This window comes from Choloepus didactylus, chromosome 21 (assembly GCF_015220235.1).
Source record: "Choloepus didactylus isolate mChoDid1 chromosome 21, mChoDid1.pri, whole genome shotgun sequence".
Taxonomy (NCBI): domain Eukaryota; kingdom Metazoa; phylum Chordata; class Mammalia; order Pilosa; family Megalonychidae; genus Choloepus; species Choloepus didactylus.
In genome coordinates this window covers 47810697-47945756 of record NC_051327.1, presented here as the reverse complement: position 1 = coordinate 47945756, position 135060 = coordinate 47810697, and the positions used below count along the sequence as shown (strand labels likewise).

The window sequence follows — 135060 nt, the reverse complement described above, 5'->3', positions numbered from 1 at the left end:
CTCCTATTTCTGTGCCAAGTCCTGCACCAGGCCCTGGGTGAGAGATCAACAAGGAACCCCCTAGAAAAACAATACACAAGAAACACATAAAAAGACCAAAAGGTCAGCCTTACTATCCACAACAGGCAAAAGGTGGAGACAACCCCAGTGTCTGTCCATTGGCAAATGGCTACTAAACGTGGCCTGCCCATCTAGTGAAACACTATCCAACCGTAAAAAGGAACGAAGTACTGAGACATGCTGGTGCCACGAGTGAAAGAAGCCAGTACATAAGGACAAATTGTATGATTCCGTTCATGTGAAATATCCAGAATAGGCAAATGGATAGAGACAGAAAGGCAGATTGGTGGTTGCCAGGGGCTGTGGGAAGGGAGGAATTTGGAGCAATTGCTTGATGGGTATGGGGTTTCCTTTTGGGGTGACAGAAAGTTCTGGAACTAGACAGTGATGATGCTCATACAACACGGTGAATGCATTTAATGCCACTGAACTGTGCGCTTTAAGATGGTTAAAATGGTAAGTTTTCTGTTATGTGTATTTTACACCCTACCCCCAGAACAGCGTTCTGATGCCAATTCAGGTGGGGTAACAGGATACAGGATGACGGGGGTGGGGTGGGGGTGGGGGATTGTCAGGAACACGTGGGAGGCAGGTGGCATGCCCCATATGCATGAAATGGATAAAAAGCCGTCTTTTATCAGCATAAACTTGTTTTGTGAGTTCAAATGTATCATCGTCTTTTATGATATAAAGAAATGATAAGAACAAACTGTTTTGTCCGGGAGAAAGGCTGGGTGCAGGGAAGATCCTCCAAGCCTCATTTTGGCCTCAACACATCCGAGGCCTGCTGGATCCCAGACTTAGCTCCCTGCAGCGATTTAAAAAGCACCGCCCTGATCTGACCCACCACCCCCATCACCCACACTGTGCAGATGGGGGAACTGCGGCCCAGAGCTGGGGAGGGGCCCGAAGCCAGGCAGGAGCAGAGCAGGAGATGGCCTGGAAGTGAGGGAGGCCTAACTCCCAGGCTTGGGGTGGAGGCCTGGGAGGAGGAGGGTGGGGTGAATACTGGTGGGCTTCCACAGCCAGTGGCCCTGACTGACATGGGAGATGCCCCCGCTTCCCTCGTGGGGAGAAGCCCCTCCCCACTCCCCAGGACTCATGGGTGTAGAGCCTGGGTAGAGCCAAGGAAGGATGGACAGTTGGGGGTCAAGCCAGTGGCTGGGTGATAGGACTGGGGGGTGTGCAGCATACGGCAGCAACCCCCCCATGTTGGTTTGGAGCTGTTATGAACCCCAGAAAGGGCCATGTTCTTTTAATCCACTCCTGTGGGTGCAGACCTGTTGTAGGTGGGATTTGGGGGTTAGGTTATTTCAATTGAGATGTGACCCAGCTCATTCAAGGTGGGTCTTAATCCCCTGACTAGAGTCCTTTAAAAGAGGATAAAGGACACATAGAAAAAGCCCAGAGAGCTCCAAGAAGGCCCCGAGAAGCTGAGAGATGAAATTAAGAGAAGCTTGTAGGGAAAGGCACTGAAGAAACTAAGAGAAAACCTGCAGAAGCTCAGAGAGGAAGTCATTGGAACCAGAAGCTGAAAGAAATGAAACCCGGGAGCGAAGGACGAGCAGATGACAGCCATGTGCCTTCCCATGTGACAGAGGTGTCCCAGGGGCCAGCAGCCTGTCTTCAGAGTTCAGGTACCGTCCTGGATGTTGATGCCTTGAGTTGGACATTTTCACGGCCTACAAACTGTATATTGTAAGTTAATAAATCCCCATTGTAAATGCTAATGCATTTCTGGCATATTGCATTCTGGCAGTTTTAGCAAACAGAAGCACCCCCTATGAGCAGAAGCCTCCCCTTGATGGCTGCTGGTTTTCCGAGCCGGCTTTCCCCATCTCCCGTGATCCTCTGTGCTGTCCCTCCAGTAACTCTCTTTGGCATCAAACAGCCCCAGTGGGTTTCTGTTGCTTGCTACCAGGAGCTCTGAGGTTTGGAGGGTCTCCCAGGCCCAGGCACCTCTGCAATTGTCCCCACAGCCCCTGCTGATGCCAGTGGGGCCCCAGTGCTGCCACCCACAAGCCCCATGGCCTTCAGCGGGTGATCACGGGCTCGGCTAGGCTGGGAGTGGGACATGGCGGAGCCAGAACAGGGCTCTCGATCACTGACCGGTTCTGGGTTCCCTAAAACTCAGTGCTTCCGAACCCACATGCACGATTTTTGCCATATCCATCAACTGCCTGACTCCAATTTCCTTATTATTTGTCTTTAAAATGACAAATTTTAAAGACTTATACGTATTTACAAGCCAACTACATATCACACCCATAGATGGAAAACAAACATTGCTTCTCCTAAATAAGAGGAAACCCTTGAAAAACAAATCCAACAAAACTAAAGCGGAGCTCACACCCCTGTTCTCCTGGAAGAGCCAGCCACACTCCTCCACCATGATGTCCTCCACCCCCAGCCAACAGTAGGATTAACGCAGATGGCCATTGCTGGGTGAGCTGTGCACCGAAGTTAGGACAAAGGACTAATTTTCCTAAGGAGTCCAATTCTGGAGGCTTACCCATACATAAGTCAGGGATAAGATGGGTTCTTAGAAGAATTATAAGAAGCACTGAGGGAGGAGAACTAAGACGGCTGCTAGGAGAGACAGGGCAAAAAAACACCTCCGTGAAAAATGCTAGATAAAAGCCAGAAAGTGACCCAGAACACCCGTTCCAGTGATGCACCAGCTGGACAAGGTCTGCTAAATCCACAGGGACTGTGCACTTGGTAAAACCAGGAGTCTGCATTCAGAAATGAGTGAGTGAGCCGGCTGAATATCCAGCAGCCACGCTGCAGTGTGGGGAAACAGTGTGTTGGCATTTGGAGGCAGACTAGTTCTTTTTTAAAAATCCCAAAAGCGCCTGCAGATATGAGAGCGAGAACTGCACAGTGAAGCATGGCAGGAATGGGCTGTGCGAACGCCTCAGTATCTGGCATGGAAGATAGCCTTTCGCGCACCCGCTGCTAATTGTCTCGGAGCAAGGAAGGCAGAGGTGAGCCTAAAGGGGAAAAAACCATGCCCCTTGCAACCATCTTCCTGGCAGGCTGGGAACGCTCCTGCTCAGCGCCAGAGCCACAGCCCAGAGCTGCACCAAAAAAACCCAGTGTGACAGTAAGTGTTTCCAGCAACACACACACATGCCACAATACTGGGCATGGACAATAGCCTTTCGCTCACCCACAGCTAATTGTCCCAGAGCTGGGAAGGCGGAGCTGTGTGAAAAGGGGGAAATTAACACACCCCATTCAGGCATCCTTACAGCAGGCTGGGAACGCACCTACATGGCCCAGCAGCCCAGAATTTCCCTTGAGGGATCGTGTGCACTAGTGACATAGCACAGCCTTCCCTCAGCAGAGGCCCTAGAAGGGCACGGCTTGGAAGAGGGACCTACTCGGAAATCCCAGGGACCATACACCAATACCAAGAACTTGTGGGTCAGCGGCAGAGACAATCTGTGGTGAGACTGAAATGAAGGTTGAGACTCTTGTAACAGCCTTAAATCTCCAGGAACACCTGGGAGGTTTGATTATCAAAGCTGCCCTCCCTCCCTAACCACTCAGACACATGCCCCACATTCAGGGCGGACGGCACCAACAACACACCCAAACTTGGTGCACCAATTGGACCCCCACAAGAACCAGACCCCCATGCACCACAAAGTTGGGAAGAACTGACTTGAGGGGAATAGGTGACTCATGGAAGCCATCTGCTGGTTAGTTAGAGAAAGTGTACGCCACCAAGCTGTAGATCTGACAAATCAGAGATTAGTCTTTGAATAATTCTACATATCCTAAAAGAACCCTATCAAGTAAAGCAAATGCTTAGAGGCCAAAAACAACAGAAAATTTTAAAGCATATGAAAAAACCAGATGATATGGATAACCCAAACACCCAAATCAAAAGATCAGAGGAGACACAGTACTTGGAGCAATTAATCAAAGAACTAAAGACAAACAATGAGAGCATGGTGGATATAAAGGACATGAAGAAGATCCTAGAAGACCATAAAGAAGAAATTGCAACAGTAAATAAAAAAATAGATGATCTTATGAAAATAAAAGGAACTGTTGGCCAAATTAAAAAGATTCTGGATACTCATAGTTCAAGACTAGAGGAAGCTGAACAACAAATCAGTGACCTTGAGGACCACAGAACAGAAGATGAAAGAACAAAAGAAAGAATGGGGAAAAAAATCGAAAAAATCAAAATGGACCTCAGGGATATGATAGTTAAAATAAAACATCCAAATTTAAGACTAATTGGTGTCCCAGAAGGGGAAGAGAAGGGTAAAGGTCTAGAAAGAGTCTTCAAAGAAATTGTTGGGGAAAACTTCCCAAACCTTCTACACAATATAAATACGCAAAGCATAAATGCCCAGCAAACTCCAAATAGAATAAATCCAAATAAACTCACTCCAAGACATATTCTGATCAGACTGTCAAATACTGAAGAGAAGGAGCAAGTTCTGAAAGCAGCAAGAGAAAAGCAACTCACCACATACAAAGGAAACAACATAAGACTAAGTAGTGACTACTCAGCGGCCACCATGGAGGCGAGAAGGCAGTGGCATGACATATTTAAAATTTTTCACAAACAAATGCTGAGAGATTTTGCTAATAAAAGACCTGCCCTACTTCAGATACTAAAGGGAGCCCTACCAACAGAGAAACAAAGAAAGGAGAGAGAGATACAGAGAAAGGTTCAGTACTAAAGAGATTCAATATTGGTACATTAAAGGACAATAAGAGAGAGAGGGAAAAAATATATGTGACAAACATAAACCAAAGGATAGGATGGCTGATTCAAGAAAAGCCTTCACAGTAATAACATTGAATGTAAATGGATTAAACTCCCCAATTAAAAGATATAGATTGGCAGAATGGATCAAAAAATATGAACCATCAATATGTTGCATGCCAGGGACTCATTGTAGACACAGGGACACAAAGAAATTGAAAGTGAAAGGAGGGAAAAAATATTTCATGTAAGCTACAGCCAAAAGAAAGCAGGAGTAGCAATATTAATCTCAGATAAAATAGACTTTAAATGCAAGGATGTTATGAGAGTCAAAGAAGGCCACTACATACTAATAAAAGGGGCAATTCAACAAGAAGAAATAACAATCCTAAATGTATATGCACCCAGTCATGGTGCCACAAAATAAATGAGACAAACACTGGCAAAACTAAAGGAAGCAATGGATGGTTCCACAATAATTTGTGGGAGACTTCAACACATCACTCTCTTCTATAGATAGATCAACCAGACAGAAGACCAATAAGGAAACTGATAACCTAAACAATCTGATAAATGAATTGGATTTAACAGACATATATAGAACACTACATCCCAAATCACCAGAATACACATTCTTCTCTAGCGATCATGGAACTTTCTCCAGAATAGACCATATGCTGGGACATAACACAAGCCTAGATAAATTTTAAAAAAATTGAAATTATTCAAAGGACATCCTCTGACCACAATGGAATACAAATAGAAGTCAATAACCATCAGAGACTTAGAAAATTCACAAACACCTGGAGGTTAAAAATGAGGGGGAGATGAAAACATTCCCGGATAATCAAAAGCTGAGGGACTTCCTCACCAGTAGATCAGTCCTATGAGAAATGCTAAAGGGAACTGTGCAGACTGAAAGGGAGGGACACTAAACAATTGACTGAAACCACAAGAAGAAATAAAGATTTCCAGTAAAGATCACATGGTAAATATAAATACCAATACTACTGTATTTTTGGTTTGTAACTCCACTACTTACTTCCTATAGGATCTAAAATACATAAAGTGTAATGATAAGTCAGTGGTTTTGGACTCAATGTAAAATATGTAATTTTTGACAAGAACTACATAAAGGTGGGGGAATGGAGGAGTATAGGAACATAGTTTATGTGTCCTATAGAAGTTAAGTTGGTATCAAAGAAAACAAGATTGTTATACACTTAGGATGTTAAATTTATGCCCCACGGTAAACACAAAGAAAGTATCAGAGAATATGATCATAGAGATGAAAAGTAGAGTATGGGTTACGAGAAGTGGGGGAAAGGGCAATGGGGAGTTAATAAGAAATGAGTGTGGGTTTCTGTTTGGGGTGAAGGGAAATTTCTAGTAATGGATGGTGGGAAGTTGATGGCATTGCAACACTGTGAATGTGATAAATCCCACTAAATGGAATGCTTGGGAGGAGTTGGAATGGGAAGATTTATATGTTTCCACAACTGAAAAAAAAGTCTAAATAGATAACGACAATTAAATGCCATAGATGATCCTGGATGAGATATAAGAAAAGAGGAGAAAAGGCTCAAAAGGACACAATTGGGACATAAGAAAAAAATGAAATATGGAATGTAAGCTTTATATCAATGTTAAATTTCTTGAATTTCTTAACTACACTTAATGTGATTACATAAATGAATATTCTTGTTCATAGGAGAAAAAAAAACTAAAGTGGATTATTAAACTCCACGGAGCTGTATTCTCAGGGCACTGAGCTGGAAACTTCCTCCCTCTGTGTAAAAACGAAGAATTAGCGAGTGTCCCAGGATGTTAAGTAACAGCATCCGAAAGAGACTTTCTCCATCACCGTAGTCAAAATTAAGAAGAAAATGACTTTCTCTCCCTAGGATTTAAGGTGAGCTTGTGCTGCCTGTGTTTAAAACGCACTCACCTGTGGCCTGCCTGGACTTTGGCAATGACCAATCAAATTGGATCAACGGTGGGTCCCAGAGTGCCAAGGGTTCCTAGCTGTGTGACCTTGGGCAGGTCACGCAACTTCTCTGTGCCTCTGTTTCCCCATCACCTGCCATCCTATGGATGGGATGACTGGGGTGCAAAGATGTGGACTCAGTAGCAGCTGGGCGACTCCTGTGCCAGGCCGGGGCCCTTGGGGGTCCTCTCAGCCACACGCCAGTCCCAGCTGGCCTCACCCTTAGACCCCCAGGGGGAGACACCCCTCCTCCTGTCCCTCATTCACCAGAATCTTCACTGAGCCCTTCGTCTGGCCAGGCTGCTTCATTTCATTCTTGCAGCAGCCCATGAGGGAGGCGAGCTGGGCAGGCCCAGTTCACAGAGGGCTGAACCAAGGCCCAAAGCGGTGACGTGATTCCTCCCTCCGTCTGCACCAGGGCTGGGGGCCGACACGAGGGGTTCTGGGGCGCCCTCACCCAGCCCATCCCCCTCCGCATTATCTCTAGGCAGCAGCAGCTGAGCCTCCCGGTATCTCTCTGATCCCCCGAATTTCCGGTTCCCCAAAGACAACTCAGGATGTGGGGAGGGAGGGGCAGGGAGAGGAGGAGGGAGACAGAGAACGAGAGGGAGATCACAGAGCAAGGCAGCCACAGAGAGAGGAGAGAGAGAGAATATCCAGGGCAGAGAGAAGCAGAGACAGAGAGAGAGAGTGTGTGTGTGTCAGAGAGAGACAGAGGGAGAGAAAGACAGAGAGACAGAGGGACAGAGAGAGGCATCGATAGAGACAGAGACAGAGGGACAAAGAGAGAGATAGAGACAAAAGGACAGAGAGACAAACAGACAGGGAGAGGCAGAGAGACAGATGGAGAGACAGAGTCAGAAAGGGAGTGAGACAGAGAAACCTGTAGAGAGAAGGAGAGGCAGAGACTGAGAAGGAGGCAAAAATGAAAGTGGCATGTGGGGTAGGGGGAGAGAGCCAGACTCAGGGTGAGGTGTTGGGGAGGGGGGCCCAGAAACCGAAAGAAAATTGATGAACGTGGGAGCCAGGCAAGAGGGTGAGAACAGCTCAGAGGCCCACCCAGGTCCAGGACCCGACAGAGATCTCCCCGAGGTGGGGAGGCTCCAGGAGGCCCTCCCAGCCCCCACAGGCCCAGATGTCCAAGCATCAGCCCACCGGGAGCAGGCCACCCTTGCACCCTTGGGAACAGAGACTCGGCCACCCCACCCCACCCTGGGACAGGGGCAGAGAAGGGGCATGGGGGGTGTGGGGAGGTGCTCGGGAGCTAGGGTTGCCTCTGACTGCTCAGAGCGGGCAAGTCACTGCCTGGCTTGGTTTGGCCACCAGCCCTCTCTGAGCCTTGGTTTCCTCATTTATAGTGGGGTGATAATGAGAAGAACTTACTCAAGTGTTGTGGTAAGGCCCAAATGCACATAAGATGCAGGGCACAGTGCATGGCCTATGGCAGGTGCCTGAAAATGGCAGCCCTTGTTGATGAAGCTTGATGTTCCCACAGCATCCTGTCTACATGAGTCAGGACACTTTCATTTGCAAATGACAGAAACCCAATTGAAGCTGAGCCAAGCGAAAGAAGGGTGTTAAGTAGCTCATGTAACTGAACAGTTCAAGGGTGGGCTCAGTTTCAGGAACAGGTGCATCCAGGACCTCAGTCCACAGTTTCAGGAGCCTGTCTCCCTCCCGCTACCTCTCGGTGCTGCTCAGCTCCAGGCTGACTTCTCTCTCAGGCAGGTGCCCTTCAGACCCACCTCCTCCCTGTTGCATGGTCCCAGCACAGACAGAGAGCTTCATTCCCAAGAGTTCTAGCAAAAGTCCCTGTACCAAGCAGAATTCCCTCTCTGTAGGATTCTCTTTTTGGTTTGCCTCTTTGTTCTTTCCTATTGCACCAACTTCTAACCAGTACTCAGCCTTCCTCTCCCCAACTCAAAGTAGGCTGCGCCTTCATAGTGATTTAACATCCGGAAGTAACTTTGAAGCTTGCTGTGTGACCTTAGACAAATTGCTTAACCTCTCTGAGCCTGTCTCCTTTTCCTCAGCATGGGATGACTCATACCTTACAAACAGGGTGATGTGAGAAGCAGTGAAATCTTGGGTCTGGCACACAACAGGTGTGGAATTATCCCAGCGACCAGCCCCTTCCACCAGCAATAGCCCCTAATTTCCTTTGGATTCGTCCCTCGTTTTCAGACCCTTAGACATGTCTTGACCTAAACCAATCAAGACACGGTGTTCTCCTGGCCAGGTCTGGTTCAGGGAGCCCAGGGTCCCAAGCTAGTCCAGAGCACATTTAGGGCTTTGCTGGAAATGCTGGGACATTTTGTCCCCCGGGATGGGAACCTAGAAGGACATGGTCCCCACAGCTGCCAGAACATCGGACGACAAAGCAGAGACTGCACGAAAACGGTCAATAGAGAAAGGAGGGAGATGGAGCGAAACTCGAATTTGGTGGTAACATCGAGGCCCCTGAATCCAGCTATACCGAAAGTTTTCAACCTTCTCACCAACAACAGAGCTTATTCTTTAACTTTAAGGGACACTCTTTGAGGCCGGGGACCCCAGAATGAGAAGGTTTTTAGTCTAACTTCCTCAAAGTTCCCCAAAGTCCCACAGAAATCTAGTGGCCTCGTTGGGACTAAAACTTAAGTCTCCTGACTTATTTTCCAGTGCTCTCGCCACCAAACGCAGTCCCCTTTTGGTGATTATTGCTTGTCAGCTATGAGACTAATAAACCCAAATAAATCAAATAACATAAAGGAAGTGCAGGGAGATTTCCTTGAGGGGATTGAGGAGAGAGATGGGAAACTGGGAGGGAATTAAAGAGAGAGAAGTTACCTGCCGTGAAATGAATCAGGCTGTGATGGTGAGAGTTGGAGGGGAGGTGGCAGATAAGGGGGAAAGTGAGCCTGGAAGTTTCTCGCATTGGCTGCCAGGGGTGCATCAACAGCCTAGGATGGCCGGACTGTCGTTGGGGTTCGGTGGAAATGGTAACGGCCATGGTGATCCTTTGGGAATTTTTCATTGCAAAGGATAGAAAGCACAGTTCAAATTGCCCTAGCAAACAAATATAAAACAAAAGAAACATCTTGGCTCCTATTATTGAAAAGTCCAGGAGTAACAGCTTTGGGCACACTGGATGCAGAGGCTTAAACGTGCCACAAGGACTCAATTTTTCTGTTTCCATTTCTGTGAAGTCTGCTTTCCTCTGTGGGGCTTTCACTCTCAGACATGGTCTCTTTAAGTGAAAGCTTGCAAAAGCTCCAAGCCTATGTCTTACCAGCTCGGCCTTCCCTGTGGACAAAGAGCTTTTCTTTCCAATTAGTTTCATTGAAAGTCTCAGGAATGTATCATTGACCTGAACTGGGTCTTGTGCTCCTCTATCAACCAGTTATGGTAGCCAGGAGGTGAGCTGTAATATTTAGCCAATTCTGGGTCACAAGTTCAGCTAAGAAGTCAGTCCCACCTGAGCCACATCAACTGAAAATGGGGAAGAGGTGGGTGGGTCCCCAAAAGGAAGCCAACTGGTGTTATTCGAAGAAGGTGGCATGGAGGCTCCGCAGGCAAAAATTAAAGACATCCTCTATAGATACCAAAAGATGGCCTGCAAAATGCTAATAACAACATTTTTTAAAAAGGTTCTGAAGTCATGCTGAAACACAAATGAAGCGAAGACATCATGTTGAGTGAAATAAGCCAGACACAAAAGGACAAATATTGTGTGGCCTCGCTGATATGAAATAGTTAGAGTAAGCAAAGTCATAGAATCAGAAACTAGAATACAGGTTACTAGGGGCTGGTGTGGGGCTAGGGAATAGGGAGTTTGGGGTGAGGGGAAAGTTTTGGTACTGGATGGTAGTAATGGTGGCACAACACAATGAAAGGAATTAATACCATCGACTTGTATATTTGAAAGTGGTTAAAATGGGAAATATTATGTTTTATATATGTTATTACAATAAAATAAAAGCTGAAAAAAAACAAAGCACTGTACAACATAAACAATGAACCCTAATGAAACCCTAATGTATATCAATAATATTGATTCATCAATCATGACAAAGTTAACACCCTAATGCAAAACGATCATAATAGGGAAAACTGTTGGACGGAAGGAAGATATATGGGAACTTTGTACTCTCTGCATGATTTTTCTGTAAACCTACAACTGCTCTAATTAAAAAAAAAAGTTCTGAAGTAAAATAAATTTGGGAAATGGTAGGTTAGGCAAAGAGAAACAAAGATGTATATTACAGGACTTTCCAGAGCCTTTAACGCATCGATGCGCAAGGCGACTGCAAGAGGACATTAAAGCTTTCCCCAAATGCATCTGACCACAGAATCCTTTCTTGAGAAGCTTCTGAGGATTCATGGGCTACACACTGCATGTGGGAAAAACTGCACTTAGTGCCATAAAGAGCCAGAGCTATTGCAGCGGGCACGGTCGCCGCCTCGTCGGTACGCCCTCTTTACCACTTCAGCTCCCACCGGCCCAGCTCGGCTGTCAGTACTCTTTCTTCGCCCGAAGGCTTGCTCCAGCCCCTGGAGGCTGCTGAGCCCAGGTGAGAACAAGCCAGAAGTTCTAGATCATTAGCATCCTCCCCTCCCCACCCCTGGGAGCAGCCCTCAACTGGTGACTAATGGTGGTGGGTGTACAAACACCCCAGCCCTCTCCCCCAGGTGGGGTAACTTACATGTGTGTGCTCCATGCACCCCCCCAGCGTTCCTCTGCAGGGCTGAGTCTCAGTTGCCCACCTTGGGAGGGGACTTCCCTTTATCTGCCTTCTCTCTCCAGTCTCACCTTCCCACAGCCCAACCAGCATTTTCTGGGACCACCTCCCAAATAAACTGCTTACCCGAGGACCCGTGCCTCAAGCTCTGCTTCCGAGAGAACCCAAATGAAGAGAACTGTTAGCTCCTGATGCCTTTAGGAGTACCCAGGAATCTTTTCCAGCCATTCTAGTAAACTCTTTCTCTCATTTATCTTTAAATCTGCCTTTCCTCCAACACCAGAATTCCAGAAAAATCTATTTCTTCTGCCCAGCTTTGATCTGCAGGGATTCTCCCTCACCCCCCAACCACCCCACTGTGCTAAGATGCCCCAGAACCAGCCCCGACCACCTCGTAGCCCTGTGTATCCTGCCCGGTTCGAATGGTGGAAGCAAAGCCTCGTTCTTTGGTTTGGTCCAAGAAACACAAGTAGGACGTTGCTTAGTGCCCCGGGAAATGGTCCACCACCATCCACCAAGGCAAGGGCCAGAGGCACCCTGGACCCTTCCCAGACCTCGTAGCTCACAGCCAAATCACCGCATCCTGTTGACTCCATCCCCTAAACCTCCCTCCATCTCCCCTGCCACTCTTTTGCTAGCCCACCTCCATTTCTCTCATGGATTACTCCAACAGCCCCCTCACTGCTCTCCCCGTCTCTTGTCTAACTGCCCTCACCGTACATCACCCACAGCGACCAGGCCAGAGATATTTGCTAAAACACAATTTGGATCATGTCATTCTCAGCTCCAAATCCTCCAAGGGATGCTCAGGAGTCTCAGGGTAAAGTCCTCACTGCCCCCCAGTAGCTGGAAGGCCTGGCCTGCTCAGCCCCCCACCCCCTGGGCCTCTTCCAACCCCACCACACAGAATTTCTGTCAGTTGACTCCAACCCAGTCCCCACCTCAGGGCCTTTGCATATGCTGGTCCGAAGGCCTGGAGAGCCACAGGCCACTCACCAGTGGCGCCCAAGGCCTGCTCAGCACAAACCAGTGACTCCCGGCCTCTGGTTCACTGTCTCCTAAAAGGGGATTGTGACCCCCTCCCATCCCCATCCTCCTCCTCCCTGAGCCTTAAGCTTTGTGATTAGGAAATAAATCAGATAAGCAAACTGAAGGAATAATATATCAAACCCTAAGGACTCCGCCCTGCTCCCGGAAAGACAAGTGTCACCAGGCCTTCCTTGCACTCCTCCCCAGTCTCATTCCTCTCCTCCCACCCCGGGGGTCCCACCGGCTGGAATTCATGTGTTCTTCATTCCCACGCCTCCCCCGACACCCTCACCTACAAACGTGTCCCCAAACAGCCTGTATCAGTTTCACGTGCTTTTAGCTTTGCATAAAGGAAGCACTTGCTTTGCTGTTTTCACTCCATGTCAGGTTGGCGAGAGTCATCCATGCTGACAGGTGTTGCTCCATGCGGTAGATGGTCTCATGCCCCTCCCCCCCCACAAAAACACGTCTAAGGCCTCACCCTGCACCCTGCTCATTTGTAAATAGGGACTTTGAAGATCCTATTAAGATGAGGCCAAACTGAATCAGGCTGGGTCTAAATCCAGTAGGCCCAGGGTCTTTATAAGCAAAGCAAACTGGGACCCAGAAGAAGACACAGGAGGGGACAGAAAGAGACAGATTGCCACGTGCTGCCAGCAAGCCACCAGCATTACACCACAGACCTCGGAGAAGGCAGGGCCTGCAGATTCCTCAACGTTGAACTTCCAGCCTGTAAACTGTGAGCCTGTGAATTCCAGTTGTTTAAGCCAAAGAGTCTGCAGTGTTTTGTTGTAGCAGCCCTGGCAAACTAAGACACTCATTTTTATCTGCTGGTGAGCAGCCGTGGCTGTTTCCCTGTCTGGCCCCTGCTGACAGAGGTTTAATTTGTTTCCAGCTGTAGGTCATTATGATGCTGCTCAGCGCCTCCTCGCACCCCCTCCTTGTGCCCATGTGCCAAGGTTCCTCAGGGTTTATCCCAGGAACTTATTTGCTAGGTCAACAGCCAAGCACACCTTCATTCAACTTCACCAGATGTTACTGGATTGTTCTCCGAAGTGGTTGAACCAACACACCTTGCTGGTGAACGGTTCTTTGTCCCTCAGCCCAGTTACTAAGATGCCTCTGCCCGTTTCTGTTACCTCCAAATAGATCAATTTAACTCTCCCTGGTGGTGTGCAGCCTGACCAGCTCCTGTGCAGACCCTCCCTCCCTCGCCTTCTCCTAGTGGGCCTCTTACAAGCTTCCCGTCCAGGACAGACGGTGCTTTGGGCCATAACCAGAGTAAGGAGGCCGGCAGTGAGAGTTGCAATGACTCCGGAGGCCGACGGCCACAGCTCTAATCCCAGATTTGCCTCTTCCACTGTGTGCCTTTGGGCAGGTCACATCACCTCTCTGAGCCCATTTCCTCACCTGAGAAATAGGAGTAACAGTCACCAGCAGCAGGGGTTTCACGATTACATGAAAGACGCACGTCTGCGCAGTAGGTGCTCAATAAACAGAAGCTGTTCTTACCTTTGGAGTCCCAAGAGAACCACCAACACCTTTAGGTACCGACCAAGACTACTGTGGTTCTATGTGACAGAAACTGCACGTCAAGCCAGTTGCAGAAAAATGGTACTTTATTGGCCCATGACCCTGGGAAGTCTGAAGGGGGAGTGTCACACTTCAGGTGTGACTAGATTCAGGAGCTCTAATGCCACCATCAGGAAGCTGTTCCTCTCCATCTCTGGGCCATGCTCTCCTCCATTCTCAGGCAGCTTTCCCAAGCAGTGGCTCCAGGACTATCTCCTTCCAGCTTAACAAAGGCACTGGCAAAAGCCAAATCTTTTCCTCCTCAACATGTCCTGCCCAAGGCCCAGCCTGTCCAAGCCCTTTCCCGGCCCCTCCCTCCCTCGTCTTCTCCAGGTGAGCCTCAAGGGGCTCCAAGTGGAACCCAAGCCTCACTGGCCCAGCCGGGGTCATCTGCCCATATCTGAACCACTCCCTTTGGCCAGGGGACAGCCTGGTGACGATGGCCCACATGTAGGCCATGTGTCCACCTCTTGGTTCTGGTCAAGAATCTTCCCAAACCAGATGGAACATGATTGGGAAAGCAGTGGATCCCCGAAGGAAAACTGAGGTGAAGTTCCCAAAATAAAGGGAAATGGATGCTGACCGGGTGAAAACAACAGGTGTCTATCGTACTCTTGCGACTCAAAGTGTGCTCGGGGCACAGAAGTCCCAGTATCACTTGGGAGCTCCTTAGAAAGGCAGAACCTCAAGCCCCACCCCAGCCCTGCTGAATCAGAACCTGCCTTTCCAAAGCTCCCCAGGTGGGTCGTCTACACAGCAAAGCCTGAAAGGTGCTGTGCTGCACGTTCATGTTTTTAGCTGCTTAGACAATTTTCTAAGCTCTGTTTTACCAAGAACCACAATAAACCTTTGAGGTCGTCTGGGCCCACCCCCTCGTTTGTAGACTGGAGGGGATGGGTCCTGTCCAGGGCTCCTTGCAGCCCGGGGGCCCCCTCCCACGAGCTCCGCCACTGTCCTGCCCACCTCCGTGAACTGTCTCAAGGGAAACACATTCTGAGCCCCAGATGTGCCAGCCTGGGTCAGACGTGCCTCACGCAGAAGGTGACAGCACCCTAGCCGCCACCTGCTGTCACTTCCACAGGAGCGGGCCAGACCCTCAAGACCCCCGAACCCTGGTGGAGGGTACAGACACAGTGACGCAGCAGCCCTCGGACTCATACCCACTCTCGACACACAGATGTGTCCAGACACTCTCTGACTCCCAGACTGACACCGAAACACACACATACACTTGACACCAACACACACAGATACTCAGGCACACCCTGACCCTCCTGCTGACTTTGACCCACTGGGCCCACCAAAGCCGAGAGCGCTACAGACCACACCGGCCTTTATTCCATTACAAAGAACAGGGCTGGGGCCAGGGTCGTTCATTCTCAGGCTGTGTCAAAAGGTGCAGAGTGTTGGGGGGGAGGGACATGGACTGGACCCCAAAGTGACAATAAGTTAAGGGGAAAATTCTCAGGCTGCTGTTAGGTTGGAGCCAAGGTGGAGCCAGGCGGGGCCCTCTGGAGCCGCTTCCGGCCGCCCAGCTCGGCCCTCCCAGGCAACGCTGCTTCCAAGGCAGACAGGGTCCCATGCTGGAACACAACAGGGCAGGGGAGAGAGGGCAGTTTCGGGCTCTGGTGGTCAGTAGGGGTCAAAAGAGGTCGCCAGAGCCAGAGAGGAGGCAGGGAGGTCGGGAAGGGGGTTCCGAGGGAGAGTCAGGTGTCCAAAGGCTGGGGCAGGGCTGGGGACGGGCAGGGCCTCTCACCAGGCCCTCAGTTAAGCTCTTGCAGATTCTCATAATCTGGAGCTCCCTCCTCCTCCTCTTCCTCCTCCTCCACCTCCTGGGAACTCAAGGTGGCTGTGAGGGGTGGGGAGGTTGGTCTCCAGCTTATAAGCCAGTCCCCCGCCAAGGCAGCTCCCCAGCTTCTGCCCCCACCTCCCCCCAATACACACCAGTTTTAGTCCTAGCCGTGGGCTGCAGCTCCTCGGGCACATTCACGTACTCCCGGCTCCCACCTGTGGGGACAGACCACCGGAGGGCAGGGGTGAGGGGACAGGCCGCACGGAGGGTGAGGGGACAGGAGGCACCGAGGGCCAGCAGTGAGGGATCAGCCACCTGGAGGGCAGGGGTGAGGGTGAGGGCGGGAAGGTGAGCCTGGGAGGGCACGAGGGGAGCACCGGCCACTCACCCAGAGATGCCTCTGCACTGTCTTCACTCTCGGGAACGTTCACATAATCTTCACCTAATTCCACTGCGGAAAAAACGCCATTACTGTTACCCAGAGACCCCCAAAACAAAACACCCAGAGACCCTCAACCTTTATTCCAAGAGACCCCTCCCATCTCAGATGCCCAGAGCCCCCCATTTGCAGACCCCCAGAGGCTCCCAACCATGGCCACCAAAGACTTCCAATGCAACCATCCGAGATGCCCACATACACACATTCAGAGACCACCCCCAGGGTCAATCCCAGGATGCAGAGAGGGCCTGCGGGTGAGATGACAGGGGCCTGGGTGGGGGCCGAGGGAGAGAAGGGGGTCAGCTCGACCAGCAGTGACCAGAACGAATGCAATCGTGAGGAGAGCAGGAGAGCCAGAAGACAGCAGAGCCCAGCATGACCCCCAGGTCGGGGAACAGGGAAAAAAGAGCAGCTCAGCGGGGTGGGGACTGGTGCAGTAAGCAGAGAGGAGACGGTGCACTGGGTTTGGGTGCCCTGCTGGCTCAGCCGGCTCCTCGTCAGCCAATCTCAGCTCAAACATCCCCTGCCCAGCCCCTGCCTAGTCCACTGTCCCTTCACAGTTCCTACCACCACCAACACTGTTTTGTCCTATAATTCACGGGCTTGTTTTCCCCATGAGGACATGGACGAGGCAGGCTCTGGAGCCAGATGGCCCAGGTTCAAATCCCAGCTCAAGCACTAACCAACCATGTAACCCTAGACAAGTCACCTAACCTCTCTGTGCCTCAGTTTTATCATTTATAAAATGGGGTTCGTACCAGCACCCACCACAGAGGGTTTTTGAGAAGACTAAAGTGGTGAATATTAGAACAGGGTCTGTCACATCAAGTGCTGCCGTCATACAGGCAGGACGACTGAGGGGCAGGGAGAGGCAGGGACAGGCTCAAGAGCACCTGGGAGCTGTGAGATTTAATAAGTTAACAACACATGTAAACGCTCAGTAGGGCACGTAGTAGGCCTTCAAAATGTTAGCTACTATTACCAATATAGTCCACCTCATTAGCTGTTGTACCCCTAGCCTTAGCCAGAAAATGTTGAATGAATGAATGAAAATAACCACCTGGACAGATAGTCTGGAGCTTGGGAGAGAGGTGGTAAGTTGAGAATCAAGATGGCAAACAAAGCCAGAGTCTGACTATGCAAGGCAAACAGAGAGAGAAAATGGCGAGTGACAGAAAACTGAAGATCACCAGACCTTGAGGACATCTCTAGCAGCAAGACTGAGGCCAAAACAAAGGAAGAACAGCAGATCGAAGCAAACTGAGGCCATACAGGAAGCTGAAGAAAACTTCCCCACAACCCCGTTACTGCTATCCTTCGAGATTTAGTAGGCACCATTGCCTCCACGAAACAAGAACAGGAGGTGACCAAAAAGGAACATTCAGAGACCAAGGAAGGAGTTTTGGATATTCGGATAGGAGAAGCAAATTTCCAGTAGAAGGGGGGGAAGAGTAAGTCAAGGAACTCTTCCAGGCAATCAAAAAAACATAGAAAAAGAAAAGAGAGTAGAAGTAAGAAAATCAGAAGATCAGAGCAGAAATCCACTATCTGAAGGACAGGAGTTCTAGAAAGAGAATAGAGAAAACCGAGGGATAGAAGTCATTGAAGAAATAACATGAGAGGGAAAATGGGGGGCGAGGGGAGGTGGAGGACGCTTGGACGTCCCGACTCACTGGAGAAAGCGCTGTCTCGGAGGCCGGGGTTGCTGGGCGCGGGAGCTGGTGGGACGGCGGCACTGGGGGCTGGGGTGCTGTCGGGAAGCACCTCCCTGAGGGCAAGGAGAGAGGCAGGTGAGCGAGGACACCTCGGCCTCAGCCCCCTCCTTCCACCCGGCCACTCACAGGTAGCCCTCATTGTGATAGTCGTCCTCATCGTCGTCTTCGTCTGCGTCCTCACAGGCCAGCTCTAGAGGGAACACGGGGGTCAACAGAGCCAGGTCTGGCCCCAGCCTCTCCACCCCAGCCAGGCCATCCGGGATCCCAGACGCACCCTCGTTCTCGTAGCTCACCACACTGTTGGCTTCCAAGAGAGAGCAAGAGGGAGACAGAGTCAGCTTGGGCTGGGCCCAGCCTCTGCCCAGCCCCAGTCCCGGCCCCAAGCCTCTCTCACACTTACCGCTGTTGGTGTCCTGCTGGGTAGATGACACCTGATGGGAGCCCCCAGGGGGCTGCGGAGATCTCCTGGGAGTCAAAGGCCAGAGGTCATGCCTGGGATGGGACTCCAGGGCTCCAAGTGCAAGGAGGATTACAACAGGGAAAGAGGCCCCCAATTCGAGGGGATGAGGGGGGAAAGAAGATTTGGAGGACAGGGGTTTGAGGGGCTACTCACGGGATGGGGAGCAGGTCTGGCTGGCTCAAGGGTGGGTAGGAGGTGACGGGCGGCCAGGGGGCGAGCGTGTCTGAGGACAAAGGATCAAGCTGAAGGAAGGACTCTGGACGTTGTGCCCCCTACTCTCATCAAGGCCTTGAAGGGCAGACAAACCCTACCCCCTACACCCACTGGGCCCTGGACAGGCCTGAGGACACCCACCTCCCATCCCATCCCCAGCTCAAGTCCAGGCATGAGGCACAGCTCCCTAAGGGCCGCCAGGAGGGGAACCTGAACAAAGGCACACGCTCGCTCACCCACAGGGGCCCTCTCCCATCACTCAACGGGGAGACCCCCCATGTACTCACGAGGCCGTTTGATCAGCATGTTGCCCGGGTACAGGCTGGCAGGAGAGAGGCAGCTTAGGAGTGGGGTCAGGGGAAGTTCTGGCCCGGCCCAGCCCTGGGGTACGGAGGGGGACGCGACATGCAGGGCAGAGCAGGGCAGACTCACCTATCTGAGGAAGCGCTGTCATAGGAGGCTGGGGGAGAGAGGGCTGGTGAGGCAGGAAAAGGGGGTGCCGAGGGGAGAAGCTGCTAGTGTCCAGGGAGGCCCTCAGACTCTCTGGGTACGGGACAGAGTCAGGACCAGGGTAAAAGAGGGAGTCTGGGGCCGAGGAGGGGGTGAGGATCCCCGTCCGTGTGTCCGAGCACCCCAGTCCCCTCTGCCAGCTCCCCACTCACTTGGCAGCTCACGGCAGTGCAGACACAGCGCCATCAGCAGCACGGCCAGGATGGGCAGCAGCAGGAGGCCCAGCACGGTGGGGCCCAGGATGGCTGCCTCCATCTGAGGAGAGAGCTGGGGCCAGGATGCTTGCACCCCTGCAGGCCCCTCAGGGCAGCACTGCAGCAGTGCGAGGACCAGGCCCAGCAGGTGTGCCGGGGCCAAGTGGGTACCAGGCCAGGGGGCCAGGGAAAGGGGCTGCCGTGCCCTCCCTGGGGACTCCCTGGGTGCCCTCCGCCGGTGGGACTTTGGGGGGCTCAGCACTGGCTCTAGAGGCCCCTGGGCCTGGGGGGTCAAGCCAGGGCTTGGACTGAGGTCTGGGGCACCAGCCACCCGCTGCGTGGTCCCCGCGCCCCAGCCGTACCTGCCCCTCAGCTCAGCACCCGCCTCTCCTCAGCGCCCACCCGTCTGTGGCAGGAAGCTGTGGTGAGCGCTGGGTGAGGGCAGGAAATCATCGGGCTCCTCAGCCGGCTGCACCCGCCCCATCCCCACCCCCACTCAGCCGGCGGGAGGGGAGAGGAGGTCTGAGAGCCTCCCCCAGGCCCTGGGTAGGGGGTGTCTGCTGGGGTCCAGGATGAGGGGCAAAGCCCTTGTGGGCCAGCTTGGGCTGCGAGAGGCAGCAGGAGGGAGGCCCTGATGCTGGGAGTTCAGAGGTGCAGAGGGCAGGGCCCACCCCACGTCCCCCATGACCTGCCTGCCCAGAGGGGCGGGCGCGAGGGGACAGCCATGGGCATGACTCACCGTCACACCGAGCCAGCTCACTCGGAGAGCAGTCCACCCACAGGCTGGCCCACGGCCCCACCGCAGTAAACCTGCTGTCCCTCAGGGAGCCCTGGCGCTGGGTAGGGGCATCCCCTGTGGTCCAAAGGTCAGAGGTCACTAGCACCCAGAGAAAATTCAGGCAGGAACGTGGGGTCTGGCTACAAATTTTATTCCATTACAAATAGCACCAAGCCCCTGGGGCTGCCCTAGGAGAGGGGGGAACCTTCCCTCCCAGACCCCCGCCATCCCTCAGCCCCCTACGCTGCCCGTGTACTGTCCGGGAGCTGGAACGGGGCCCAGGGCCCTCCTGGGAGCTGGGCCAGGCTGAGGGTCTGGGTCTGGATGCCTCCTGAGCTGAGAGCAGGTGTGGCTTGTGTGCAGACAGGTGTGTGGCAGCCCCTCAGACGAGCACGCTGGACACGGGGACCCGGGTGGAGCGGCCTCGCTGGGGCACCACGATGCGGTCATCCATGGGCCCTGCCTCACGCAGCAGACCTGGTGGGGGAGACAGAACCAGGGCTAGATGGACAGACACAAAGCCTGAGAGGGGACAAACAGGCAATGGGAAATGGACAGGGCAGCAGCAGGAAGCCCCCAGAGTGTGACACAGAGGACACCAGCTGGTTGGACAGACAGACCCAAAGCTGAAAAAGGGAGAGCTGCGGACCTAGGAATGCCAGGTACAAAGACTGAGCGGACAGATGGACAGACATATGGGCAGTACGGGGAGGCCAGGCGGGGCTGTGGACGGGCAGAGGGAAGCCCCAACTGACCCTGCACGTGCAGCTGGGCCTGCCGGCGGTCCCCCTCGATGAAAATGGCAGTGCCCAGGAAGGCGGCACCACCCAGCGCCCCGACAAAGGCGCAGAGCATGAGCGAGAACTGCAGGGCCCGGAACTCGGACAGGAAGGAGGGAGGCCAGCTCCGGCGGAGGCGGTCGGAGATCTGGGGAGAGAGGACGGTGAACCAGGAGAGGAGGAGACGACAGCCGGGGGGGACAGAGTCAGAGAGCCCTGGGGAGTGGCCTGGCAGAGGGAGCCCCTGAACTCTAAAAAAAGAAGGAAAATGGAGACCAGGAAAAGGGAAATTTGGACCACCAGGTGAGGCCCACGGCCTCTCCAGGGAAGAGCATCCAAGAAAGAACCTTCCGGTCCAGCTGGGCCAGCCCTTCCCCTCGGAACCAGGCTCCAACCACTGGCCACTGACACTGGGAGCGCAGGACCTCCCAGCTCCTCCCATGGGCCCGGCCAAGGGGCAGTGCTCACCACCCCCGATGAGGTAGGGGCTCCCAGCGTCACCCAGCAGGTGGGACAGGACGATCTGGAAGGCCTCGGCAGTGGAGCGCCGTGTGGGGATCACCACGTACTGAGGAGCAGGAGAGACGGGAGCTCAGTGGGGAGGCTCTCCCCGGGGTGCAGGGGGCAGCAGGCAGAGGGTGAAGACAGGGCCACGGCTCAGCCCAGGCCGAGTTCAGACTGGGGTCAGGGTCATAGGTCAAGGCCAGGATTATAGGTCCGTCTGGGGCTGCACTCTGAAGTCAGTCTGGGGGTGGGTTTTGAAAAAGGGGTGAAGGCAGGCGAGGCCTCCCGACCCCAAGCCCTGCTCCCATCAGCCTCTGGGCTGACCCTGGAGCTGCCCACTCACCAGCAGAATGTCAGCCACGATGGCCCAGTTCATGGACAGTAGTGTCTCTCCAATAAAGATGAAAATCTGGGGGATGGGTGAGGTGTTGTCACAATAAGAGCAAACACATGGCAGGGCTACCTTGCCCCCAGGCTCATCTACTAATTCATTTAATCTTTACGTTACTCCTACTGGGACAGGGGCTATTCACATTTTACAGATGAGGAAAGTGAGCACAGAGAGGTTAAGTCACTTGCCTGATGTCACACAGCTAGGAAAGAGCAAAGCTGGAATTCAGAACCAGGCACTCTCACTCCAGAGCTGCTCCTACCCGCTACACTGGCTGACCCCAGCCCGCTCAGTGCACCTGTCCTCCACCCTGGCCCCAGGACACACCCCCGACACCCACTGGCTACTCACATAGGTGGCCACGATGCTCCCGCGGGCACAGGCGAGGGCCAGGAAGAGGAAGGGCGCAGAGCCCAGGAGGCCGGCAGCACAGACGAGCGGGTCGGCCCGGGCGTTGGTGCGGCGGAGGCGGCGGCTGATCTCCACGCCCAAGCCCACCCCCAGGACCCCGGTCAGGCAGGTGATGAGCCCGAAGATGAGGCTGGGGGGCAGGGGGAAGGGCAGGGGCTCGTCCCTCTGCCTGCGAAGCCCCCCTGCCTCGCCCCCGTGGCCTGGGGAGGATGATGGTCTGTCCCGGCCGCCCTCACAACTCCAAGTCCATCCAGGCCCAGGAGCCCACAGAGCCCGAGAGACAGGCCAGGACACTGAGACGCTGGGAGAGGACGGGGCCCATGGAGCCAGGGCCCAGACTCTCCTCGCCTGGGTGTCACTCGTAGACTCTCTTAGTGCCACCCCGTCTCCTGCAGGCCACCTGCCCAGCCCCACCTGGGTACCTGTCAGAAGAGGAGCAGGAATCTCCAGGAAGGCAGGGTGGGGTCTCCCCTAGGACCACACGGGAACGCAGCAGGAATGCAGGAGCCCAGAGAGCCAGAGAGCCCGTGACAAAGGCCACAGCGGTGAAGCCGAGGGAAGACAGGACGAAGCTAGGGCTGTGCAGGTGGGAGGGAAGAAGTTAGCCTCCACTGAGGGGTCGGGAGAGGGGGGTCTTTGCTTTCTCCTCCTGGCTAGATTTGGTAAGGTCAAGACCCTCAGAGGGGAGGCTGGCCTGGCTCCTCGCACCTGGGCCTGTAATTCAAGCTGCTGCCACCAGGGGCAGTAGTGACTGCAGTTCCCGGCCTTCAGGTTTGACCAGCTGGCAGAAAGATCACGCCCACCCAAATCTCAAACCCGAAGTTCAGGGCCCCCCTGGGGGGCCCCGGATGTTGGATCAGGATGGGACCATACTCACTTTCTTGCCAGAGCCCTCAGATCCGCCCACCATGATGTGGGGTTCAGGGGAGGCGAGTCCGAGTGGCGCTCCACGGCTCCCCTTGGCGGCTCCCGTACCACCAGGAACAGCAGCAGGACAGCCACGACTCCAAGACCTGGTGTCACCTGGGGAAAGAGCGGGCTTCAGGCAGGCGCAGGCAGGGGCACCCTCGACCCTTGGGAGAGAGTGAGGCTGTGCACAGGCAACTGGGGCCCCCAGACCTCAAACACGCAGGTATGTGTCTGCTCAAGGAAGCTGAGCTTGCAATTTGGAGGGGTTGTCACTAGCAGTCACCCTGTATTTGCAAGCTTAACTTTCATTCTCTTTTCGTAAGCCACCCTAATTTTCTTCTGTGAAGCCGCTCCTCCCCTTCTCTCAACCCATGTGGTTCAAATAGGGCAATAAAAGTAGAACACCCCTGCCTCGGTGACTGGTTCAATGGTAGGCAAGTGACCCACGATCACCTAATCAGATAGCACCCCGGGACTACTGCTCAAGGTTCCAGGGTGCAAAGGTCTCTAAACAGGAAGATAAGTTTGGGGGTTTCACTTGCTTGAGAACGAAGTTAACATCGGAAAGTAAAGCTGAGAAAAAGATGATCAAATTCCTGTGACACCGTGGGAGTCCTGGATTTAGCTTTACCTGACGCTCACCCTGGGACTTCCCGTGATGACAACCAATACAGTCCCTTTTGGGGGCTTACAGTTCTACAATGGGCTTCTTGTCACCAACCATGGCTTCACAGTGAGGGCAGCCAGGCTTTGTGCAGGCTCCGCAGTGAGCGCTGCCTCAAAAAGGGTGTGGCTGAAGGCAGGAGACAGGATCAGTGAAGAATGTCACTGACTTCCCCAGGTCATGACCAGACTCACCCTCAGAGCCCAGTGCCAGTCCCCGGCCATATCCTTCACTTTGGAGCCTGCAATGTAGCCTAGACCACTGGGTGGGAGAGGCGGAGGAGAAGAGGGGACAGCTGGTCAGCCATGTCCCCGACTCGAGGTCTGTCTGCCTCCCCACCAGGTCCGAGGCCTGCTCACCTGCCCACCGGGATGGCAAAGTAGAACACGCTGAGCATCCAGCTCCGCTGGTCTGCCACGAAGAGGTCGGCGATGAGAGTGGGCGCGATGGTAGAGTAACTGGCCTCCCCGACCCCCACCAGGCCCCGGGTCAGGAGGAGCAGCCAGAAATGCTGGGGAACAAGACACGAGAGAGGTGGCACCCCACCCTGTGGCCAGCATCCCAGTCTGCCTTGCCAGCCGACTCTGGAGAAGCAGCAGGGATGGCGGGAGAAGCCTGAATTTTAGTAACAGACAACCCTGAGTTTGAATCTTGGCTCCACCAGTGATAAGCTGTGCCTCTGGGAAAGTAACTTAATCTCTCTGATCTCAGTTTCCTCATTTGCAAAAGGGGGATAGTAACAGCTTGCTCACAGAGCTGTTGTGGGGATTGGATAATAAGAGGTGTATTCATTACCTTGCACCCAATAAATCTTAGTTTCTACCTATCCCACCCCACCCAAATCATCCCACGGTGAATAATGATTGGAGGCAGCGGGTTGTCTACCAGAGACAGGGGAGACTTCAAAGGAGCAGAGAAGCAACAGCCAGCGAGGCAGGAGGAGAGCCAGAAGAGGGTGGTGTCATAGGAGTTAGAAGAAGAGAAGTTTGGGAAGGAAGAAGTGGGTCAGTAGAGCCAGAAGCTCCCAGGACGTCGAGTTAGAACAGGACTAGGAAGTGGTAGCTGCATGTGGCAAGCAGAGGTCACGCTGATTTTGGCAAGAGCAGTTTCAATGAAGTGGCAGGGGCAGAAGGCAGCTGGCAGTGCTCAAGGGGCAAGCCAGAAGGGAGGAAGTACAGGCAGATTGAGGGCCTCTCCCTGGCTGCTCTTTCACCCAGGCTGGTGCTAGGCCTAAGGGGGCCTTTTGGGAAGTCGGACCAAAAGATAGGGAGGGAGAGTACTCCAGGGACGGTTTTCCTATGGTGGAGAAATGTGTGTTTAGGTATGGAGTAGAAGGAATCAATGGTCAGGGGGTGAGGAGATAATGGACAGAAGAAGGTTCTGGAATTAAAGGGGAGAGAGTGGGATGGGCAGATCAACTCAGGCAAGGAGGGGGTATCAGATGGCATGGGCTAAGGAAACTACAGACATTCCCCAGGCCCAATCTGAAACGACTCAAGGAGGAACAGAAAAGAGCGATGGGAGAGCGGGAGTTGGGAGGGGGTGGCCAGAAGCAGGGGCCAACTCAGGGCCTCACCTCTTTGGGGATGAAGGACGACCCCAGTGTCACCAGGGACCAGAAAGCAATGCCTCCGCACATGAGATACTTCCGATTGTACCTGTCACCCAGGTAGCCAAACACAGGGGCCAACACCATGTAACTGGAGATGAACACTGGGGGAAAGCAGAGAGTCAAAGCCCAGCACCACCCCCCTCCCCCAGCCCCAGCTCAGGGAGCACGAGGGGGAGCAGGAATGACTAAAGAATAAGCGACCCTACCCTTCCCTGCCCCCTGAACAACAGTCACACTCTCCTCCCATCCCAACCCTGAAACCCATTGGAGCTTCCAGCTAGGGAGATAGTTCAGCCTCCTCCACCAACAGCTTTCCAAATTTTCCATTCCAGAACAATGGTCCAGATGACTAGTCCCTTCCTCCCACCCAATCAAGAGCAAAATCCAGACTCCACACCATGGCCCACAGCACCTTATCTGATCTAGCTCCTATCTACCTCTTCAATTTCCCAGGCATCCATTTTCCCTTCCACTTTCTGCACCCCCAGTGGCCTTCATTCTGTTCTAGAACGGAACGAGCTCAATAACATCTTAGAGCTCTGGGCACCTGCTCTTCCTTCTTATCTAGAATATTCTCGCCTCTCTCCTGAGCCTCACAGGGCTGAGCTCCTTCAGGTTCCAGCTCAGATACCTCCTCAGGGCACCACACATCTAGTCCCCTTCTAATCACATCTACTAAGTTTTCTTTTATGTAATATTAATGCCTATGGGAAGTTATCTCATTTATTAGTCTAAGTTTTTATGGACTGTTGCCCTCTCAAGCATAGTACAATGTCAGCTCTGTGAAGACAAGGATCTTGCCTGTATTGGCCCTGAGTGTGTTTCTATCACTTCACTTATGTTCTAGCACAAAGGTGGTAGTCAGTGAATTTGCTCACCATCACACAGTAAGTGGAAGAGCTGAGAGTTAAACCCAAATCTGTCTTAACCATTAAACCAAACTGACTGTCTCTTCAACTATAAAGTCCCAGCTGAACAGGACACCCCAGAGCAGAATCAGGGCTATTGCCTTCTCTAGCTCTGGACACTAGACCTCCATTAATAAGGCCCCAGGCGCACCAGCTTGTGGCCCCAACTGGGGTACAGAGGCAGGAAACACTGCTGTGTGCCCAGGAGGAGTTCCCACTCACCGGTCTGGATGAGGCCCGAACTACTGTCTCCGATGCCGAAGAACTGCTCAATGTCCGGGAGAACGCCTGGGAAGGAAAAGACTCAGGACGAGTTGGACAAAGCAACCCCACCCTGCTGACCCCGCTCCCTTCCTGCCAGAAGTGAGTACCAGCCACGGTGAAGCGGTCCATGTAGTTGAGGAGGTTGATGTAGCACAGCACGGCCACTATGAGAGCCGAATGGCCCGAAGACAAGCCGGTGATGCGTTGCAGCCCCTCCCGGTCCGGGACCTCTGACTCCCCTGACTTCGGTCCCCCAACGGATCCCGGCAACACCGGGGTGGAGGGCACTGGCCCATCGTCCGTGTCATCAGCCTGGCTGAGGAAGGGCGCGGTGTCGGACCCGGCCATGGTTCCCGGGGGCCGCGCCCGCCCGCGCTCCGGTCCCACCGACGATCCCACCTGCGAGGGGAGGAGGCTGGAGAAAGGAGGCTGGAGGAGATCCAGGCGAGGGAAGTGCGCCCAGAGACGGGTAGGAGCTCGCCCGGGAGCACAGAGCACGTCTGGGAAGGGACCCGGGCCCTGTCATGCCAACCCCTCCCGGCAGACACCCCGCGCGAAGGGGACGCGTGGAGTTCCGGTGATGTCGGGGGCAAGAGAGAGTTGAGGAGAGCCCGATCCCCCCTCCCAAGCGCAGGCCGCCCCTCACCCCGGGTAGGAGCGCACTACACTCGCTGCCACTCAGCCCCGGCGCTGCACCACGGCCGCCGCCATGTTGGCGGAGAGCTGGTCATGTGACACAGGGGCGGGGGCTGGAGGAAGCCAAGGTGTGCGAGCCCTCAGCACGTGACCGACCCCGAGTACGGAAGCTGCCACGGAATACCTGTCGTGCCTTTTCGGCTTCAACCGGGACTCCCGCGTCACGTGACTGCCGACCCGTCGCCACGGCAACCAGGGTCCGAGTCCCAGACCCTGCAGCCGCCCCAGCGCGTCAGCTGGCCGGGCTGCCCTGGCGGCGGCTTCGTGCCGCTGAAAGGGTGGCTCTGGATGAATGAAGTCGCTTAACCCCTCTGAATCTCACTTTTCTTATCTGTAACGCCCTCCTTGGCAGACTTCTTCAGGCTTAAACGAGACAATGGAATCTTAGAGGGTTCTGGAAACCGTAAGTATCTCTAAAATGCCAATGAACAGTTCTCGCTCTAGATAATTATTCTCTCTTCATCGGTCTGGGGCTTCGTACCTACATGCTTGGTAAATGTTTGTGGGATGAATGAATGTTGAGCAGCGGCCCCCAGTTCTAGTCTCGAACACAGCCCCCTTACGGATTCCTCAGCCCAGCTAACCTTGTAAACCCCTGCGGCTTCACTGTAGACACACTGTAGACACCTACTGAAGGAAGCGTCCCAGAACCCCTCGCCCTCGGGATCAAAGTCCCCCCCCCCCCCACAACCCACCGGGACCCAAGCCCTTGCGCCCTCTGGTGGTCTCACTCAGTGTAGGCAGGGGCTCATGGCCTCTCTAAGGAGACTCCTAGCTGCAGGACTGGGGTCAAAGCAAGCCCACAGAGCGGTGGCACCAGAGTATAGCTTGGGGTAGTTCTTTAGTGCCTCTCCCCATCTCCAAGTTACATCTGATAAAACATACATTCTAAGTAAAATTGGGATAGCTCTATGCCTATACAGCTCCCAGGCCCTCTTCCAACCAGTCCCATGGGAAGAGGGTTGGGGCCCCCAAGAAGCCTTATGAGAAATTGAGTACTGAATACCCTCTCAGTGGTGTTGCCCAGGAGATACCTCATGTTTCAGAACCTCAAGCCTTGTCTTCCCTGAGAGGTGTGAGGAAAAGATGTGGAGAACTTCAGATTGTAGTCAATTAATTCCCTCAACAAAATACTGAGAATCTATTATATCCCTGTCATTGTGCCAGGTGACAGGCAAAAAGGAGACAGATATCCATCAAGTACCTCAAGTGCTTCACATGTAAAATTGCACTTTTGAGATGAAAAGACAAGCCACAGTTTAGGAGAAAATGTCTGTAAAGCCCATTTCTGACAAAGTACTCTTATCAAGATATATAAAGAAATCTTAAAACTCAATAACGAGACAAAAAATCACAATTTTTTAAATGGGCAAAAGATTTAAACAGACATTTCACAAATGAAGATTATGAATAGTCAACGAGTATATGACATCAAACCACAATAAACTACCACTACATTAGAACAGCCAAAAACCTGATAATGCCAAGTGCTGGAGATGACATGGAGCAGCTGGAACCCTCATATAACACTGGTGGGAAGGCAAATGGTACAGCACTTTGGAAAACAGTCTGGTGGTTTCCTTAAAAATTAAACATGCACTTCCCATACAACACAGCAGTGCCACTCCTAGATATCTACCCATGAGAAGCAAAAATGTATGTCCAAAAAAAGAGCTGTATGCAAATTTTCATAAAAACATTATTCATGATAATCAAAAACTGAAAAAAAAAACCCAAATGTCCATCAACAGGGGAATGGTATATCCATACATTCAAACTACTATTCAGCAATAAAAAGGAATGAATTGCTGATACACTCAATATAGATAATCTCAAAAACATTGTGCTAAGGGAAAGAAAACACAATCCATACTGTGTTATTCCATTTACATGAAAATCTAGAAAAGGCAAAACTAAAGTATCAGAAGGCAGATCAGTGGTTGCTGGGGTCAGGGGGGATGGGGAAGGGATTGACTGCAAACAGGCACCAGAAAATTTGGGGGGTGATGTAAGGGTTCTAAAACTTGATTGTGGCAATGGTTGCACAACTGTGTACATTTTCCAAAATTCATGGGCCTGTATACTTAGAATTGGTTGAATGTTTAAGCACGTAGATTATATGCCAATAAATTAAAAAGAAAAAAAAAAAGCCCATATTCCAAACAATCCCAAATGGACACTAATGAAAATAAAACTTTCTCTTTATAAAAGCATACATTTTTTTTTTTTTTTTAGTATTGCTTTCGTTATTATTTATTTTAAAATAACATGACCAGAATTGTAATTCTGAGTACTTCCTGGACATTGTGTTAAGCCTTTTTTTTTTTTTTTAATCATTTTATTGAGATATATTCACATACCACGCAGTCATACAAAACAAATCGTACTTTCGATTGTTTACAGTAACATTACATAGTTGTACATTCATCACCTAAATCAATCCCTGACACCTTCATTAGCACACACACAAAAATAACAAGAATAATAATTAGAGTGAAAAAGAGCAATTGAAGTAAAAAAGAACACTGGGTACCTTTGTCTGTTTGTTTCCTTCCCCTATTTTTCTACTCCTCCATCCGTAAACTAGACAAAGTGGAGTGTGGTCCTTATGGCTTTCCCCATCCCATTGTCACCTCTCATAAGCTACATTTTTATACAACTGTCTTCGAGATTCATGGGTTCTGGGTTGTACCTTGATAGTTTCAGGTATCCACCACCAGCTACCCCAATTCTTTAGAACCTAAAAAGGGTTGTCTAAAGTGTGCGTAAGAGTGCCCACCAGAGTGACCTCTCGGCTCCTTTTGGAATCTCTCTGCCACTGAAGCTTATTTCATTTCCTTTCACATCCCCCTTTTGGTCAAGAAGATGTTCTCCGTCCCACGATGCCGGGTCTACGTTCCTCCCCGGGAGTCATATTCTACGTTGCCAAGGAGATTCACTCCCCTGGGTGTCTGATCCCACGTAGGGGGGAGGGCAGTGATTTCACCTTTCAAGTTGGCTTAGCCAGAGAGAGAGGGCCACATCTGAGCAACAGAGAGGCATTCAGGAGGATACTCTTAGGCACAAATATAGGGAGGCCTAGCCTCTCCTTTGCAGCAACCGTCTTCCCAAGGGTAAAACTTATGGTAGAGGGCTCAACCCATCAAACCACCAGTCCCCTATGTCTGTGGTCATGTTAGCCACCATGGAGGTGGGGTAGGCGAATACCCCTGCATTCTCCACAGGCTCCTCAAGGGGGCACTACATCTTTTTTTTTTCCTTGTTTTTCTTTCTTTTTTTTTTTTAACTTTCCCTTCTTTTTTAAATCAACTGTATGAAAAAAAAAGTTAAAAAGAAAACAAACATACAATAAAAGAACATTTCAAAGAGACCATAACAAGGGAGTAAGAAAAAGACAACTAACCTAAGATAACTGCTTAACTTCCAACATGTTCCTACTTTACCCCAAGAAAGTTACATAATACAGCAACATTTCTGTGAACTTGTTCCTACTATATCCATCAGAAATTAACAGACCACAGTCATTTCTGGGCATCCCCAGAACGTTAAATAGCTTATCTGTTCTTCTTGGATTATTGTTCCCCCTTCCTTAATTGCTCTCTACTGCTAGTTCCCCTACATTCTACATTATAAACCATTTGTTTTACATTTTTCAAAGTTCACATTAGTGGTAGCATATAATATTTCTCTTTTTGTGCCTGGCTTATTTCGCTCAGCATTATGTCTTCAAGGTTCATCCATGTTGTCATATGTTTCATGAGATCGTTCCTTCTTACTGCCGCGTAGTATTCCATCGTGTGTATATACCACATTTTATTTATCCACTCATCTGTTGGAGGACATTTGGGTTGTTTCCATCTCTTGGCAATTGTGAATAATGCTGCTGTGAACATTGGCGTGCAGATATCTGTTCGTGTCACTGCTTTCCGATCTTCCGGGTATATACCGAGAAGTGCGATCGCTGGATCGAATGGTAGCTCTATATCTAGTTTTCTAAGGAACTGCCAGACTGACTTCCAGAGTGGCTGAACCATTATACAGTCCCACCAACAATGAATAAGAGTTCCAATTTCTCCACATCCCCTCCAGCATTTGTAGTTTCCTGTTTGTTTAATGGCAGCCATTCTAACCGGTGTTAGATGGTATCTCATTGTGGTCTTAATTTGCATCTCTCTAATAGCTAGTGAAGCTGAACATTTTTTCATGTGTTTCTTGGCCATTTGTATTTCCTCTTCAGAGAACTGTCTTTTCATATCTTTTGCCCATTTTATAATTGGGCTGTCTGTACTATTCTCATTGAGTTGTAGGATTTCTTTGTATATGCAAGATATCAGTCTTGTCAGATACATGGTTTCCAAAAATTTTTTCCCATTGAGTTGGCTGCCTCTTTACCTTTTTGAGAAATTCCTTTGAGGTGCAGAAACTTCTAAGCTTGAGGAGTTCCCATTTATCTATTTTCTCTTTTGTTGCTTGTGCTTTGGGTGTAAAGTCTAGGAAGTGGCCGCCTAATACAAGGTCTTGAAGATGTTTTCCTACATTATCTTCTAGGAGTTTTATGGTACTTTCTTTTATATTGAGATCTTTGGTCCATTTTGAGTTAATTTTTGTGTAGGGGGTGAGGTAGGGGTCCTCTTTCATTCTTTTGGATATGGAAATCCAACTCTCCCAGCCCCATTTGTTGAAAAGACCATTATGACTCAGTTCAGTGACTTTGGGGGCCTTATCAAAGATCAGTCGGCCATAGATCTGAGGGTCTATCTCTGAATTCTCAATTCGATTCCATTGATCTATATGTCTATCTTTGTGCCAGTACCATGCTGTTTTGGCAACTGTGGCTTTATAATAAGCTTCAGAGTCAGGGAGTGTAAGTCCTCCCACTTCGTTTTTCTTTTTTAGAGTGTCTTTAGCAATTCGAGGCATCTTCCCTTTCCAAATAAATTTGATAACTAGCTTTTCCAAGTCTGCAAAGTAGGTTGTTGGAATTTTGATTGGGATTGCATTGAATCTGTAGATGAGTTTGGGTAGAATTGACATCTTAATGACATTTAGCCTTCCTATCCATGAACATGGAATATTTTTCCATCTTTTAAGGTCCCCTTCTATTTCTTTTAGTAGAGTTATGTAGTTTTCTTTGTATAGGTCTTTTACATCTTTGGTTAAGTTTATTCCTAGGTACTTGATTTTTTTAGTTGCTATTGAAAATGGTATCTTTTTTCTTGAGTGTCTCTTCAGTTTGTTCATTTCTAGCATATAGAAACATTACTGACTTATGTGCATTAATCTTGTATCCCGCTACTTTGCTAAATTTGTTTATTAGCTCTAGTAGCTGTATCGTCGATTTCTCAGGGTTTTCTAGATATAAGATCATATCATCTATTGGGGTAGCTGGTGGTGGATACCTGAAACTATTAAACTACAACCCAGAACCCATGAATCTCGAAGACAGTTGTATAAAAATGTAGCTTATGAGGGGTGACAGTGGGATTGGGAATGCCATAAGGACCAAACTCCACTTTGTCTAGTTTATGGATCGATGTGTAGAAAAGTAGGGGAAGCAAACAAACAGACAAAGGTACCTAGGGTTCTTTTTTACTTCAATTGCTCTTTTTCACTCTAATTATTATTCTTGTTATTTTTGTGTGTGTGCTAATGAAGGTGTCAGGGATTGATTTAGGTGATGAATGTACAACTATGTAATGGTACTGTAAACAATCGAAAGTACAATTTGTTTTGTATGACTGCGTGGTATGTGAATATATCTCAATAAAATGATGATTAAAAAAAAAAAAAAAAAAAAAAAGATCATATCATCTGCAAACAATGACAGTTTTACTTCTTCTTTTCCAATTTGGATGCCTTTTATTTCTTTGTCTTGCCGGATTGCCCTGGCTAGCACTTCCAGCACAATGTTGAATAACAGTGGTGACAGCGGGCATCCTTGTCTTGTTCCTGATCTTAGAGGGAAGGCTTTCAGTCTCTCACCATTGAGTACTATGCTGGCTGTGGGTTTTTCATATATGCTCTTTATCATGTTGAGGAAATTTCCTTCAATTCCTACCTTTTGAAGTGTTTTTATCAAAAAGGGATGTTGGATTTTGTCAAATGCTTTTTCAGCATCTATTGAGATGATCAATTGATTTTTCCCTTTTGACTTGTTAATGTGTTGTAATACATTGATTGATTTTCTTATGTTGAACCATCCTTGCATGCCTGGAATGAACCCCACTTGGTCATGGTGTATGATTTTTTTAATGTGTCTTTGGATTCGATTTGCAAGTATTTTGTTGAGGATTTTTGCATCTATATTCATTAGGGAGATTGGCCGGTAGTTTTCCTTTTTTGTAGCATCTTTGCCTGGTTTTGGTATTAGATTGATGTTAGCTTCATAAAATGAGTTAGGTAGTGTTCCATTTTCTTCAATGTTTTGAAAGAGTTTGAGTAAGATTGGTGTCAGTTCTTTCTGGAAAGTTTGGTAGAATTCCCCTGTGAAGCCATCTGGCCCTGGGCATTTATTTGTGGGAAGATTTTTGATGACTGATTGGATCTCTTTGCTTGTGATGGGTTGGTTGAGGTCTTCTATTTCTTCTCTGGTCAGTCTAGGTTGTTCATATGTTTCCAGGAAATTGTCCATTTCTTCTACATTATCCAGTTTGTTGCCATACAGTTGTTCATAATATCCTCTTATAATTTTTTTAATTTCTTCAGGATCTGCAGTTATGTCACCTTTTTCATTCATTATTTTGTTTATATGGGTCTTCTCTCTTTTTGATTTTGTCAGTCTAGCTAGGGGCTTGTCAATCTTGTTGATCTTCTCAAAGAACCAACTTTTGGTGATATTTATCCTCTCTATTGTTTTTTTTTTGTTCTCTATGTCATTTATTTCTGCTTTAATCCTTGTTATTTCTTTTCTTCTACTTGGTTTAGGATTGGTTTGCTGTTCGTTTTCTAGCTTCTTCAGTTGATCCATTAGTTCTTTGATTTTGGCTCTTTCTTCCTTTTTAATATATGCGTTTAGTGCTATAAATTTCCCCCTTAGCACTGCTTTTGCTGCATCCCATAGGTTTTGGTATGTTGTGTTCTCATTTTCATTCGTCTCTATATATTTAGCAATTTCTCTTGCTATTTCTTCTTTAACCCACTGATTGTTTAGGAGTGTGTTGTTTAACCTCCAGGTATTTGTGAATTTTCTAAGTCTCTGATGGTTATTGACTTCTAATTGTATTCCATTGTGGTCAGAGAATGTGCCTTGAATAATTTCAATCTTTTTAAATTTATTGAGGCTTGTTTTATGTCCCAGCATATGATCTATTCTGGAGAAAGTTCCGTGAGCACTAGAAAAGTATGTGTATCCTGGTGATTTGGGATGTAATGTCCTGTATATGTCTGTTAAATCTAATTCATTTATCAGATTGTTTAGGTTTTCAATTTCCTTATTGGTCTTCTGTCTGGTTGATCTATCTATAGGAGAGAGTGATGTGTTGAAGTCTCCCACAATTATTGTGGAAACATCAATTGCTTCCTTTAGTTTTGCCAGTGTTTCTCTCATGTATTTTGTGGCACCTTGATTGGGTGCATAGACATTTACGATTGTTATTTCTTCTTGCTGAATTGCCCCTTCTATTAGTATGTAGTGGCCTTCTTTGTCTCTCAAAACATCCCTGCATTTGAAGTCTATTTTATCTGAGATTAATATTGCTACACCTGCTTTCTTTTGGCTGTAGCTTGCATGAAATATTTTTTTCCATCCTTTCACTTTCAGTTTCTTTGTGTCCCTGTGTCTAAGATGAGTCTCTTGTATGCAACATATTGATGGTTCATTTTTTTTGATCCATTCTGCGAATCTTTATCTTTTAATTGGGGAGTTTAATCCATTTACATTCAACGTTATAACCGTGAAGGCATTTCTTGAATCGGCCATCTTATCCTTTGGTTTATGTTTGCCATATTTTCCCCTCTCTGTACTAATATCCTTTATTGTACCCATACCAAATCTCTTTAGTACTGAACCTTTCTCCAAGTCTCTCTGTCCTGTCTTTGTTTCTCTGTCTGTAGGGCTCCCTTTAGTATCTCCAGTAGGGCAGGTCTCTTGTTAGCAAATTCTCTCAGCATTTGTTTGTCTGTGAAAAATTTAAGCTCTCCCTCAAATTTGAAGGAGAGCTTTGCTGGATAAAGTATTCTTGGCTGGAAATTTTTCTCACTCAGAATTTTAAATATATCATGCCACTGCCTTCTTGCCTCCATGGTGGCTGCTGAGTAGTCACTACTTAGTCTTATGCTGTTTCCTTTGTATGTGGTGAATTGCTTTTCTCTTGCTGCTTTCAGAACTTGCTCCTTCTCTTCTGTGTTTGACAGTGTCATCAGTATATGTCTCGGAGTGGGTTTATTCTATTTGGAGTTCGCTGAGCATTTATGATTTGTGTATTAATGTTGTTTAGAAGATTTGGGAAGTTTTCCCCAACAATTTCTTTGAATACTCTTCCTAGACCTTTACCCTTTTCTTCCCCTTCTGGGACACCAATGAGTCTTATATTTGGACGTTTCATATTATCTATCATATCCCTGAGGTCCATTTCGATTTTTTCAATTTTTTTCCCCATTCTTTCTTTTATGCTTTCATTTTCCATTCTGTCATCTTCGAGGTCACTGATTCGTTGTTCAGCTTCCTCTAGTCTTGTACTATGAGTGTCCAGAATCTTTTTAATTTGGTCAACAGTTTCTTTAATTTCCATAAGATCATCCATTTTTTTATTTAGTCTTGCAATGTCTTCTTTATGCTCTTCTAGGGTCTTCTTGATTTCCTTTGTCTCCCGTACTATGGTCTCATTGTTCATCTTTAGTTCTTTGAGTAGCTGCTCTAGGTGCTGTGTCTCTTCTGGTCTTTTGATTTGGGTGCTTGGGCTTGGGTTATCCATATCGTCTGGTTTTTTCATATGCTTTATAATTTTCTGTTGTTTTTGGCCTCGTGGCATTTGCTGAACTTGATAGGGTTCTTTTAGGATTTGTAGACCTATTGAAGTCCTTATCTCTAATTTATCAGATCTACAGCTTCGTGGAGTACACTTTCTCTAACTAACCAGCAGGTGGTGTCCACGAGCCACCTGTTCTCCACAAGCCAGTTCTCCCCTGCTTAGCCTTTTTGGTGAGTGGGGGAGTGAGTCTTGTGGGGCCCAATTGGTGTACCAAGCTTGCGTGTGTAGTTGGTGTTGCCTGCCCTGTATGTGGGGCGTGTTTCTGGGCAGTCGGGGATGGGGGGTGGCCCTAACAATCAAATCTCCCTGGTGATCCTAGAGTTTTAAAGCTGCTGCAATAGTCTAATCCTTCAGTTCAGTCCTGCCACAGTTTGTCTCTGCCACTGACCCACAAGTCCTTGGTATTGGCGTATGGCTCCTGAGACTTGCAAGTGGGCCCCTCTTCCAGGCTGTGCACCCCGGGTCCTCTGTTGAGGGATGACTGTGCTATGTCACAGGTGAGTGCCGTCCCCCCAGGGCAGTTCTGGGCTGCTGGGCTGTGTAGGGAGGCTCCCAGTCTGCTCAAATGATGGCTGAATGGGGCTTTGTTAATTCACACTGCTCCACCTTCCCAACTCTGGGACAATCAGCTGAGGTTGCAGGGAAGGCTAATGTCCACGCCCAGTTTTGTGGTGTGTGCCTGTTATTTGAAGCACTTCCGTCACACTGGGTTGTCTGGGGCAGCTCTGGGCTATGGGGCTGGCGATGGGCAGGAGTGTTTCCTGTCCACCAGGATGGTGGCTGTGAGCGGACACCCCCCTTTTCTTGGGAAGTTGTGGTGTTTAGTGAATTTTCTCAGCCACTGGATTACTGCCTTTTGTCTCAGAGCTCTCTTAGTTCTGCTCTTGACTTGATGTGCCCAGATTGAATGTCTTTGAAGCTTTCTGTATTGGGCTTCTTAGAGTAATTGTTTTAGAAAAAGAAAAAAGGATTAAAAAAAAAAAAAAAAAGGGCCCTCCTCAGAGATCTAATGGGTTATTGAATTGCTAATAGACAAAGCAACCAGGGCCATTAAGGAAAGGTCCACAGGGCAGAGAGATCAGCTTTTCTTCGGGATTTGCATATGCGCCTCAAGGCCTGAGCTCCGCCCTTCCCCTTTCTGTGTTCACCAGAACTCCAAAAATCCTCTGCTTTTATTTTGGAGTTTTTCGTGTTGTTTTTTTTTTTTCTATGCCCGTCTCCTCTCTGCTGGGCTGGCTGCTCTCAGATTCTCTGGTGTCTGGTCTCAGTCTATCTATGGTTGGAGTTTGGATCAGTAGAATGAGTTTCCGATAAGGGCTGCCACTGCAGTTCTCCCTTCTCCTTCCCGGAGCTGACAGCCCCTCCTCCCACGGGACTGAGCCTGGCAGGGAGGGGCACGGGTCCCCTGGCCGCAAAAACTTACAGATTTCGCTGATCTCAGCAGTTCGACATTTTCATGAGTGTTGTATGAAGTATGCCCAAAGACAGATTGCTCTGTGGTGTCCAGTCCACACAGTTCCTGGCTTTCTACCTACTTTCCTGGAGGAGTAACTAAAACATACAGCTCACCAGTCTGCCATCTTGCCCCGCCTCCAAAAGCATACATTTTAATGCCAATATTGATTTTGCCAAATGGGAAAAACACTTGGCTCTTCTCTGACTATAGATGCTTTTTGATGGCTCTCCCAAGTAAAATATCTTGAGACAATCTACTGTAAGGCCAGATAAGTATGTCTTTACAGGTCTAATCAGTTTAAACTGTAGCCCAACTTTTGCTGTTTGCTTTGTAAACAGTGTTTCATGAAATGTAAGTTGTGCTGGTTTGGCTATATTATGTCCCCCAAAAAGCCATGTGATTTAATGCAATCTTGTGGGGCCAGAACTATTAAGTCTTGATTAGGGTGTGACCTTTTGATTGTTTTCATGGAGGTGTGGCCCTGCCCATTCAGGGTGGGTCTTGATTAGTTCACTGGAGTATTTAAGAGAGAAGCTAGGAGCAGACCCAGATGCTTGCTGACACTTAGAGATGCTTGGAGATGTGGACAGAAGGACACTTGGAGATGCAAAACTAAGAGAGAAGCCCAGAGACATTTTGGAGAAAGCCATTTTGAAATGCAACCTGGGAGCAAAGGACCAGCAGACGCCAGCTACGTGCATTCCCAGCTGACAGAGACATTCCAGAGGCCACTGGCCATTCTTCAGTGAAAGTATCCTCTTGGTGATGCCATAGTTTGGACACTTTTATGGCCTCAGAACTGTAAATTTGTAACCTAATAAATTTCATTTATAAAAGCCTATCCGTTTCTGGTATTTTGCATAACGGCAGCATTAGCAAACCGGAGCATAAGTACACGGGAAATTTCTCAAATAAAAAAAAAAAAGAAGAGTTCACCTGTGATGACTGTCACAAAAAAAAGATGTGCAAATTATGTGATGATACTGTGAATCAATGACTGTATACTTTGGATGAATCGTATGATGTGTGAACATATCTCAGTAAAACTGCATTTAATAGCAGACGCTGGCCATGTGCCTTCCCATGTGGCAGCGGTGCCCCAGATGCCAGCAGCCTGTCATCAGAGTCCAGGTATCATCCTGTTGATGCCTTGAGTGGACATTTTCATGGCCTAAAAACTGTAAATTGTAAGTTAATAAATCATCCTTTTAAAATTCAAAAAATAAAATTAAATTAAATTAAATTTAAAAAAAAAAAAAAAAAAAACTGCATTTAAGGAAAAGAAGTGCAGCACATGGCTACAATAAGAGCTAATCCTAGATTTGTCCTGGCCAGGCAGGTTGAGGGCTTCCTTGAGCTCCGACATGGAGGTTGAGCAACAACTAAGCCAAGGTGAGGGAGAGCAGTCCAGGCCGAGGAAAAGAGTATGTGTGCAGGCCCTGCCACCAAAGGAAGCAAGAAGTGCACACGATCTGAAAGGAGGGCGGTGTGGACAGGGAGAGGGAGGCCGGCCAGACAACAGGCAGGGGCCAGGCCAAGCAGGCCCGGGGCCACGGAGAGGATTTCCTTCATTGTAAAATCAGATTTGCATTTGAGAAGCTCACTCTGGTAGCAGCATAGAAGATGAATTGGGGGAGAGAGGGGGGCACAGGGTGACCCGTTAGATGCCTGTGGGGTGGGGCGGGAAAGAAGTGAACCATTTGTGAGCCATCTGGGGTGACAGAGCAGGACCAGGGGAGGAGGAGAGGTGTCAAGCCAAGGAGAGATGTCAAGACTGAAGCTTAGGATTCTGGCACGTGCACTGAGATGGTGGGATTCTTTTGGGATGGTGAAACATTTTATTCATTCAACAAACATTTGTTAGGTGACTGCTGGGGAACCAGACACTGAGCCAGGGTCTGTTAGAACAAGATATGGCTGTTGTTTTCAAGAAGCTGACAGCCAAGCAGGGGGAAGGGCAGGGACAAATGGATGCAATAGTGTGCTGAGCTGGCCCCTGTTCCGTGTGGAGGTGGGACACACAAAAGAGGGTGTGGACAGTCCCTAGGTGGCCTTTACGGAGGAATCGACTCCTGAGCCAGAAGAAGTAGCAAGGGTGGGAGGCTTTAAACGCGTGAGGCGATGGGAAAAAGGGCAAATAGTATCTTTCTCCTCAAAGCGTGGTCCATGGACCAGAAGCACAGACATCACCTGGGAGCTTGTTAGAAATGCAGAATCTTGGGCCGGCCAAAAGCTGCTCAACCGGAATCTGCATTTAAAACAAGATCCCCAGCTGATCTGCATGCACATTACATATTTGAGAAGTGCTGGTCTTATGAGGAATTCCAAGTGCTGTCAGGCCCACTTGGCCCTCTCTCAGGTTTGTAATTGGTGGCTGGATGCTCTAGAGCAGGTTAATTAATCTTTCCAAGCTTCTGTTTTCTGTAAAATAGGAATAATACTAACACCTATCACATAGCATTGCTCTGAAGATCAGTGTGATTATGAAAAGTGCCGAGCTAAGCTTGGTGTGTAGCACCAAGTAAAGGGCTCATTAAAAGTTGTCAAGACTTCTCAAAAAAAATAATAAATAAATAAAAGATAAAAATAAAATGAAAAACAAAATAAAAAGATAAAATAAAAGTTGTAGAGTTTTAGAAAGATCACCCAACAAGTCTTCTAGACTTTTAAGTCTTTTTTAAAGGAACTGCAAATTCTTTTACAACAAATGGTCTTTCCCACATCTTTCCCAGATTAAGTGATGGCAAAGAGATGAGGAAACAGAAACCTAGCACTTTCTAAGGACGAAGAAAGTGATCTAGCCACTTTGGTTAGTAATTTGACAGTAATCAAAAGAACCTGGGCAGGTACAGATCCAGTGACTCCTCTCCTGGATATAAACCTCTGAAAAAATCTCACACAGGTACCCAAAGTGGATCACTGTGGTAGTAACATTAATAGTAATGTCCTGGGATCAGAACCACGCTTGGCCACAAGTGACAGAAATCCCCAAATAGAAGTGATTTCAGAAAGACAGAAGCTACCCTTTCCCGTAAAACTACAAAGGTCAACAGTGTGGAGACTGAAACCCAGACTCCTTCTCTCTTGTCCTGGCCCACATGGCTTCCAGCACCAAGATCACTGCAGGGTCAGTATGGCTGCTCCACTTCCAGCCAGCAAGAAGAAAGCAAGCCAAGTAGAGGGGCGCACACTGCGGCTTAGGGACGCTTCCTGAAGTCACACCCCTCCCCCTCCAATTGGCCACACCTACTGCTCTGGTTTGCTAATGCTGCCATTATGCAAAATATCAGAAATGGATTGGCTTTTATAAAGGGGATTTATTTGGTTACAAAGTTACAGTCTTAAGGCCATAGAAGTGTCCAAGCTAAGGCGTCAACGATAGGGTACCCTTAGGGAGGAAATGTCAATGGCGTCTGGAACACCTCTGTTGTCTGGGAAGGCACATGGCTGGCGTCTTCTTCCTTTGCTCCCAGGTTGTGTTTCAAAATGGCTTTCTCCCAGGACGTTTCTCTCCAGGCTTCTGGGGGTATTCTCTTAGTTTCTTCCAGGCAGACTCTGGAGTAGCAAGTCTACTTTCAATGACCGTCTTCAAAGTGTCTCTCTCTTGGCTGCAGTTGCTCTCTGCATATTATGTTCTTTTATTATGACTACAGAATACTGTTCTGTTTCATAATTATATATATATGCAACAACATATGTATCACTTCTCTTGTTAATGGATACTTAGATTATTACTAATGTCTGTCCATTACAAAGATATCTTATACTTATTTCTTTGTACATTCAGTAAATATAAGTAGCAATTTAGTTTCTTCAAATTTATGTGGTATTGCTAAACTGTTCCCCAAACTGGTGTACTTTTAACCCCACCAGGAATGTATAAAAGGTCACTTTGCTCCCCATTACGATCAAGGTTAGTATTGCTAGAATAACTTTACTGTTGTCAACAATTTGGGGGTGTTAGCTGATTGTTTATGTCAGTCAGATAAATGTGATTTATTTCTTTCCTATTTTAATGTGTAATTTTTTTGTCTACAAGTGAATTTCATATGTTCATGTTTACTGGAATTTCAGATATTCTCTTCTGTGGATTACCTAGTCATAAATTTTCACTTGTATGCTGATTTATTTCTGTTTTCCTCAATGGTGTGTAGTTTTAATTTCTGGATCACAATATTTTATTGGTCTTAAATGGTTTAAATATATTTTTCCAGATTGAGGTTCATATGGGTATTAGTTAGGGTTCTCTAGGGAAACAGCATCAACAAGAGATACCTGCAAATATAAGATTTACTGTGGGGATGCACGAGTCCAAATTCCATAGGGCAGGCAGCAAACTAGCAAACTCTGAAGAAGGTGTTCGATGAAGTCCTCAGGAATGCTTCGCTGGCTAGCTGAAGAAGTGACGGTCCTCTCTTTCTTCAACTGATTGGATTAAATCCAGCTGACTGAATTCTCTCATTGTGGAAGATGTGCCCTTTGTTGATATAATCAGTCACAGGTGCAGTCAATTGATTGATGATTTAATAAACCAGCCTTCTGGTTGCTTAACCAGCCACAAATGTCCTCTAGTAACTATTAGGCCAGTGCTTGCTTGACCAGACACCTGGACACCATCACCTGGCCAAGCTGACACATGAACCTAACCATCACACCTAACTTCAAGGAAGGCTTGGAAGTATTGTCTTTATCCTGTGTGATTTTGTGCTTAATGAAAACCATGAGTTCTCTTATTCTAGGAGGACGAACGGATGTGAGGGGACCACCAGTGGTCTCCGTCTGAAGGGCCTTAGTGGGGGCACGAAGGCAGAAACCAAGGGGAAACCAAGGACATACCAGTTCAATGTATTCCCATTTATTCTGGTGAGATTGCATAAGTAATTTCAATGTGTTCAAATTTATTCACGGACACAAAAGATCAGAAAGAGTGGAAAGGCATACCGTATCAGGAATTATTTAAACATTATAAAACTTTTTTCAATCTTTTCCCACATTATAAATTCAAAGGAATGCCACATTCCAAAAAAGTATTTTTTAAGAAGTTGACATACTTTTTCTAATACTACACCACATATCAGCGGAAGATTAATATTTTTTAGTAGACGGTACTGAGAAAACTGGCTCTTAACATGGTGAAAAATAAACTCAAATCTCCTATACAAAAGTGGATTTCAAATGGTTTAAAGGCAGGATGATATGCAATATTTAGCAACCAGCACAACCAACCAGAAAAAAGTGTTTAACCACTTAGAAGAGATCCCGGCTATTGCACCATCCCAACCCTAAGTAGTAGCCTAAATATGAAAGGAAACACCAAAAGGCTAGCAGAAGAAAATGTAAAATATTTTAGCTACTTTTAAATAAGCAATCAAGAGCAACAAACTATGTGACAAGACAGCTATTCCAGATAATTAAAGAATATCTGTTCAGTGAAGGACCCCCTCCTAGACGTACAAAGACAAGTGCTATTCTGAGTTACAATATTTGCAATATCTGAAAATGCCCAGGAATATACAAGCAACTCCTGAGAAAATGAGCAAAGATAAATGAGCAAATCACAGAAAGGGAAACCAGAAAGGCTGAGAGGCTTAAGAAGAGATTCCCCAAATTACTGGTGACCAGGTGAATACACACGAAACCACAGTGCCGCTGTACACCCAGCAGACTGGCAAATGTTAGAAAACTGGGCGATAACAAGAGTGGGTGAGAACAGAAGTGAGATGCCTCAGTGGGAGGGTCAGTGACCATTCTAAAGAAAAATCTGGTGGCACCACAGAGAAATTAACCCGTATGATCCATAATCCCATCCTGGTACCTATGCCAGAAAGTTTTTGCACAAGCCCGGAGGGGAACGTGTAAAAGGATGTTCACCGCAGCCTTTTATGAGGAGCCAGAGGCACCCAGGTGTCCCCCACTACGGGCAAGTCTAAGTAAAATGCAGTTGACGCCCCTGTGGCATAGCACCCAGCAGTTCAAGGCAATGAACCAGGAAGACAGTAAGGGACTGCTAGACCTTAACACGTGTTGAGTGAAAAAAGAAACAGTGCAAGATCTCTAGCACAATACCCCTTACATATAGTAGAAGCATATTCACACATAAAACGTATTTTACAAGGATACATTCATATCTAAAGACAGGAAATAAGCCCATTAGAATGGGTGCTTATGGGAAAGGATGGCATGGAGAGGGCAGGTGGGGGGGCAGGCCGGGAACCATAACACCAAAGAAGCCTTGCCCGGGACTGTGATCCTGAGATCCCAAATGACAACAGTGAATGTCCTCAGTTAGGCTTTATTGCATGTGCACCAAGAACAGGCAACCAGAAAAGGTGGCCAGAAAAGCTCCCTGGGCTAAGGAAGATGCCTGAGACTGAGAAACCATTCCCTATATACTTCAAGAGTAACCCACTTGTCTGCCTGTGCTGAAGCAGATGCATGTGTGAGCTCGGTCATTTATTTTCCTGCAGGTCAAGGAAGCACTTTAGTGTTTGTGCCATAAGCAAACCACCGTGGGGTCACCCCGACTCCCAACTGAGAAGAAGGCCACTGCTGGTCCTGGATGTGGCATAAATCCCAGTCTGGAGTCCCACACCAACCCTCATTTATTTCCACTCACTCTTTAAATCTGAGCAAAGTTTCACAGAACAGACCTTTTGAGGAAGGAAAGGGCAATGATGGAGGTGAAGATGGAGAGGCCTTCTCCATGTCCCAGGGGCCTGGAAAACTCAGCACAAGGATGTGGCTGGAGCTGCAGTCCACCCAGGGCAGAACAACTACCACACAACTAACCAGGTAGTTAATGGCTTGAAACCAGGGTCGATGGGAGCGGGGTCACTCCTTGATTTTGCTTTAGCTTAAAGAGAAGTTCTACCTCAGCTTCAGCTAGCCCTTATGGGGCTTGGTAAATAGGGAAAAAAAAAAAGGGCCAGGTATTCTCCCCAAGTCTGGGCTGGGGCGCCGGGCAAGAGTGGGGTTTCAGCTCCAGACCTCAATGAGGTCCCCAGATTCCATGCCCAGATCGGCTGGCAGCTCCTTGCCTGAAAGCTTTGCCCCATCAAAGAAGAAGGAGAGCTTGTGTCCTGAGAGTCCCATGGCTTCCTCGTAGCGGGACATGAGGGTCTTGAGGGGAGAATCCTGGATAGAGAGGGGAAAAAAAAAATAGATGTAAGAATTTGAAAGGGGGCAGGGGCAGAGGGGCCTGCTGAGAGAACTTGTAGGAACAAAACAGACAACTTGGAACAGGGAGGATAAGGAGCCAAACTAGTGAAGCCAGAGACCCACGAAGGGGAAAGTGGCACATCTGGAGGCCAGCAGAGCCAGGTTCCTGGATTGGCTGCATCACTGCTTCTCCAGGACACCAGGACGAGTCCTTTCCTCCCTCTGGGCCCTGAGTTCCTCAGGTAGAAAAAAGGGCCCCAGAGCCAAGGCTCAGGAGTGTTGACTCTGGGGAGGCCAGTTCTCCAAGCCTCAACACCCACATCTATAAAATGGAGGCGGGGACCAGATTCAGGAGTGAGAAGGACCCGAGCTGGCAGCCAGGCTCTCCCACCAACCTCAGACAGGTCGCTCCACCTCTCCGGACCCCAGTTTCCTTCTCCATTACCTGAGGGTACCTGCAGTGCCTTTCCACACTGTTGGTTGTAAAAATTAAATAACATCCCAAATGTGAAGTAATTGTCCTCAGTGCAGGGACTGGCACTAAGAAACATGGCTTTTATTGTTATTTCGGTGGGTTTTATTGGTTACCTTCCAAGGGTCCTTTCTGTTTGAATTGTAAAGACAGAGAAAGGAGCTTGGAGACTAAGGGGATGCATAGAGTACAGTGGGGTTCCCCAGCAGGAGGGCGAGGGAAGCCCCAATATCTAGGAAGGGTGGGAACCCAAGAAGATGTACAGCAGTGTCTCCAGCACATCAGGCTTAGGAGGAATCCATCTGCCAGTAACTGACAAAAAGAGACAGCAGAGGAAAGGGTGACGGGCATGGAGAACCAGGTCTCCCACTCACCCGAGCCAGCGAGACCTCCAGCATCTGGTGCTTCTCCTTCCCCTGCACCCGGAGCTGGAGCTGCTGGGACATCTCTGTAGCCTCCGGAGAACTTGCTAGCACCACACAGTCTGCGGAAGGCAGGGTCAGGAGGGAGACCAGGCCTGAGTGGGAAGGTGGGGGACCAGAAGCAGGTCCCCCTCTGGACAGCTCCCCACAGCCCCTGCCTGTGGCAAGAGCCTCCTCGAGGCCCCACCTCCCCACCATCCTCACCAATGATGTCAGCCACTCCGAGCTTCAGGGTCTTGGGGGTGGCAGTAGGGGACAGCTCTGCCTCTCCAAAGAGCAAGAGGATCCTACTTGGGGACACCCCGAGGCGGGCGGCAAGGTGGTCCACCACGCCCTGCAGGGGCTCCGACTGGGGGAGAGGGGGTCAAAGAAGCAAAGCAGGCCTTCCTGCCCTGACAGCAGTCCAACCCGCACCCCAAAAATGACACCCCAAACACGCATTTCTGGCCCTAGCCACCGTCCAAGCTCCTCAGCAGTATGTTTCATTGCATCTGTCCAGCCAAGTATAGAATAAAATCAGGTCAAAAAAGGGTTTGGGCAAGTGACACAAAGAAATGAAGTGGCCAAGGGTTAGGAGGGAAAGGGGGTAGTGGGGTGGGGACAGACTGGGGCGAGATGCCCCTCTAAACAGGCCAGCTGTCCCTCAGCACCAGTGACTGGGACCACAGGGCACAGGCCAGTGGGACTGGCTCTTCGATTTTTAAGAAAAGCCAGAAATCTGAAACGTCTTATGAAATCGCCCTTGTAAAGGCTGGCGATGAACTCCAACCTTCTAAACACCCAGTGCAGGGCAATGAAAGCAGAGGCTCCGCTGCTAGAGCCACGGGCTGCCTGTTTGCAAGCCCTGGCTCGGTAGCCTGCCCAACCCGCTCGGGGCTCGGTGAACGGTAACTGCAGTTATTGTTCTTGTTACTGAACTGGGGCCACCCCTGCAAAGATCTGAGCCTTCCCCAGGAAGCAGGTGCCCACAGGACTGAGGGACATCTGCTGGCCTACAGCAGGAAAAGCGAGCACGAAGGAAGCACAGGGTGCTGGGGAAGGGGAGCGGAAAGGGTCTCACCCCAGGGCAGGGGGTGGGGTGAGGAGAAACCGTGAAAAGCTTCTTAGGAGACAAGATGTGGAGACAACAAGTGGACCCTTAAGGAACAGGGTAGGAAGCTTGCTAGAAAGAGAGCGAAGGGTGAGGAAGACAGTACAGACCCAAGGAATACTAACACCAGGGCATGGAGGGCTGAAAGAGCACTGGGCAGTCCCAGAGAGCAGGAACAGGGTGGGAAAAGGAAACACGGAGCCTTCTGCCAGTCACCCCTGCCCAGATGCCCCCCACACAGGCCCCCCAGAGGCTCACCATCTCGACAGGCAATCTGATCAGGTCCGCCCGGCACCGGATTTTGAGGGGGAAGAGTCGGGGGCTCTCTGGGACAGTGGACCCCTCCACCAGGACCACCTCGTCCTCCTGGTTCCAGTGGTCTTGGCCCTGGTGCTGCAGGGGACTCAGGCAGGAACGGAGGTCGTGGAGGCGCCTGCTCACCTCCCTGGGGTGCAGAGAACAGTGGGAGTCAGCTGAAGTCAGCCCCCTTCCCAGACCGCCCATCCCTCCCTAGCCGAGCCAGAGTCCCTGCCCCAGACACCTTAACTTCTGGAGGGCCCTCGTGTGCTTTCTGCTTTTAGTCCTAGGTGGAGGTGAGGGCAGAGGAGAGGTGTCCTGGACCCTGCAGAGAGAAGAGAGGGGCAGGATAGAGGCAGAGGAGAGACCCCAGCCCCAGACCTCTCTTCAAGGGTTGTGGACCCAGAGGATTGAGAGGGGGCACCTTCCAGAACATGCTTTACTGGAAGACGGAGGGGGGATGTGTGGGGCAGCGAAGACACCAGACGTCATTTTTATATTCTCATGACTCAAACAGTAGGGCCATTCCCCAGGTGAACGAGGATACACACACCAGACAGAGAGCATGTACTGTGTGCTAAGTGTTAACTCAGTTCATCTATCAACAATTCTTTGACACGGGGACTACAAAATGACTATCCCCATTTTACAGAAGAGGAAACTGAAGCCCAGTGTGCCAGTTTGGATATATTATGTCCCCCAAAAAGCCATATTCTTTAATGTCATCTTGCGGGGCAGAGTTACTAATCTTTCTGATTAGGGTGTGACCTCTTCATTAAAGGTTTCCATGGAGACATGACCCCGCCCATTCAGGGTAGGTCTTGATCAGTTTACTGGGGTCCTCTAAAGGGAACCCACACAGAGATGCTAAGAGACACTTGGGAACTGATGCTTTGAGATACTAGCCCAGAGTCTGCTCTGGAGAAGCTAAGAGAGGAAAAAGCACCCCTAGAGATGCTTGCTGACACTTAGCAATTCTTGCAGATGCAGACAGAAGGACGTCTGGAGATGCTAAGGTAAGAGAAACCCAGAGACATTTTGGAGAAAGCCGTTTTGAAACCAGAACTCTGGAGCAAAGAATCAGCAGACGCCAGCCATGTGCCTTCCCAGCTAACAGAGGTTTTCCAGACACCATCAGCCATTCTTCAGTGAAGGTATACTAGTGTTGATGCCTTAGTTTGGACACTTTTATGGCTGTAGAACTGTAAATCTGTAGTCAAATAAATTCCCTTTATAAAAGCCAATCCATTTCTGGTATTTTGCATAACGGCAGCATTAGCAAACCGGAACACATGGGAAATATGACTCTCCCCATTTTGCAGAAGAGGAAACTGAAGCCCAGAGACAGAAGGTTAAGAGATGGCTGGCAGGACCGGGACCCCAGAGGCTGTCCCCAGAGCCTCCTGCCTGCATGACTATGGTCTTGGACATGAAGACCAAACACTCCACTCCCATGTTTGGTCCCAAAGGGTCCACTGTCAACCTCCTGGGCTGGACCACCTCTTCTCCCAGAGTCCCACACCCCACCTGAGCCTCAGTCCATCCCTCTCCTGACTCTTCCAGACGCACCCAAAGGTCCTGCCCACCTTGGCCATCCCCTCCAACCCCCTTCCTGCTCCTAGGCCCCAAGTGCCCCAGACTCACAGAAACATGTTGTTTTTCTTCTCCTTTTCTTCATCCTTACCCCTCAGCTTCTTCTTCCAGGGAGAGTCTGGGAATGGGGGGTCCTCACGGTGGGGACTGCTAGAATCTGCCATATCCACATCTAGGAACAGAGGGGGAGAGAGTGGAAGACATTTGGCTAAGAGAGGGCAGTGGCAGCCAAGGAGAAACAAGGATCTCAAGATGGTCTCAAAAAATGAGGAGCCAGAAAAGCCCCCCAGACATACATAGGTCTACTCAGTGATACTAGGAAAGGGCTCAAGGGCCATGAATCGAAGAGGAAATGCCTAGCTCAGAGAGAAGTATGGGCTGGAGTTTGGCAGACCAGAGCAGAGGAGTACGGGAGAGTCCCAGCTGAGTGCCAGGGCATGAGACAGTGTGGTAAGTGTGGACATCAGAAGTGGCCCATTGCAATGAAAGCAGGGCTCGTCACGATTTTTTGATGACATGCATCCCACACATAAAAAATGTCAGACACAACCCTGAAAAATATATATTTACTCAAAATACATGTACTACTGTACCACTATGTATATTATAAAATGTACTTTAAAACAAATGTTTTCAAAGGATGATAAAAAATTATATTTTGTTTCTCTTGTTTTCTTCTTATCCTCAATTTGGTAGGCACAGAGAGTCTGTGGGTGGGGGAAAGGCATGTGTTGGGGGAAGGAATGACGTAAAGAGAGAAATATAGGCCCTTCGAGCCTACCTGCCCTAAATTCCATCCATGTGAGTGTCGTTATCACTTTTTGCCATATTATTTATCTTTCTTTAAATCACTCATTTTAACTTAAGTGTCTTATAAAAGGAAACCAGGAATTATGCTAGCATAGAGATACCCTTTTCCATTTACTTGCCACTAACGAAGGTTCACCATAAATGATAAAGATAAAGATAAAAACAATGATTAAAAAAAAAAAACCAACTCAGTGGTTCTCAACTGGGGGCAATTTTGTCCCCTAAAGAACATTTGGCAATGTCAGGGGGGATTTCTGATTGTCATGATTGAGAAATGCTCCTGACATCTGGGTAGAGAGGAAGGACGCAGCTGACACTCAACAGTACACAGGACAACTCCCACAACAAAGAATTAATCCAGTCCCAAAGGTCCACTGTGCTCCAGGTCCTAGACCAAGCCATGTACAAAATCAGGGGAGGGCCAAATATACATATATATTTTCCCTTTAATTTCCACCCAAATCCTTTGACATAAGCCTGCTATTATTCCTATTCTCCTCATTGAGAGACTGAGTAACTTACCCACCGTCACACAGCTATTAAGGGGCAGAGGTGGGATTCGAATCCAGGCCAACGGGCTCCTGAGTCTGTGCTCTCAAACACTCTACCATACTCCCTCCCACTACAGAAGTCTCAGACCAAGGTCTGTGTAGCAGGAGTCCAAGGTCCTAGGCCTGAATTCTCTTCCTTCCAACAGCTGATTCCCATTCACTCTGCCTTTGGGTGATTTCCAAAAATCATGTCCCCTGGGGTTAGGACAAAGGCTACGCAGCCCTGATAACACTCCAAGAACACCCTGCTGGCTCCAGAGTGTGCTGGAAACTTGCTGTGGATGTAACGAAATGTATCGAGATGTTACAGATCCTCAACACCATCTCTGTTCCCCAAGATTACAGAACCAGGATCTCTGGAGGTGGGCCCTGGAAATCTGTAATATTATCACACTCTGTCATGACTTCTAGAGTTGGAGAGGGGATGGTTTGACACTTCTTCCTAAGTCTGCTCCTGCACCTCTGGTTAACAATCCAGTTCCTTTCAGGACTGGACCCTTTCTCTAGCTAGGATGTAGGTGTCACCTCTAGCTTGTCCTTCTCCTGAGCCTCAGGAGACAAGTGACTGAAGGGATGGAAACTCCAGGAAGTCTCCTCAGATAGGCCAGCCATGGGGACCTCTTCCTGGAAGCCCTCCCTTACCTTCCTCAGCCCCTTGGGGGCACAATTTCAGGAGAGACAGGTGATCTGGGATGAGGTGGAGGCTGCTTTTCACCTGCAAAGATCAAGAAGAGTGGCAGGGAGTCCCAAGCGCTCCTTCTACTGAAAGGAAAATCTATGGATGATTCTTCCCTGACACCCAGGCCTTCCCCAGCCCCCAAGTCCTCCCTGAGGTGTAGGTACCACAGCCCTCTCCCAGGGACCCAGGAGTCCAGCCAAAATGGCAGTACCCTCAGGCACTCGGAAAATGGGTTTAGTTCTTTTTTACTAGGATGCAAGCCATCCCTCTATGCTAGATTCCTAGGGAAGCCCAGCCCCCCAGCTCAACCTATCACATGGGGACCTCAGCAATGGGCCCCAACCTCAAACCCTAATGGGCCCCAAATCCCAGTCCCAGATCCTCCCAACCCCACCCTAAACCCCCTGAAGCCTGTCTATGCCCCCAAGACTCCAGCTCCCGGAAATCTCAACTACTAATACACCTCAAATCCCTTCACCTCCTCGGAACCGCGGGAACCCCAGGAGCCCTGCATCTCTCTGCCTCCAAGATCCGGTTCCCTGGCTTCCATTTGGCCCCCCAGGATCCAAGACCAACCCCAGAACCCTATCCTCGGCATTCCCTAAACCCAGCCCCTCCGCGGAAGCCCAGCGCCCTGACCCTTCAGCCCTCCCGCGCTGGCCCTCCCGGGGACCTGGCTGCACCTTCCCGGAGTAAACAGGAACCACCGGGGCCTCCTCCGGATCCAGCAGCAGTCGCCGCCGTCGCCTGACCGGGGGCCGCGGGGCTCCTGCGGGCCGCGTGTCCGTCCCTTCACTGTCGCTGTCGCTGTCGCTGTCGTCCTGGGGCGCAGCCGGTACGGGGGGCTCCGAGAGCGGGACCTCTACGGGGTCCAGGGCGCCGCGCTCTGGTTCGACCTCCAGGATATCCTCGTCGCTGTCGCTGATCAAGTCCACAAGCACCGAGTCCAGGGTACGCGAAGCCAGAGACCGCTGGGCACGAGGACGCCGGCCCCTGCCGCCCCGGGCCCCCCGAGCCCCTCGGCCGACACCGCCGCCTCGGCTCCGCCGGCCGCGCTTCCGCACCGGCTCCGCCATAGTACACTCCGCCGTCACTGCCGCCCGCCCCTTCTCGTCTTTCCCCGCCCCCTCGTGCGACGTCTCCCCTTTGATTGCGCGAACGACCTGCTAGTCAGCGTCTGCCTCCGCCCGCACTTTCTGGATCCTCCCCTTCGTCTTTCCATTGGTCTCTGTACCCGCCCATCACGCTCCCACCGCGGGAACCAAGGCGCCATAGAATCCAATTGCCCTCCGGACAATCAGCGTAGGTTTCGACTCGACGCAACTCACCCATTGGTCGAGCTTCCTGGGCCGCCCCGCCTAGTCCCGCCCATGGACGCGATCCGTTTCCCTTATTGGTGAGGGAGCGGGATACCCTGGGAATTGTAGTCTTCAAGCTCTGAGACTACGGCGCGAAGGAAGGCGGGCTGGGAAAACTTTTAGGAATCGCGAAACCTTGCTCATATCCTCTTTATTGTCACCCGAACTGTGCTGTGGGCCTGGGCAGTTCCATGCAACACCACGCACTCTCCCACACGCCCCACCTCACATGCAGAACTCCACACAACACACGCCCCGGGCCAACACTTTGAACACTGCTCAGCCCATTGAGTTACTTCCAACAGCGTGTAGCCCTCGCCTCACACCAAACAGCCCCCACAAACACACGTCACGCACAATGTCCACACATCAAACGCCCATACAGCACCCTCCCACAACGCCCCTTCGACACTCCACGCCCCCCATATTATCTCGGACAGCAAAACCCCCTGCCCCACACCTCACTCCATTCATGCCACCCCCCGTTTCACACAATACCCTCACAACATACGCCCCATTCTACTTGCCCGTCCCATACACAAGGTTCACATAGACTGTGCCCCAAACATCCATCCAGAACTGCATCGCCGCCGCCACCCACCTCTCTTGCCCTCCACCTCCACCACCCGACTCACATCGCCGTCACATATACCCCAGCTGGGTCAGCCCACGCCTCACGTACTCCAGGCAGACTCAGGCCAGGCCGAGACCAAGGACACACAAGCCCCAGCAGGTGGGGCTGTTTCCCTGGGAACAAAGGCTCCTGGGCTCTCGCAGGAAGGCCTCCAAGGACTTCCCAGCCCCAGGGAACACTCCACCTCTCTTTGTAGCCAGCCAGGCTGGGGGCATGGAGACTGCACTAGAAGCCCTTGGGCCGGCCTCAAACTCCACCCGGGAGGCCGCGGCAAGCAGGGGATGGCCCTGACGGCCTGAAACTTCCCCCATGCCTGCCTCTCCATAAGCCTTGTTCAAGAGCTAAAAGTGGTCCAGGCCCAGCTGACAAAAAAAGTGATGGGACAAAGTTGAGAAGCTTTGGGTGTGTGGATTTGCACTGGAGGAAGCCCCAATCCAAACTGACTTGGTGCTCTCTGGCTCCTGGCACACTGTAGGCCCTTCATAAATGCCAAATAACAATAATAACCAATGTTTATTGAGTGCTACTAGGTGTCACCATTGTGTGCCTTTGATCTAAGTCTCAATAACATAGCTGTCATTATTACCCCTATTTGACAGACCAGGAAACTGCAGCATAGAGAGGTTGAGTCAAACAGTAAGAAAGGGATGGAGCTGGGGTTTGACACCACACCGTTCCTTCCAGAGCACTGGGCTGCAGTTAGCACACCTCTGGTTCGACCTCACCTTCTTCCGAGACTTCCCTTGGATGGAAGAGCCCACAGAACCGTCTCCATCTTCTGTACCCTGAATGCATCCTTCGTTCACTCCTCCAGAATTTCCTGAGTTCCTAAAGTTTGCTCTGCCCTGCCTGGGCACCAGGGGCACAAAGACTTGGACATAGTTTCACCCTCAAGAAGACAGGACGTTTTCATTATAAGTCACATGCTCAAAGACTTCTGGGCAGGAAAGCCAAATGAATGAAGCACGCTGGGTGGAAGGTACCAGAGAACGGTGGGGATTATGGCAATGTGGGGAGCTTATTTTGGCTGAAAGGTAAGGTGGGGGTAAGATAGCAGAGGTCCTTGAATGCTGAGCCAGATCTGGGTTTTTTTTTATGGGGGGGGGGTGGTACAAAGGGACTTGTGTTCAAGGTGAAAGCCCAAGGAAATGCTGGAGGTTCATATCCTGCCTCCTACACTCCAAACATATAGATACACTAAGCAAAATATAACAAGGAGTGTGCCTTTAAAAAACAAACAAACAAAAAAACAGATAGCTAAGCTCCAAAGCAAGACAGAATCCTCCTGAAATAAAGGAGGAAATCAAAACCACAACAGTGACAGGGGACTAAAATCAAGCAGCCCACAGGGACACTGTGATGGGATCGAACCTAGGATTGGAGTTTTAACTCACATGGGGACAGAGGTCAAGGTTGAGGCCTCAGGAACAGCAGAAAACTGAAACTGAGCTACCTGCACAAAGGTGGTAGCTGAAACAGGGAATAAGAACAAGAAAAAAAATCCCTCTACAGTCCCTGGAATGCAGTGTGGAATCACAGTAGGGAGTGGGTGCAAAAAGTCACCACAAGAAATCAGAATCCAGAGGCTTACCAAAAGTTGGGCCTGGATTCATACCAAACCTCTGGTGCAAAAACCTGCTCTGAGAAACTCATGAACAAACTGGTCAGAAACCTGTGTAGCCTGTAAGGCTGTGGCAGAAGCCAAAGCCAGCTGGCCCCAGCGGGTGTCGCTGGGGCCCAGGGAACTCAGAGGACTCCCAAAGCGGACTAGCTGACAGAAGAGAAACACAATGAAGTGAAAGAAAACTGCCATGGTGACACCACAATGGGAGAATTCATACAGAACAGCGGTTGTACAAATAATAGCAGTAATACCCCTGTCTCCTTCTGTTCTGGTTTGCTAATGCTTCCTGTTATGCAAAATACCAGAAACGGATTAGCTTTAATAAAAGGGGTTTATTTGGTCACAAAATTATAGTCTTAAGGCCAAAAAGTGTCCAAGGGTGGCCATCGGTATCCGGAAAACCTCTGTTAGCTCGGAAGGCTCACAGCTGGCGTCCGCTTGCCCCCAGGTTACATTTCAAAATGGCATTCTCCAAAAAGTTGCTCTTGGAGCATTTTGTCCTCTCTTAGCTGCAGCTCCTCTTCAAAATGTCACTCTCAGTTGCTCTTGGGAGCAAAAGACTGTCCTCTCTTAGCTTCTCAGGAGCAAAAGACTGCTTTCAAAGGCTGTCTCCAAAATGCCTTTCTAAGCTGCAGCTCCTCTCTCAGCTCCTGTGCTTTCTTCAAAGTGTCCCTCTTGGCTGTAGCAAGCTCACTCTTTCTGTCTGAGCTTATATAGTGCTCTAGTGAATTAATCAAGGCCCACACTGAATGGGCAAGGCCATGCCTACATGGAAATTATCTAATCAGAGTTATCCCCTACAGTTGGGTGGGTCACATCTCCATGGAAACACTCAATCAAAGAATTACAATCTAATCAACACTCATATGTCTGCCCACACAAGACTGCATCAAAGATAATGGCATTTTGGGGGACATAATACATTCAAACTGGCACACCTTCCTAATGCTATTTTAAACTGGGGAAACTGAGGGTCAGAGGGGGTAAGTTGCCTCAGGTCACACAGTTGGCAACTGCAGTATTTCACTTCTCTGTGCCTCAGCCTCCTAATCTGTAAGATGATGATAATTGTAGAGCACCTACCTAGTAGGATTGTTGTCAGATAAAATGAGATGCTACCTGGAAAGCACTGAGAACAAGGCCTGGCAATATTTCTTACAAATAAAATAAGTTTTAAGAGATCAGAGATAAAGGAAGGACTAAAGTTTATAAAACAAAAACAGGACATTATGAAGAAAGAACTGGTGCAATAAGAAACAGAATTCTAGAAATAAAAATGTAAATATTGAAAAACTTAAGTCAGTCTTAAAGGAAGCACTGAAATCTCTTGAGCAGGAGATGGACAGGTCAGTCCTGGGTGTCAGAAGACCACTGGAGCTGGGGAGACTAGTGGCAGGGAGACCAGGCAAAAGACACCAAGAATATCAGCGACTGATTCAATTCCACCTCCACCTGAGACAAGACTTGGGTGTAGCAGAGCTTGCTCCGTAGTGGCTTCAGGGACAGGAGACTCTCAGCCCTGAAAGGCTTTGTGTTGACGGTTTATATCCAGAGCAGGTGGTTGCGACTGCAGGCAGATTTCTGGATTCCTATCCCAGCTCTGCCGATTGCTAACCACATGACTGTAGACTTCCGCTGAGCCTCTCTGACCCTCAGTTTCCCATCTACAAATTGCACCTAGAGAGGGAGTGTCAGGGTAGAATGTAGGCTCTAGGAAGTTCAGGCCCTGAGCCTGCCACTTATCAACTAGCCGAACCTTGGGCACGGTATTCAACTTCTCTGCCTCAGTTTCCGCATCTATGAAATGGGGATAAGAATCATATACCCACTTCATCGGGTTGTTTGTGAAGATGAAATGAGTAATATACATAAAGTACTTTGGACAATCTGGGCACATGAGTGCTCAGTAACCTTTTGAGGTTATTGTCAGGATTAAATGAGTTAACTGATGTGAGTACTTCGACCATAATAGGTGCTCCAGAAATGTCAATGATGACGGATGATGTTTCCGAACCAAACAGCTGATTCCTGAATTGCTGCTTCTAGGCCCCCAGCACCCAACTGCTGCATGAACAGTGGCTGAAAAACTGGGTGGGAGGGTGGCAGATGGTGTGGAATCAGGTGGGTGGCAGGCAAGTGGGGGAAGCAGGTGAAGGCCAAGACACAAGAGGGAAAAGGCCTTGTTATATATGGCGGCAGCTGCAGCCCTCCCTCCTCGGCCAGAGTCAAGAGGGGTGAGGGTGCACCGGTCCTCACCTTTCCTTCCTCTCCCACATAAGCACGTGACTTCATAGGATTAGAAAGCTCACCGAGTTTATTTGGGGAGAGGAAAAAGGGCTGGAAATTTCACCTGTGTACACACAGACACAGACACACACACACACACACACACACACACACCCATTCTGAGCAGCGTCGCTCCAGAGGTTGACAAGCTCTGCTTGGGGTCCCCAGAGTCGAGACATGTGTGGATCTTGGGGACCCAAAGAGGCCCAGGCTATGCAGAAGAAATGTTGATGGAGTGGGGTTCCGGGACCCTCTCCCTGCCCACCAGTCTCCGGGATCCCCTTCCCCTCTCTCTGTGCAAGAGCCAGCACCCCACTTCTATCCCTGCTCATCTCCTTCCTTCTCCCCTTCTTCAGGGGGCAGTTCGCAGCTCACCTGGAGGGGGTCACCTGGTACTCCAGGTCCCCATGTGGCCCCCTCCTTCCCACTCTGGCTCTGGCCCATCAGGATTATCCATGTTCTCGTAGGAGTCTGCATCTGGATAGGACCACAGAGGAGTCAATCAGAGGTAGGGTGGGAAGTAGGCTGGGAAGGAAGTCAGTACCAGAGGATGCACAGGGGGCAGCAGCAGAAGCACCCACCTTCCTCATGATTGGGACCAGACTGGGTCCGAAGGAAGTGGAGCTGGGGGGCTGCATACAGGATCCCTCTCATATCCTCATAGGACTGGGACCCTGCTTGGGCAGGGAAGGAGAATTGGAGGCCTGGAGGCCATGCTGAGAGTGTGTGTGTGGGGGGGTGGGCCGTGCAGCCTAAGAAGGGGGGCCTGGGGGGTAGAGGAAGGTGGGAAGCTGGACTGGACCCGTGGTGCACGAGAAAGGAGTGATTCAGGTTGGCATCAGGTTTAGGGCCCGGTTAGATTAAGATCATGGTCACAGAAAGGGTCAAGAACAGAAATGAAAGAAGTCAAAGTCTTGAGGAGGGTGTAGAGAAAGCTGGGTTCAAAGTTGAGGTCTGCGCTAGGGCTGGGGTGAGGTGGAGGTCAAAGTTGAGGTTGGAACTGGACCAGGGCCAGTGATGATGTTCATGAATTGGGTGGGGATGAATACGGGGGGGGGGGGGGGTCAAGATGGGGGTTGGGGTCGGCGTTGAGGTTAGAGTTAGAACTCGAATTTGAGGTCAGGCTTGGGTCTGGGGTCAGAGTCAAGGTCATAGTTAGGCCTGGGAGCAGAGCTGAGAGCAAGACAGGCCCAGCTGGGCAATGTGTCCTGGTCCTGTATCTCTCACCAAGGGAAGTTGCCTCCCTGCTGGGGTCCCAGGCAGGCCCGTGGGGGCTCAGGAAGTCTGGAGAAGGAAGAGGGAAGTCACCATCCCTCTCGGCCTCCAGGCCTCCCCCCACCCCGGGAATGTGACCCCGCTCACACACACCTATGGTCCTGGCCACTGGCTGGGCCAGCTCTTCACCCTCGTTCTCATAAGACTGGGCAGCTGCTGAGGGAAAGAGAGCTCCAGGGATCACTCCTGCCCCCGAGGGGCTCCTGCAGGACCCCCTCCCCCCCAATTCTCTGAGGCCCTGGGAGAACCCCAATTACCGCTGGAGAAGGAGTCATCCTCGGGACCCGCAGCCCCCTCCTCGGGGTTCTCATAGCCGCTGCCATCTAGTGGAGAAAGGGTCGTCGGGCGAGCGGCCGCAGCTGAGGAGGCTGGGGCTGGGGCTGGGGGCGGGGGGTCGGGACAGCCTTACCCTGGGAGAGTCGGTCCTGCTCCAGGTGGGAGTCGTTCTCGTAGAACTCGGAGCCCCCCTCGCTGTCCGGCTCCTCGTAGGCCTCCCCTTCCTCTTCTTCCGGGCCTGGGGGGGATGGGGGCGGGGTGGGGGGAGCCGAGTCACGGCCCCCCTCTTCCAAGCCCCAATCCACTCTTCCTGCCACAGGCCGCTCCAACTCCCGCCCCCACCCCATGTTAGTAACGACCCTCCCCCCCCATTCACCCGCTCCCGGCGGGCTCCGGAACCCCGCGGCTCCAGCCTCCTGGTCTTCGCCGTGAGGGTTTCGGTAGGACGGGGCGGAGCCCCCCAGGCCAGCAGCCCACCTCAGGGCGCGTCCTGGCGAAAGGAAGGACGGGGTGGGGGGGCGGATCATAAGAGATGGGGCCAGTCCAGGGCGAAGGGTCTGCGCGGCGGGGGAAGAGGAGAGATGCTTCAGGCTCGGGGGGCGGACCCCGGTGGCTAGGTACCGAGCTTTGAGCCGTGGGGGCGGGATCTAACTCTAGGGGCTGGGGTTCTGCTCTCGGCCGCCGGACTTCAGGCTCAGAGCCCTGGAGGCGGGCCTTGGCTCTGGGGGCGGGGCTCAAATCTGGGCGGGGCTCTGCGTCCTAGGAGGGGCTCCGAGCTCTGGGGTGGGACTGGAGGCCTGGCGGTGCCTCCTACCAGTGTTGGAGGTGGTCGTGGGAAGAGATAGCACGTTCCCGTACTGGTTCTGGGCCCCGCTTCCCGGGGGAGGCGTCACTTTGAAGAACCTGGCGGGGAAAGGGGTTGCACTGTGAGGCCAGACCCTCGGAGGGTAAAGCGTGGTCACTTGCAATTAGCTCCTCCGTTCTGGGACAGCCCACAGAGGAGGGTGGGATCACTCCTTGGGGAGCTTCACAGAGGAGATAGCTCTGGAGCTGGGCAGTATTTCACCCCGGGCATAGGAAACAGTAAATGCAAAGCATGGAAGGAAAGTGCGCTGGGGAGGGGGCACTCCTGCGTTACCTCCTGTTGGGGTCGGTCATTCGCTTCCTTTTCCTCCTCAAGATCAGGGCTGGTGGGAGATGAGGAGAATGATCAGAGGAGGGGGCTGCTTGGCGGGGTGAGGATTTGGGGGGTGCTGGGAAGGTCACTTGGGTCAATGGACGAGATGGGAGTTCAAATTCCAAGGAACTAGGGAAGTTTGAGGGTATTCGAGAAGGTGTGGGGCAAAGGATTCTGGGGCCCTTGGGGATCGGAGGAGGGGATGGAAAGAGAAAAAGACGATTATCAGTGTGGACTTATCCTGAGAAAGATGGGGCAGGGTTTGGGCAGACTAGCTGGGGAACATGACTTACCTCTTTGAAGAAGAAGAAAGCCCACTATGGAACCCATGCAGAAAATCAGGTAAACCAGAGTCACAACTGGGACCTTCCAGCCTCCAGCCTTCAGGAACCAGCGCCACAGTGCTAGGGGAAGGAGGCTGTGAGACGAGGACCCAGGCATGGCACCTTACTTCCCAGCCTCAAGACCTCAACCATTGGTCTGGGGGGCAGGGACAAGACATGGGCCCTTGAATCCCCAAGCTACAAGGACAGATCTCCTTCCCCCTCTGAGGAGTCATGTCCCAGGAGGACAGGGGTGTGCCATGGAGCCTGGAACCATGAATGAACAAACCATGACTAGAGTTAGGATTAGGGGAGCATGAGGATCAGTCATGGGCAAAGTCAAGAGCAGACTTGAGTTCAGGAGGTAAGAGATGGGATACAGAATACTGTGGTGGTCATGTATGAAGTGAAAGTTGAGGTTGAATTTGATAATTTTGGCTAGGGTAGCATGGTAGGATTGGATCAAGGAGACAATTTGATGAATGGGTTGAGGAAAAGGAAGGATTCCAGGTTCCTGCCTTGGACCAGTGGGCAGGTAGTGGTGCCCTTCACTTACACAGGGCCACCCAGAAGATTATCCTTGGGGAGGAAGATGTTGAGATTGATTTTGTAGATGTTGAGCCTTTAGTGTTCATGGGACATCAAGTAACAATGTCCAGGAGACAGCTAGGTATGGGGCCTGGAAAAGAGTCGCCAGCCATTGGAATAAAGGAGGCTGAAGAGCAAGAGCATGTTGACAGGATGAGGGAGTGTGGACAGGGATGAGAGGAGGACCCAGAGCTCCAGCAGTGAAGAGTGGAGGAGGAAGGAAGACCCCACCAAAGCTGATGGGAAGGAGAAAGGAGTGGTAGGGGAAGATCCAGAAAAATAGTGTCTTGGAAGTGAAGGAGGAAAGAGTTGGGGTCAATCAATGTTCAGTGTAGAGGGTGGGGTACAGGGTGAGGCTGGTACTACACTCAGGTTGGGAGTCCAAGGATTGGCTTCCATTTCTTCCCAGTATCCCCACACAGATGCCCCATAATTTGGAGAAATTCTCTCTACCTGACCGGACAGTGACCTTTAACTGCAAGTCGGTGGTCATGTTGCCATGGTGACAATGGTAGATGCCAGCATCTTGAGCTGTGACCTGGGGTAGCAATAGAAGAGCCCCTTCCCTGAGGGTCCCCAGGACCCACATCTCTCTGATTGGGAGCTTTTCCTTCAGTTCTAAGCTCAGCAATGAGTTTTTACCCTCCTTGGGGTGCACATGGGCCCAGGAGATGGGACCTGTGGTCACGACAGCTGGGGGCACACCACAGGACAGCCAGAGTGTGGAGCCACGGGTCACGGTGAGGTCTAGAGTAAGCCAAGGTTAGGAAAGCTTAGTTCTTGGTCTCATCCCCCACAAGCCCTCCAGTTCCCAGTCTCCATCTACCACCCCCCTACACACACACACACACACTTCCTGGCTTCTTGCCAGTCCCTGTCACCATACCTTGGCTGGAGCCCTGGTTTGGGTTGTCCCCAGCTGGGGCACATGCAGGGTCTGCCTTCCAGATCTCATGTTGGTCTTTAGCCCACACATACAGCTGGGGGCTGGTGGGGGGACCAGAAGAGAACCTGGAGCCCTCTGAAAACCCACTCCCCAGGTCACAGCCTGGGTGGTGAAGGTTTGACACATTCCACCGGAACAGCTCCCCTGAGAAGAGAGCCAGAACCAGGTACTAGACATCCAGGAGAGGGAGAGAGATCCAGAGGCCCAGAAGGCAGAGACAAATGGAGACAATGACCCAAAGAAGAGAGGGAGGGACAGACAAACAGTGACTTGGACAGAGAGAGAGAAGACAGTGCAAGACTGAGGGGTCGGGAGCAGCTCCGTGTGGGAGCCATTGAAACCACAGGATCCCACCCACCTGCTTGTCCTGCAGGACACCACCGCCCCGCCCCTCCCTCCAGTTCAGTTTTGGCCCCTGGAACTCCTCCATTCAGGATGATCCTCCCTCTTCTCCCTGGGCCCACCCTTTCCCAGCCGGGCCTGGCCCTCACCGCTGCCCTCCACGCTGACCGTCCAGCCAGGCTGCCAGGCATTCCCGGAGAGGGGCCCTGGCTGGCAGAAGTAGAAGCCACCCATCTGGTCCGAGACGTTGAAGACGAGCAGCAGGGTGCCCAGGGATCCCACCTGAACGCCCAGGCCTGGGAGCATCATGGTCAGCTTTAAGAAGGGTGCTGACTGGGACCCCCGGGACCAGGCCAGCTGCTGGGGAGGCCAGTCTGCGGGGTCTGTGATGCACGGCAGGTAAGCGTTGCCTCCCTCTGTGGAGAGAGAGAGAGAGAGAGAGAGAGAAGTACCCCCCTTCACTCCTCGCACTGGGGCCTGACACAAACCCCACTGCAGGGAGTAGATGGGTCCTCAGACTCCTTCCAATCCCTCCCTGAATTTTACAGATGAGAAAATGGAGACCCAGAGAGGGTAAGTTCCTTGGCCAAGCCACTGAGACAGAACGAGGCCTCCAGCCCCCACACCTACCCTCCGTGCCCTCCGGACCTACCTTCGGCCTCCACCAGCACTGGTGTCTGGGTCCTGACTCCCCCTGGGGTAAGGAGGAGGAGGAAGGAGAGGAGGAGAGGAGGCGGCATGGTGGCCAGACTCCCCGGGAAGCCCAGCTTCACTGCGCAGGGGATGCTGGGGCGGGCGGGGGCTGGGGGGGCACTGAACCATGGGTATCTGTGGGGGCGGGTGGGCAGTCCCCCCGGGGAGGAAGGGGTGGTCACGCCTCAGGCCCTCTTCTCCAAGCACCCAACCAGAGTCACAAGGCTCGCTTCCTCCCTGCTACACTGTTTTATTTTCATCCCAGCACTTACCACCATGTGAAGTGACCTTTTTTGTGTGCCTACATGTTCACTTTCTTTTTACCCCCTCTCAGCAGGGGCTTTGTCTTATTCACCCCTGAATGCCCAGGGCCCTAGAACAGTGCTTGGCATATGGTAGGTGCCCAAGAAATACTTGTTGAATGAGTGAATTCAACCTTAGGGGCTCCCTCCTTCTCCCCCTTCCCAACTCCAGGCTCCAAATCCTGGGAAAATTCATTCATTGGACAAGCCCATTCCATTCATTCAATTCAACAAACATTTCTTGGCCCTTCCTTCCACCTGCGAACCACTACCCCATGCCACACACTTTGGGGTCGGGCAAACCTGAGTTTGATTCCTCCACTTCTACAATCTGGTTAAATTTCTTCATCTCTCTAAGCTTCAGTTTCCATCTCTGTAAACTGTGGATAGTGCTAGAACCACTATAAGGTTGTTCATGAACATCAAACAGATGTATAACATTTTTAATCCAGTGCCAAGCAAGGTAAGTGCTAAGAGCACAGGTTCGAGCCAGACTGCCTGGGTTCAAAACCATGGGCAAGTGTCCTTCCCTATGAATTTGGGGTGATGTTAAGAGAACCTTCCCCGTCCATTGTTCTGAGGATGAATCGATCAACACACAGAAATCTGGGAGGGGACTTGGCAGTCATGGGGGTCAGACAGGAGCCTCTGTAGCTCCTTGGCAGCCGTCCTTAGAAATGACTGATGAGTAAATGCCCTGTTTTCTCCCGGTTCTTCCCCAGGAAGCCCCTGCATCAGTTAAGGAAGGAACCCATTTAGAAATGGGGACATTGAGACCCAAAAAGGGCAGGGCATTGCCCAAAGTCACATATTGAGCTGTGGTACAGTGAACGCTAGAACCCAGGAGTCCTGATTTCCTAAATCTGTTCCTCTGCTCACCCCTTCTTCCCCTTCCCTCCCTGTCTTCTCTCTCCCATGGTCTATGTGTGCGTCTCTGTGTCTTTCGCTGCTATAGGCTCTGAGGGAGAGTCCAGGGACCCAAGGGACCCCCTTTCTGGGTTGCTGATTCCCAGGCCTGTCTCACTGGGCTGTGGCTTCCTGTTTGCTCTGGGCAAACCCCAAGGGGCCCTCCAGGTGGCAGGGCCCCCCCACTTCCCTTTGACCGGGTTTGTGGCTGGGAGGGGGAAGAGTGGGGCATTGGGGGACAGAGACGTTAAGGTGGCAGGACCCCCATCTGCCTTTCATTCACCAAACTCCCTCTGATCCCCTTCATTAGATCCCCTGCTGCCACATGTGTCCCCGTCACCAGCCTTCTTGCTGGAGCATGTCAGTTCCCCGCTTAAAACATTTCACGGCGTTTTCATCCTACCTGAAATAAAACCTCCGAACCATGGCCCCTGCCTGTGTTTTCTACCTCATCCCTCGCCACTCTCCTCCTTGCTCACCATCCTCAAGCACTTTCCCACCCTCAGGACCTTTGCACATGCTGTTCTTCTTGCTGGACCCCTCCCCACCAAGCTCTTCAGGGGGGCGGCTCCTTTCCATCACTCAGGTCAGCTCCGGAAGGGCCTCCCCCTCACCCCTCCCCTCCCCCGTAACTTTTGATCTCACCGTCACCTTTTTATTTTCTTCCCAGCACTTGCCCCAATCTCAAGTTATCCTTGCTTATTTGTTAGCCTTTTCTCTGCCTCTTGCACCAGAATGTTCATTTTGCGAGAAAACGGATCTTGACTGTCCTGTTTATTGATATCTAGTAGGTGCACAATAAATGTTAAATAAAGGAAAGAAGGAAGTTAGGAAAAGTGAGAGAATGCTTTCTTTTCTCTATCCCCACATGTATTCAGTCACCAAGGCTAGTCCATTTCATAACCTAAATATTACTAGAATCAACTTTCTTCTTCCTTTGGATCCTTCCCATTACAATCAGAACCATTCTACTACCCTTCTTCCTGGGCTTCCTGCCCCCATCTTTTTCACTTCCCACCTACACACCACCGGGAGAGAACTTCTCGTGCCCTCCCTGCTCAACAGCCTTCCATGTCTCCCAGGGCCTGCCAGCGAAAATCCAAGTCTGAAAGCTGGCATTAAGACCCTTGCCAAACTGACTAGAGTCTTACTTCTAGTCATTATTTCGCCCTCTTCCCCAGAAATCCTGCTACACACACAGGGGGTCTGAATTTTATCTTGAGGGCCAGAGGAAGCCATTGGGGGTTTATAAGCCAGGAGCTGACTTGGCCAGATAGGCATTTTCCAAGCTCCTCTGGCTGCAGTGTGGAGGATGGATTGGAGGAAGGGAGGTCAGGGAGACAGTAAGGAAAATGTTTGTTCATTTGTTCATCCACCAAATATTTATTTAGCGCCTCCTATGTACTGGGTACTGTGTGGTGCTGGGGAAACAGCAGGTGATGAGAAAGACAAGGCTCCTGATCTCACAGAGCTTTGTTCTAGTTTGGGAGAGGAAGTGGTGATAAATGGGGACAGGTAATAAGCAGGTTAACAAATACATAATTCTTCCAGATGGTGAGAAGTGCTCTGATGTGGTGGAAGGGTGATGGAGGCTGCTACTTCAGACATGGTGGTCAGAGGTTTCAATGGGTGGTATTTAAGCTAAAACCTGAGGCAGAGAAAAGCTTCGTTTGTTCAAGTAAGCAAGCACACATTTAGTTTTTAAGAAACTGCCATATTCTTTTCCAGAGTTGCTGTCCCATTTCACCTTCCCCTTAGCAATGTACGAAAAATCATTAATCTGCATTCTCACTAGCATTTGGTGTTATCACCATTTTTTATTTTAACTGTTTTGATACGTTTGTAGGGATATCTCACTGTGGTTTTAATTTGCATTTCCCTAATGGCTAATGATGTTGAACATCTTTTCTTGTGCTTATTTGCCATCTGTGATGTCAGTAAAATGTCTGTTAGTGTCCTTTGCCCATTTTCAAATTGGATTAACTGGCAGGTTTTAAGCAGGGATGAGACACACTGTGCTCTGTTTTACAAAGATCACTCCAGCTGCCGTGAGAAACATGAACTGAGGGGGCGAAGAGGGAGAACAGTTAGAGGAGGCCCTGTAGACGGTCAGGAGGAGATGGGGGGGACTGGGACTGGGTGTCGGCACCGGGATTGAGAAAATGGGGCACATTCTGGAAATACTGGAGTACACTGGAGGTAGAGCATACAGGCCTGGAGGAGGAAAGGAAAGACCAAGGATGACTTCCAGGTTCCTGCGGCGTCCCTTACTTAGGGAGGAGCAGGTTTGGGGGGAGGGGAATCAACACTTCTGGACTTAAATTTGAGTTGCCTGTCCCCGTTCAAGGTGGGCTGTCGGAGGGGGCCTGACGTAGGGCGGTGGCCGTGAGGCTGGATGTGACAGGCATTAGGGAGAGGGGGAGCGGTGGGGAAGTGGAAGTTTCTGATTTCTACGACTGGGTGGACAGCGACGCGGGGACTCGGAGGCGCCCAGAAAAAGGAAGCCGACCCAGCCCTGCCCCGAGGGACACACAGGCGGAGGCGCGGGGAGGGCCGGGCCACAAATCTCTGTAATGTGAGCCCGGCTCTGGCGGAAGGACCGGCCGGGGCCGACCAAAGGGCTGGCTCCCGGGACTCCGAGGAGAGAGCGAGCCTCCCTCTCCGCCGGCTGAGGCCCGCAGGCGTCCCGGAGGCGCTCCCAAGGTCAAGCGGAGGCACCAGGGAAGGCTTTTCCCAATGGAACTTCTCGGGGCTTGAAGGGCTGGCGTCCTTCACAAAGAGCCTTCCTAGGAAGGCGGAGATGTGGGCAGGGCCGCGTGTCGACTCGAGAATCTTCGGCCGAGACTCGGCATTCCCCCTCCACCTCCGGCCTCTGCCCGAGGCCGATCCGGAAACAGCCGAGCGGATCCGGAAACAGCCGAGAGGACCCGGAAGCCGGGAGCGCCGTCACCAGGAGTGCGGGAATCCGCCGTTTGCGCTGAGGCCATGGCGGCAGCTGCCTCGGTGGCCGCGGGTGAGGACGGCCGGCGGCGGCCGGGAGCAGGTACGTGAGAGCGCGTCCGTGCACGCGGGGGGCGGTGGAGCTGGAGGCGGGGCCGAGTCCGCCGCCGGCGGATGGGGGGTGGTGAGGGGAGATTGGAGAAAGGGGCGGGGCCACGCTGCCGGAAAAGGGGGAGGCGGGGCCTGGAGCCTCTGGAGGAGGGGGCGTGGCCTTACCATTCAAGAAGCAGGGCAGCTGGCAGGTGAGAGGTGGGGCCCACCGAGGGGGCGGGGCCGATAGAAGGGTGGGGCCAAACTAGGAGAAAAGAAGGGATTGGGTGAACTGAGGAACAGGAAGAGGCGGGGCTGTAGGCAACACAAGGCGGAGCCCGTGGAGAAGGGGCGGGGCCAGGTGAGTGGGGCGGGGCCAGGTGAAGAGGTAGGTACTGGGGAGGTAGCCCCAGTTTGCAGGAGGTGTGGATTGGTGGCCTGGGGTATAGGGAATCCGGGAAGTGATGAAAGAAGAAGCTGAGCCCTGTCCCCCACAGCGCTGGACATCCAGCTCCCGGAGGAGACAAAGGCTGAGGCCCCGTCTGGGGAGCTGGGCCGGCTGCAGGCAGAGCTGGCAGGTGCCCTGGCAGAAATGGAGACCATGAAGGCTGTGGCGGAGGTGAGCGAGAGCACCAAGGCAGAGGCCGTGGCTGCTGTACGGCGGCAGTGCCAAGAAGAGGTGGCCTCCTTGCAGACCATCCTAAAAGGTGAGATGGGACTTCCCCCGGACTCCCCCCATCAGCCCCATGGTGGGGAGCATGTGTTAAGAAAGTGTTCAGCACATTTTCCTGGGGGCACAGAGAAGCTGTGGGGTAGGTTGGCCGAGCTGTCCAGCACAGGGCAGTCCCTTTGGCCCAGAGGTTTGGGTGCCCTTTTCTACTTTGCGTAGAGACACTTCCTGCTTGTGCCAGCGACAGCTGTGTCGGTCACAGCTGAGTTTACCACCCAGCTTCAGCCTTTTCTTGTCTCTCATGGATGAGTGATCAACCCTGAAGATCTGCAGGAAACTTCTCAGTTCTCTGAACCAGATGCATTTTAGTCTGGCGCTCTGGTCTGCAGACAGCCCTGGGACCAGCTCCGTGGGTCTGAGCCTCTGATTTCCTTCCTTCCCCAAGCTCTCCTCCATCTGTTATCCCCTCTGCCCCCCAAACACTCAGCTCCTCTTTCTACTTCACATCCACTGTACTTGGGATGCACCAGCTCCCCTGACCCCAGACCCCCAGCTTCTTTTCCTGTTTCCTCCTCCTCCTTTAGTCAGAGGCCAGGATCTTGAAATGGCCTTCCTATCTGTCCCCACCCTTCTGCCTCTGCTGCCACTGTAGTGGGCCCTCATCACCTCACCCCCAGACTGTTGCCCCAGCCCTCCTACAGGTCTCCTTCTCTAGCCTGGCCTTGATGTTGGCTTCCAGAGTCAACTTTCCAAAATCTCCATCCCACCATGTCATTTCCCTTTCTCTAAACCCCTCCTGGCTCCAAACTTCTCGGACTATGTTTCCCATATTCCAGGCCTCCACATCCCACCTGGGATGCCTGGGTATCCACCTGTGTGCAGTGTGGGCCTATCCTTGTGTGCCTTACCTTGCTATTTTAAGATTGGTTCTTTGAGTAGATCCACTTTTTAACACTTGTATAAATTTATTTTAAAGGAAACTTTGTATCACCACTATATAAGATAAAGCAGGGTCACCCTAAATAACTATAATAGCTAACATTGATTGAGTGCGTACTATATACTGGCACTGTGCTAAACACTTCATGAGGATATCATCTTCATAACATACCATGAGGTAGGAACTACTGTTCATTTCCATTTTTACAGAGGAGGCTCTGAGGCCCAGAGAAGTTAGGTGACTTGCCCATGGTCACACAGCTAGAAAGCAGCAGAAGATTTGCACCCAGGCAGTCTGGCGGCAGAATCTTTACTCCTAATGTTAGTACATGTTAAGATAAATAAATAACTGTGCAAATAAAAAATGATCATGTTCTATCAAAATAAAAGTTCTCCCTGTTACACCCAGCATCACCTCCACCTCTCACCGACCTGCGGGATAAATTCGAAACTCCTTGGTGTGGCGTCAAGGCCTTATGAACCGTCTACTGCCACCCTCTCCACGCTTTCCAGCGTCTGTCCCTGTGTACCTCTCTCTGGCTCATCCACCATGCACACCGTAGCCCAGACACACCAGCCACCTTCCCACCCCTGAGCCTTTGCTCACAGTGGCCCCTTCTCTCCTTCCCCATCTGGCAGGATCATCTCCTCCTGGCCAGGCAAGCAGAGGGAGGGGCTACTTCCTAAGGGGCCCACCAGCTCAGGGAAGGTCCTCTCAAACAGCCCTTCTCAGGATGCATCCTCCCTGTTCCATGGCACCTTTCCCATTGCACTGTGGTCTCCTAGTGGCAAGGTTTGGGTTTGATTAATGTCTTGTTTCCAGAGCCCAGCTCAGATTCTGGTCCATAGTGAATATTTATTAATGTTGGTAAACATTGATTGTTATCAGTGCATATTCATAGGAACAGATGCCATATCATGATAATGTGGGTTGTACCAGGAAGAGGGCTGAACATCTATAGTAGGTCATCTCATGTAATCCTTTAGCAACCCTGGGAGGTTATCATTAGGATCCCCGTGTTGCAACTGAGGACACAGATGTCCAGATTCCCCAGGTCCCACGGCAACTGAGCAGCAGAGTCGGGGTTCAAACCGACTCTCTGTCTTACCCACCAGGGCAAATTGCCTCTCAGAGAGAGCCACTGCATCGAGAACCCCTATTCGCCCACCCGTGGGGCCAGCGCGTTGACCCTGCCTCTCCCCTGCCCTTCCTGCCCCGCCAGACTCCATCAGCAGCTACGAAGCCCAGATTGCCACTCTGAGGCAGGAGCGGCAGCAGCAGCAGCAGGACTGCGAGGAGAAGGAGCGGGAGCTGGGCCGGCTGAAGCAGCTGCTGTCCCGGGCTCACCCCTTGGACTCCTTGGAGAAGCAGATGGAAAAGGTTGGGGCGAGGATGGCCTCTGCAGCCCCCCACCCAGCCCCTGGGATTTGGAAAGATGTTGAGGCAGCCAAAGGGGCAGGGCACCCGGTGATGATTCTGGGTGCCGCGTGGAGCTGCCAAATATTGTTGAGTGCTTAGCTCTATACTGGGAAGGACCCTGGCTTGCCACTTACCAGTGGGACAACCTAGGGCAGGTCCCCCCAAATTATAGGAAGAGGTGAAGAGGGAAGAGAACTAACACATGGGGATACCTCTAAGTTCTTAGACTCATCGCCCCCATCTTTCACCCTGTGAGGTAGGTCCGTTAGGCCCATTTAACAGACGAATAAAGGGAGGACTAGGTAAGTTCAGGAATTCTCTGTGGGTGATGCAGCTAGAAAGGAGCAGCATTGGGATTTAAATCTAGGCTGTTTGGTTCTAAAGTTTTTGTTGTTAATCTCTGTGCTATATCGCCTCTTTTATCATCACCACCACCATCATCATCACCATCATCATCACTGTTCTTGTTCTTAACAATAATAGCAAACACATAATTCTCCCACTTTTCGTCTTCCAAAGTGAGTCCACAGCTTCATCCCTTTTGATCCTTGCAGCAGCCCTGTGAGGTAGCTGCTTATTAATGCCTCATTTTACGCTTGAGGACACTGAGGCTCGGGAAGATGGAGTCAGTTGCCTGGTTAGAAAGACAGGAGCCCAAGAAAGGAAGGCATCATGGCCCACAGCTTCCTGGCAGAGGCTGCGGCTCCAGAGTGTTTCCTGGAGCAGCCCCCCTGGGTGGTGAAGGAGAGGGCTCTGCTTCACCCGGGTCTGGGGTCAGCCAGCTGTCCTTCCACCGCAGAGTGAACATCTGCGGAGTGCGTATTCCAGGGCTTCCTGCAGGATCTCAGGTTTTGTTGGGGCCACGCCAGCTTACCCTGCCCTTGCAGCTGTTCACATAAGAGATTTGGAGGGTTAAACTGAGCTTGTTTGAGCTCAGGATTGAGAGTGATTCAAGAGGCAAAAGTGGCATGAACTGAGAAAGGCTGGAGGCAGGAAGGACTGGCAGATTCCACCCTTCAGCAGGGTGGGCGGCAGGGCTATTCTCACCAACCTGGCAGCAGCAGGAGGAGGGACAGCCCCGGTGACTTGCTGTTTTGCCCCAGGTAGCACACTGCCTCCTGGTCCAGGGTAGCAGCTCCAGGGCCCACGTTCCCAGCCAGCAAGGAGGAGGAGCAGGAAAGACAGACACCCCCGGTCCCTGTAAGACTTGCCCTGGAAGTGACACACGGCACATCTGCTTCCATCCCGTTAGCTCGAACTCAAGTCAGTTGACCACATCTAGCTGCAGGGGAGAACTGAGAGGTGTGGTTGGCATTCTAGAATTTAGGCTGTGGGCCCAACTAAACATGCCAGGTTCCATGACCAAAGAAGAAAGGGCAAATGGATGTTGGGAAAGAAGAGTGCGGTGAGCCCGCGGGCAACTGGGAGCTGGTCGTGACCTTTGCACCTTTACCGAGGGGGCTCTCAGAACCTCTTTTTTCTTATCTCTGAGATGGGGACAGCGCCTTCTTGGGTGGGTCAGAGGAGCCGGCACAGACCTAAAGGGCCCAGCACCCACCGTGCACCACCCACAGGCCCATGAGGACTCCGAGAAGCTGCGGGAGATCGTGCTGCCCATGGAGCAGGAAATCGAGGAGCTGAAGGCAAAGCTGCTGAGGGCGGAGGAGCTGATACAAGAGATCCAGGTGAGGGGGCGGCCGGGGGGCACTGAGGGAAGACGGGGCGCCGCAGCACCCCGGCCCCCCAGTCTCTTCCCTGCCCCCTCTCCCTAGAGACGTCCCCGGCACCCCCCTTCCCTGCATGGCTCCACGGAGTTGCTGCCCCTGTCCCGGGACCCGTCTCCCCCGCTGGAGCCTCTGGAGGAGCTGAGCGGAGACGCGGGTGCCGCGGCCGAGGCCTTCGCCCGCAACTGCGACGACAGCGCCTCCATCTCCTCCTTCGCCCTGGGCGGTGGGGCCGGTAACAGTGCCTCCCTGCCCCGGAGCCGCCAGGCCCTGAGCCCTGAGCAGGAAGAGACAGCCTCCCTGGTGTCCACGGGCACCCTGGTTCCCGAGGGGATCTACCTGCCCCCTCCCGGGTACCAGCTCGTCTCAGACACCCAGTGGGAACAGCTGCAGACGGAGGTGAGTGCACTGGGCAGAGGGGCCTGCGTGCGTGCATCTGTCCCCGTCCCTAAGTGTTGGCCAAGCACCCGCTGTGTCCGGGCCCTGAGCCAGAGCTGGGGTTCCACAGTGAGGAGCGAAACTCCCCACCCTCTTGGAGCTTCCTCCTCATGAAGGGAGTTGGGCATACACCTGCTGGAGAAGCATCACCCCATGGTGTCATGGTCACCCCATGACGAGGCTCAGATGAAAGCAGCAGGAGGTCGTGGGAGTGAGGTTGGCAGTGCAGGGAGATCCCTGGGCTAGGGATGGAGCTGGGACCCAAACGATGAGAGTGGCACTGTTTGAAGACCAGGGGCAGAGAGGGCTGCAAGCTCCAAGGCCCTGAGGATGGCTAGACTGTGGCATCTGTGTAACAGGAAGGCCACGAGCTGGGAGGACAGTGAGCGAGGGGGAGAGGAGAGAAGAGATCAGAAAGGAAGGCAGGACCCACGTGTGGCCGGGCCCCACAGGCTTGCTGTGTGTCTGCAGTTTGGCCAAGGGAAGCCTCCAGAGGGTTCCAGCCAGGGACAGGCCTGCTCTGCTTTAGGCTTTTAAAAGGTCACTCGGGCTGCTGTGTGGGAATGGACTAGGGATGGTGGGGGCAACAGGGGAAGCTGGGAAACCAGTTGGGAAGTGCTTGGCATAGGTTAGGGGAAGATAGTGCCTGGGGGCAAGGGGAACGGCAGAGATGGGGAGAGGTGGATGGATTTGGAGTGCACCAGGAAGAACGGGCAGTCCTTGCTGATGGGTTGGGCGTGGGGAGTGAAGGCAGAAGAGCCAGCAGTGCTTCCCAGGCCGGTGGCCTAAGGGACTGTAGGGGACGGCGCTGCCCAAAGGGGTAAGAGGTGTGGGGCGGGAGGCCCAGGGAAGGCGGAGACTGAGGTCAAGGCTCTGTGGCAGGGGCGGCAGCTGCAGAAGGATCTGGAAAGTGTCAGCCGTGAGCGGGACGAGCTGCAAGAAGGCCTGAGGCGGAGCAATGAGGACTGTGCCAAGCAGGTGGGTCCCCAGCCTCCTCTGCAGGCACCTCCTCCTGCTGCTCGCCTCCTCCTGGGGGTCCACCCTGACCTCACCCACCTCCTTCCCACAGGTGCAGGTGCTGCTGGCCCAGGTCCAGAACTCGGAGCAGCTGCTGCGGACCCTGCAGGGGACCGTGAGCCAGGCGCAGGAGCGGGTTCAGCTGCAAATGGTGAGGGCCAGGGGGAGCTGGGGTGGGAGGGAGCGGAGTCTACCGGGAATCACGGATGGGAGAGGGCAGCCACTGTGGGCTCAACCTGCTGTTGTTGCCCTGGAATGGGAAAAAGGGTTTCAAGGGCAGCTCAGGATGGTGACCAGAGCGGGTCTTGGGAAGTTCCAGAAGCTTCCACACTTACAGGCTGTGTGATCGTCAGCTAATCCCACAAACTCATAGCCTCAGCATTGCCATCTGCAAGTGTTAAAGAGCCCCAGTGTGCGGAGTGGTGAGGATTCATTGCAGGGATTGCGAAATCAAATGCTTACCAAGACCAGGCAGGCGATAGAGGTGATTGACGAGGGCCCAGCGTGAGGCAGGAGGGGTGGGATGGGTCTTATCCCAAGGGGGCTCTGCTCCCTGGCCTGCCGGCTGTGCCACACGGAAGGCAGGCCCAATGCCGTCAGATTTTCTGGGTTCTCAAGAGAAGCCAGAAATCTGGATATTTGTGTGATGTCTCTTGATTTTTAAGGTTGGCAACTAATTTAAAGCTTTAAAAAAAAAATCTATTTGCAACAAATCAAGCGCCAGATGTGGCCTGAGCTGTCAGAAAGCAACCTCTGAGTCAGTGGCATAGGGTGTAGAAAGTGCTTGGTACCGAAAACTCTTAGGAAAGGATGCTTCCTGCTTTCCCGCAGCTAAGGAAGGCATGGGCTTCCTGGGTGTCAGTGTCTGGGGGGGTTCAGGGTCTGACCTCACAGGGGATGGGAGACACCCTGCCCGCTTTGTCGCCATCTCCAGGCAGAGCTTGCTGCCTCCCACAAATGCCTGAGCCATGAGGTGAAGCGGCTGAATGAGGAAAACCAGGGACTCCGGGCAGAGCAGCCTCAGCCTTCAGTGTCCCGCAGCCTGGAGCAGGACAAGGGCGAGGAAGAGGCGCTGCCCAGCTCAGTGCCGGTAAGGGGGGCATGGGAGTCGAGAGCCTGGAGGACCACCCCGCCGGCCCTCCCTCTCCATGTCCAGCAGAGCACTGGCCTGGGACTGCGGGGCCGGCTCACAGCCCAGGGCTGCACCGCCACAGCCAACTCCCTCCTTTACACCACGGCTCGGCTTCCTCATCTGTAAAATGAGACCGTGCCCCCTTCCCAGCATTGGCATGAAAAGAAGACGAGTTAACAGGGTACTTGGTACAAAGGAAGCATAACTTGGTCCATCTGTCTGTTAGAGTTAAGTGACATCAGATCCACGTCGTAAAATCTTTGGTTCGTAACAAGTGGTTGTCATTGACCTGTACACAGCCTTCTTTTAATTTGCTTTATTCATAACACGTTTCACTCATAACTTAATTTATTAAAAATATAAAGAGCACTTGGGAGTCCTCCCCCAGCCTGAGACCTGGAACCTCCACCTCCTCCTGGGCACCCCCACGTTCCTTGGCGCTCTCTCCGTGGTCCTGAACGTGCTTGTCTATCACTCCCTTGCACTTTCTTGGAATGGTTTTATTACGCAGACGCGCAGGCCTCCACCGCAGAGTGCTGGCCTTCTGTTGTTTTCAAGCTTTATGAAAGCGTATCTTGCTGTAGGTCGGCTTCTGGAACTTTCACGCAGCACCTTGTCTGGGCAGCCTTGGCGGCCTCCTCCCCCTGCTCCCCTCCTCCCAGAGTTACATTTCCCTCCTCCCGGCCCCCTCCTCCCCTGCCCTGCCCTCCCCTCCCTCCCCTGCCGGCCGCCCCGCCCAGGTGACGTCATGCCTTCCAGGAGCTGCAGCAGCTGGTGCGCCGCACCTGGCAGGAGGCACGGGCTGGGCAGCAGGCGCGGGAGCACGAGGCCGAGCGACTGCGGATCGAGATCGTGACGCTGCGGGAGGCGCTGGAGGAGGAGACCGCGGCCAGGGCTAGCCTGGAGGGGCAGCTGAGGGTGCAGCGGGAGGAGACAGGTGAGGGAGGGGGATGGGCGTGGGTCACCTGGGGGCAGAAAGGGCGATCAGTGCAAGACCTTGCCTTGACCAGGCCCCACCTTGACTGTTGTCTTCCCTTTCTTTCCCCACAGAGGTGTTAGAGGGTGAGTATCCGCTGCAGCCCAGGACGGGAGGGCGGGAGGGGAGGGGAGAGGGTGTGCGTCTGACATTCCATCCTGTGCCTGACCTCCCAGCCTCCCTGTGTAGCCTGAGGACTGAGATGGAGCGGATCCAGCAGGAACCGAGCAAGGTGAGGGCCAGCCTAGGGTGACGGGGTAGGGGAGGCAGAGGGAAGAAGACCTCAAGCAGCCCCTCTTGCCCCTCACATTCCCCTCAGGCTGGGCAGCAAGAGGCACTGAAGCAGCTGCCAGCCTCGGACCCAGCAAAGGAAGCCAGAGTGGTGGTGTGGGGCTGGGGGACTGCTACACCCAGACATCCTCCTCGTCTGGCCCTGCACCCTCCCATCCAGCCGGCGGCTGAGCCGAAGCCCCAGCTCAGCATCCTGTCCCCGCAGGCACAGCTCACGGACCTCCTCTCAGAGCAGAGGGCAAAGGCGCTGCGGCTGCAGGCTGAGCTGGAGACCAGCGAGCAGGTGCAGAGGGATTTCGTACGTCTGTCCCAGGCCCTGCAGGTATGGCCCGTCCCTTCCCTGCCAGGCTGCCCTGACTCTAGGGGCTCGTCCCGGGTCTTCCCAGGACAGTGCCCCCAGTTCTCCTTCTGGGGCTGGTATGAACCTTCCCCCGAGCTGATGCTCTGAAACACACATCTTCCATGCCCATCTAGCCAGCCCCATGTGTTCTAAGCACAGGGCCTGGCGCGTGACCGTGCTGTGGCTTTGTTACAGGGGCTGCACCAGTGAGCAGCGCCTTGCTGATTTCCTCAGGCTGCAGTCTTAGGATCCGTTTCTCCTGGACCCTGATTTTCCTGGGGGCTGGGAGATGAGGTGGCCCCTGAGGACGTGCTGCCAGGCCCTTGCCCCTTGGTGGGCAGGCAGGTGGGGGAGAGGCCACCCAGCCCCACCCAGGGCCCTCTGCCCCCCTCGCCCATCCCTACAGGTGCGCCTGGAACGGATCCGCCAGGCAGAGACTCTGGAGCAGGTGCGCAGCATCATGGATGAGGCGCCTCTTAGAGACGTCAGGGACATCACAGACACCTGAGGGGCCGGGGCACCAGCTCATCCCTCTCCCAATCCCACCCAACCCGGGGAAGACTGCCTTCCTCCACTCCAGAACCACAAGGCCTGGGCTCTGGGGCCCTCAGGATGGGGTCTTCGCCCTCCCCAGGCCTGGGGCCGAGGTGGCACCACTGCCCTCTCCTTCCAGCACTTCTCCCAAGGGTGGCTGGGCCTTCTGCTCTCAGGGATGATACCTGGGTGAGGGTCCCAACCCCTCCCAGTAGCAAAAGTGCAGGCTCAGCCCTGTGCTCTCCAACTGACCATCAGGCTGCCTCCTGGGCCCTAGCCCTTCTGATGACTTAATCCCCGCCCCCCCAGCCAAACCAGCAGCCCATGTCCGCTACAGCCTGTCCCCCTCCCCGAGGCACAGCCCCAAGCCTCCGGGCAGTGTCAGCTTGTCCCTCTCACACTCGCCCACCCAGGGACAGGCAGCTGCTTACTGGACTGCATGACACTAAGACGCTTGTCCACGTGGGCCCGACCCAGGCCCCAGGATGTGCACAGAGGCGAGGCCGGACTTTTCTGTCATTTATTTTCAATAAATAAGCAGCTCAGATCAGTCATTCGCCTTGTCCCTGCAAGCCCCACGAGGTCAGGAAGTGGGGAGGTTTTACAAAGGTAAGAGGGAAGGGGAAGTGAAGGGGACGTTGTGTTTATAAACAGAAACATGTAGAGGGCAGTTGAGGGGCCGGGGATGGGGTTCTGTGCCACAGCTCGGGCTGAAGAAGACGCATCGCTCTATCAGGGTGGGGAAGAAGGTTACTTCCTTCTTTCATCTTCTGGATCTGGAAAGGGAAAGGGAAAGGATGAAGCAGGTGGCGGGGGTGGATAGGAGAAAAAAAGCCCGTTGAAGTTCCCCTCGCTTGCATACTCACCTGGAGGCTCCCCCATCCTCCCCCTGCTCACCTGCGTCCCCAGGCTCCCACCCCTCCCCACCCCCACAGCCCCCAAGAACAGACGCAGCGTCCAGCCAGCGCAGCAGCCAGTGGTGGCCAGAGGCCCCGGCCAGGGCAGGAGAAGCCCAGGGGGCAGCGCGGCGGTGGCAGTGGCCCCAGGTGGAGCCGCAAGCGCAGGTGACCTGGGGCGGGAAGGGCAGGTGGCGGACACAGCAGCTGAGGGCAAGGGCAAGGCGGGGCAGGGGGTGGGTGGGATACCTGTGACACGGATTCAAAGAGATGGAGGAGGGGGAAACGGGTTATCCTATGACCAGAGAGGACAGAGAGACAGCCGTTAGCCAGGAACGGGGGCGGAAAGGTGGGGAGACTGGCTTGGTGGGCCAGGGGTGTGGGGTCTGGGGGTGCTGTGGAGAATGTGTCGGCCTGGGGGGTAGATGCGGTAGGAAGGGAGGTGAGCAGGCCACAGGCCCACCTGGAAAAGAAGAGGGCCAGCATGGAGGGAAGGGGCTGGGCTCAGAGGCTCCAAGGAGGGAGCGCAGCTTACCCTCCAGATAGTTCCGAGCAACGAACTTGAGGCATTCGTCAAGCAAGATAACGGGAAATGAGATCTTGAGGACCATGAACCACTGGTTCCAGTCCAGGGCCCGGAGTTTGAAGATCATCTGGGGTGGGGCAAAGGCAGTGAGCAGGGAGGAGGAGGGGTCCCCTCCTTCCTGGTGCCACGGACTTCTGGGGGGGCTCACCGGCAGGGGGTCGACATAGAGGATGAGGAAATGGAGGGACATGGAGAGGCCGATGGAGCCCACCAGCCAGATGTTCACCCAGGGCGGCATCCGCAGCAGAGACTGGTTCTCAGACAGGCTGTGCGGGGCGGGGGTGGGAGAGGAAAGAAGTGAGGGGAGTGAGGAGGAGGAGGAGGCGCCGGTGGGTGGGGCAGGGCCCCGGGAGAGGGTGTCAGGCCCACCTGTTGAGAGCATTGCACATCTCAATGGTGACCAGCACGGACAAGGCCATGGTCATGGGCTCTGGGGCCTCGAAGACCTCACAGTCCACACCCTCAAAGTCTGGGTTGTCCTCGTTGCACTTCATGAAGTGGGTCTGCCAGGAAGGGCGGGAGATGAGGTCCCCGGCAGCCTCCAGGCCGGCCCACCCAGCACCCACCATGCTCGGTGCCCCCCTACCAGCTGGCTATAGGTGACCTGAGGCCCGTCCTCCGCATACAGGAACCACCAGGCAGCTGCACCCACCGTGGCTGCACCCACGTAGCCTGTGAGAGAGAGGGAATGGGAGCCGGGGGTGAGGGCTCAGAGATGGGGGGATGCCAGAGGCCTCACGTGGTGGAGGAAGAGGACCCATGGGGCAGCTGGTGTCCCAGAGAGGGGCTCAGTCCCAAGGGTTGGGGAGGATGGTGGGGTAGGGGTCAGGGCCCCCCTGCTCACCTCCAATCGCCATGTAGCGGAAGAAGAGCCAGCCGCTGATGAGGGGCTCCTTGGGGGTCCGGGGAGGCCGGTCCATGATGTCCAGGTCGGGGGGGTTGAAGCCCAGGGCTGTGGCCGGGAGCCCGTCGGTCACCAGGTTCACCCACAGCAGCTGCACAGGGATCAGGGCCTCGGGCAGCCCCAAGGCGGCCGTCAGGAAGATGCTGCCGGGAATGAGGCGCTCGGACCCTATCCTGCCTCCCGACCCTGCGGCCCTCGCCCACCCAGCCCTGGTCCTCCCCTCCCAGGCTCAGCTCACCAGACCACCTCGCCCACGTTGGAGGAGATGAGGTAGCGGATGAACTGCTTCATGTTGTTGTAGATGGCGCGGCCCTCCTCCACGGCCGCCACAATGGTGGAGAAGTTGTCATCGGCCAGCACCATCTCAGAGGCGGTCTTGGCCACAGCGGTGCCCGACCCCATGGCGATGCCGATCTCGGCCTTCTTCAGGGCCGGGGCATCGTTAACGCCGTCACCTGTCTGAGGGGAGACGGAGGCAGGGGCTCAGGGCCTGCGCCCCTCCACCGCCTGCCTGGACCCGACTCCCCAGAGGCTCCTCTCTCCAGGACACCATGCGTGCCCCAGGCCTGGACGGCCCCCCGGGGGCCCTCACCATGGCTGTGATCTCATCGAAGGACTGCAGATACTCCACAATCTTTGACTTATGGGAGGGCTCCACGCGGGCAAAGCAGCAGGCACGACGGCAGGCATCCCGCTGCTCGGCCAGGGGCAGGTCATCAAACTCCCGGCCCGTGTAGGCTCGGTCGGCCACCTCCTCATCCTCCTCAAAGATGCCGATTCGCCGGCAGATGGCGATGGCCGTGCCCTTGTTGTCCCCTGTGATCATGATGACCCGGATGCCGGCGTCACGGCACAGCTGGATGGAGCCCATGACCTCCTTGCGTGGCGGGTCCAACATCCCCACCACGCCCACAAATGTCAGGTCCACCTGGGGAGCCAGGGGAGGGACCATCAGTGTCACAGAGGGACGCGGGTCATGAGCCAGGAAGGAAGCAAGGGGGAAGAGGCAAGGGAGGCCAGCCCCTTGAGGATCTGGGGGAAGGTGTGGATGTGTTGGACACCCTCACCTGGACTGGTGTTGATGTTGTCACAAACATTGGGACTGGCGGTTTGATGTGCTGAGCCCTCGATCATGGGACTTGCCCTTATGAAGCTCATTACCACAAAGGGGAGTCTAAACTTGCATATAATTGTGCCTAAGAGACCCCCCTGAGTACCCCTTTGTTGCTCAGATGTGGCCCTCTCTCTCTCTAACTGAGCCATCTCGACAGGTGAACTCGCTGCCCTTCCCCCTACATGGGACCCGACTCCCAGGGGTGTAAATCTCCCTGGCAACGCAGAGTATGACTCCCAGGGATGAATGTGGACCCAGCATCGTGGGACTGAGAGTATCTTCTTGACCAAAAGGGGGATGCAAAATGAGACGAAATAGTTTCAGTGGCTGAGAGATTTCAAATGGAGTCGAGAGGTCACTCTGGTGGACATTCTTAAGCACTATATAGATAACACCTCTTAGGTTTTAATGTATTGGAATAGCTAGAAGTAAATACCTGAAACTACCAAACTCCAACCCAGCAGCCTGGACTCCTGAAGACAATTATATAATAATATAGATTACAAGGGGTGACAGTGTGATTGTGAAGACCTTGTGGATCACACCCCCTTTATCTAGTGTATGGATGAGTAGAAAAATGGGGATAAAAACTAAAGGACAAGTGGGGTGGGATGGGGGGATGATTTGGGTGTTCTTTTTTCACTTTTATTTTTTATTCTTGTTCTGGTTCTTTCTGATGTAAGGAAAATGTTCAGAGATAGATTGTGGTGATGAACGCATAACTATGTTATCATACTGTGGACAATGGATTGTATACCATGGATGATTGTATGGTGTGTGAATGTATTTCAATAAAACTGAATTTAATTAAAAAAAAAAAGAGAGAGAGAGAGGCCAGCCCCCCGGGGCAGCGCCTGAGCTCCGTCCAAGCCTCCGCCGGGGGCCTCGGGAGCTCAGGGGCAGTGATGCTTCTTGTTCATCTGGGCACTGCAGCCCCTGGTGGTGCCAGGCTCGCCGTGGGTGCCCAGACTTGTATCTTTCATTGAGAGGCCCGTGAGCTGGAAGCTAGGGCAGTGGCCACTGCTTTCAGCAGTGCCACCCAACCTACTTAGTCTACAACTTCAGGCCTGCTGGGCCACTGCCTCCCGTCTAGAAAATGAAGGGGGTGGACTTTGGTACTAGGCAGAGTGGCAGCCGCTGCAAGATAAGGTGCCTGTGCCAGAATGCACATCAGTGCACTAACTACCTCTTGCATCGAGAATATCTCGTTCTGGAAATCGCCAGCCAAAACCGACAGCATGCCTGGTGATTAAAACGCCCCGTCGTGCATCACCCCAAGGATCCCAAAAAGGGAGCCCCGGGTGGGCCAGAAGGTTCTTACCAGCTCTAATGCCCTGCGATTCTATGCCCATAAAGACGAAAGGTCAGCGTGACTGGGTGGTGGGGGGTGAGGCAGGCCACGGGAAATCTCACGCCTCACCAACGCTGGGACAACAGGAAGCTTCCGTCTGCTCACCTCGTACTCCACAAACTTGCCAGAGTCCTCCAGGATCATCTCCTCTCGCCTGGGGGGCGTGTCCCGGGTGGCCAGGGCCAGGCAGCGTAGGGTGTCCCGGCCAGTGCCCCACTCCTTGATCACGGACAGGATCTTGTCCTTCACTGGCCCGGTCATTGGCACCCGAGTGGTGCCAACTCGCACGTAGTTACAGCGGTCGATGACCCCCTCAGGGGCACCCTAGAACACGGGAACAGCATTTGGAGACCATTGCCTGCTTCCAGGGCATAGTGAGAGGGTCTGGGATAGGAGGGGTATTCAGGATTAGGACTAAGAGGCAGGCCTAAGGCACGGGCTGCTTTCTGACCTTAACAAACATCTTGTTGCCCACAGCAGCCCGGGATGACTTGGCTGGGGAGCAATAAACAGACATGGACTTTCTGTCTCGGGAGAACTCCAAGGTGAATTCCTTCTTCATTAGCTGGCGGATCACCTGGGAGAGAGGACACAGGGAGGGAGAGACCAGACATGAGATGGGTGAGAAAAGAGTCAAGACGCTGTATTGGAAGGGAAGAGTCCCAGATCCCTTAAAATATAGTCAAAAAGGATCTGTAGGTCAGAGTAGACCCCAAGCTGAGTCTGAGACTAAAGCTAAGTCTGGAGTTGATAATACAAATGGGGAGAATTCCAAGGCTAGTGCTGCCACCGTGCTTACAGGGTCCAGTTTAAAGGACAACAGAGAGGACGGCCTAGTGTGGCACTGTCCAGTGGAACTTGCCATGATGGAAATGTTTGATAATCTGCCCTGTCCAACCCACTGCGATGGAGCAATGGCTGCTGAGCACTTGATACGTGGCTAGTGCAACTGAAGAACTGAATTTTCACTTTAATTTAATTAATTTAAGTTTAAACAACCACAAGTGTAGCTGAATAGCACAGGCCTAGAGCTAACACACAGTAATAAGCTTCCACAAAATGACAGAGATGGTTACACACACTGGGAATGTAACTGATACCACTGAATTGTAATGTGAAAGTGGTGGAAATGGGAAAAAAATTTTCTATAATTAGAGAAGTTGTCAGTGAACAGAACAATCATGCATAAATTATAGGCTTCCCATCTACCACCCTATTATTAACACCCTGCATTGGTGTGGAACATTTGTTACAATTGATGAAAGCACATTTTTATAATTGTACTGTCAATTCTAGCCCATGGTTTAACTTAGAGTTCACTGTTTGTATAGTGTATTCTTAAAAAGTTTTTATTCTATTACCATATAAACAACTTAACATTTCCCCTTTTAACCACATTCAGATATATATCTCAGTGCTGTTAAGTACATTCACAATGTGCCACCATCACCACCAATATGGGAAATTTTATGTCATCTATGTTACCACAATAAACGTTAAAAAAAAAAATGAATGAGAGCCTTTTCCCACCAAATATATCATAGATATTTCTCCACGTCAATAAATCTATATTTGCACTCTTGTCTGTAATAGTAGTTAATGAATGGCATTTCTTTAATTTTTAAAAATCCTCTATCAATAAGCACTTGGGTTGTTTTCATTTTTTTAAATGTTAAATAAAGCAGCAGATGAGCATCCTGCATATAAGGAGAAAAGGAAAGAGGGCTAGGGGGGACCTGACATCCCAGAAGAACTCAACCGAGAGGGTTCAGTAAATATTACTAGAACGGACTAAGCCAGAGAGCAACAGAATTGGGGCGACAGAACTGGACTTGTCTGGCCATGAGGCCGCTTCATCCGTCCTGTCTCATCTTTTCCCTGCAAGTGCAGTGACCACACTTTCCCAGTCCTAACCCAAGGCCTTGAGATCTGCTGAAAATAAGTGTACTTCTAGAAACCAAGTGATAAGAGCTTAAATCAGGGTTGCTCCAGGACAGCTTGCTTGTGGATTCTGTGTCCAGCTCTGTCCATTTCAGCCAGGGACACCACAGGGGGAAGTGATCTTGAAATTCACCACGGGACGGGGCAGCAAAGCAGCGGAAAGAGCCGTCTAACTCTAAGGGGCTGCAGATGCCACTCAAAGTCCCTGAGGGAGGGACCGTCCACCTGTGCTGCTTAGGGAGGTCCCAGCCCGGGGCACCAGGCCCTGCCCTGCCTCCCAAGGTCCCCGGGCTCCTGGTCTGTGCGAGTTGGGGCCAGGAAGGGTCTCCCGTGGGTGGGGGTCCGCACACTCACCGTGTTGCAGGCGTTGGCCCTCTCTACCTTCGAGAGGTTCCTGACGTCGGTGTTGAACACGTTCATTTTCTCCACCAGGGTAGTGAGCGCTGTTTCGGTGGCCTCGCCCACCTTCTCATAGACGCCTCTGGCCTGAGAGGGCAGAGGAGGGACAGGAGGTGGGTGTCCCGGGCGCCTCGGCCCTGCTCCCACCTGTCCTCCCACCTTCCACCCCGGGCAGAGGATGTGGGACGGCGGACCTCCTTCCTGGGGCCCCTTCCTCCCGGGCGGTCATGGAGGCCTGGGCTCTGAGGCCATGGGAGGGGAGCAGGGGCTGCAGGCGGTGGGGGGTTACCTCATTGAAGTCCAAGGAGGAGTCATTGCAGAGGGCACAAATGGTGGCCAACTCCACCAGCCCATCATACTGCCCCGACCGGACTGGCTTATCATTCTTCAAGCTGGCGGCAGGGTGGGGAGGAGGGGAGGGAAAGGACAGGAGGAGAAGAACAGGGAATGAGATGCAGAGAGAGCACAGAGAGAGCAGAGAGCCGGCCATCAGGAAGCACAGTCGGGAGAGGGCCACGAACTTAGAGATCAGATGGGAGAGAGGGTGGGCTGGGTGGGGAGGCAGACGAGAGAGAACCAAGACCAAAGTAGAGGGGGGAGCCCTGGGGAGAGAGGTGGTGGCGGGGGCCTGAGGACTGTGGAGAAGACCCTGGGTGACTTACACCTCTCCTTCTGGAGCGTAAGTGGAACCAGTGATAGAGAACTCATTCAAAGTGCAGATGTCCCCCTCTACTTTGTCAATGACGAACATCTGCAGGACAAGAAGGGCATGTCCATGGGTGTCTGACTCTCCCAGCCCCGAACACGCCCGCAGATGCCTACCTTCCCGATCCCCAAAGCAGCTGCCTGCACCGAGGGGAGGCCTGTGTTCCTAACCTATAGACTCCCTGTACTCAGCCCTCTAAGCAGACTAACTGAACTTCCTACCATTTACACTTCCACTTTCCCTCTTCCTCTTTTCATTTCCCTGCCTTGTTTCCTTGCAATCATTTCCATGTTCTGTGTGGGTGGCTGTAAAATAAAAGTTACCGCAGGCCGTGGCTAGGGGCTTCTTTAGATCAGTTAAGAAAACAGGAAGCGTACAATCAGGAGTAGTGGGGACTGCAGTTAATTAGAAAGCACACATCCATCTACAGCTCCACAGCTAATTAGAAAGCACACATCCATCTACAGCTCCACCTGTCTGCTGTGGCCAGATCTTCCAGTTTTGCAGGATGAGCTAGAAATCCAGGTTGTTTTCTTATGGAATCTCTTGACTTTCAAATGTGGGCAATTAATTTGTTTTTGCAAACCACCACAGGAGCCAAGTTACACGCGCCTGCAGTCTGGCTTTGAAGCCGGTACATTAAAGGGAGGCAGAGAATGCAGTGCTTTGGAGGGAGGGGAGCAGCCAGCCCTGAGCCCCAAGCCAGCAGAAAGGATTGGGCCTTTTGCTCCAGAGAAGAAAAATGGTTAAGATGCCTTGCAAGATAAAGGGGTTCTGTGCAAGATAAACGGAAGCTCTGGGTTTAACAAAGTGGAATACACCCTCCTTACAGTCAGCCTTCTCATTTTCAAATGCCCGCAGTCAGCCTTCTCATTTTCAAATGCCCTTCTCATTTTCAAATGCCCGCAGGCTTTGTGGATCAACTCAAGGGGCCAGGGGTACACGCTCTCTCATCCTGATCTGAACACACAGCCCTTGCTTCTCAGAACACCAATTTCAATTTCATGGACATGCTACGCCACAGAACACTGTTTAGAGGACAGGTTCTTCAGCCGGGGTCCAAGGACAGCCGCCCCAAGGGGTCAGCAAACTTGGATGGCAAAAAAGGTACATCTTCATTTTCTCTCTGAAATTCAGCATTTCCTCCCAATTAGGAACACAGGTAACAAATCACAAAGCATTAGCAAAATCTGTGATTTTGCCGCAAGTACAGTCACAGATAATTTCCTATCACACTTCCATTGCTGCAGCTCTCTCAAAAGAATGCTTGCGCTCATCGCTGCTTCAAAATGTTGATAGCTGTTAGACCCATTGCTAGAACTTGCTGTGTAATGCGTCAATAAGCATATATGCTACTGAATCACAAATTTGGTTTTTTAAAAATATTTTTGATAACTGCATTTCAATAATTCATTTCCTCTGTAATCCTATGTAATTTTTTTTCTTTTCTTCTTTTTTTTTTTTAACAGAATCCCGTGTGTTTTATTTTATGCATTTAAAATATTATACCAAGAAGAGGTCCAGACTGCCAGAGGGGCCAAGGCAGAGGAAAGACGAAGAGGTCTGGTTTGGGAAACGCTGTTCAGGAAGAGCATGGCTCATGGTCCTGCAGGCCCTGTCACAGAGCCACCATTGGGGCGGGGGGTGGGGTGTCCGGCACCCAGGAGAGAGCTCTGGAGCAGGACAGACTTGGTTGGGAAACTCAACTCTGCTACTTATGAACCATGTGTCTCTGGGCAAGGCACTGAATCCCCAAATCCCTCACCTTTTCCTCCTCTGAAAAAATGGGGTTTACTAGACCTTCCCCTCTGGGGGCTGCTGTGGAGGGTTAGAGAAAAAGCCTGGCAGAAGGGGCCTCTCTGACCCCTTTCAGAGGTGGCAGCTGGCAGGGTGGTGCTCTAGCTATCCTCTGAGCATTTCCCAGGCCAAACTAAGAAGCTGCCCATGACTGGGCTGGGTAACTCCATCTCTGAAGGGTTCCCTTCACCCCCACATGCAGTCTTCTGGGTGGGCAAGCCATTTCTACTGCCCTAACCTTGCAGACAGACATCTGGTTGGTGGTTAGAGTGCCTGTCTTGTCGGAACAGATGACAGACGTGCAGCCCAGGGTCTCCACGGAGGGCAGGCTCCTCACGATGGCGTTCTTCTTTGCCATCCGGCGGGTGCCCAAGGCCAGGCAGGTAGTGATGACTGCGGGCAGACCTGTGGGCAGGTGGCAGAGCAGGTTATGGGACCCTTCAGTGGAAGAAGGGAAACCTAGTATAGAGGCTAAATAATGGCCCCCAAAGACATTAGGTCCCAATCCCCGGAACCTGGAAATGTGACCTTAGGTGGAGAAAGGTGTCTGCAGGTGGGATCAACCAAAGGAAGGAGAATGAGAGGCGGCCCTACCTTCTGGGATTGCGGCCACAGCCAGGGCCACGGCAATCTTAAAGTAGTAGATGGCGCCACGGATCCAGGAGCCCCCGTGGACGGGATCGTTGAAGTGGCCAATGTTGATGAGCCAGACAGCTACGCAGATGAGGGAGATGACCTTGGAGAGCTGCTCCCCGAACTCGTCCAGCTTCTGCTGTAGTGGGGTCTTTTCCTGCTCTGTGGCAGCCATTTGGTCACGGATCTTCCCAATCTCGGTGCTCACGCCCGTGGTGGCCACGATGCCCAAGGCTTTGCCGGCTGCAATATTGGTGCCCTGGGAAGGCGACGGACAGGCAAAGGGTCAGGCAAGACGGGACACTCGTGCTTGCTCCCACCCCGGGGAGGGCCGTCCCTGTGAGGCTGGCAGGGACCTCATCACACCACCACTACGCTCTCAAACCCAGGCCTCTCTGGCTGGAGGGTGTGACAGCCGGCCCTGCATTGCTCACCGAGAAAAGCATGTTCTTCTTGTCCTGGTTGACAGCTCGGAGGTCAGGAATGGGGTCTGTGTGCTTGATGACAGACACAGACTCGCCTGCGGAGAAAGGGCCGAGGGGTTTGCAGATGGCATCATACCCCTCTTCCATCCCTCCGGCTCCAAACCCCCTCCCAAGCTGTGATCCTGGAGGAAGCCTGGACTCTGGAGGAGGCTGCCAGAGGCCAATGGGAAATCCACACACTTAGAGCCAAAAGATCTTGACCAAGTCCCAGCCTGACCTCTGTCAAGCTGCATGACTCTGGATCACTTCCCCTCAGTTTGCTCCTGTGTAAAATGGGGACAATGGTATGTCCACTTCAAAGCAGGGTCTTGGTGGAAACCAAATAAGCTGATGTATGGGAAAGCGTGCTGTAAACTGTAGAGCAGGTCCCTACAAGGGAGAGGCCCCCACCTCTGGGCCTGGCCTCCCTCATCCTAACGGCAAGCATCATGGACCAGCCCTAGCCTTGCCTCCCTGGCCCCCAGGGAATGCTCCTTGGCTCTTTGCCTTCTCCTTCCCAATGGAGAAACAGAAGCAGCTGTGGTTTGAAGGGCAAGAGAACTCTCCATCTTGTTCTGGAATCTGATGGCTCCTGGCTAGCTCTCGGGGTGTGTAAGTCTATGTGTCTGTGTGGAAGGGATGGATAGATGGCCATATGGAGAACGGGCACAGATATCCTGCCTTCTCCCATGATCCCTTGTGTTGCAGGCTGTGACAGAGGGAACAAAGTTGAGCAACGCCAAGATTGCTGCAACAAGGGGGCCAGGAGGAGGCCCTGTTGCTGGAGGCTCTCTTTCGCACCTGGACTTTCATCCCCGTCTGTCCACCCAGCTCCTCCCTCGTCACTTCCTCATGCCCACAGCCACGGGACACCTCCTCCCACCCAGGCCACCAGACCTGTCAGGATGGATTGGTCAACCCGCAGGGTGGTGGATTTGATGGTGAGGATGCGGATATCTGCAGGGACTTTGTCTCCCACTGTGGAGAGAGAAGAGAAGGATGAGGTCAGTTGGGAAGGGAGTTGTCTTCCTTCCTAAGAAACACCAAGTCTTTGCCTAATTCACACTCATGCTTCAGGCCTCGGGGAGGTCACCCCAGGTTGGGTGCCCCCACCCCTGGGACTGAGCCAAGTCCTCTGCATGTGCTCCAGCAAGCATCCCCTGTCTTAAGCACTCATTCTAAATGCCCCTCCTTGTTGAGTGTCTTCCTTCCCACTGGGCTCTGTGCTCCACGAAGGCAGCCTCCAGTGTACAACCTGGCACAAAGTATGTGCTCAATAAATGCATGTGGAATGACCAAAGGGAAAATTAGGGACAAACCAGTTGTAGAATGAGAAACTAAAACTGTCACTGGGGAGACATCAAAACAGGGAGGGAAACAAGAGTAAGAAAGGTGGGGAGGGAAAGGCAAGAAAAGAACTCGGAGCAAACAGGGTGAGTGGGAGAGGAGTGGTGGAGTGGTATGAGGGTCAGAGGAAGAAGTGAGAGCAGCCAGGAAGGTGGGAAGAAAGAGGAGACAATACAGGGCATTGAGAAAACCAAGGTGAACCAGGAGAAAACGCAGAGAGAAGCAGGAGAGCTGCAAGCAGGAAGGGAGGATGAAGGCGGGGAGCGAGAGGTGAGGCAAAAAGGGGGGCGAGCTGGATCTGTGGGAGACCACACCTCAGGGACCTGGGGGCCTAAGCATCTGAGTGAAGGCTGGAAGTCTCGGTGAAAGAGGAGGGGAGATGGAGGGGCAGGAAAAGCACGATATGCTCGAGGGCTGAGAAAGTAGGAGGGGAGGCCAGGAGAAAAGTATAGACTAGTGGTGTCAGGGCATGGAACCCCTTGGGGCAGAGGTCTAAGAGGCTGATAGGACCCTGCCAGACTTAGAGACCCTTGGAGGCAACTACAAACACCTCCCAGGGCCCCTGCCTAACCCCGCCCTGGTCCCCTGGATGGCACTGGGGCCAGAGTTCAATGGCTTTCCTTTCCCTGAGTTCCTAAGGTCCCTCTTCCTGTGCCAGAGGAAGAGGACAGAGGAGGGAGGAGATCTGGGATGGAATCAGGCTGGACACTCTGTCACCCAAGCCGCAGTGATATTTATAGACATCCATGGCGCTGATTCCAAACTGACACCGCGGCAGGATGGCCCTGCGATGGGGTACGGGGTCTTCAGCCCACCCCTCTCCCTCTCCCCCAGCTTCCCGTTGTGCCTAGGTGCCTGGTGGAGGGAAGGAGGCCGAGAGAGACACATTCTCCCATGCCAGGGGCCCGGAGATGTGACCAGGTCTGCATGGGGCAGACATAAAAACCGCTGAAGGGGGCAGAATCCCAGTAATCTTAGCCACCCGGCCCCCACCCCTCCTGGGCAGGCATTAAGTGTCCCACAACGGGAGAGGCGGGGCTCCTCCTTGCGCTCTCCTCCTCCCAGGTCCCGTGCTCTCAGCCAGGGCCTGAGTTTCCCTTACATGGCCGGGGGCTTGAGCCTTCGGCCTCTCCCCCCCCACTTCAACCCTCGCTCCTTCTCCTTTGAGAAGCCTCAAGGGTACCGGGAGGTCAAGATTTAAAGCTGACCAAGCTTGGAGATGGGTGGAAGGCGAGGGGAGCCAGGCCTTGGGAGGGGGGTGGAGACGGGAGCCATTGGCAGGCACTGGGTTCCACCTGTTGCTTGCAAGTGCTGGGTGAGAGGAGGGGAAGCAGGGGGTCTGCTTGCAGCTTCGGGGACAGGACTGGCTGTTCCTGCTGAGACTTTGACAGGGAGAGGAGAGAGGGGGGCCATGGCCTGAATGCCCTGGGATGACCTCCTGAGACGTCTGGGAAGGAGAGGCAAAGTCTCCACCATCCTGCCTGCCTCCCAGACAGCTCCCCACCCCCAACACACACACATTCTCTGCTTCAGACCCAAGGGCCTCCTCCTCCTGGACCACCCGTTCCCCTGACTCACCGGCCACCTCCACAATGTCCCCTGGGACAATGTCCCGAGCCTTGATCCTTTGAACTGACTTGCGGTCAGCCCGGTAGACCTTCCCCATCTCGGGTTCATACTCCTTCAATGCCTCGATGGCGTTCTCTGCATTTCGCTCCTGGGGGACAAGGTGGAGGAAACAAGGGTCATCAGGCCACCTCCAGAAGGAGGACATGGAATGGGTGGGGGGCTTGGTCAGGGAGGATTCAGAGTCGAGATGAGAGTCTGGGGGAAATGAAGCGGGGAGGGTTATGCAGTTCTGGCTCCTCACGGGGGAGTGTGTGATTTGGGGGAGCTACCCTACAGCTGGAAACAGGATCATACCTCAGGTAAAGGCGTGCTGGGGAAAGGAGAAAGGAGAATCAAAGAAAACCAGAAAGCAGGGGACAGGAAAAGTAGAGGGTGGTAAGGAAAGAGGGAAGGAAATCAAACTAGCATTTATTGAGTGCCTAGTATATGCCAGGCACAGTCCTGGGTACTTTCGTACTCATCATCTCCTTAGGTTTCACCACAACTCTGAGAGAGAGGATTAGTAGCCCCATTTTATGGATGAGGAGGCTGAAGCTCAAAGAGATGAAGGAACTTGCCTAGGGTCAAACAGCCAGTTTCCCACATCTTGCCAACACTACATTCTGTTTCCACATTGGGTGAAAGGCCCAGAGAACAAGGCAAGCTCAGGGGAAGTGATGGAGGAGGAGGAGATTGGCAAGGGAGGGTTGGTCTCACATTCACAGTATCAGAACATGAAGGAGTGAGGAGGGCTCAGAGCTAACCTGCCAAACCCCCACAATGGCATTGGCAATGAGGATCAAGAGGATGACAAAGGGTTCAACGAAGGCAGTGACAGTCTCCTCGCCTTCCTCAAACCAGGCCAGCACCTGGGGAACAGGGGAAGGGAGAACAATGGGTAAGGAAAGGAAGTGGAAGGATTCCAAAGACCACTGCAGAGCGCTGAGAACACTGCAGAGGTCAAGGAGCAAGGCCCCATGGGGGATCTGCAGCCCCACATCTGTTGGAGAGGTTCTACACACCCAGAGGCTCACACTCATACATGCACTGCCCACTCCTTGGCTCGCGCAATGCTGCACAACTCGAGGATCAACAGGGAATGCTTTCAGGTTTCCCTGACCAAGTTGTTGGCTTGTAAAGGGGACACCCAGCCAACCGCCCCCACCTCCACATCCATCCCAGAGAAGCGGAAAGCCCAGAGGAAAAACTGCGGTCCTCACAGGCGCGTGGTCCACCCACAGCCCTCCCCCACAGCCCACGGGCAGGGCAGCTCCGATTTCACGAGGGAGGTGGGGGGAATAGGGTTACGGGCCTCCTGTACACACCCGGCCCCAGCTGTTGCCACTGCCAGGCAACAGCCACAAGCAAATGTCAAGGAGCAAATCCGAGAGGGGAGAAGTGAGGCCCTGCCAGCTAGTGCGGCGGGGATGGAGCCCTAAGGAGAGGTGTTTTTTGTTTGTTCATTTGTTTGTTTTTGCCTCCGGCGTCTTGTCTTCAGGAGGACTAAGATATTAAGGAAGAGAGTCCCAGATGCGGAATGGACTGCTGGGATGGTTCGCGCTGCAGAGGAGCCCCCAGGACAGGAAATGTGGAAGGGCCTTGGGGAGGGGGCTCTTTCAAGGTTGTGAGGGGGAGTTGGGGGGCAGCTATGAGGATGTGAGGGGCCTGGGAAGGCCAGGGCGAGTGCGCGATGAGGGATATTCCGGAGGTGCCAGCCCTCTCTTCGGGGCGCACTGGCCTCCACTCCCTCCCCCTACCCCCGCAAGCGTCTCTTTTCCGCTTCCACCGGAGAGCCTTCCCCTCGGCCAATTAGCGTTAAGAGACCGGGGAGGGCGGGGCAAGGGCGCCATTAAGTTCGGGGATTGGTGGAACGGCGCGCAGCCCCAGGGCATGCCGGGAAAAGTGGTCTGGGTTACTCGCTGCCGCCGCCGCCAGCGCCTGAGCCGGGAAGCCGGGCCCTTGCTAGGGGGGTTTCCCGAGTCCCCGACGTCCTTGAAACTGCCGGGGTGGCTTAGCTTCAGGGTTTTGGCCGAGAACACCCATAAAGTTTAAAATAAAACCTTCCTGCCGGGCGTCGAGGACAGAAGGGGCCGAGAGTCTCGGCGCGCCCCGGCCCCACCCCCTGCTCTGGTCGGTGGAAGAGGATGCTGACTGAGGGCTTGGCCTAGAGGACCGGACGATTCGGAGCCCCCCGCAGCCCCCGCCAGCCCCCAGCTGCCCTCCCACACTTACAAAGGAAATGCAGGCAGCCAGGAGCAGGATCCTCACCAGAAGGTCTTCAAACTGCTCCACCACCAACTCCCACAGGGACTTCCCTGAAGGCAGAGGGAAGCGGAGGGGCCCCGGGTTCAGGTCAAGAGGATGAACGTGGGAACCCCAAGTGCAGGCAGGGGACCAGGGGCTGAGAGTGCCCTGGGTTAGGGCTTGGAGCCGGGAGGTTCTGGGATAGGGGTGGGCCTCTTGGGCGAGAGAGAAAGGGCTAAGGGAGCTTGCCAGGGGCCCCAAAACCAGCTCCTCAAAAGTAGTGGGGATTTGTTCAAGGGTTGGATGCCACAAGGAGAGAGTGACTGGAAACTTCTGTGCCTGGCCAGACTCTAACCTTTGGGGAGGGATGTTTGCCCAAGGAGTCTGGAGGGAGAAGGGAGTAGGATCAGGGTTGGGAGGGTCATTTATGAGAGCCCAGGGACTCCAGTAACTTACCTTCCTCAGCAGGGAGCTCTACCCAGGGAAAAAGAAGAAAAGGAAATAATCATTTGGGGTTCAGTCCAATGCCCTCCATACCCAGGACTTCACAGCTAAGGTAAGAGGACCAGGTCAAAGATAAGGCAGCTGAGGTTCACCAAGGTCATCCCATAAAACCTCCCCAAACTCTGGGTCTCAGGAACCCAGTTTTCTCAGTATCCTCTCCCCTTCTGCAGTCACTGGACCATGGCCCAGCTCTTCCCTGAGGTACGCTGGAGGGAAAGGCTCCAGTGGGGGAACGGGGACAGAGGGGAGGCACGCAGGAGGGCATTAGCAGCCTCTCCTCCTCCAAGGGACACTCACCATTGGGGCCGAATTTCTCCAGATGCCGCTTAACTTGGTCTGGGGTGAGGCCTGTGGTCTCACTCACCCCAAAATAGACCAAACATTCCTCCGTGGTCTTGGAGTGTGCAGCCTCCATTGTGCTCCCTTCCTGGGGGCCAAGGGGCGGTGTGTTCTTTTGTGGAGGGCTCTCGAGGGTGGAGGGTCTTCCTCAGTGTGTCCACCTGCCTGTCTGGGTTTCTTGCTTCTTCTCTCTTGCCCCCCCCCAGGATTTTCTTCCCTCCACGAAACTCTGACCCCCGTCCCACTTGCAGCAGCTGGCCACCCCCCCCCAGCCCCCAGCTGGTACTTATGAGGGAGTTGGGGGGGGCCAGGTTCCCCCCCTCCTCCAGACCAGGGATTGGCTGGCTGAGACGCCAGCAGGAGGGTTTAGACGAGACAGATATTTCTGCTGACAGAGAGGGAACAGTGGGGCTGCAGCCTGAGATGTCACTCATGAGGGAAGTTCAGGTGGCCCCAGCCCCAGGGAGGGGGGCTCAGGGAGAGATTTGTCTGTCCCACACTCTGTCTTGGCTTCCTGACCCCTCCCCCAGTTGTCTCAACTACCTTGGTTACACTGAATTTCCCATCCCAAACTCTGCCCCAGTTCTTCCCTTTACGTCTTCTGTGCGTAGGCCTTCACCTTTCACTGTCTTTGCACCTTCTTTCTCTTCTTGTCCACCTTGAACCTGTTTCTACTCCAGTCTCTTCTCCTCACCGGTTTCTTGAAAGGGCAGCAGAGATACCTCAAGTTTCCAGGTGCCTGAAAAGAGGAAGAGCATCTTTTGGAGGCTGAGGCAGTGGGCGAGGGGAAGTAGGGAGGGGAGAGAGTCAAGGGAACAGGGCAGAAGATGGTAACCCTACCCTAGGGAGGGGTGGCCGCAGCCATCAACAAGGGATTTAGTGTCCAAGCCCTGGTGAGCAAAGCCAGGACTGCCCTCTCCCGCCAAACCACCCCCTCAATCGCTCTAACAACCTCTGGGATCACAACCTTCAGCCCCCCCCACCTCGCCCCACCATCCCTGACAGGGAATCCCCACCCCACCCCCTGGGAAAATGGGATACCCAGGCAGCTGGGTAATCCAAGAGGCTACAGAATGTGCTGATGGCAGAGGGGGAGGGATCAATGTTTCAAGAGGGGGACAGAGTCACCCCAAGTCACGGAAAGAGGGTCACCTCATCCTACATTGTACTCTCTTTAACCCAAGGGTGGAGTGTGGTCCTCACTCTGGCCCTGACGGCATCTGTCCCCCAGGAGGAATGAGGATTAGGCCTGCGGTGTGTACAGGAGCTGGGCGGACCCCCCTGAGAGATGCAGAAGAGAAAGAACATGGCGGGGGGGGGTGGAGCTGGATAAAGCAGAGGCTCGACTCCAAAGGAACCTGGAGGGAGTCATTTGTGGGGACAGGTCTAGGGCAAATAGGCAAAGAGCTGGGTGCGGGATGCGGGGCAGAAAGGGCTGCCAGGGCCAGGGATGTCTGAGGAGCAGTGGGGAAAGAGGGCAGCAGGGAGCAGGCCGGTGGCAGCCGGGTGGGCGGGGACCTGGGAGCTGGGTGTAAAGCCACAAGTTGTTGCTGAGCGGCTGGCCTTGGTGTCAGCTTCCTTCAAGAAGCAGCTGCTCCAAGCCACTGCTGTCCATCCCACCGCTCCTCTGGGGTGGGGGCTTCTTTTGGTCTCCACCATGGTAGCTGCTGGGGTAGTAGAATGGAGGTAACCGTGGGGTGGGGGTGCAGGAGAGGAAGGACGGACAGAGCGAGGAGAGATGCCCTATGAGAGTGATGGTGAACAGGGCAGTGAAGGGAGGAGGGCACCACATGCCTCGGGGTGCAAGTCCATCCTTTAGGGCTCAGTTTCCTAAAATGACCAATGAGGACTGTCGTCCACAGAAAGGATTCTCAAGGATGCTTCAGCCCTGGGGTTCAAGTTACTAAGCAGAGAAGGACATAGGGAGACAGCAGGTGGAGAAGAAAGCCCCCAGTTTTGGAGAGTGGGGGTACCAGCAGGGGTGGATGGAATATAAGGATTTAGCACCCCACCCCTCACCCCCCCGACTCATCCCTTCTTCTGCCTGGACTTGGGAGAGTTGGGAGAGGGGCAGCCTCCTGGGTGAGTTGAGGACATGCTGCTCCCTCCCACCCCCTTTTCACAGTTCCAACAAGCCCCTCCCCTCAAGCAGAGTCCTGCTGTGACCCAGGATAGGGAGACTCAGACAGTGGGGTGACTCAGACAATGGGGTGTGAGTGTTGGGGTCCCATCAGTAGGCTCCTCTGCCTGCCCCGGCCCCCATCTTTAGGCCAGGGTCTGCTCAGCATCTGCCCAGCTTCTCCCCACCACCACCTGGAGGGGTGACAGGGAACTATCTTAAAGGAGCAGGGATGCCCAAACATGGAGAAGGGGCTTAAGACAAGATTCCGAGAACGGCAGCTTCAAGGGAGTTCAGAGCCTGAGATGGAGAGAAGGAGGCAGGCTTCACAGGGCATCCCTGCCAGCAGGGCCCTCTAAGGTTATCCGTTGCTACCTCCCCCAGCTTCCCAGAGGGGGAAACTGGAGCCAGAGAGGGAAAGCAACCAGCCAAGAGCTGCAAAAGGCTCAACGTGAGAAGGGGCTGGGAATGTGACCTGGGATGGAGGAAGGTGGAGCGCCGGGTGCTCTCCTGGATCCCTGCCCAGTGGGGTCTCCAAGCCAAACACACCCAGAGTAGGAAGGCTTTCTTCCTCCCCTGGCTGAGCACTGAGGCTGGCAGAACTGAGAGGCTCTAGATCTGACAGGAAGATGGAGGCTGGACTCTGGGCCAATCCCTGACCAGTTCTGAAACACGGCTTAAAAGAAAGGCATAGAGGGAAAGTGTCTTAGGCCTCTCTAGCCAAGACTAGCAAATCTTTGGGGGTGTCCCTGCGTCCCTCCCCTATCCAGTCTTTGGAAGGCAAGTCCCTGAAGGCCAGCAGGGTTGGGGGTGGGGGTTTGGGAGTACCAGTTGCCTCTAGATTAGGAGAGGATCAGGCCCTGTTTACCCCAGGGGCCACGGCTTTCACTCGCCATTGCGCTGTGAGAACCCAGCACCCAGATCCCCAAACCATCTCCCCCTTTTCAAGACCAATCCTATCTCCAAAATCTGGAGGCCAAAGTTTGGGGGAGCCCCAGGGATTAGACAAAACAGGGTTAGCCAGCAATCTCCCCCAGGCTAGCCCCCAGCCTGAGCAGCCTGTGAGCCCAGCTGTCTCCTGTCCATCTCCCGACAGGCCACTAGGCCCAGAATAGCAAGGTCACAGGCGTGGGTCGGGCCTCCTGGAGGTGGGGGCAGAGGCTGAGGGGCATGAGAGAGTGGAGGCTCCACTCTGCTGGGAAGGAAGGCGAGGTGCACGATGGCAAGAGGCAGAGCTAGTGGGAGGTGGGGTGGGCCCAGCAAGATAGGTGGGGTTCTGCAGACCTGGCCCCTTTCTATTGGCACCCACCACCCCAGAGCTGGGAAGTCCAGGGGCGCCCTCTATTGGAAGGGAGCACAACCACAATTTAGGATAAAGACCAACTCAGAGAGCAAAACTCACGTTTAAAAGGGAGTGCAGGGAGGGGAGGTATGGGGAGGGATTGGGAGGCCATGTGAGCCAAGGGGGCAGATGTGAGAGGAGATGGACCCTGTGCAGCTGGATCTTCTGATTTTCAGGAGAAACCAGTAATCTCAACTTTTATGTGAAATTCAAACAGAAACATCTAGGCCAAACAAATCATGTCGGTAGCTCTGATTGGCTGTTGGCTTTGTGTTTTACAGATGAGGACACTGAGGCCTGGAGTGGCCATGCGTGCCAGGTCACACAGCAAGAGGCCAGGCCAGGAGTGGGAGCCGGTGCCGCCATCCATCCTTCTGCTTTGTAGCTCCGTCAGCCTGCCCCAGCCCTCTGCAGCCAGACTCCACAGCTGTCACATTCCTTCCCTCCCGACACAACTGCCCTGACCCCTCTCTCTCTGCTTGTAGGAAACCTTCACCTGAGATTCTCGGCAGGAAGCACCCCTGGAGAGCATCAGTCCTGCTGCTCACTGTCCTCTCCCTGCAATGGTCTTGGCTGGGGCTCCAGAGCAGCACTATTTAGCCCTGAACTTACTGCTCAGCCAGCAGGACAGCCCACAGAGGAGCCACGGGTCCCAAAGCACAGGCCCCAGAGCAGCAGGAACTGACTCGCACCCGACTCCCTGGAGCTCCCAACACCCTGTTGCCTTCCTGACCCGCCTCGCTCAGTTCCCCCCCCAAACACTGGCCACAGCCATCAGAATGGAACCAAGATAAACCCTTTTATTTATTTACGCTTTACCATTTTGTTTAAAACAACAACAACAACCACCTTAATATAACTGACAGCCCTTCCCCCTCTGCCTTCCTTGGGCTGGGGGTGGTTAATGGGGAAGTGGCCCCCAGGGGTGGGACTGGCCACAAGAGCCCTCAGGGAGGTAATGGAGCCCAAATCCCCTGCCCAGGGGAAGGGGCACCTGTAGTGTATGGACTGGGGAATCAACAGGGCTCTTGACCTCTTCTAGTACCAACATGGATGCCCTTGGCAGACAAGGGTCAGGAAGCATGTGGGAAGGGGGGTCCTACCTCTCCTTGATGTCCCGACCCAACCCCTAACCTGTGAACTGAGGGCTGGGGAGCAGGGAGACTGGAGAGAAGGTGGGGTAGGGGGTTTCACACGAAGGAGTACTGGTTATTAATGGCTCTGGGATGGCCCCCTTCTTCTCCGTTGCCCCCTAGTGGTAACTGCTGGAGCTGCACCATCGGGGTCACCCCAGGGTCTCCACCAGATCCAGCGCCTCCCAGGGCTTCGGTGCCTGGTGCTATGGCCTCTTCCAATTCAACCACGGGGACCAGCTCAGCCACGGGGACCAGCTCTTCCTGGCCCCCTCCACTGCCCGCTTTCTCTTGCCTCTCTTTGGCTGTGGCGGCTGTTGCTGCCGCCACTTCTGGCGCCCCCGACGCCTCTTCTGCCCCAGGATGTGGGAGATCTGTCCATGAAGGGGGTTCAAGGGGCTGGGGTGGGTCACGGGAGGTGTTCGATTCTGGAGAGGAACAGTAAAGAGACTGATGGTGGAGGGAGGTAAGCTCTTGCAGTGGCCTCCCCTTCACTCACCCCCCAGGAGCCATATGCTATCTCCCCCCACGCCCCTCTCCTGAGCAGCCCCCGTCCATGGAGGATGGATCATGGCGGCAGTGAGAGGAGGACCACACTTACACACAGTCACTCGCTCCGAAGGGCATGAGGGTGGAGGAGGCATCGGGGTGGCATCGATCTCCCTCGCACACCCCTGCATGGCTCCCGGCCTGCTCCCGGCCTGGGGGGAGGGGCAATGTGGGGACAGATGGGACATTGGGGCAGGGAAAAGGGAGAGATCAGACAGGGACATCAGACATCAAGGGAGGGGGGTAGGAGGGTCAGACTGAGCATCCCCAAGAAGGGCAGGCCCAAGGCAGGGTTGGGATGAAGGGCAAAGACAAGGCAGGGAGGATGGATCTAGGAGACGGACAGATGATGGAACAGAGGAGCCCGATGGAATGGGAATGCACAGACTCTTGGCCCCTCCCCGGCTCCAGCCAGGAGCCCTCAGCCTTCCTACGCTCCATCAGTGTCCTCCTTTCCTCTCCAAACCCCAGGGCACAGAAGCCGCTCTGCCCTGCTCTCCCCTCCGCACAGCCCCCCCGCCCCATCTTTCTGGCACACACACCTCACTTCCTGGGTGCACGGGCACCTCCTCCCCTGCAGACCTGCTCTGCTCACCCTGCTGCCGCTGGGAGGACACGACATAGCTGACAAGGACAACATCACTGGAGCCTCCAGACTCCAGAGGGATGGGGTGCACCCGGAAATGCTCGAGCATATCAAAAATGGACTGGAACCACAGGTGCTGGACCCGGCACTGACCCTCCTCATTCAGCGACAAACGCAGGTGCTGAGGGCAGGACAAGCAAGGTGAAGTGGGGGCCTGGGCCCCTGCCGATTCTAGAGCCCTTCTGCCCTGGACAGTGGTGTCCCTCCCCACCCCACTCCCCCCCAAGCGCTCTGGAGGGAACAGAGCCTTTTCCTCAGTCACCCACCTTGGCCTTGCCCTGGAAGTTGAAAGTGAGGACGTACTCGCCCCGCCTCGTCTCACTCTGACGTACCAGGAAAACGCCGTGGGAGCCCGTACCTCCTGCCAGCACTAACTGGGCGGCCTTGAGTCGAGAGAGCATCCCGTGGAACCAAGGATATCCTGAGAGGGGCTGGTCTCCCTCACCTCCCTCCGACTCCCCCTGGAACAGGAATGACCCTTCAGGAAGGAGAGAGGGAGGGAAACCGGGATGTCAAGGAAGCCGCCCCCATCCTGGGAGTAAAAAGCCTACTTCCCCCTCGAGGCATCTCCTCCCCTCACGTGACCTTTCCCTCCCCCTGGGTCAGATCCCTCAGGATCCCAAGAGAGAAGAGAAGGAGTTTCCGGAAGGCAGACAACTGGGCCTGGAGGCAGACACCCACCCACACCTCTGATACCTGTGGTGGCTTCTGGAGTATCCAGGGGAGGGTAGGGGGCTGAGAGGGGATGAACTGTCCCTGCTGGGGGTCCCTCTTCAATGGGGATGCGGGGGGGTAACTCTGGGGGAAGGAGTTCCATTGAGTCAAAATGGGAGGCGGCAATGGAGGCAGAGCTGGGGGAGATGGATGCCGAGGGGCGGTCTGAGAGGCCCCCGTATGCCCCTGGAAAAAAACAGAGGGGTAGAGTTGAGAACTCAAGGAGCTGATCCTTGGCAGGCTGCTCTGCCTGGGCCCATTCCTCCACCAGCCAGTCTACCCTGTGTACACCGAGTGGAATGAGCTGGCTAGAGGGCCACATACCTCTTTAGGCAGTGACCCCTGGCAGTTTTTACTAAAGGCTGCTCACACACACTGTTCACTCCTGACGGACTGTAGTTATTGCAAGGAAGTCCAAAAATCCAAATGCACCTGTGTGTTTTCCAAACCAACAGCTGAAGTTTCAGTTGTTTTTGCAAAGGTGGGAGGTAGGATCCCTCAAATATTTTACCATTAAAAAGGGGTCTTGTTTTTGGTCTGCAGGACAAAGCCCCCAACTCCAAGAGGCATCAAAGACCCTTCTGTTAACCCCCCTCGCCCAGCCACCTTTATTATCACCTTAACTTGTATTTGTGTATCCTGCCCTCTGGCCCAATTAGACCACCTGATTTTTCCAAATATCCTGGGCTCTCCCACCTCAGGTCTCTGCTCTCACTATGTGCCTCCTTTCAAGCCATATGCCCACCCCTCACCTCCTCTTAGTGTTCCCTGTCTATTCCACCCTCCCCCGTTTTCTTCCTCCTCAGGGGACACTAAGAGGACACTAAGCCTAGGCCCTCCTTTTGGGGGACCTGCTTTTGATAGACTATGATATCTTATCAATCCAGCCAGACTGTGAGCCTTTGGAAGAAAAAGGGCTCATCTCAGGCATCCCTGATGCCCCATCTGCCCCAGGGCCTTGCACAGGGCCAGATCTTGCTCAGACCTCCCCGAGCATCTGTCAAGTGGCCGTCGCGCAGCCTGAGCCTGCATGAAGGTCGTCTGTGTAGTCAGAACACAGGCATCATGGTGGAGTGAGCAAAGCAGAGGGTCAGGACTCAGGAGCTGGCGTGGTAGCCCTGTCTTTGTCAGGGACTCTCAGGTGACCTCAGAAAAGCCATTTCTCCTCCTGGGGTCTTAGCTGCCTGAGAAGAAAGGGGGCTGGATCTGACAGCCTGTGAAATCGGTTCTAGTACTAAAACTCTATGATTCCTTTGTTCTTTCACTGAATACAGCCTGTGTGCTAGGCACTGGGAAGCTAAGCCCAGAACAGAGGGAAGGGAGGGTCAGGAGAAAAAGGCATACTGGAAGCTAATTCTGGAAAGGTGAGCTGGGGCCAGGTAGGCACATGTCTTAGTGTGTCTATATGTATGGGGAGGGTATGTGTGTGATTCCTCAGGCCGTGAAGTACATAGAGAATCAAAAGAAAATTTGGCCTCAATAAAGAGTGAGAGCAAAACAAAGATGTCTACAAAGTGGGAAAAAAGAACTGTTCTCTCCAGCCAGAGTGGTGGACTGCAGAAGACTTTCTGAAATAGGTGACAAGGCTGGGAGTAGAAAGTTGGCTAGGAGTTTGCTTGGGGCCTCTGTGGGGTGGTGATGATAATTCTAAAAGGCAAACTGGGGACTGGCAGTGCTTGGCGTGTGTGTGTGTGTGTGTGTGTGTGTGTGTGTGTGGCAGTGCTTGGCGTGTGTGCGTGTGTGTGTGTAACAGGAATGGGGTGTACAGTGGAGTCTGAAGAGAGGGCCAGGGGCCTGACAGCAGAGGGATCCTGCCTGGCAGGTTTGGAGGTTCGCTGCTCTCTAAGGCTCCGTCCTTACCCTGCGACAGGCGGTCATTGCTCTCACTGGGCCCCAGCGGCAGATCCTGGCTGGGCAGATTCTCCGAGTGATTCAGGCAGGGCAGCTCCAAGCTATCTGTGTTCTCCTTTGCAAGGCATGAGGTCCCAGGGGCCAGAGGGAGGGTCATGGGGCGGGGACTGGCAGCAGGGCACGGTCTGCAGAGACAGGGAAAACAGTGCTGGGAAGAAAGTCACCAGAAGAAAGGCACAGCCTCCTCACTCACTCTCCCACCCCCACCCCAGAGCCCCTCAGTGACAGAAGTCAGGCCCATCACCCTGGGCTCAGGCATTCTTGGATGTCAGACACCCAGGCCTTCACATGTAGAGCATCCGCTGTCTCCAGGATATACTCCGAGGGGCCTTCCACCTATGGGGACAAGAGGAGGGCCTCAGCCAGGGCAGGGCTCAAGGGGGAGCCCACAGATCACTTCCAGGTCCTGAGGCCTTAATCTACCCCTAATGGAAACAAGAACATCCTCCCTCTCTACTCCCCTCCCAGAAGGGGCAGCCCCAGGGACCTACTCTCAAGGCACCTGACCCATAGCACCTCTTCCCCCAGCATCCCTTGCTCAAAGGTGCTAAGAGCTCTCTCCCCAATGCCAGTACTCCAAGCGTGAGGAAGCTCACAGCCCTCACCTTAACCACGAACGTGTTCTCCCGGTCAGGCATCTCCAGGGCTGTGGTTGTTCGGACATCTGTTATAGCAGAGCAGGGAATGCTGAGGCGGGGCCGAGAAGCCTGGGTTGTGGAGAGAAAAAGATCTAGATCCTGGGTGTGCAGAGACCATCTTTCCCTTCCTCTCAAACTTTCATCATTCCTTCTATACCCTAGGAGAGTTAGACAAAAGGTAAAAGCACTACTTTCTCTTTGCTGCCCATAGCTACTAACCCAGAACCAGGAACTAGCTTTAAAAACAAACGTTATTCTTATGCGCTATATAGATATCCATTTTTAGTTCTTAGTGTATCGGAATAGCTAGAAGGAAATACCTGAAACTGCTGAACTGCAACCCAGTAGCCTTGATTCTTGAAAATGATTGCATAACTATGTAGCTTACATGGTGTGACTGTGTGATTGTGAAAACCTTGTGGCTCACACTCCCTTTGTCCAGTATATGGACAGACAAGTAGAAAAATGGGGATAAAAACTAAATGAAAAATAAGGTAGGATGGAGGGGATGGAATGATTTGGGTGTTCTTTTTTCCTTTTACTTTTTATTCTTCTTTTCGGAGTAATGAAAATACTTTAAAATTGATTGTGGTGATGAATGCACAACTATATGATGGTACTGTGAACAGTTGATTGCACACCATGGATGACTGTACGGTATGTGAATATATCTCAATAAAACTGAATAAAACAAACAAAAAGCCCAAATGTTTAAGTGAATCAATGTGTGTGGGCTGGTAAATTACCACGGCTTATCCACAGGGCTGAGTTACCACCGTGGCTACTCTATCACCTGCACCCAGTCACCCACCCCCTTCCAAGCTCACCTTGGGGGGTACAAAGAACTCCAGACGACTTCCTCCTCCTCCTTCTCCTTCACTCCGGAGCAGTAAGCGACACTTCTGCCACTGAGGCTGCCCTCCGCCCCCTGAGGTAGACCCGGCTGTCCCGCCTCCCCGGCCCACACCAGCTGGGTCAGGGGCTGCCTCTTCTGCCCCCATGAAGCTCAGAAGCTCTTCCCTCTGCACCATCCCCGTTCCATCCTTCAAGGTCCCCCCTCCCCGACTTAGTCTCAACCTCTCAAAACGGTGAGTCCATCTTTCCCCCGGGGATGTTCCGTCACCAGCCAGTCCCCTACCAATGGTCCCAGCCCCCCCAGAGGAGTTGGAGTTGCTGTTTCCTCCCAAGACTGGGGGGCCTGACGAGGTCTCCACGGGCCCAGCTGGGGAAGGAGGGTCCACGGTCCCCCGCCACTGCAGGATGCCACGGACTGAACCGCGGACAGAGCGACCCACTGAGCGGAGGGAGAAGCGTTTCTTTAGCTTCGGCTTCGAGGAGGTTGTTGAAGAGGAAGAGACTGAGGAAGGGAGGGGGCCGGCCAGGTCCTCAGATGATCGAGAAGGGCCCAGCACAGCCAGGGGCCCACCCACCCTGCAGCTCTCAAGGGATAGGTCATGTAGTGGGAGCTCCGCTCCAGGACTCAGGGGAGCCAGGATGGGTGGCGAGAGGGAGCCAGAGGCCCTGGCCACCTCCGCTTCAAAGTGCTGCAGGAAGAGCTCAGCAAAACGGCGGGAGAAGGCAGCCTCTGCTCCTGGCCCTGCATATTGGGGGTGGGAGGCCAGGTAGAGGCGGAACCGGCGGGCAAAATCCAGGGCGGCAGCCCGGGCATGGGACTCACAGAACTCCCGCCAACTTGGGGGAGGGGGTGGTGGCAAGGGGACAGGGGACGGGGAGGCTCCATTCTCTGGGGACGGGGCACCATTCATGATGGTCCCCAGGAGGTGGAGAGGGGGAGCCTGTGGGGAGGGGCAGCAAAGAGGGAAGCGACCAGAAGACACGGGGTGAGCGGCAACAGCTGCAGAAGGAAGAGAGAGGCACATACACGGAGTCACTGCTGAGGAGGGACTGGGGACAGAGTCCCACCCCAAGCCAGAGACCATGGGCAAGAAAACCAAAACTGCCTCCTTTCCCTTTTCCAGGTCCTCATACCACACAAACCCCAATAAACCAGCTCCCCATGTCTAAGCCTGCAGCTGTCCTGCTGCCTTCTCAACCCACTTTCCTTGGCTTTGGCTCCAAGACTGATGGAAGCTGTGGAGCACCTTCCTCCAAAAAGGAATCTTTTCAGATCACCTCCTTTCTCTAAAACAGATCCTTCAATACTTATCACATACTTCTCATATGCTGTTCTAGAAGGTTCCACATGGTTGTCTTACCTTTCCCTGTGAGAGGCTTTAATAACCTCTATAATAGATGAGGAAACTGAAGCTCAAAAAAGTTTCAGAACTCCAAGTCTACTGTTTTTCCTGTGGCATAGTCCCTGTCCCCAGGGACTGACTAGACCAGCCTCAGCCATAGCCCCTCACTGCTCCAGCTCTCAGGGGGACAGAGGGGTCTGGGCCTACGGAGTTTAGAGAACCTCTGGTTCAGAGGAGGGAAGGTTGCTCATTAGGGAGGATGGGTGGACAATGGACTGAAACAACAATGGCCTTGAAAGCTGACCCCAGAACCCAGGGCCCAAGCACTGGTGCAGGAGGCCGGGGACGGCCACATTCCAATTCTTTGTTGCCCCTTCGGTCTGGAGCCCAGAGGCAGCGGCACCAGGGGAGGGGAGCTGTGGGTTGGGTCAGGCTGGGGCAAGTATCTGCTGGCTAGAAAATAACAAATAAGAGGGAGCTGAGAGGTTCTATGATTTTTCATCTCCCCTTTTTCTCACTGGGGAGTGTGCCCTAAAGGCTGGTTAGCCTGGTGGTTAAGGCCATGGGTTCTGGAGTCAGACTTGGGATCAAATCCCAGCTCTGCCACCTATTAGCCATATGAACTTGAACAAATTACATATCCTTTCTCAGTCTCAGTTTTCATACCTGTAAAACCGAGTTAACGATCCCAATCTCCTAGAAGTGTTGGGAGAATAAAATAGATAATGTCAGTGCTTGGAACAAAGTTAGCACACAATAAAAGGCCCCCATTATTACTATCTTTATGAGGGAAAACAGTATTATGGCTCCAATTTTCTAAAAAGGAAATCAGAGAAAGGAAAAAGCTTCCCAAGGTCTTACAACTAGCAAGTGGCAGAGCTGGGTGTGGAATTTACAACCCATGGCTCTTTTGTTGGTGTTCCTCCCCTAAACTATACTGGAAGATGACAGCAGGAGGATTAGGGTAAGGGTGGCTCAGGAAGGTCTCCCCACAGAGACCTTCAGAGACCTCAGTCTCCCGCTCAGACTCACAGCTTGGCTGCACCCCGCCCTGGTCCCCCTGGCCTAGGACCTACACACTCAGCTGGCCCCAGCCACAGGGGCAAGTCCAAACCAAGAAGAGGCCAGGCGATGCAGGAGTCATGGAGCGCAGGGGAACTGAGCCAAGAGGTGCAGACAGAGCAGAGAGACCAACCTCCAGCTGGAGGCCACCTCTGCTTACACCCGCCCACCCGTCCCTCTGCACCACAGGCAAACAATGGCCCCTTCAGACCCGCTGACCCTGCGGCTCCTGAGTTGGTGACTCAGTTTCTCCTCTGCCAAGTAGGACTCAGACCTATTTTCCCGGTGCACCTGCCTCTGGCTCAGTTCTGCTATTTCCCGAAGGGCGGGTGGTGGAAGGCGCAGGCTCCGCTCCTGGCTGGGAACCTCCGGGCCCGGCGGGCAATCCACTCCGACTCGACGCTGCCCCCTGGCCACCCCCCCGCCGCCCATTCCCCGGGGCCGCAGGCTCCTCGGGACCAGCCCTGTCTGCTGCACCCACTCCGGGCCCGAGCGCACACCTCCTGCCCCGGGGCCCCCACGCCCACCCCCACCCCGGGCTCCTCTCAGGCGCCGGGGGCCTGGTCGCGTAGAAAGAAGAGGTACTTGAAGAGGGGGGTTCCGGTTCCGGTCCCACCTGCATCTCGGTCCCCGCGGTTAGCTCCGGCGGCGGCGGCGGCGGCAGCTCCCGCTCCCCACCCCCCTCTCCGCGACCAGCTCCCAGCCCGGTTCTGCGCAGGCGCCGGGACCCCTTTACCCGTCACCAAAGAAAGCGACCATAGAGAAGAGCGGCGAGAGGGCAGGGCACTTTCACACTCACTTCCGTCATCCTGCTCAGCGCAGACCCTGAAGAAGCTGAGGGGGTGGGGGTCTCGAAGGGCTTCAGTGACTTTTCCGCTTGCAACCCAAAAGGGCCACGGAAGACGCCATGGGAAGGAATTAGATCCTACCAGAGCGTCTTCCCGGAGGAGATTCGGGACAAAGGAAAGGAGTCCACCATAGAGACGCTACTCTCCAGGGTAGACTCCCGAAGCCCTGTTGAAGGCTAGAGTAGCCACCGGCTACCGGAAACCAACGAGACGACCAGGCTTTCTGAAGGACCCGCTGCAGCCTAGAGCGCCCGGCCCTCCTGCTGAGGAGGACGCGGAGACCGCCCCCAAGGAACCGGGCGAGGGAAGACGCGGGTGACCTTGGCGAGACCCTGCGAGGAGGCGGAGTGTGAACTTGCGACCTTGGTTTCTCTGAGGAAAGGGACAGGTGGTCGAGGAGGTTCTATCTTTGAGACAGAGAATAAAGATGGGGGTCAGAAATAGTATGAGGTCAGTTTCGGTCTTGCTTATAGGACATTAGGAGGCAGGTGGACACAGAGTCTGGAGTTCAGGAGAGACATCAAGGCCAGACAGAGAAATTGAGGACCATTAAGGTCTAGAGGATAATTGAAATTAGGAGATCTTCTCCCAGTCAGATCTCTCACTGACCCAGATCAACTGGCCCTAAACAATAGGGGACTCTATTGGCTCAAGTAATTCACAAGTCCAGAGTGGATCAGGCTTCTTCAGGAACAGCTGAATATGGGGCTCAAAAGATGCCAGGAATCTATCTTTCACCCTCTCTGGGTTCTGCTTTCCCATGCATTTGGCTTAATTCTCAAGCAGGCTCTCCTCGTAGTAACAAGATATCTTCTCATAGTTCCAAGTTCAGATTCTAGTAGCTTCACAACTTTAGTGGAAGGAGCATGTCACTTTTCTGAGATTTAAATAAAATTCAGACCTGACTTTTGCTGACTGGCTTGGATCAAGTGCTCTTCTTGGAACACAGAGGCAAGCAGACCCAAGAGACAGAGGTGGGTACATGCCCAGACTCACACAAGAATTTTGTTCAAGGCTGAGTTTGCCTGGATGGGATTGGGAAAAACCCTCAATGTGGGAGAGCAAGTTCTGGTCTAGCCAGAATTAGTCCCCACTCCCCAGCTCTACTCCTGCTCTGTTCAAACCAACATCAGTTCCCAGGTGACTTTTGTTAAGGTCTTCATCACCATCTTTGTCCACCCATCTTCCCAGTTCAGAAGATGTGAATGGACACATGCTTTTCTCTGTAGTTGGCCCATCATTGTCTGGGGGAAAGAGGCACAGTGAGGAATACAGAAAGGCAAGGGGCTGGTGATGATGAGTTAGGTTTGAAAGTGTCCTAAACTATCCAATAACACTTCTTGTGATGATTAAAATGTTACATATTGGCACTGTGTCATGTGGTAGCCACTAGCCACATGTGACTATTGGGTACTTTAATGTGGCTAGTGTGACTGAGAAACTGAAATTTTAATTAATTTAAATTTAAATAGCCCCATGTAGCTGGTGCCTATTGTATCAAGACAGTGTGGGAGATGTCCATGGACAACCAGGTGGAGCTATCCACCAGAGATGAATCTACTGCCTGAGCTGCACAAAGCAGTTTGGTGGTGATCAGATAATGGGTAGTGGTTGATGCCATCGATATGAGTGAGACTGTCCATAGAGAGGAGATGAGGGGCCAGGACCTAATTCTGGGGAACAAAAATAGGTAGGCAAAGAAAGAGGAGTACAAAGTGCTGAGATGATGTCTTGGATCAGGTCTCCCAGAAGCAGACCCTGACATAACGATTTGAGTGCAAGTGTTTTCTTAAGAAAGTGCTTACCAGTAGAAACCATAGTGGAGTAAGGGAAGCAGGAGAGGGAAAGAGAGGATGCCAAACAAGGGAGTGATGTCAGGCAAAGTTTTCAGTCTAATCCTGCAAGAGTGCTCTGGATGTAAGTTATGCCTCAGATTTGTCTGGAAACAAGGGAACTGAGCTTTTCTTACTCCCAGCATCCCTCAGTCATTGGCTAAGGGCTGCCCCTGAGATATATCAATTCCCAGGCACTTCCATCAAAGTAAAATCTTGAGTGGCCTGAAAGCATTCCTCAGGGGGAAAAAAATTCTGGAAGTTCTAACTGTAGGAAGTGAAACCCCACACCAAAGAGCAAGGGCCGAGGGGGTGTAGGAGCAAGGGGAGGCTAGGCAAACACGCACGTACAATAATGTAAAGGGACCCAAAGGGATCTGGTTCTGTGCACTGCCATTGTCTCCTACAGGCGCCATTGATGACTAAGAGATTGCTGAGTGACCCTGGAAAGAGTAATTTTCGGGCAGTGGTGGTAGCAGAAGCCAGGTGACAGTGGATTGAATGGAGGTGTGAATGGGATGTAAAGAAGTGGGAGGAGGAAAACGGAGTGCTATCCGATAAAGCTTGGCTGAAAACGGAAAACAGACAGAGATGGAGGGTTGTAGTGTGAGAGGGTGGGAAGGTTTGCTTGTTTGTATCCTGAGGGATACCTGATTATTTTGGAAGTCTGAGGGGGGCAAGGAGCCAGTAGAGAGACAGATAATGAATGGACAGGCTACAAGATTAATGCACAAAAATCAGTTGTTTCTATACACCAGCAAAGAATATTCTGAAACGAAAAATTAAAAACAATAGAAAACAAACAAACAAAAACAAAAGAAAAAGCCATTCCATTCACCATAGCTCCTAAAAGAAGAAAATAAATAAAATTAAGCAGGAGATGAAGGACTTGTACACAGAAAACTATAACACATTGCTGAAAGAAATTAAAGATCTAAATAAATGGTAAGGCAGCCCGTGTTCATGGCTAGGAAGACTCAATATTGTGAAGATGTCAATACTACCCAAAGCGATCCACAAATTCAAGGCAATACCTATCAAAATCCAGCAGGCTTTTTTGCAGAAACGGAAAAGCCGATCCTCAAATTCATATGGAATTGCAAGGAGCCCCGAATGGCCAAATCAATAGTGAAGAAGAACAAAGTTGGGCAGTGTTACACTTCCTGATTTCAAAATTTACTACAAAGGCGCAGTAGCATTCAAAACAATGTGATACTGGCACAAAGACACATGGAACAATGGAATAGAATTGAGATAATTCAGAGATAATTAATGAAGCACGGTTCTGGAAGTGGGATGGGATGGGATCCAAGGCCCATGTTAAGCCAAAATATCCCTACGAAGGGAAGAAATGCCTTTTCCTCAGGAACAGGGGTTGTAATTTTCAGAATGCTTTCCGCTACAAGTGGTAGACACCCCAATTTAAGTTTAAACATTAAAAGAGGGGGTGCTCTTGGTTCACTGAATTGGAAAGTCAGAAGTAGAATGACTCCAAGCATGACTGGCACCGAAGGCTCAAACAATGCCAACTGAACTTGGTCTCAGACCCTTAGCATTACTTTTCTCTGGACTGTCTATTCTTAGGCAAGAGAAGCTCCATGTTTACATTCTACCAGCAATTTTAACAACCCTAGCAGAAAAAGATCCTAACTTTTCCCATAGCTCCAGCAAATGAAACAGAGTCGAGTCTCATCATCTCAGCTTGGGCCACTCACTGACCATCCCTGAACCGATCACTTGTGACCATGACGGATGGATTATGCTGACTGGTAAACACTGAATCATGGACCCTTCATGGGAGATAGGCTGAGCTTAGCTCCAATCAAACCCCATGTGCTGAACATGGCAGAGGGTGGCTCTTCAAAGGAAAACCAGGGGTCTTTGAAAGTGAAGTGGTTGCTCATGGGATTCTTTGGGGAGTCATCTTGATCCTCCCCTATCCCTAAGAGATGGTGATTTCACCTATTTCGTCTTCATTTCTGGGACATTGAATTCGTTCTTGGTGCTTTGGCCTGGACTTCCTGCCCCTCCAAATCATACCCTGTTCAATCAGGACTTTCTGAGAGAACTAAAGTCCTTCTGCTTTACTCAGGCTTGCCTCTGAGTCTACTACATACACTATTCCCTTCCCCTCTGCCAAGATTGGCAGTTTAGCCTCCCTCCGGTTTCAGGCTCCAAAGTGTGGCTTCCTCTAGGCTGACCCACCTAGGCCACCTCTCGATTGCCTTTTGTGTGATATTTGTGAAGTGTTTCCAATTGGGACATCCCCCAAGTCCCTCCTGAGTGACAGGAGTGTGATCAGAGCTCAGATCCAAGTTTGGAAGGGCATCTGGGACTGGGATGTAGGTGGCTAGAGAATGGGGGCTTAGGCCTAGAGGTAGGGAGGCACTTGGTGCAGAGGTCCAGGGAAGGGCTAATGCCAGTCTGGCCAGGCCCCGAGTGATTTCTGAGGAGGCCCTGCAAGGCGTCCGATAAGGGTTTGCTGAGAGGTCTCAAGGACAAAGCCCTAGGTCCTAGTCCTCAATTTGCCCCAGTTGCTGGGCCAGCCCAGGACTCATTCCAATCACACCAGAGCCCACTATCCTTTTAGAAGTTAGAGCTACAAGAAATTTTAGAGTTCACATTTCAACCTCTTCACTCTGCCCCCATTTTAGAGATAAAAAAACAGAGACCCAAAAAGTTACAGTGACTCACTTTTATTTAGAAAATGAATGTGAACACAGTATGTGATTTCCACTGAAAACATCAGGAAACTTCATAAACCCATAATACATGCTCAATTTGAACAATCCATTCAACAAACAAGTCCTTCAACAAATGCTTATTGTTCAGGCACTCTTAAGAGTGAAAAAGAAGCTCTGACTGTCATGAGCTGGTGAGACAGAAAAAAGAAAAAAAAAAAGTTAAAAAAAAACAAACAAACAAAACCCAAGCAAACTAATAAGGTAAGAAAATCAAAGAGGATAATTGGTAAGAGGGTGACCTCAGGGCTATTTTAAATAGAGGAGGTGACATCTGAGGTGGGACCTGAATTATGTCAGGGAGCAAACCACGAGGAAAGCTGCAGGGAAGAATGTTCCAAGAACATGGAAGAACATCTGCAAAGCCCCAAGACAGGAACAATCGCGAGATGTTTGCAGAGCAGAAGGCAGGCCTGTGTGGCTGGGAAAGAGCGAGTGAGAGGAAAAGTCATACCACATGGGTGTCAGAGTGGGCGGCGGGGGGCAGACCAGGCAGGCCTTGTGAGCCGCTGGGAGGAGTTGGGATGACTTTTTCTTTTAACGTAACAGCTTTATTGAGATATAATTCGCCTACCATACAATCGCCCATTTAAAGTAGGAGTTTGGATTTTATTCTAAGTGCCACAAGGAGTTACTGAGGGAATATTAGTTTCTGATGCACATTTTTAAAAGACTGATCTGGCTGCTCTGTATTGGGAATAAGAATAGAAGCTGGGAGACCCACTGGAAAGCTCTTGAAAATGAGCCCCCAAGTCACCCTCTTACCAATTATCCTCTTTGATTTTCTTACCTTATCTTACCAAAGATGACACCGAGCAGAACCACAGGGCCAGCAGTGCCGATGGTGGGAAGTGGTCACATTTGGGATATATTCCAGGGAACCAGCAGAGCTGGATATTGGGCTAGGTGAACATGGTGAGGGGAAGGAGAATGGTGGTTCTGTTTATTCACATCTGTAAGGAGGGATGAGGGGATGGGAGAGAACGAAGAGTCTTGTTTTGGACATGTTAAGTGGAGAGCATCACTGTGGCAGCTCCCTTCAGGTAGGAAAGCTCCTTAACAGTTTGACTGCAAAGATTCACAGAGCCTTGTACAGCCAGGTACAGGGGATGAGACATACGTGAAGCCCAGCCCCCACCCTACTCAAAATAGCAAAACCAGGACAAATGTCTCAGGGTACCAAGTGTTGTAAAAAGAGTATCCGTCAGGATGTACTGGACTGCAAATAAGACAACCCTGAAGCAGTCTGGCTTAAACCACAGAGTCATCATCTCCTACCACAAGGACTCCAGTCTTCTAGCATCCTCTTGGTTCTGGCCTCGTCATCCAACTGGGAGCAAGAGGGCCACATGTGGAGTCAGAAAGAGGTCCATCGCTTCCAGTGTTTCCTTTTTTTTTTTTTTTTTTTTCCAATTGACTTTTTTTTTTTTTTAATTCAGTTTTATTGAAATATATTCATAAACCATACAGTCATCCATGGTATACAATCAACTGTTCACAGTATGATCATATAGTTATGCGTTCATCACCACAATCTATTTCTGAACATTTTCCTTACATCAGAAAGAATCAGAATAAGAATAAAAAATAAAAGTGAAAAGAGAATACCCAAACCATCCCCCTATCCCACCCTATTTGTCATTTAGTTTTTACTCCCATTTTTCTACTGATTTTTTTTCAATTTTTTAACTTTGTTTATCAAAAAATTAAAAACAAACAGGCAAACAACAACCAAAAAAAACCCCACAACATTTCAAACAAAGCAATGGATTAAGGAAAACAAATAACCTAAAATAACTACTTTGCTTCCAATATGTTCCTACCATACCCCAAGAAAATTAATAAACCATGTCCAAACAGAGGAGTAAGAAAAACAAATAATCTAAAATAACTACATTGCTTCCAACATGTTCCTACCATACCCCAAGAAAATTAACAACCCCTAAGAAAACAAAGGAATAAGAGAAAAAAAAAACCTAAAATAACTCTATTGCTTCCAGCATGATCTTACTATATCCAACAAAGTTTACAAACCATAATCATTCCTGAGCATTCCCATAACATTGAGACTACCCTCCATAGTTTATCTGTTCTTATTAGATTATCATTCCCCCTCCACTAATTGGTATCTCTAGGTCCCCTACATTCTACAGTATAAAACATTGTACATTTTTCACAGAATTCACATTAGTGGTAACATACAATATCTCTCTTTTTGTGCCTGGCTTATTTTGCTCAGCATTATGTCTTTTTTTTTTTTTTTTTTTTTTAATCTTCATTTTATTGAGATATATTCATATACCACGCAGTCATACAAAACAAATCGTACTTTCGATTGTTCACAGTACCATTACATAGTTGTACATTCATCACCCAAATCAATCCCTGACACCTTCATTAGCACACACACAAGAATAACAAGAATAATAATTAGAGTGAAAAGTAGCAATTGAAGTAAAAAAGAACACTGGGTACCTTTGTCTGTTTGTTTCCTTCCCCTATTTTTCTACTCATCCATCCATAAACTAGACAAAGTGGAGTGTGGTCCTTATGGCTTTCCCAATCCCCTTGTCACCCCTCATAAGCTACATTTTTATACAACTGTCTTCGAGATTCATGGGTTCTGGGTTGTAGTTTGATAGTTTCAGGTATCCACCACCAGCTACCCCAATTCTTTAGAACCTAAAAAGGGTTGTCTAAAGTGTGCGTAAGAGTGCCCACCAGAGTGACCTCTCGGCTCCTTTTGGATTCTCTCTGCCACTGAAGCTTATTTCATTTCCTTTCACATCCCCCTTTTGGTCAAGAAGATGTTCTCCGTCCCACGATGCCAGGTCTACATTCCTCCCCGGGAGTCATATTCCACATTGCCAGGGAGATTCACTCCCCTGGGTGTCTGATCCCACGTAGGGGGGAGGGCAGTGATTTCACCTTTCAAGTTGGCTTAGCTAGAGAGACAGGGCCACATCTGAGCAACAAAGAGGCATTCAGGAGGAGGCTCTTAGGCACAACCATAGGGAGGCAGTGTTTCCTTCTTTAGAGTGAAGAATCCTTTTCTGGAAGTCTCCTCAAGCAGATCTTCTCTTACCAATCATTGGCCCCAGAGGAGTTGCATACCCAACCCTAAACAAATGCCCTGGCAAGGACCAGGGGATTCCAGCACCAGCAGAATCCTAAATTGGTCAGGATTTATGGCGGAAAGGGCCACCCTACCTGCAGGAAGATGGGAAAATTGCTGCTAAGTTGCAGCTAAAAACGGAATGAACTGACTGCTGGGGGGAGAAGGGGAGAAACTTGGAAGGCCCTTTGATTTCAAGAGCACCTTTTTTATAGTTAAAGATTTGCACAAAGAACCCTTCTTTCTTTAACTGTAATCACATAAAAATAAATGTTTGAAAGAGAAAAATGTCTCTCCTCCCCCAAGAAGAGTCACAGCCTGCTGAAGTCACATTGTTTCCAACTTCCTTTGTCCCCATCTCTTTATCCCCTGCCCTATCCACATGCTATTTTTCTGTAGTAGCCATGCGGAGCTGCTCCTCCCTGGGTCATTTAACATGGCTCACAAGCATTTTCACAGGTGCCTGGCTCCCTCGTCTCTGCAACTCTGCTCCGTCTAGGGGCTATGTCACAATTCATGCTACCATATTTACGTACTTGATGTTTGTGTTCATGCCACTCTTTCGTTGTAATATTTGTTACAGGCATGGCTGGACATCTTTTTTTTTTTTTATTGTGGCAACATATATATGTATATACACATATATAACATATAAAATTTGCCATTTTACCATTTTTAGGTATACAATTCGGTGGCAATAATAACATTTACAATGCTGTGCTACCATCACCACCATCCATTACCAAAACTTTTCCATCACTCACTCCAAGCAGATACCCCGTACCCATTAAGCAATAATCCCCCATTCATCCCTCCCTCCAGCCCCTGGCAACCTCTAATCTACTTTCTGTCTCTATAAATTAGCCTATTCTAGATATTTCATATAAATGGAATCATAAACTATTTGTCCTTTTGTGTCTGGCTCATTTTGCTGAGCATAATGTTTTCAGGGTCCACCCATGTTGTAGTATATATCAGAACTTCCTTCCTTTTTAAGGGATGAATAATATTCCATGGCGTGAAGAGACCACATTTTGTTTATTCACTCATCTGTCAATGGGCACCTGGAATGTTTCCGCCTTTTGGCTGTTGTGACTAATGCTGCTGTGAACACCAGTGTATGAATATCTGCCTGAGTCCCTGCTTTCATTTCTTTGGGGGTATATCTTAGGAGTGAAATTGCCAGGTCACATGGTAATTCTATGTTTAACTTTTTGAGGAAGACATCTTTTGAAGAGACTTTCTTCTACTTCTGGGGGAAATTCCCTATCAGTCCTGCCTCCCCAACATCAAAGTTAGAATGCATCCCTCATCCTCCTCCAACACCAAAATACTGACATATGATCTAGGCTTCTAGCTATTTATCCAGCCCTCCTTACAGTCTGTAAGCTGCCCGGTACTCTTTTAACAAATTCCTCTTCTGCTTAAACCAGCCAATGTAAGTCCTGTTACCTGTAAATCAAGACTCCTGCTGATCCATCCACTGTTATAAAAGATGCGACAGTCAATGGCTCTATAAAATTTTCTCTTCCTTTGGACTCTAAGCACTGTGTGTGTCCCAAACTTCATTCAGGTACTGCCTTCCAAAATTTTTACTATCCATAATGCTATTTACCAAATTCTCTTCTTTAAATTGATTCATGTTTTTTAAACTCAGCATTTACTTGTGCCAGGTTTGTTTGTTTTTTTTAACCAATACACACAAAAATAAATACACCACTAAACAGAATCCATTAGTTCACATACCACACCCAAAAAACTTGTAACCCCCCCAATGATCAATAGACTATTATGATAAATTCCCAGGAGTGGAGTGACAGAGGTAAAGGGTAGGAAGAAAGAAAACACTTTTACATTGTACCAGCCCTTTCTAAGAAGAGCTGATGGATTGGAGGACCAGGAGGAGAGAAGTCTTGGCAGGTCCCTTAGTTTATCTGAGCCATCCGTAAAATGATAGTTAAATAATAGGACCACACAGTGGTTTACTGCTCATGTTTTGGGGTTTTGCTGTGTTAAGTTCCTTAATCTCCCTGATTCTTAGTTTTCTCACCTGTAAAATGGGGGAAATAATAGATCCTACCACACAGGGTAGCAATGGGAGCAGTGATTGTGTACCAATATGAAGCATATGCACAATAACTGATACATAAAAAGCTCTAGTTCATAACTGGCTAAACTCCTCTGCGCTTAAGAAAGGGGTGTGTGTATGTGTGTTATAAATATAGTTTCCTGTTAGTGCCCAGACCTCACTGAATCATAATCTCCAGGTGAAGAATCAGGTAATCTATGCAAAAAACAAGCACTCTCAATAACACTCAATAACATCACAGGATCTGGTGAGTTTCAGAAACTTAATCAGGGTTAAGAAGCAGCTATTATCGTCTTGGGGTGATGTTGGGAAGTTCTGGTGAAATAGTGGATGTGAAAGTTAAAGGTTATTACTCATTCAGTCAACACACTTATTGAGCACTCACTGCATGCCCCGCCCTGTGTTAGGTTCTGGAGACAACGTCAAGAACAAGACTCAGGTTGCCCTTAAAGTCACCCCAGTCTGGGCCCTCACCCCCGATGTCATCTGTAAAACTGAGGCGGGGTGAAGGGCGGGGGAGAACGATCAGGAAATTTCTCCCTGGGCTGCTGAGGAGCTATAGGAGTGCACAAAAAATCTCTGTCTGTCCTGGGGGCTCTGGCCTGCGAAGTCAGGCAGTACAGCGTCCCGGCAGGTTGTGAGCCAGGGGGTGGATATTTGAGTGGCAGGGACTGTTGGAAACTTCAGCCCGTCTCATTTCCTCTCACGGCCAGATGTCAGGATCTCACTATGAGGTGGATACTATTATTTCCATCTTACAGATAAGAAAACAAAGGCTCAAGGGGAGAGAGGGGTTACACTTGATCCCCACGCCCAAAAGGCGCCCTACCTCCAGCAGCGGCATGGAGACCGCCTGATCTCCTGCAAGCCCCGCGCAGCGAGTCGGACTCCAGGGGTTCGAGGCTTCTCTCCGCCGGGCCCGGGACGTTCCTGAGCAGTCCGCCTCGGGGCCGCCTCTGCTTCTCGGATGCCAGGACCCTGCGGACCCGGCCCGCCCCTACCTAACCCCGACTCTAAGCACCCTCCCGACCCGCCGGGCTACAAACTACAACGCCCATGACGCTTCGGGGCCTTGGTGCATCATGGGAGGCTCCAAATGGCCCGGGAGCGCCAGAGAGAAATGCGTCGCCCCTCAGCCCTACAAACCCGAGTGCAACGTGCAGGCACCAGCGCCTGCCTGGGCGTCCTCCGCCCCGCGCCCGGAAGTCGGCGGAGACGATCACAGAAACTGGTGGCTAGAGGCGCCCAGTCTCGTCCTCCCGGCCCTCACTCTCGCCGGAAATGACCTCCAGACGCAAGTGCCCTCTCCTATTGGCACGCGCGGGTTTCTGGTCCGGTATCCGGAGTGCAAGCACGACCCCAATGGCGGCCGCAACCCTGCTGCGCGCGGCGCCCCGCATCAGCAGTGAGAGCTGGGAGAACGGTGGTGGCCCAGGGTGGGGGTGAGGGGGCGGCACGTGGGGGGCGTCGGGCTGGAACCCGCGCTCTGACGCCGAGCCTCTGTCTGGCAGGCCTTGGCGTTGGCGCCACCTCTCTGTTGCAGGGTCTGTTGCGGCCGCTGAAGGCCCCGGCGCTGCCCCTCTTGTGCCGCGGCTTGGCCGTCGAGGCCAAAAAGAGCTATGTGCGCGACAAGCCCCATGTGAACGTGGGTACTATCGGCCATGTGGACCACGGCAAGACCACGCTGACTGCGGCCATCACCAAGAGTGAGCGGGCTTGAGTTGTGGCAGCTCTCGATCTACTGGCGAGAGCTGGAGTTCTGGATATCGGGCCCTGGAGGTGTTTAGTGTGACCCCAGAAGCCAGGACTCTGGCGGGCGGTAGAATGGAGAATGCGGGAGATATAGGTCCCCTGCACAGGAAGTACTTTGCGATGCATTTGGGGAATCCTCTAGCCATGGGTAGTGCCCTGTAAGCGGAGGCTTTATCTTATAGAAGTCTCAGGGCTGGGCCCTGAAGCCTCTTAACATTCCTTTCTGATTCAAAGTTACTTCTGTTGGAAAGGTTCGAGATTTGAGGGATAGTCTCCTCCCAGACTATTATTTGATTAGGTGGGAGGGGCCCAGAAGCGTGGCCAGAGCCCTGCCTCCCTTCCAGAGCTTGAGCTGAGAGGGGCGTTCTCTTTCCTCCTATAGTTCTGGCGGAGGGAGGTGGGGCCAAGTTTAAGAAGTATGAGGAGATTGACAATGCACCGGAGGAGCGAGCTCGGGGGATCACAATCAACGCGGCCCACGTGGAGTATAGCACCGCTGCCCGCCACTATGCCCACACGGACTGCCCGGGTCATGCAGATTATGTCAAGGTGAGAGGTCCTGGACACTGCAGGGCTAGGAACTGACTCTTGTCAGGATAAAATTTACACTTAATGGGGGAGGCAGTTTAGTGGAGATGAATGGGTTTGTGGCCATGGCCCCTCAAAGTGGGTGGTGGGGAGTTGGCTTGGGCTAGATGGGTTTAGGAGGTCATTGAACTAGGCTGAGGGTTTGGTTTCTCCACTCAGAATATGATCACAGGCACTGCCCCCCTTGACGGTTGTATCCTGGTGGTAGCAGCCAATGATGGCCCCATGCCCCAGACCCGAGAGCATTTATTACTGGCCAAACAGGTATGCAGAACTCAGATGGGGGTGGAAAGGAAAAAAGTTGGGGCTGGGCCACTCTGGACACCTGCCCCATCTCTCTCCCTGTCCCCAGATTGGGGTAGAGCATGTTGTGGTGTATGTGAACAAAGCGGATGCTGTCCAGGACTCTGAGATGGTAGAGCTTGTTGAGCTGGAGATCCGAGAACTGCTCACTGAGTTTGGCTACAAAGGAGAGGAGACCCCGGTCATCATAGGCTCTGCCCTCTGTGCCCTTGAGGTGAGGGTGGGGACAGCAGAGACTGCTGGTGGATGATGGGGCTGGATGGGCACACAGCTCTGCCCTGAGTCTGGGGAAGTGATTTTGGTAAAAAGAGCAGAGTGGAGGTTTCAAGAGTCCTGTCACCTTTGCCTCCCAGCAACGTGACCCTGAGCTAGGCCTGAAGTCAGTGCAGAAGCTGCTGGACGCTGTGGACACTTACATCCCGGTGCCTACCCGGGACCTGGAGAAGCCTTTCCTACTGCCTATAGAGTCGGTTTACTCTATCCCTGGTGAGACCATGCTCATTCACACCCCCTCTCCAATTGCTGAGCCCAGGGTCCCTGACTGCTCCTGTTCCCTCCTAGGCCGGGGCACTGTGGTGACAGGTACACTGGAGCGTGGCATTTTGAAGAAGGGGGACGAGTGTGAGTTCCTGGGACACAACAAAAGCATTCGCACTGTGGTGACAGGTATAGAAGGGAAACCTCGGCACCCAGGGACTGGCTCCAGGCTGACCTCTTCCCTTGCACATCCCTTGTGCTTTCTTTCTACCCCAGACCCTCCTTCCTTGACTCTTCCCCTCCCTCCTTTTTTGTCCCTCCTAGGCATTGAGATGTTCCACAAGAGTCTGGAGAGGGCAGAGGCAGGGGATAACCTCGGGGCCCTGGTCCGAGGCTTAAAGCGGGAAGACCTGAGGCGTGGCCTGGTTATGGCCAAGCCAGGTTCCATCCAGCCCCACCAGAAGGTGGAGGCACAGGTGAGGACTCCAGGGGATGGTGGGCAGGGCTGAGCCAAGCTGCCCCCTGCCCTGAAGCAGTGCTTCCAGCCAGGCCCAGCTCCACCTTGCCCCTTTCTGTTCTCCAGGTTTACATCCTCAGCAAGGAGGAGGGTGGCCGCCACAAACCCTTTGTATCCCACTTCATTCCTGTTATGTTCTCCCTGACTTGGGACATGGCCTGTCGTGTCATCCTGCCCCCAGGGAAGGTATGCAGGTGTTGAGAGGTGTGAAGGAGTAGAAGGGGACCTTTTTAAGTCAGCTCTGCCTCATTCACAGGGAGGCTAAAGATGCCAGGGTGACTTGATTTCCTCGGGTGGAGAAAAGCTGGCTGGTGAGGTAGGCAAAGGTGGAAGGGTCTGGACCAGTGGATTTAGAGGGATCCCTCATTCACTATGCCCTGGGGTGAAGTATGCTAGAAGCTTACTCTATCAGCATTTACCCTTAGGCAAACGGAGAAAATTCTGTTTCTCTTGTTATTTGAGGGTTTCTTAGTATGTGGGGCTCAGAGAAATCCTGTGACTAAGACACTTTGTAACCTGTAATTTCTGAATTTTTCAAAAACATACCTTGGAACACTGATCCCTGGTCCCTCTCATGCGTTCCTGCCTTTGCACGTGCCCAACAGCACCTGCTACATTCTCCCATGAACCTGAACCTCTGGGAAGCAGCAGCTAAGGGAATGAAGGCCCTCTGGAGGCCATGCTTCATTCCCATCTCGTCTTCCTCCAGGAGCTTGCCATGCCAGGGGAGGATCTGAAGCTCACCCTCGTCTTGCGGCAGCCAATGATCTTAGAAAAGGGTCAGCGTTTCACCCTGCGAGATGGCAACCGGACCATTGGCACTGGCCTTGTCACCGATACGCCAGCCATGACTGAGGAGGACAAGGAGCTCAAATGGGGCTGAGTCTGCTGACCTTTCTCTGCTCGGGCTTTCCTGCGTTGGGACTGTGCTGGCCAGCCTTCTGCTGCTTCAGGCGCCTGTAAGACACAAGCTGAAGCCCTTCTTGTCATCTGGTAGAGCACACTGAGACAGACACTCCCCTATTCAGCCGGGGTGGCCTGCCAGCTGGGATAGGCCAATAAACTGTTGCGTGAATAGTAGTCTAGCCTGTGTGTCTTATGTCCTGTGCATAAGCTGGAGAGGACAGGAAGATACAAAAGGGAACTGAAGCCCAGGAATTGAAGATGAGCTTGTGAAGCATCCCAGAGCCATTTTAACTAAGTTCACATCTAAGGTAGAGGCTGGAAACGCTGTCCTGAAGTACTTGATAAATATAAAATATAATTGTTCCCAGAAATGTTACTTTTTATGGATTGATCACTGCTGCATACCCAATTCCAAACACAGGGGTTAGAAGTTATTGATTGGAGAATGAATATTTTCAACATTTCCTGGGATTTAAAGGCTTTTTATCATAAAATATGGAGGGGTTAAAATGCTGAGTAGATAAGAAAACCTAAAATGACCCGAGACTGGCCGAGATGCTGACCCCATACAAAATAGGTAAAATTCAGCCGGGGTTAATGGGCACCTCTTCCAAGCTCGGACAAGGACAATACACCCAGAACCAGCAGCCCAGAGAAAGGTTTGTGGGCCCAACCTGAGAGCTGTTTTGAGGAACCCTGATCACAAGCAGGCTAGAAGGGAGCAGGACCTAAGGAAAGACTTTGTCTAAAGTAGCTTTATTTGCTTTACCCTTCTCAGTGCACAAGTCTGGGTCTCCTAGGGGGTAAGTTCCCTTTCAGTGCTGGTTACTGCTCTTAGAAATAAAAAGAAAAGAATAAATTATAACCAATCTATAGTCCTTCCATAAAGCATAAACAGGACTTACATTTTTCACTGTACTAAAGATGTAACTTGGGGTTGTACTGCAGACATCCCAAGCCCAATGGAAGGCTTCCCAGCTCCTGCCTCCCGTCACTCCCCACCCTCCCACCCCGCAAATGCCCAGTGCTTATCTCACACTGTGGCATCTTCCCTGACAACTAACCTTCATTCCTGCTGCCCTGGTCCCAGCCAGTTTCTTCTAGCTGCTACCACTGAGCATGTGTGCCCCAGCCACATGCTTATTACCCTGAAAGAGTGAGATTACCTTCATCTTACAGAGAAGGTAACCAAGGTCAGTCACAACCCCAAACTGCCTTCTTGAAAAAAACACCTGCTCTGGCTTCCCAAGCCTGGCTCTTCTGGTCTTGTCCATAAACCCCTAGTTTGCAAAGAACAAAAAGTAGCTGGGAGTACTGCAGAAACCTGAACTGAGCTCAGAGGATCCCAGCATCCCCTCTCCTCACTAGCAGCTTCATCTTTATGGAAAGCACCCCCCCACACCAAGGTCACTCAGCAGGGCACCAGTGAGGCCATTATTTCCAATGGCCGAAATAGATGAAAGTGCCTTTCAGTGAAGTAGATGTAATTCACAAGGCTTAAAGAACACTAGAAATGGGAAGCTTCAGGTCACGTGTCAGACTGAGGCCAATTTAGAGGTGAGAAAAGTCACTGGGAGGCCAGTGGTTGCAGAACCAGGATAGGGACACACCTGGGAATGGGGCTTGGCCAGCAGAAGCACACCTTGTCCACTTTGGTCATCTGGTTATCCAGAACCTCAGTTACCTACTACACACCATCAGAAGAGTCACAGTTCCGAATCCATCCTCAAACGAGTAGCATAGAGACCCTGCTCTGGTTCCCCTGACCCTAGGTTGAGAAACTGGACACAATTTTTCCACCACAGGGAAGGAACAATATAAGATAAATGTGACAACCGACACCACGCGAAACACCTGTAAGCTCTATCGTCCCTCAACCGAAGGCCCCAGGTTCCCAACCTCCAGGATCTAAAGAACTCCAGCCGTTGAAAGACTGAGATCTCTAACCTTGCCCTATTCTCCAAAGAGAAAGCTAGGCAGGTTAAGTTAGTTTAAAATTTTATTTTTTTTATTATTATTTTTTTATTTTTTTTTATGTAATAAAAAGTAAAAGTCCTTGTCCAACCATCCTTGTGGGGCATCTGTCTGTCTGTCTCTCACACAGGTCACTCAAGTTAATGGGAAGAAAGAACAGGGGGCCCAAGTCTCAGGTTATAAATAATAGAAAATAAAAGATCTTCCGTCTCCAGCGGGGGATAGATGAAAGGATGGGAGGGCAAGATGGGTCGGAGTGGGCAGGGTCAGAGCAGGAACCCCCCACCCTGCTGGACCCTGACCCTACTCACTTTGGGGCCCCTCCCAATTCAAGGTGCTTGGCAGGAATTTCCCAGCTCCCCGGGGGGAAAGGGGGGATTGGGGGGCTGGGACTGGTCCGAGCTGCTGGGGGAAGAGACATAGGTCACTCTTCCCTCCACTCATGGAGGTCTCAGGTCGCGGCCAGGACAATCTTCAGTTCCCCGGGGGGTGGAAGGGGAGCTGCTGGGAGGGATGAGATTGAACTGGTTGGAGGGGAAAGAGAAGAGAGCAGGAGCATTAGAACCCAAGCAGCTGTCCCTTCATCCAATGCCGTCCAGTGGGGAGTGTGGGGGGCGTATTTGGGTAGGAGCGGCCTCCTCAAGGCGTCTCATGGGGCTGTCAGAAGCACAGATCAATCGCTGTTTCCCAGTGAGCCAGAGCCCTTACTCGTGTGCCCAGCTCAGCCCCCCACACCCCAGCCTGGCCCTGTCTGCTGCGCTGACCTTACCTCGGCTAAGTCAGGAGACAGTCGGGGTCACTGAGAGCTGGGGAGGCAGTGGGGAGGGGGGCTGCTGGATCACAACTGAGCGAGGACGGAGGGAAGCAAAGGACAGAGCCAGGAGCAAGCCCCTGGCGGCGGCGGCTGTGGCTTCTGCCCACCCTACATACTTCACAGACAGGTGCAGGTCGGCGGGCGCCCAGTGGGACAGCCCTGCCTCCAAGACCCCTCACTCCCCACCCAGAACCCGTGCATCCTGCCCCACCTGCAGCCCATCAGCTCTTCCATGCCAAATGCCCCCAGCTAACGAGAACTCACGAATCCTGTCATCGGCTCCTCCTGGAAATCCAGGCGCCTGGCCAGGCTGCTCACCTTGGGGGTGTCCGATGTAGGGGTAGGGTGAGGGTGTGGAAGCTGAGAGTGCAGGCACCCCGCTCTGGGGCACCGCGCCTTGGGGGGGCCCCCCATGGCTCTGGGGTGGGTGCAGCAGCATCACCTGGGGCGGGTGGGGAGCCCCAGGGTGAGGGGGCGGGGCTGCTGTGATTCCAGTTTGGACATGGGCCTGCAAAGAACAAAAAGTAGCTGGAGTACCGCAGAAACCTGACTCGAGCTCTGAGGATCCCAGCATCCCCCTGTGGCTTCCCTGGGAGGAAGAAACAAAGACAGCACCAGGCATTCAGATGGGACACCCTGATGGTTCATGTGCTCAGAGCGGAACAAAGACCCAGGGAAATGGGTACCTTGGCCTCTTACCTGGGTGACATGGGCCATGTTGGTGAAGCCGTGGGGCAGCTGCTGGTGGGGATGGATGGCATACACAGCGGCTGGCTGGGGGAAGCTGCTCTGAGGGGACTGGGCAGAAGGGCCCGGTGGCAGAGAGGGCGGCGTGCCTGCCAGAGCCCCTGGGTGGTACAGATTCTGCTGTGGCTGTCCACTGCCCAGGTGTGGGGCCTGCCCCGCCTGGTGCTGTTAGAGGGAGGAAAGGGTGAGTGCTACCCACTCTTCTGGTACCCAGGCTGACCACCCACTGACCCGTTTCTTCTCCACTGTGGGACGATCCCTAGCTCTATTCTATCCCTCCCTTTCAGCTACCCATTCCTGACCCAACCTTTCAGATCCCCCATGGTAGGCACCTGGACAGGACTGGGGGCCGCGTGCTGCGACTGTGGCTGGCTCCCAGTAGGCGTGGTGGCCGGCTGCGGCTGGTGGGCATGGAGCTGTGTGGCATGGTGTGGATAGGACTGGTGAACGGTGGCTACAGCAAGAAATGGAGAAAGAATCATTGCTGGGCGCTTAGTGGCCAAAGAGCACAGCCCAGAGCAGAGGCAGGGATGGGGGGCAGGGGGCGGGCAGAGAACTCACCATAAAGGGCTTGGGGGGTGGGCTGCTCTGCAGAAGGGTACTGAGGAGTTGAGGATGACACGATGGCCTGGGGATGGCTACCAGATGTCAGCATGCGCGGGTTGCTTTGAAGCATGGGGGCAAACACCGGCTGGCGGGGTAAGGAGAGAGAAGTGGCTGGCACAGAAGAAGCCAGAAGCAAGTCCTCCTGCCCAATCAACCTGTGCTCAGAACTACTTGGGCCTAGTCACTACCACCTCAATCAAACATTCCATGAATCCGCCAAAGAGATGTTATTTTATTTACTTTACAGAGAGAACACTGAACTCTGATGTTCCATGACTAAAGAACAAGAATTTAAGCACAAATCTGATAACACCCATCCCACACGTAGCCAACACCAGGCGAAATACAGCCTCCTCCCTCTCCACCTCACCCGTGAGCTCCCGAGTCTCAAAGGTGGGCAACAAAGGATCCCTAGCAAGATCTGTACCCCACTTCCCTCCTGGGCCTCAGTCACCTGCGAGGGGTAGTGGGCCATGGGTTGCATCATGGTAGGCTGGCCTGGGAACTGCTGTGGGTTGTAGGGGATATAGGAGGAGTAGGGCGTGGCAGCCACCAGAGGGGGACCAGCAGCAGCAGCGGCCTGCATCATCGGAGGAGCTGAGGCTGGCTGATGTTGGTCTGAGCGCTGAGGGGGCAGGGAGCCTGGGGGTGGGGGGGAAACGGTGCCGAGCTCAAGCTCCATCTGCCAGGAGGCGCTGGGCAGCCCCACTGACTGCCCCTCCCGACCCTGCTCACCTTTTGCTCCCCGGTACTTGCCCTGCTGCCCAGGCACCGAGTTAGATACAGGATACGGATACATCTGAGGTGCCTAAGGGAAGAGAACACAGATGATGCCGAAAGGCCTGTTTACAAATGCCCAGAATGGGCTAACCCGGTTCCCCAGCCAGCCTGACCAAACCCCACACCTCTTACCCTGGGCCCAACCAGTCTCATACCTGCACAGCTGGCCCCATATGGATCTGAGGTATGTAGGAGATATACTGGGGGCTATACAGCCCACTCTGGCCTGCTGTCAGCACCGGGATAGAAGGAGTTGAATGAGTCCGGGGCCCCGGAGAAGTTGGGGTACTAGTGGATTTGTTCTGTGAGGATCAAGGGAGGAAGAGATTTTATCATTTTTGTGTTCCCCTCTCCCCTGGCTCTAACAATAGCACTTAGCATTCGTGGGGTGTTGTGTGCCAAACCCATTCTATGCTTTATCTGTGTTAAGCCTCAAAGCATAGGGAGAGAAAGCAAGGCAAGAGTGGTAAAGTGGATTGTCCAAGATCATGATGCTTTCAAGTGTGGGGACTGAGGCCAAGTCAGTCTGCTTGAATGAAACCTCATGCTCAGAACTACCGTATTCAAAAACTCCCTGATCCAAATGGTAAATCCCAGAGAAAAACCGATAAACACATCAAACACATCAGGATTCCTTCCTGCCCTGGATAACTGTCTCCACTACTCCTAACACCAGCCCAACTGCTGCTATCCCTACGTACTTTTACACTTGTCTCCTCTCACAACCTGACAACTATTAAATGCTCCCCTCCACTGCTCTACTATCCCCTCTCCTCATGGAAACCAAAGCCCACATTCTCCCATCCCATCTCACCACAGACAACAGAGGCTTCGTGGGGTTGAACTCCTTGGCATTGGGGTTCAATGTTGATTTCTTCACTTGTCTAAGAGAGAAAAAAAAGTAAATCCTCATGGCTTAGCCCACAGCATCCCTGACATCCACCCAACTCTCTACCCAACTCACTCAGCAACAGGGCCCTCATCCTTGTCATCGCCCTTGATGAGGCCCACTGGGGGGCTGCCAATTTGGCTTGGGCAAGGCGGTGGGGGCTGTTCTGTCCCCTCACTGCCTCCTGCTGGTGGCAGGGGCAGTTTCTCCTCCTTATCCAATACGGACTCGGTCTTCGGAGAGACTGGGGACCCCATGGGCTCTGAAGTCAACAGACCATCAACCTCCTTCTCCTTCCCTTTGGCCTCCTCCTTTAAGATTCGGGGAGGGAAAGGATCCAGGCTGGTCTCAGGGGAGCTACTAGGCTGAAGCTGCAATGAGAAGAACACACATACAGTGCTGTCTGGTCTAGACCCCAGGCCCTGCTTCATTTTGCTTTATCTCATCTCTTCCATCCCACCTAGTACTTCGCCTCTTCCATAAGCCCCCCACACTTTTCCAGGGTAACTTCCTAGCTCATTCCCTCACTCCCATCTCTCACCTTAAACTGGGCCCCAAATTTCCTCAGTTCTTCCAGTTGAAACCGTTTCTGTTCATTCTGAAGGCCAGGGACTATGAGAAAATAGTGGAAAGGAGAAAATATACGTTTCTTCTTCAAAGGTGGTTACACAGTGCCAATAACCCAGAGAACAAAGAGACCAGGGTGGGGGTGGGGGAGGAGAGAAGCTCTTAAGAATCCTAAAAAGGAAATCAGAATAAAGGGGAGATAGGCAATGTCTGCTTCTGAACTCGGAACAACATCCCTAACTGAAATGCCCTCTCAAACAAAGGAACTTTAAGACCTAGGTGGGGAAAAAAAATCCTTACCCTTCCCAGCTATCCGGGCCAGCTCCTGGGGCTCCAGAGTTCTCCCAGGTTCCTTGGTTGGAAGTTCTTTTACTGAGCAAGAAGAAAAAGGCACCTGAAGGTCCCTCTGTCCAGAACCAGACTTCACATTGTCCACAGCCCTCACCCATCTGGCTCTTACCATCTGTGGGGGCTAATGAGATCTTTGGAGAAGCTGGGGAAATGGAGCCCACTCCAGGATCCACGACTGATGATGTCCCAGGAATGGAAGCTGAAGAGGTTGGCACTGCTGAGCCGATGGGAGGCTCAGGACAGGAAGCAGAGATTGGGGCAGGGGCAGCAGACTTGGGAGAGCGTGGGGGATACATCCGGCCCACTGGAAGAAAAGGGAGAGCTGTATGACGGCTACTGCTAGTCTAGAAATAATGGGGGTACAGGGGGCTTATTAAGTTAACACCAAGGACAGTCTGTAAACTAGGTAGGGACACAAAACTTCAATGCCTATGAAGCCGAGGCAGGTAACCTAATGTACTAGGTGAGAGGGCCTCATGGGCAGCAGGACAAACAAGAATGCCAAAAGGGGCAGTCATGACTTAGTGCCGGCCACTACAGTCATGCAGCAAGGTAGGCTCAGCATTGGCAGGAATTTCTGTATTTCAAAAGAAATTGGAAAACGTACATTCTATGATTTAAAACGTTGGCAACTAATTCAGATGTAAACAAAAGACGTGCCAGCCAGATACAAACAATGGACCAGTAGTTTGAGAATTCTGCACTAGGGAAATAAAATTCTTTCCCAAAATTAATAAATCCAACCCCCCCCCCAAATTTCTCATAATCTGAAACTGTTTCCCATTCCAACGGTGCAACAACTGACGTGCAACAACTGACACTTGCATCCTCTACAAATTTCTATCTACGTCTTCATCCAACACTGTTGAAATCTTACCTGCAGGAGTAGGTGGAACAGAAGCTTCTCCAGAAGGCCGACTGCTGGGTGAAGACAGAGTCTTGGCACCTCTCAGAGGCCGCTGTGCCTTAGGGGACATGCGGGAAGGGCCTATATATACATATTTTTTAAGAGATGGGAAAAAATTAAAAAAAAGAGGCAAAATACCTGCTATTATATAATCACCAAAAGCATCACCCTTCCAACCCAGCTAATACTACCTTTCAATTACTCTTCCCATCTTACTATCCCCTTCTGGGCCCCCCCACAAAAGCCTGCTTTCAACTCACCTCCATTGATACCACGTGCCTCAGAACCTGGGCCAGGACTGCTATTATCGAGATGGTGAGGGCCACGAGGCGGCAAAGAACTAAGGCCAGGCCGGCCACCCCGGGAACTGCTGCACCGAACTCCTCCCCGAGGACCTTCCCGAACTCGTTGGGGCAGAGGGATATACTTTCCTTCCCTAGAGAGTCCACATAAGGTCAGGCAAAAACAAAACCCATCATTTTGGAAAGATGCAGCCCACCCCCACCCCACCCTCAATGCCTGGCTCCAGCTTCTTTCACTATCCCACTTGAGGATCTGCCCAGTTAAATGTTCTGTAGCCACAGGTTTATGACCTTATGCTGTGTCAACCCCAACCCAACCAATCTGGCCAAGACTTCACAATTCTACCATGCCTGACCTAGGAGAAAGGTATCCCAATGGTGCAGCTTTTACAAAATACAGGTTACTATATGCAGTTTGATTTAATTTTTGCAAAGGGAAGGAAATACACATGGATGAATATGCAGAGAATAAAAGAAGGAATACACACTCAATTGCGGAAAATAAAAAAAAAATTTCTCCCTAAACCCACAAGCCTTAACCATATTACCTTGGGTAAAATATTTCAACCCCTCTAGGCTTCAATCTCCTAATCCTAAAAACTGGGAATAGTTACACATTAACCTGCATGTCACAGTTGTGAGCCTTCAACAAGATACAAAGCTCCTGGCCCAGGCCCATATCATGAGTCCTGGCTGCTCCCAGCAAGTACCTGGATGCCAGGCTAGGGCTCTCCCGCCCCGAGCCCTGCCGCTGAACTGCACTGTGCTTCTCCTCTTCAGTGCGCCCATCATCATTTTCCATGGCGATCCGCAAGCGGTACTGGGGGCTTGACTCAATCTCTCGAGCCAACTGAGCCGCACGCAGCTCCCGCTGACGGAACTCTTCTGAGTTGTCCTTCTCTAAGGGCACCCTGAGAGAACCCCCATGGACCACCACCATCCCCATGCCAAAGAACAAGAGGGGAAAAAGGGAAAACATTTCTATTAGTCCTGCTACCAGCTCAAGTATATGTGAGTTTAACCCCTTCAACAACTGAGCACAAATTTAATGAGCGTCTATTTGGGTCCGGGCAGAATCCCAAGTCTATCTCCAAGTTCTACAGAAGAGACAGAGATGCACAAGGAAGGAGTTGTTTCTCTTACCCACCTGGAATCAGGAAAAACAAAACCTTTGAGGTTCACAAGGCAAACCAGGAATGGAAAGAAGGAAACCTGGACCCCCAGAAAAGCCTGAGGAAAAGCCAGGCTCCACCTAATGACTTACGTTACCTGTTAGCAACCCCACACCCCAAAATGCAATGCCCAGGAAGTACCAAGGCACTCACGTGTAAGAAGACAGGCTGCTATCATAGGTGGTCTTTACACCGTAGTTCTCCTCATTGAACTTGAACATTTCATTGGGGTCCCATCCATTGGACTGCAGGGTGGGCAGGGGGTGGGAAGGATGTTTTAAAACCCAGCAAGGAAAGCAACATGCCATTTCCCATCAGACTGAGAAACTTAAAAATTTGACTAAACCAAGAGTGGAAAAAAAGGAACACAGCTGTATCAACTAGTACAACCAATTGCAGTGCAAAACGGCAACAGTAAAATTTAAAAGTCCTAAGACCTAACAAATCTACCTTTAGCTTTACACCCCAGAAAAACTTAAAGATGTGAAGGATAGATGTTCTATAAGTTCAATAAGCCATTATTTTAACAGCAAAATAATGGAAATAAAGCACCAGTCAATAAGGCAATAAATAGCTCGGTGTGTATACATGGAAAATAAATTCTTGTGCAAGGTATATACACTAAAAAATAATACGGGTATTTTGCTTTGCTATTTTCTGTTTATATTTGCAATCTGACTGCAATCAAGCAACTCTCAATTTCAAGAATGACCTCACTGTCAACAATCCCCATTCTGGAAGCAGAGCCACCCAGCTCTCAGGTTCTTAGCAAGGAAGACTGTACCATGTCAGACTCAAGGTCATAGTCATCGCTGTTGCTGTCTCCTCCCTCCCAGCGTTGAAGCACCTTCTCTTTATGCTCTCCATTCACCTTTGAGTTCATGGCAATGGCTGAATCGGTGAACTTGTCTGTGGGAGCCAAGTGGAAGATCAGGAGGCAGTTGATATTTCACACACACCCCCCCCCCCCCCGCCCCCATTACAAGTAGAACAGGAGCAAAGAAAGGTTTAAGAAACCCAGATCTAGAGTATGTGTGCATGTGTCAGGGTTGGGAAGTGAGAGGGCAGCCTATAAAGAAAGCTTCCTTCATCTTAACAGTTCATCTTAATAGGAGCAAGGAGTTGAAAATTAAGCATGGAGAAAGGAAGAATGCGAAGAACCACATACAGGTCAGAATTAATCTCACTATATCTTACAGATCAAGATACATCTTCAGGAAGGAAAAACAGCAGTTTCCCCCAGAAAAAGAGGTGAGAAGGGGAAGATGGAGGGAATCAAGCCACCATCTTCCACCTGCAAACAAACTGCCCTCTCCTCTCTATGCACAGAGTCCAGGTCTGAAATAATAGCTTGACACAATACCTTTAGTGGCATAATTGAAGTCAACATTTCGGAAATGGACAAGCATGACATCACTTGGCTTAAACACCATGGTATCCACAATGTCTTCCCGACGAGGGCCACCTGCTGGCTCAGATGCTTTCCTGTGCACAGCATCTACTGCTAGTTCAAACTACAAAAGCCCCCATTCCCCAACACCCAGGGGTCAGTATCAAGAAATGCGAAGGCAAAAATGTTCTTTCTTTTACCCTTTGTAACTTTTCCCAACACCACATCACATCCTCAAGTGCACTCTATTCTCAACATCAGCTACCGGACTTAGCAAAAGCCCCAAATTTGTTCAGCACCTTATTTTTTATAGCTTGCAACACTACTCTGGCACAGGCCTATAGAAACGGCTAGCAGAACTATCTCATCCAACACCACTCCCACCCGATTCATACCCTCAATTAGTCTGTTTCACTCTCCTCCTTTCACATAACCCTGAAAATAAGTTAATTCGAGTACACTGACCTTTGAACTCAGAGTCTTGAAGATACCTTCATAGGTGGTACCATTTTTCACCTTAACATCACAAGTGGAACCCTGTGAGAGTGGGAATAATAAGGAGAGTGTCTCCCGCAAACTGATTCACAATATTTCTCAACCTAGGCATTAGGTACCCCCTTACCACAACAGCTGTAAGGAAATGCAGCATTCTGGAATTGTTGTAGACACCCTCAAACACCTGTCAGTAACACAGAAGGGAGAAATAAGAGAGGCCTGTCAATACCTCATTTTCTGTCTAAATGCCCACTTCACTCACACCCACCTTTGTATGCCCTTCTATTTTGGTATCTAATCTACTCTATGTTCTGACTTATGCATCTTTTAAGTCCTTGTATTTTGGGAAAAAAAGGGCACTCACCGGTGACTGTGGGGGGCCCTTTCCTGTGCTCTGTCCCCTGTAAAAGAAGAACACAAGAAATTATTTAAACCTTTTCAATTCCTTCTTAAACCATTAATTTCAAAGGGCCTGGTTTCCCAGAACCACATCCATGTGATGCTGCTGATTTAAGGTACACAGCAATTAAGGAAGATTTTAAAACTCTCACCTCATAGAAAAAGAGAGGATCAGGCATTAAGAGCCAGTAAACACATTCCCTGCAAATACCAGTGAAGTAGATCTCAATCAACCATGGCAGTCTACTGCTACCAGAAAGAACCAATTCAACACAACCTCCTCACTTTCTCCACAGGACCGAGGGCTGCATGCCCCAGGTGTACAGGTGGATGTGCCTCGCTTTCCACATTACCTCCCAAACAGAAAAGACCATCGTTTTCAGCAGCCTCACGCCCGGACCCTGGGAAAAAGGCACCCCCCGATCTCATTACCCATTCAGCCCGTTACCCACTCTGTGGGGTCACCAATCGCCCTGCACCCCTGCTCTTCGCTGGCTGATGTAACCCGTGGCTGAGGGGGAAGAGGGGGCCGTTGGCGGGGCTGGGGGACAGCGCAGCCGCAAAAGCCCTCCCCACCGGGAGGCCTCGCCCGATCCGCGCCTGCGCCCTAAAGCCCACAGGTCTCTTCAAAATCCCCCCTCCCGCGATCAGAACCCAATGCGCCTGCGTGTACCGCCACTCTCAATGCCATTAGAACACAAACGCACACACAGCAAGAAACCAAGAGGAGCCTCCGGTACCCATCCACGAACAGGGGCACTCCTCCATACCCTTCCAGCCCCTGCCCAAAATGTTAACCCGGGCACACGAATGCCCGGGTCATGAGACAGAGCATCCGCGCGCACGTACGGAAAGAGCGCGCGCGCGCTGGAGGTTCCCAGCCCGCAGTCCTCCCAGTTGTCCCTCCTTCCGGCTCCCCCCCCCCCCCAGCCTACCCCGGTCCCCTCCTACTGGTCAGACCGGGAAGGGGGAGGTAGTAACCCGCTCTGAAGTCCCTCCCTCCCCATTGGCCAAACTGTGGGCCGCGCGCCCCCCTCCATTGGCTACGACCGGGGACCCCTTCCCGCAGCTGACTCCCCATTGGCTGAAGCCGGGGACCGCGAGACCCTTCGTGGTAATGGAGCCGGGGACCCCGCTCACCTCTTCACCCCCCCAACTACCCGTTCCGACGGCACAGTCGTGGTGCGCCCCGCCTACCCTAAAGCCTCGGATCCCGAGCCCTGGCCCAGCCCAGAAAGCTCAGCCCGGTCTCTAAGTGCACCGGTGGCCGCCTGGGGACCCTTTTCCTCCGACCTGTTAGGACCTGAGGGGACCCACTCCCAGCTTCAGTGGGATTTCCCCACTGTCCTAGGTGCCCCCCAAAGGCGGCCACGCTGGGGGCCCGCCCCGTGCGGATGTGCTCAGGCTCCCGCCGCCGGCCGGAACCGAGCCGCCTCCCGGAAGCCCACCCCTCCTCACCTGGCGCTGCCGATGGCGGCTGCCCCCGACCTCTCTTGATGCTGCGGAGTCTGCGGCGTCAAGATGCTCTCGGCTCCCCGGCGGAGCCCGCTCCCGGCAGCGGTTGCAGGCCCCAGGCAGGGGGAAGCGGCCGCGGGAGGTCCAGAGGGAGCCGAGCTGGAGGCCAGCGGCCCCGGGAGGCCGCCGTTGGGAGGGCTGGTGCCCCCGGGAGGCCGGCGGGCCACGGCCTGTTGCGTGGAGGGCGGCTGCTGGGGCTGGGAAGTCTGTTGTGGCGGCTGAGGCTTCAACATGATGGCAGCGCCCGGAAGGGGAATTCGGGGGAAGGGAGGAAGACAGGGGGCCGGGGCTAGGCCCCCGCCGGAGAGCGCGGGAAGCGAGGGGGATCGGGAAGCTAGGGACCCGCCGTTGGCGGGCGGGGGGGAGGGGGAAGCCCGGCGGTGTCGGGGGTGGATAGAGAAGACCGCGGCGCGAGGAAGCGCCGCGAGGCGGAAGGGGAGGGGGTCTCGCGGGCCGGAGGAAAGCGAGAGGGCGCGAGCCTGCCTGGCGCGCGTGCGCGTCGCCGGGGAAAGGGGAGGGGGAGGAACGCGCGGGCGGGAGGTCCCGGGGGGAAGAAGGAAGACGCGGCAGCACGAGATCCCCGCGCGCACCGCGGCGGTTAGCTCCGGGCGGGAGAGGTGAGAAGATAAGATAAGGTGAATCTCGCGCTTCTAGCCTTTGGAGTGGGGAAGGTGCAGCGCGGATGCTCAGGCACGACAAGGACTTAAGGTCTCTAGCTCTCAACAGCCCTAAAGGCTGGCGGCCACCGTCGCTTCACAATGAGCGTGTGAAGTGCTGGGGGAGGAGCCGAGGAAGCGGAGGAAGAACTGGCCGTTCCGCCTACGCCGCCGGCGTAACGTCGGGATGCTTCCGCAGTTGTGTGATAAGTCCCCACGTTGCGTGCGATTCTTCCGCCACGTGGATGAGGGGGGGCGTGGGCGGAGTTATAAGTGCAAAAGAATTCCCGAGACTGAACAAATTGAGGCGGATAGGGCTTTCAAGTAGGTGGTGGGTTTTATAAGGAGCTACTCTCGTCCTTCTATGCGTTAAACAAAAGACTGATGGGATTTAAAGTCGGTTTGAGTGTGCTAGTATTTGCACATAAACTTATGCCTAATCCTGAGTTATTTTAAATTTAAATTATGTTTAATCTAAATGGTTTCTCCACACCTGGGAACGAACCCTTAAACTGTAGTGACAAGAATTATGAGGGCCAAAATTCCTAAGGTCTGGTTCAAAACCCTCTACCCAACTCATCAACTCTGTGTTGAAGGCAGCATTCATTCATTCAAAGTTAGTTGGGTACTAGGCTAGATGCTTTGGGTACAATGGTAATTGAACCACTTCCTGCCCTCGAGAAGATCAGACTTCACATTTATGGCTAATTGATTTTTTTAAATTCAGTTTTATTGAGATATATTCACATACCATACAATCACAGTATTGTCATATATTTCTGCATTCATCACCCCAATCCATTTTTGAACATTTTCCTTATACCAGAAGGAATCAGAGTAAGAATAAAAAATAAAAATAAAAAAGAACACCCAAATCATCCCCCCCCATCCCACCCTATTTTTCATTTAGTTTCCATCCCCATTTATCTACTCATCCATCCATACACTGGACAAAGGGAGTGTGATCCACAAGGTTTTCACAATCACACTGTCACCCCTTGTAATCTACATTGTTATACAATCGTCTTCAAGGGTCAAGGCTACTGGGTTGGAGTTCGGTAGTTTCACACATTTACCCCTAGCTATTCCAATACCTCAAAACCTA

At 52.1% G+C, this 135060-nt stretch overlaps 9 protein-coding genes and 2 long non-coding RNA genes across 43 annotated transcripts; 4 read left to right on the top strand and 7 right to left on the bottom strand.

The window, feature by feature from the left end:
- Positions 1-15417: 15417 nt before the first annotated feature.
- On the bottom strand, positions 15418-20273 carry LAT (linker for activation of T cells). Of its 3 annotated transcripts, none has more exons than XM_037814205.1 (12): positions 20164-20273; positions 19383-19497; positions 19153-19180; positions 19008-19042; positions 18661-18730; positions 18448-18512; positions 18174-18351; positions 18006-18100; positions 16282-16344; positions 16046-16108; positions 15858-15950; positions 15418-15684 (listed from the first exon to the last, which is right to left on the bottom strand). In XM_037814205.1, exons 2-11 carry the CDS (start codon positions 19483-19485, stop codon positions 15865-15867), a joined length of 786 nt encoding a protein of 261 aa, XP_037670133.1. In that variant the 5' UTR covers positions 19486-19497; positions 20164-20273; the 3' UTR covers positions 15418-15684; positions 15858-15864. The 3 variants fall into 3 exon arrangements, with proteins under 3 accessions (XP_037670133.1, XP_037670131.1, XP_037670132.1); XM_037814203.1 differs by lacking the exon at positions 20164-20273 and adding an exon at positions 19787-19855 and having other exon boundaries at positions 19383-19485; XM_037814204.1 differs by lacking the exon at positions 20164-20273 and adding an exon at positions 19787-19848.
- Positions 20274-20536: 263 nt separating this feature from the next.
- Positions 20537-27366, bottom strand: SPNS1 (sphingolipid transporter 1 (putative)). Of its 4 annotated transcripts, none has more exons than XM_037814199.1 (13): positions 27291-27366; positions 26752-26960; positions 26603-26668; positions 25437-25573; positions 24220-24371; positions 24055-24121; positions 23165-23310; positions 22710-22865; positions 22228-22417; positions 21829-21894; positions 21450-21549; positions 20958-21129; positions 20537-20679 (listed from the first exon to the last, which is right to left on the bottom strand). In XM_037814199.1, exons 2-13 carry the CDS (start codon positions 26771-26773, stop codon positions 20667-20669), a joined length of 1287 nt encoding a protein of 428 aa, XP_037670127.1. In that variant the 5' UTR covers positions 26774-26960; positions 27291-27366; the 3' UTR covers positions 20537-20666. The 4 variants fall into 4 exon arrangements, with proteins under 4 accessions (XP_037670127.1, XP_037670126.1, XP_037670129.1 ...); XM_037814198.1 differs by having other exon boundaries at positions 26752-27043; positions 27291-27362; XM_037814201.1 differs by having other exon boundaries at positions 26752-26956; positions 27291-27362.
- A 156-nt stretch (positions 27367-27522) lies between these two features.
- LOC119517479 lies at positions 27523-48238 on the top strand. The gene is made up of 3 exons (XR_005213537.1): positions 27523-27743; positions 44233-44557; positions 48189-48238. It is a non-coding gene; the product is annotated as an uncharacterized LOC119517479 (long non-coding RNA).
- On the bottom strand, positions 42299-51924 carry LOC119517476 (nuclear factor of activated T cells 2 interacting protein). Its single transcript, XM_037814202.1, has 8 exons — positions 51521-51924; positions 50801-50873; positions 48849-48969; positions 47449-47529; positions 47166-47352; positions 46022-46166; positions 45770-45879; positions 42299-44899 (listed from the first exon to the last, which is right to left on the bottom strand). Exons 1-8 carry the CDS (start codon positions 51911-51913, stop codon positions 44741-44743), a joined length of 1269 nt encoding a protein of 422 aa, XP_037670130.1. The 5' UTR covers positions 51914-51924; the 3' UTR covers positions 42299-44740.
- A 4816-nt stretch (positions 51925-56740) lies between these two features.
- CD19 (CD19 molecule) lies at positions 56741-62451 on the bottom strand. 7 transcript variants are annotated; one of them, XM_037815027.1, is made up of 15 exons: positions 62319-62451; positions 61816-62082; positions 61265-61468; positions 60832-61125; positions 59761-59871; positions 59429-59477; positions 59105-59193; positions 58667-58780; positions 58424-58528; positions 58272-58337; positions 58108-58170; positions 57967-58023; positions 57321-57413; positions 57115-57216; positions 56741-56950 (listed from the first exon to the last, which is right to left on the bottom strand). In XM_037815027.1, the coding sequence occupies exons 1-14, from the start codon at positions 62404-62406 to the stop codon at positions 57125-57127; spliced, it is 1692 nt and encodes a 563-aa protein (XP_037670955.1). In that variant the 5' UTR covers positions 62407-62451; the 3' UTR covers positions 56741-56950; positions 57115-57124. The 7 variants fall into 7 exon arrangements, 4 of the variants coding, with proteins under 4 accessions (XP_037670955.1, XP_037670956.1, XP_037670957.1 ...); XM_037815028.1 differs by having other exon boundaries at positions 58108-58167; XM_037815029.1 differs by lacking the exon at positions 57321-57413.
- A 3724-nt stretch (positions 62452-66175) lies between these two features.
- RABEP2 (rabaptin, RAB GTPase binding effector protein 2) lies at positions 66176-76628 on the top strand. Of its 2 annotated transcripts, XM_037813570.1 has the most exons (13): positions 66176-66610; positions 67095-67304; positions 69430-69587; positions 71201-71311; positions 71399-71749; positions 72671-72766; positions 72858-72956; positions 73740-73895; positions 74697-74874; positions 74988-74999; positions 75090-75145; positions 75410-75526; positions 75951-76628. In XM_037813570.1, the coding sequence occupies exons 1-13, from the start codon at positions 66553-66555 to the stop codon at positions 76050-76052; spliced, it is 1704 nt and encodes a 567-aa protein (XP_037669498.1). In that variant the 5' UTR covers positions 66176-66552; the 3' UTR covers positions 76053-76628. The 2 variants fall into 2 exon arrangements, with proteins under 2 accessions (XP_037669498.1, XP_037669497.1); XM_037813569.1 differs by having other exon boundaries at positions 75410-76628.
- ATP2A1 (ATPase sarcoplasmic/endoplasmic reticulum Ca2+ transporting 1) lies at positions 76585-93084 on the bottom strand. 2 transcript variants are annotated; one of them, XM_037813559.1, is made up of 22 exons: positions 92870-93084; positions 92525-92542; positions 92057-92139; positions 90589-90693; positions 89795-89933; positions 87767-87847; positions 86840-86925; positions 86367-86664; positions 86011-86177; positions 83932-84020; positions 83559-83661; positions 83225-83356; positions 81381-81506; positions 81035-81253; positions 79057-79392; positions 78703-78923; positions 78405-78607; positions 78147-78232; positions 77930-78063; positions 77709-77826; positions 77510-77627; positions 76585-76854 (listed from the first exon to the last, which is right to left on the bottom strand). In XM_037813559.1, the coding sequence occupies exons 1-22, from the start codon at positions 92985-92987 to the stop codon at positions 76829-76831; spliced, it is 3006 nt and encodes a 1001-aa protein (XP_037669487.1). In that variant the 5' UTR covers positions 92988-93084; the 3' UTR covers positions 76585-76828. The 2 variants fall into 2 exon arrangements, with proteins under 2 accessions (XP_037669487.1, XP_037669486.1); XM_037813558.1 differs by lacking the exons at positions 92057-92139; positions 92525-92542; positions 92870-93084 and adding an exon at positions 77224-77269 and having other exon boundaries at positions 90589-90686.
- LOC119517073 lies at positions 91725-97183 on the top strand. Its single transcript, XR_005213465.1, has 2 exons — positions 91725-92624; positions 96654-97183. It is a non-coding gene; the product is annotated as an uncharacterized LOC119517073 (long non-coding RNA).
- Positions 97153-106221, bottom strand: SH2B1 (SH2B adaptor protein 1). 8 transcript variants are annotated; one of them, XM_037813563.1, is made up of 9 exons: positions 106023-106221; positions 102791-103818; positions 101931-102032; positions 101570-101661; positions 101275-101450; positions 99397-99600; positions 98967-99178; positions 98650-98821; positions 97153-97933 (listed from the first exon to the last, which is right to left on the bottom strand). In XM_037813563.1, exons 2-9 carry the CDS (start codon positions 103727-103729, stop codon positions 97563-97565), a joined length of 2268 nt encoding a protein of 755 aa, XP_037669491.1. In that variant the 5' UTR covers positions 103730-103818; positions 106023-106221; the 3' UTR covers positions 97153-97562. The 8 variants fall into 8 exon arrangements, with proteins under 8 accessions (XP_037669491.1, XP_037669490.1, XP_037669492.1 ...); XM_037813562.1 differs by lacking the exon at positions 106023-106221 and adding an exon at positions 105840-105982; XM_037813564.1 differs by lacking the exon at positions 106023-106221 and adding an exon at positions 105519-105665.
- Positions 106222-117094: 10873 nt separating this feature from the next.
- TUFM (Tu translation elongation factor, mitochondrial) lies at positions 117095-120767 on the top strand. Its single transcript, XM_037814242.1, has 10 exons — positions 117095-117253; positions 117360-117554; positions 117983-118149; positions 118348-118452; positions 118541-118705; positions 118845-118977; positions 119053-119157; positions 119293-119444; positions 119552-119671; positions 120195-120767. Exons 1-10 carry the CDS (start codon positions 117130-117132, stop codon positions 120366-120368), a joined length of 1440 nt encoding a protein of 479 aa, XP_037670170.1. The 5' UTR covers positions 117095-117129; the 3' UTR covers positions 120369-120767.
- A 1610-nt stretch (positions 120768-122377) lies between these two features.
- Positions 122378-133682, bottom strand: ATXN2L (ataxin 2 like). Of its 13 annotated transcripts, none has more exons than XM_037814229.1 (24): positions 133243-133532; positions 131750-131786; positions 131513-131569; positions 131356-131427; positions 130864-131014; positions 130285-130409; positions 129654-129745; positions 129039-129239; positions 128287-128462; positions 127997-128107; positions 127229-127423; positions 127069-127140; positions 126743-126813; positions 126277-126572; positions 126127-126196; positions 125468-125614; positions 125268-125340; positions 124987-125174; positions 124488-124617; positions 124259-124380; positions 123879-124091; positions 123444-123687; positions 123135-123294; positions 122378-122889 (listed from the first exon to the last, which is right to left on the bottom strand). In XM_037814229.1, the coding sequence occupies exons 1-23, from the start codon at positions 133530-133532 to the stop codon at positions 123140-123142; spliced, it is 3288 nt and encodes a 1095-aa protein (XP_037670157.1). In that variant the 3' UTR covers positions 122378-122889; positions 123135-123139. The 13 variants fall into 13 exon arrangements, with proteins under 13 accessions (XP_037670157.1, XP_037670158.1, XP_037670165.1 ...); XM_037814230.1 differs by having other exon boundaries at positions 122378-122866; XM_037814237.1 differs by having other exon boundaries at positions 123135-123171; positions 123498-123687.
- Between the last annotated feature and the right edge of the window lie 1378 nt (positions 133683-135060).

What these genes read in the sequence shown, in the direction of transcription:
- LAT (XM_037814205.1), bottom strand. Translation starts at nt 19,485, where the DNA reads ATGGAGGCAGCCATCCTGGGCCCCACCGTGCTGGGCCTCCTGCTGCTG. An exon ending in CATGCTGATCAAACGGCCTC is followed by an intron (nt 18,731 to 19,007) that starts GTGAGTACATGG and finishes CTTTGTCCTCAG; the next exon opens with ACACGCTCGCCCCCTGGCCG. An exon ending in CACGGCTAGGACTAAAACTG is followed by an intron (nt 15,951 to 16,045) that starts GTGTGTATTGGG and finishes CACCCCTCACAG; the next exon opens with CCACCTTGAGTTCCCAGGAG.
- SPNS1 (XM_037814198.1), bottom strand. Translation starts at nt 26,992, where the DNA reads ATGGCCGGGTCCGACACCGCGCCCTTCCTCAGCCAGGCTGATGACACG. An exon ending in GGACCGCTTCACCGTGGCTG is followed by an intron (nt 26,669 to 26,751) that starts GTACTCACTTCT and finishes TTTCCTTCCCAG; the next exon opens with GCGTTCTCCCGGACATTGAG. An exon ending in CGTCCTTCATCCCCAAAGAG is followed by an intron (nt 24,372 to 25,436) that starts GTGAGGCCCTGA and finishes CTTGTTCCCCAG; the next exon opens with CATTTCTGGCTGCTCCTCCT.
- LOC119517476 (XM_037814202.1), bottom strand. Translation starts at nt 51,913, where the DNA reads ATGGCGGAGCCGGTGCGGAAGCGCGGCCGGCGGAGCCGAGGCGGCGGT. An exon ending in AAGAAAAACAACATGTTTCT is followed by an intron (nt 47,530 to 48,848) that starts GTGAGTCTGGGG and finishes TTCTCTCTGCAG; the next exon opens with GGTCCAGGACACCTCTCCTC. An exon ending in TCAGATTGCCTGTCGAGATG is followed by an intron (nt 46,167 to 47,165) that starts GTGAGCCTCTGG and finishes CCTCTCCCCCAG; the next exon opens with TCGGAGCCCCTGCAGGGCGT.
- CD19 (XM_037815027.1), bottom strand. Translation starts at nt 62,406, where the DNA reads ATGCCGCCTCCTCTCCTCCTCTCCTTCCTCCTCCTCCTTACCCCAGGG. An exon ending in CTTTCTTCTTCTTCAAAGAG is followed by an intron (nt 59,478 to 59,760) that starts GTAAGTCATGTT and finishes ATCTCCCACCAG; the next exon opens with CCCTGATCTTGAGGAGGAAA. An exon ending in GCAGGACCGACTCTCCCAGG is followed by an intron (nt 58,338 to 58,423) that starts GTAAGGCTGTCC and finishes TTTCTCCACTAG; the next exon opens with ATGGCAGCGGCTATGAGAAC.
- RABEP2 (XM_037813569.1), top strand. Translation starts at nt 66,553, where the DNA reads ATGGCGGCAGCTGCCTCGGTGGCCGCGGGTGAGGACGGCCGGCGGCGG. An exon ending in ATGAGGACTGTGCCAAGCAG is followed by an intron (nt 72,767 to 72,857) that starts GTGGGTCCCCAG and finishes TCCTTCCCACAG; the next exon opens with GTGCAGGTGCTGCTGGCCCA. An exon ending in TCCAGCAGGAACCGAGCAAG is followed by an intron (nt 75,146 to 75,409) that starts GTGAGGGCCAGC and finishes CTGTCCCCGCAG; the next exon opens with GCACAGCTCACGGACCTCCT.
- ATP2A1 (XM_037813559.1), bottom strand. Translation starts at nt 92,987, where the DNA reads ATGGAGGCTGCACACTCCAAGACCACGGAGGAATGTTTGGTCTATTTT. An exon ending in ACCAGATGTCTGTCTGCAAG is followed by an intron (nt 84,021 to 86,010) that starts GTTAGGGCAGTA and finishes CTTGTCCTGCAG; the next exon opens with ATGTTCGTCATTGACAAAGT. An exon ending in ATGTGCAATGCTCTCAACAG is followed by an intron (nt 77,827 to 77,929) that starts GTGGGCCTGACA and finishes CGCCCCGCACAG; the next exon opens with CCTGTCTGAGAACCAGTCTC.
- SH2B1 (XM_037813560.1), bottom strand. Translation starts at nt 103,903, where the DNA reads ATGGTCTCTGGCTTGGGGTGGGACTCTGTCCCCAGTCCCTCCTCAGCA. An exon ending in CAATGACCGCCTGTCGCAGG is followed by an intron (nt 99,601 to 101,274) that starts GTAAGGACGGAG and finishes GTTTTTTTCCAG; the next exon opens with GGGCATACGGGGGCCTCTCA. An exon ending in TACTCCAGAAGCCACCACAG is followed by an intron (nt 99,179 to 99,396) that starts GTATCAGAGGTG and finishes TCCTTCCTGAAG; the next exon opens with GGTCATTCCTGTTCCAGGGG.
- TUFM (XM_037814242.1), top strand. Translation starts at nt 117,130, where the DNA reads ATGACCTCCAGACGCAAGTGCCCTCTCCTATTGGCACGCGCGGGTTTC. An exon ending in CGCGGCGCCCCGCATCAGCA is followed by an intron (nt 117,254 to 117,359) that starts GTGAGAGCTGGG and finishes TCTGTCTGGCAG; the next exon opens with GCCTTGGCGTTGGCGCCACC. An exon ending in GTCATGCAGATTATGTCAAG is followed by an intron (nt 118,150 to 118,347) that starts GTGAGAGGTCCT and finishes TTCTCCACTCAG; the next exon opens with AATATGATCACAGGCACTGC.
- ATXN2L (XM_037814228.1), bottom strand. Translation starts at nt 133,532, where the DNA reads ATGTTGAAGCCTCAGCCGCCACAACAGACTTCCCAGCCCCAGCAGCCG. An exon ending in CTTCAATTATGCCACTAAAG is followed by an intron (nt 130,410 to 130,863) that starts GTATTGTGTCAA and finishes TGGCTCCCACAG; the next exon opens with ACAAGTTCACCGATTCAGCC. An exon ending in CTCATTAGCCCCCACAGATG is followed by an intron (nt 127,141 to 127,228) that starts GTAAGAGCCAGA and finishes CTTCTTGCTCAG; the next exon opens with TAAAAGAACTTCCAACCAAG.